The following is a 144,179-nucleotide window of genomic DNA, read 5'->3' as shown; positions in this document are numbered from 1 at the left end:
ATAGATGGTATAGATGGCAAACTAGGACATAGCTTCACGTCGGCCGATGAATTGGAAGAAGTAGATATTGGTTCTAGAGATAGACCTAGGTCGACATACGTAAGTGCTAAGTTGGATCCGAAGTATAAGTGAGAATTAATTGATTTATTAAACGAATTTAAAGACTGCTTTGCTTGGGAATATTATGAGATGCCTGGTTTAGATCGGTCAATTATTGAACATCGGTTGCCAATCAAACCTAGATATCGGCCATTTAAATAGGCTCCAAGGAGGTTCAACCTGAACGTGCTTGATGATACCAAAAAAGAGACTGAAAGGTTACTGGAGGCGAAGTTTATTCAACCATGCCGAGATGTAGAGTGGATATCGAATGTCGTCCCTGTATATAAGAAGAGTGGAAAATTAAGAGTTTGCATTGATTTCAGGGATCTAAACAAGGCCATGCCCATGGATGGTTATTCAATGCCGATAGCTGATATGTTGGTAGATGCAGCAGCTGGGCACAAGGTTATCAGCTTCATGGACGGCAATGTAGGGTATAACCAAATTTTCATGGCTGAGGAAGACATAGCAAAGACTACTTTTAGGTGCCCTGGTGCAATCAGTTTATTCGAGTGGGTTGTGATGACTTTTGGTCTAAAGAATGCTGATGCAACTTATCAAAGGGTGATGAATTACATTTTCCACAAGTTGATCGGTAGGATTGTTGAAATCTATATTGATGATGTGATGATAAAATCCAAAGGGTACAAAGAGCACCTAGCTAATTTGCAAGAGACTCTGGAATGCATAAGAAAATATGGTCTAAATATAAATCCTAATAAGTGTGCCTTCGGGGTGTCAACTAGGAAATTCTTGGGATTTATAGTCCATGAGAGAGGAATCAAAGTTGGTCAAAAAAGCGTAAAAGCAATTGATGAAGTATTTTCCCCGACTACTAAGGCAGAGTTGCAATCTTTTCTTGGTAAGATTAATTTCATTAGAAGATTAATTTCCAATTTGTCGGAAAGGATCCTACCGTTTTCTCCTTTATTGAAGTTGAAAAGTGATCAAGAATTCAAGTGGGGTAATATACAACAAAGGGCGTTTGAAGAGATAAAAGAATACATGAAGTGTCCACCTATGCTGGTCCCTCCTTAGCAAGGTAAGCCTTTTAAGTTATACATATCGGCTGATGACAAGACAATTGGATCGGCCTTGATGCAAGAATTTGAAGGAAAAAAGAGAGTTGTTTTCTATCTGAGTAGAAGACTATTGGATCCAAAGAGAAGATATTCTCCCACCGAAAAGTTATGCTTATACTTATATTTCTCTTGCACTAAGTTGTGACACTACTTATTATTGGCTGAGTGTACAGTTGTTTCCAAGGTTGATGTGGTTAAGCACATGTTATCAATGCCAATACTGAATGGAAGAGTGGGAAAGTGGATTCTTGCGTTGTCAAAATTTGACCTGAAGTACGAATCGGCTAAAGCAGTCAAAGGACAAGTAATGGCCGATTTTATCACCCAGCATCATAAGACAAGCATTGGTTATGTAGAACCAATGCCTTGGACGTTTTTCTTTGATGGATCAGCATGCAAGCAAGGTGGTGGCATTGGTATTGTTATTATTTCGCCTCGGGGGGCAAGTTTTGAGTTTGCTCTTTCAACTGAACCAGTGATTACTAGCAATCAAGTGGAATATGAAGCAATTTTTAAGGGACTTCAACTTCTTCATGAAGTAAAGGCCAAAGCAATTGAAGTATTTGGAGATTCATAGTTAATTATTAATCAGTTGATCGACCTATATGAGTGCAAAGAAGAGACTTTGAAAGGATACTATGATGAATGCCAAAAGTTGCTCAAGGAGTTTCTTCATATCTCTTTCCAACATATTTTGAGAGAACAAAACCAAGAGGCTAATCATCTTGCTCAAAGTGCATCAGGATATCGAGTGTTTCAAGAAGTCTTGAGTAGTGAAACCTCAAGTGATGATTGGAGAGTAGAAATAGCTGATTACCTTAGAGATCCATCTCAGAAAGTTACCAGAAAGCTAAGATATAAATCGACTAAATATGTTTTGCTAGATGATCAGTTATATTATAAAACAGTCGATGAGGTATTGCTCAAATGCTTAAACCAAGAAGAAGCTAAAGTGTTGATGGGTGAGGTGCATGAAGGGATATGTGGAGCTCATCAATTGACTTATAAGATGAAATGGATTATTCGCAGAACTAGATATTTCTGGCCAATGATACTGAAAGATCATTTTGAATATTACAAGGGGTGCAAGGACTGTCAATGTTTTGGAAATGTCCAGAGATCGCCTGTGTCGGCCATGAATCCAATAATCAAGCCATGGCCGTTTCGAGTTTGGGGATCAATTTAATTGGCTAGATTTTTCTACCTTCAAGCAAAGGACAGAAGTTCATATTGGTGGCAACCGATTACTTCACTAAATGGGTTGAGGCTATTTCTTTTAAGACGATAACCTCAAAGAACATGATTGATTTTGTTAGGGAACACATTGTGTATCATTTTGGGATTCCTCAAACTATAACTACTAATCAAGGGACAATGTTCACATCAGAAGAGTCCGAGGATTTTGCTGCTAGTATGGGAGTCAAGCTACTAAATTCCTCTCCTTACTATGCTCAGGCTAATGGCTAGGCAGAGGCGTCCAACTAGATTATGATTAAGTTGATCAAGAAAAAGATCGAGGAACATCCAAGGAAGTGGCATTTGACGCTAAATGAGGCACTATGAGCATATAGGATGGCCTGTCATGGATCAATTAAAACATCGCCTTATGAACTTGTGTATGGCCATAATGTAGTTCTTCCTTGGGAAGTTCGGACTAGATCGAGGTGTGTTACACTACAGAATGATTTGTCAGCCGAAGTTTATAAGAATCTTATGATAGACGATTTGGAGGACTTGAGTTGCCTTTGGCTATGTGCTCTTGAAAATATCGAAGCCAATAAACTGAGCATTGCAAAATATTACAATAAAAAGGTCAAGAGCATGCAATTCTCTAAAGGAGACTTGGTCTAGAAAGTGAAATTACCAATCGGGTCAAAGGACAGTAAATTCAGCAAATAGTCACCTAACTGGGAAGGACCTTATCGAATCAAACGTTGTGCGCCCGATAACGCTTACATTTTGGAAACACTAAGAGAAGAGGAAGAATTTGACCGAGCAATCAATGGGAAATATCTAAAGAAATATTACCCTAGCATTTGGATTAATACTTAATAACTGATTTGTTCGGTCGTCAGCTCTAACAGCCGATATCAGAAAGGTATCGCCTCTTGTGCAAAAATAAGCCCAAAGGGGTAAAAGCTGGTACGATGTGTATCGCCTATAGAAGCAAAACAAACACAAACGAAGTGATGTGTATGAAGTACAAAACAGAGGAAAATTGCACAAGACGAAGAAGTTGTTTGCTAAATATCACTTATTATAAGCTATGGGCCAGAAAACACTTTGCTTACTAATCATCGGCCAGGGTGTTGAAGGCTACAGAGTTGGCGGCGCTAGAAAAAATCCTCAACCAAGCACTCATGCTCCCTAGAGTGCGCCGCGTCTAGAAAACCATGGGGAAGAAGACGAAGATTATGGCTAGAATGGGCTTGTGCAGTAGCCAATGCCATAGCAGCACCATGACGAACGCCATGAAGAGCGACCTCCCTAACACGGTTCAAAATGTCATGCAAGCGAACCACCAGAACGGCACCCCTGGCATTGACAAATCCCACCACGTGATCCACAGCTGATCAAAGACTTTCCAACTGAGCAGTTAGATCTAAAAGATTTAAGGAAAGAATGATCAGAAATTTTGAAGGCAAAATTAAGAAGACAGAAATATTATGGTAGATGTCTCACCCATGATTCTGGCTTTAGCTCTGGCCAACCTTTCCCCCACTGGGCTAGCCTCAAGGGATGATCAGCCTTGGATCATGGCCAAAGCTGATTATGCAAGGGAGAGGCAACTGGTCAGATTCTGGTCAGTCCGATTGATGGAGGCCAGCAGATCATCATTATTGATCTACCTCCTCAGGTAGCAGGGGAGCTGGTGGCGAATTGGTGCTAAAGGTGACCCCAAAGGCTAAACAGAGTTAGCCCTCTGCTCCAAAATGATGGGAGCAGCCCATGTTGCACCCTCTTGGCGATGAAGGCACTGGCGCGATGATGTAGATCTATTGAGGACCTCCTCAGCAGACCTCTTGCTATTCTCCATGATCTCAAACCTATGGAAAAAGTAGGAACTATACTAAGGATGCAGAAGGTTTGAGATGAAGCGGGTTGTTTGATCCACAGTCGTGGCCCATATATATAGCCCAGGAAGGCGAGAAGATAGATTTCGCCGGGGGTGTGAAATTGAAATTAGAAACAGAAGTGGGCTGACACTCCAGAAATTCAGGGGGACAGATAATGAAGAGATAGCAGATTCAAACTTATTGCTTCCCCAAGTTACAAAAATATCATGGGATGGATATAAAGAATTTACATTGACCAGAGATCAACCCACCGAGGCTTCTTTAGATTGAAGGGAGTCTGGGTCCCCACAAGGTCGAAGGTCATCGTAAACTAAATCACATCAGCCCATTGATAAAATTGTGCTAGAGAAGGGGAAAGGCCACCCGCCTAACAGATGCCCAGCCAATTTCTTGGTAAATTGAGAAACCATGGCAAAGAAGCCTGTGGCTTTCCCGGTGGGCATTTGGAGGAGTAAACAAGGGGAAGGTGTCCACACATTTTAGCCCTTGCAAACACTAGAACAGCTTTACGAGCATGGAGAGAAGACTCAGGTGATATCACAAGAATTCTTCTAACTGCAATAGCTGGTCCTCTTGCTCAACAAGGCGCTAGAATGAGCGACATAATCATCCTATGCACAAGAATTCTTCTAACTGCTCAGGATCTTCATAGCAAGAGAATAGACTATGGAGGGTCCGGCGGAGTCAAAAGCACTCGAGGGGGAAAATAGAAGAGGAACATGGCTGAATTGTTGAGTTGCTCTCGCTAGGGTTGGATAGGCATTTTATAGCCAGCCTAGAAAGATGAATCCAAGTGCCCATGAAGCAATGATGCTCTCGTAAAAGTTTTGAAGCATGGGCTAATGAGCTGGCATAGGTAGTGACAAAAAGTAGACCCTAGATCATGATTATCTACCCGTGACTACATACTTATTGGGGGTACAGACGTGATAATTTTGGAATAAAATTACTTTTATCCCAAAATTGGGGGCATATGTTTACACCAAAATTTGGAAGAAGAGTCACAAGGACTCAAAAGATCCCAAGATCATGTCATCAAGGAATCAATTGCATGTAGATCGGAACCAGCTGATTCAAATGCAGCACTAGAATCGGCTTTTTTTAGGTAGCGCCAGCAGATAACGACAAAGACTACGATTGACACCGGAACAAAGCATGTTGGACTCTACAAAAAGGGAAAGATTAGAGTCCAAGTTATCTTAAATTAGGAATGTTTTCTTTAGGGCCAAAGATTGTGATAAGTCATGCTTCGATAGGAGTCATGCATAGGTCTCGAGTATAAATATCAAACCCTGACTATAGTAAAAGACACACAATCAATCAAATACAAGTTACTTACTTTTTTGGCTCTGGCCACCCCTTAGGAGTAGGACTAGAGTAGATCTCAGTGAGTTCTTCAGCAAGTATGGTTGTATCGATCTGGTCAACCTCCACTGCTTGTCTGTAAGTACCATCATGGCTTATACCTCTGTTTATACGGCTGCATCGATCCGGTCGACCTCCACTGTGACTCTGGTATAAGTTAGTTATCGACTCTTGTCTAGTTTAAGTATGGCTGCATCAATCCAGTTGACCTCCACTGCTCAAACTAGATTAAGGTCAAGTTATCAGCTCTATCTAAGGGTGGCATTCCTTCGGATAGATTCATTAAGTTACCGATATTGCTTATTGCTTCCATTATTTATTTAATTATAGCAATATCACTTTGCCCGATTGGGATTGATTTAGATCGGCCTTATATCCTTTTTAACCCATCGTTTGTTAATCTAAACTAATCTAATCTGCACTTTAAATGATGAATTATGTTTTATCGGCTATTTTATATCAATCTTGATCGTGCATAGCATGTGGTTAAGGCATATCCGATCTTGAGTAGATCTATTGGCTAGCAAAAACGGTTCCATGGCCTGTTATCATGGCCTATGTGATTCTGCCTCACACCCCACTGTTAGCACTATGGAGTGGGGATCGTTATTTGGTAGATCTATTCCTGAGAGGGCATAACCTTAACTGTGCGCTATGCCTGAATCAGTTGTTTTAGCCGATATCGAGTGCTTTCATGAACAGTTCACATCACGAGGCTGTTGAAGTAGCGATAGGTTAAAAGATGTGTTAGCCCCGTGATCTTATTATTGTATTATGGCCTACATGATTCTACCTCATGCCCCACTAATATTAGTAATAAGTTAGGGTCGTCGAGTCTATTATTATTTCTATGGCCAGTAAGATTCTGCCTCATGCCCCACTGGTCATAGCGATAGATGAGATCTAATATGTTTATTAGATCTATCTCTATTAAATGGTTGAATGATGATGAACTATTTCTTTTATAAAGGGGTTCGGTTACTTGCAGTCATTGACTCAGTATAAATTAATTATTGTTAATATCTTATTGCCATTGACCAATATTTATCTAAAGAATAATATTCATCCTGAACGATAACTGATTCTTCTTACACAACCCCATGAGTTTTAACTGATTTATTCTTATGAATATGCTGGAATCGACTATTTAGTCGATCTCCTTTCATATCAGCTCTTAGAGCCACACATTCAGGACTATCTGACAACACCGGCATGTTCCGCCCTTAATTACTGATAAACTTTCTCTCCTTGTCAATTGTAGGGTCAAATTGACTAGCACGTCTTAGGAGGAGTGTGTAGGATCAACCACCCCTGTGTTGAAGCTAGGCAGATCCCTAGCTCCATCGAGCGGACCCTTTTAGCTTGCTCGTGTGCCCTTGGCACAGGATGAAAATTCCATGTCGACAGGAGTCGGAAGCGAGCGTCATTCCCTCCTTGGCCACGCCTTTCGGTTAGAGAAGCGGGTCAAAGTCAGAAGCTAGTGTCATTCTCTCCTCGACTAGGCCTTCTAGTCAGAGACTGGATCGCTCTTCTGGCCTATCGTTAGGCATCTAGGCCGGCCCAAGAGTTGCGTGTCGTTTGTAATATCGTCTGTTGGGCTGAGCTTTTGCTGAGAAGTAGACCCATTAGGGACCCTGGGTTTATGAACCCAATAGGAGCCCCTGAGCCCTTAGGCAATTCAAGTAGAATCATCTAGGAGAGTTTTTGTTTTACCAGCGGGTGCATGCGAGCGCACCCATGGGTCTAGCCCCTGAGCCTCCGGACGATTCGAGTAGAATCATCTGGGGGATTTTTTGACTTACCAGTGGGTGCGCACGAGCGCACCTAGTGGTTGTAGCCCCTGAGCCTGCATTCGACTGGTGAGTCAGTTGGAGGTTGAATATCTTGGTACTCTTTCCTAGGGTCATAGACTCCTTTGTTTCTGCCATTCGGGGTGTTCGCCCATGTTTGTCCCGCCCGTGACCTGCGTGATCGGTTGTTTTCCTGAGTTGGCATCGGGCGACCTGAGCCCCTGAGCCCCGTTGGGTTCGGTAGGGGTTGGTCTAGTTCCATGTGTTACTCCATCCATGGTTTTCACCACTGGATGGGCTGAGTTAACGTCGCTTGCCTCGATGGCTCGAGTAACGCGCTCGGTGAGCTCACTAACGGGCATGTTCCAGCAGAATCTGGGTTAGTCATTCATAACGGGGTTAGCATAGCCCTCATGTGGCATTCCACTGCTCCTTAACCCGCCTCCCAGTAGATGCTCAGGTCATTCCAGAGACCAACTCAGGTGGCCCGCTGGCCTCCCCTCGATGGAGATTCTATGGGCATGGCTCGAGGTTAGGATCGAACGAGAAGGTCGAGATGACCCTGTCTGCTTTTGAGCATACCGGGAGAGGGCCGCTGGGGCTCATCTGTGTTTTCTCTCCTAGCTCTATTTGATGCAAGGTAGCCTCGAGCCCTTCATGGGATGACTTTGAACCCTGGTCGGTCGTTGCTCATGTTGAATGAGGCAACTACCGCTTCGTGATGCAACACAAAGCATTGTGATGCATTAATTGCATATACGATGCTTTGGATGTATGAGATGAATGAATGAATATATGAATGGATGTGTGAATGCGTGTACAAGAAAGGATGAATGTATGATTGTATGAATGAATGTGTGAATGCGTGTTTTAGAAAATAAAGTAAGAATGTTTGGTAAAGTTACCTCGATGACTTGAGTGATGGGTTTGAGGAGCTCTTATCAGACATGTTCGAATGGGATCCGTGTCCATCATTCATGATGAAGTCGGCGTAGCCCACATGGGGCATCCCACTACCCCTCACCTATCTCTCGGTAGTTGCCTAAGCCATTCAATCGACTTAGGTAGCCCGTTGGTCTCTCATCAATGGAGATCCTATCGGTGGGCCCTTCCAAACCCTGCCTAGGAAGGCAAAGGGTCGTTTGCATGTGATTGTGCCTTGTTTCCTACACTAGGGTTGTGGTAGTGGTGGGCCCAACCCTAGCCACGTCCTGCTTTAATCGGGTGATGTTTCATTGGGCAGGGTGCATCCATCAGTCATGATGCATCCCATCGCATGCCTATTCGCATTTAAATAGGGCAAGGGAGAGGGTTTTTGTCCCATTCCTTTGCCTTTCTCCATCTGCCGCCTCTCCTCCTTCCTTCCTTCTTACCAAGCGCGTTCGTGCGCCGTGGCGGTTTTTGAGAGAGAGAGAAAGGGTAAAGCAAGGGAGAGGAGAACTCACTGATCCATTCGTGAGTCTAGAGCATGATGTCAAACTAGAGGCCATCCAACATAGATGAGGTGGTGTTGGCTGCCTTCACTGAGAAGGGGCTACTTCTGACAAAGGAGGTGGCGCACTAGAGGGCTCCTACGCTAGGGGAAGCCATTCTACGACCTTAGGCCAACGAGGTTGTCTCCTTCCTCACCTTCCATGAGCGTAGGCTAGGATATCCCACGTAGTGGTTCTTGTGTGAGCTCCTCAACGAGTGGGGCCTAGAGCTATAGCACCTCAATCCAACTGGGGTGCTGCATGTCATCGGTTTCATCACTGTCTATGAGGCCTTCCTTGGGATGGAGCCACATGTGGATCTATTCTGGTAGATCTTCATCGGGTGAACCCTATCGAAGGGGAAGCCACCTAGGACCACGCCGGTTGGGGCTTTGCCTTGTAGAAGAAGCTAAGGCCATCAGGCTCCTACCCCACGTACTCTACCTATGACTCTAATCGAGGTGGCATGGGGAGTGGTTCTATATCAGGAACCCAGCGAAGGCGCCGTTCCCTCCGTTCACTAGAAGAAGGCTAGAGAGGTGGGAGAGCTAGTCATGGGGACCCTCCAGTTGGCAGAATAAGCTGGAGGTCATCGAGGTAGAGCTCTAGAAGCTAGTGTAGCATAGCCTCGATGGGCTATGGGTGTTCCACACCTTCTTCCACCATCGAGTCACCCAATTGGTGGAGAGGAGGTGGCTGATATGGAACTACTTGGGCCCAATAGATCCCAACCGTGCATCATCAGAGGAGTTGGTGAAAGACGAGGTCTAGAGCCAACTCGATCGAGTGCTGTAGTTGAGGGATAAGGAGTCCCTCGAAGGAAATCCTAGACCTCTCCATGCCATGAAGCTATCCACTCTGGTACGCTCCCCATTCCTTATTCCATGACCTTTTTTTCTCTTGCTCTCCTTTGTTTTGACTTCAAGTTGTCCATTTCGTAGGGACTCTTCGGTTACAAATCCTAGCCACACCTTCCGAGGGGGCCAGAGAGCACAGCTCGGCAAGCCGTTCTAAAGAGGTAGCAGTTGCCAAAAAGAAGAAGAGAGCTAAGAAGGCCTAGAGGAGGCATGAGAAGGAGAAGGACATCGCCCGACGGGTGTGGGCCGACAAAAATTAGAGCAACATGGAGGTGAAGCTCGAGTCGGAGGAGCCCACAGAGATGGGTGGAGACACGAGCTCCTCTGAAGATGAAGGAGATTAGGGTGTCATTGTGACCTTAGTGGAGCATCATGAGCCTATGGCCATGTCCACCAATGGCGGGCAGGATGTGGAGAGGCACGGTGACGTTCCCGCATCAAGGAAGTGCGCTGTGAGCTCGGACACCGCCATCGAGCGAGAGGCGAAGTGGGCATGCTCATTGGCTTCCCCCTGCTACTCCAAGCATGGCAGGGCACACTGTTCGGTTGGAGGAGCATGCTTATACCCCTGCATCTTCAGGGTCGGTGCGTGCACGTGACCCACAACAGGGAGATGCCCCATCAGTTGCCTCAGTGAGTACGCCACGAGCCAACGGTTGTGGTGACTCATGGGCCAATCGGGGATTGGCTAGGTCAGCTCCACCCTTGGTCGATGTGAGGGGGCATGGGTCATGACCGATGAGTGGTCCTCATTCGGTGGGCTCATTGCCAGTGGGTCGAGGCTTTAGGCCCTGCCCCTTTCATCTAGGTATGTACCTATGTTTCTTTTGATCTCATAGTTGAGTCCTTTTTGACAATAGCCAAGGATTGATAGGACTAGGCATTGCCCCACCTCCTGTGTAGGAGGAGTGGAGGCCTAGCCAGTAGCGAGTCACAACAAGCAGTGAGGAAAGCAGACTGGCGGCAGTGCGACCTTCCCTTCTGGGGGTTGCGCCCTCTCGGTCGGTCGTGAGTACGGTAGTGATGGTGACAGAGGTGATGGCGGTGATCCCTGTTGTGATGGTAGAGGTTAGGTCAGAGGTGACCCTTGCAATCCCTCCCCCAACAGCCACAGTGAAAGAGAAGAGGGAGACTGGGCTCCCTACCTCGCCCAGTGGAGGAACACATGGCTCGCCCTCCTAGTCAGAGATAGAGGGGTTAGGAGGAGACGTGGCCAGGCCAGAGCCAAAACAACCGCCAATGGGCCGTGGAGTCGAGATAGTGGAGATCCCCTACTCTACAGAGGTAGGCGCTAGGGTGGAGCTGCCGGCCATCCCGCTGTCATAGGAGCTGGTGGTGGTCCGGTCATCGCATGATGTTGTGGTAGCTAGATCTTCCAGCGAGTTGGGGGCGACTCGCGAGCTAGTGTGGCCCTACCCTGGTGACCCGAGGAAGGCTCAATTTGTCCTACGTGACAGGGAGGAGGAGGCAATCTAGCACTTCCTAGAGGAGAGAGGACTATCGATGGAGTCCGATCTCACCCAAACCAAGGCGAAGCTCAAGGAGGCCTTGGAGCAGGTTGAGCTCATCCATTAGGCAGTCTCACTTGACCTGCTATGCATTGCTGAGGTAAGCCTTCTGTATTTTTAGTGTTTATCCTCAACTCCTTGGTCTTCCACTGGTTGTCTCAGCGTGCTTGCTTCTTGCTTTACAGGAGTTAGAGGCGATGTTGATTCACAAGTCCTATTTCCTTTGGGTGGAGCATGGTCGGATAGAGCAAGAGGCTATGATGTCACGGCGGGTCAGTGAGCATGAGCGCTACCTAGAATCCACTAACCACGAGTCCCAAGCTCGAGCGACTGAGGTGATGGGAGCACAGGCGACAGAACTGCTCGCGGTGGACCAGGCGACTGGTGTCAAGCGGGGACTCAATGCAATGAAGGTCCACCAGGCAGAGACCAAGGCAGTGCTCCAAGAGTCCTTGGAGGCTCTAGAGATGGAGCGGAAGGCCTGGTCAGAGGCTGATCGAGAAGTGCTCGCGCTCTAGGAGTGGGTGCTTGGGACAGAGGAGTCAAATGCTCGGCTGCTTGAGAAGGTGACCCAGCAGGAGGAAGGACTTTCCATCATCAAGAACACCTGCCTTGGTATATATCTATTCTATCTATGGTTGATGCCTTGGTTTTTCTGTTCCCTTACTTCTGACCTTCTCATCCTTTTTCCAAAACTAGACGGAAAACTTGGTTCTCTAGAGCGAGAGCTAGAGACAGCCAAGGCGGTGATTGGCCGGAGCATGGAGGCGCTAGCCAAGTCCCTCAAAGAGCAACGTGCTCTTGAGGGGGAGCTTCACCAGATCTACAATGTCGCTCAGTTGGTCATCTCTGAGGTGTTCAGGTCAGCGCTGAGCACTAGCACACCCACCGTCCAGATGGCGGAGGTCCCGAACGAGGTTCGGGCACTTATCTCCGATAGGATGTTCTATGGGACGTCAAGGGTGCTGACCTTAGTGGTGATGCACCACCTGGACCTAGACTTTGCCACCATCTGTAGGGGTACACCGATGGCTAGAACGCGAACGCCATCCATGCGCTCGGGGAGAGCTTGGTGCCATACACATAGATGGTGGTCGAGCAAGTCTCCACGTAGTGGGTGATGGAGGCTCACCGTGTGAGCATGGCTAAAGGCATGCGCTAGGAAGACGTCATCCAGCCTATGGATGGGGTGGAGACCGGGTTAGAAATGAGCATTGTCCCGCCTCTGACCGAGCCAAACATCATCCCATCGGCAAGCAAGCAGCCCTTATCCTTGTCGATCGCACCGTCAGTCGATGCCACCGAGCGGCCATAATAGAATTTATAGTAGACATAGTTAGTAAATGTAAAGGATAAGTTCATGGTGGAGCCCTCATGTGAACATTTTTTTGTATTCATGAATACTTCAATTTTGTTTTGTGATGGAATCACTTCGTAAGGGGAAGCTTGTCCCATTCGTTCCTTGTTTTTATCCTAGCATAGCTTTGTTTTTTATCATTTCTTTTTTGTACCTACCCATTTGACCCATAGGCAGCAACCTTAAGAACCCAGGAGTGGCCTATGAGGCTCAGCTGCTCATAACCGTAGGTCGTGGCAGCGTGTGATTGGTCGGGAGTTTAAAACAAAGTTATGTAGGGTAATTAAAGGAATGGACTACCCTTTCGTTTGGGTAAAAAGTATTTACTATATGATAATAAAAAAGAGAGATGGTACCACACCCTCGTGGAGCCCTCGAGCGACCTAGGCTAAGAGTGCTCGGGCTGGGTGCTTGTAGGAGCAAACGTTGAATGAAAGAAAGCAGTAAGACCAAATTTTTAGGGGAAGAAATGACATAACTATTCGATGCTCCAAGTGTTGGTGAGAACGTTGTCATTGTTGTCCTTCAGTCAGTAGGCGCCCGGCTAGATCACCTCGGTCACCATATAGGGTCCTTCCTAAGGTGGAGAGAGTTTGTGTTTCTCCTTGGTTGATTGGGTTCTTCAGAGCATGAGATCTCTAACCTCGAGGATCCTCTCTCTGATTTTTCTTTCAAGGTACCTGTGGAGAGTTTGCTAGTAGTGAGTGGAGTGGATGATGGTCATCTAGCAAGCCTCCTCGAGTAGGTCGACCATGTCCTATTGAGCCTTTATGGCTTGGTCGCGGTGGAAGGCCTTCACTCTTGGGGCATCGTGGTCGAGGTTGGAGGGCAACACTGCTTCAGCTCCATAGGCTAGGAAGAAAGGTGTGAACCCTATGGATCAGTTCAGGGTCGTTCTCAGACTCTAGAGGATCACTGGGACCTCTACAACCCATCACTCGGTGTACTTATTGAGTCGGTCAAAGATGCGTGGCTTGAGTCCTTGAAGGACCATGCCATTGGCCCACTCGACCTGACCGTTAGTACGTGGATGTCCAATCGAGGCCTAGTCGATCCTGATGCTGTATCCATCATAGATGTAACACCCTAGGTGTTTGGCTTCCACTAATTGCATTTCATTTCATAAACATGTGCATCATCTATCTCATCATGCCTTTGTTACTGAAACATGCATATGCAACATTTTCCAATTGTGTATGTTTCATACTTGAGTGTTGTTAATAGTAATGGTGTAACATGTGAATGCAACCTGAGTTTCTTATACCTTGAAACATGGCAACATGGTAGTAATGTGACAAGTATAGAATAACAACAAAGTCATGCAACATGTGAAACATTGCATTGCAACATATGAGTAAACTGCTTGTTTTAGTTGCTTTATCACATGTGATCATTAGAAGTGGTATAACAATTTTGTAAAGTGGTTGACCATGGTCTATTACACCTTAACTACACTTAGGTTACTTGTTGGGACATTGTTCATGTAGATCAAAATGACCAAAATGCCCTCAAGTGGAGGTTTGACTTGAATTGACCCTTGGAGTGTCACTGTTTGACTGATTCAAAAGACCAACTTAGAAACCTTGCATGGCTGTGCACTCTTTACCAAAGTTGTAGCTAATTTATCAATGAACAAAAGTTGTTTTATGACCAACTCATGAAAATGTGTGGAACATGCTCAAACATGGCCCACAAGTCAGAATTACATGCTGCTTTCAACAATGAAAAATATTCTAAGTCATGACTGCAATTTCAGTGTGATTGAGCAATCTTTGGCTTGATGTAACTTCTGATCCATGGCGAATTAGATGATGGTCCTTGAAAAGAAATTATAGATGGATGGTAGGTCTACATTTTTCATGTACACAGTTTTTGCAAAGGATCATTGGTTGAGCCGTGTTGACACGATGAAATGGCGCTGTTAGTCATGGTCATCAAACACGGAATCGCCGTTTTCAGAAAATGGTCAGTGACCGTCATGGCCGACCGACGTAGGAGCTTCTCGCTGCGTGGCGTGCAGGCTCTGCCAAAGGCTCCACGTCGCGCGTCTGCACTCCAGAAGAGGGCCAGCGCCTGCCCAAACACGCTCACCGCTCCATTTCCCTCTCTCGCCTTCTCCGCGCGCAGCGCCGTGTCCACAGCAAGCTCCGCCATTGCCGTCGTCATGTGCATTCGCCACCATGAAAACGAGTTGCCCAGTCCGTCAGTAGCCTCGCCGTGGTCTTCTCTACCCTCTCCACCTCACCAACGGGTCAATCAAGCCTCAGTAAGGGTGAATCGTCGGTTTTCTTCCACTGCCGCCATGGCTACCCTCGCTGGAGTTGGTGCTCCACGCGGCCAGTGGTCCTTGCACCCTTGCCATCCCTCCTCTATCTCACGCTAGGTTCTAGGAGTGCTGCCGAAGCTCGTAGGGTCGCCTTATCAGGCTGCGACGCCGTAGCATCGTCGAAGCCGGCCCTGCCATGGCCGTGCGCCGCCATGCTCATCACCACCCCCTCTAGCTGAATCATGAGCTGCAATAAATGGTTCCCCTAGGTGCACTTGAGTGAGGTGAACATGTTGGCACCGTTGCCTTCGCCAGAGAAGCCACCGGCGACGAACTACGCCACCGGCCGTTCCTCCTCCCCTGTTTCTCTCACTGACGCGTGGGTCCCCTCGGTCAGTCTCCGATGCGGAGGCGGGAGCCGGCATGGGCCGCATCGTGTTTGGGCCGTGCCAGCGTGAATTGTGGGCTGCCGTGATCTTCGGGCTGGCCCAGCAGTATTGTTAGGTTTTCCTTTTTGTTTTGTTTAATTGTTTTTCACAAGATTTATGTATAGATTCAAAAATGTGCAACTCAAGTTTGGTAGATCCAAATGTTATGGTTCCAATTTTGTTGAGTTCCTAGTAATGTCTAGTATTTAATAAAAATATTATATGAGCACATGTTTTAGAAATTTTGGATGAATGAAACAGGACTTTGAAATGTGTTTTTAGATGCATGCAAACTTGTTTGAATTTTATCTTGAGTTTCTGTGGTCCAAAAATTATGAAATTTTGTGGGTAATCTATTATTGCTTAGTAGAAGCTCTGGTTAAAATTTCAGAGCTAGTGCATGTATAGTTTTTGAGTTATAGAATTTCTTTTTATCAATGGATGGATCTTGTGTGAATTTTCATAATTTTTCTATAGATCCAGTATAGGTAAAATTTGGTGAGTAAGGTTCTTATGCTATAATGATGCTAAGAAAAATGTGAAATCTATTGCTTGACACTTTTCATTAGGGTTTCCTAATTATGCTAAAAATAGGCATGCCACCTGTTATTTTGGATACAGCAAGTTCTGCTTGCTCAATGGCTTTGAAATTTTTGTGGTAGTCCATGTGAAGCATAAGATAGCTACTGTAATTTTTGTAGATTTTTCTAGATAGTTTTACTATATATTGCTTTAATCACCTAATTAACTAAATAAATTTGAAAAGGACATTAAATAATTTATTTAGAAGTTAGCATTATACTTTCTAGTGTTCCTCTGGTATGTGCAACAAGTTGGTAAACTTAGTTTGATCAAATTAGGCTTTTGCATCATCATTAAATAATTAAGTTAGTAACCCTGTCATTTCTAGATAGATTCTAGGTTTACTGAAATTCAATTTGATTAATGTAAGAATCATGCTTTGATGTTTACAAATGATTTGTAGAGAATTTCATAAGCTTTCTATAATGTCCTCATGCAAGTCATTTGGATTTGTATAACTCTTGTTGTGATTGAATTGAGGGACTACTTGTGTGCATATGAAACTTTAAATGTTGATTTATATATGCCTTTACTTTTTCTAAGTTTGTGGTAATGTTCCTAGGTGTTAGGCCTTTAACTAAAGATGAGCATCTTTATCTTAGGTTATGCAAGTTAGGTAAGTCGATCTTGTTCTTTAAGTTGAGTTAGATACATGCTTAAAGTGATTTGAATAGAGCTATTTTACTCGGTAAATGGGTGTCCAGTGATGTTTCGTTAAACATTTACTATGATTCATTCATCATGAGCATCATGTCATTTCTTATGCATCCATGATATTTATCTCATGCATTGGCATGCAATAGGTGTACCGAAGGGAGTAACACTGCTAGAATTCGAGGAACCGAGCGAGTAGCAGCAGCCGACACCGGAGGTTCAGGAGGTGCAGCCTTCAGGAGAAGTGCCAGACGAGGTCGCCGTTGAGTGCTCGGATCACCGTCCTTGCAACTTTGTGAAGGCAAGCCCCGGAGCATATTAAGCCTCCTAATTTCCGAAATGCAGTTACAGTATTATTGTTACATATATATATTGTTGCATTAAGTTTAGGTGTTGGATGCAAACACTTGCTGCATTGGTTATCCAATCCTTGTCCAGATATTGTTACCATGAATCCTATGTAGGTCAGGTTTGCATAGTGCTTAGCCCTGCTTAAACACGGTAGAAGTCAGGTGATTTCCTGTCACCTGCGAGATATAGGAATATACATGTGGCACGGTTGGCTATATTTGCTATCGTGGAAAAGAACCAGTCTTAATTTGAAATGAAGACCGGATGAAGGCTTGCTGGTTTGCAGTAACTCCGTCTGTGTCGCTTAAGGACTGATTCTTGGAGCCTTTCCTGTTCATGTTGAACGCATGCCTCTATCTTAGTTGGCCATGTCCGAAGACCGACCGCGAAGCCGAGTAGCTCACCTCAGGCCGGGAGTTGATAAGTATAAAGTGTGCCTCGAAAGGGAGCCGTAGGCGTGAGTCTAAGGGCAGGTGATTTAAAAGTCCTGATCATCCTGGCAGAAGGGTAATCCCTGAGAGTGCTGGCGCTGATCGAACACGCGAATTTGGTTCCTGAGATGTTCCAAAGGTGACCCACGGCTACCCTTGCTAAATATGCCAGGGTGAGAGTTAGGAATACCCCCTCAGCTGAGTTGTAATTCGATTCAAGTCACCATCTCTCCCGGTTAGTGAGAACTTGATGGGCTTATCTCCAAAGTAGATACACTAAATAACATAATGGTTTGGAAATGATGATATGATGATGACAGCCTTATTATACCTGCTATGGTTAATATTGTTTGCTCCTAATAAGTGAGTGCTCTAGTACAGGTGCTAATCTAGTGGACAGGTAAATGATGTTAAGCTTGATGCTAAGGTTAAATTGGTTACTATAATCATAAGCTCTTTTATGCAACTGTGTCAAGCTAGCCCACCTAAAAAGCCTTGCATGATCCTTGGTGTCTTTTATTTCTGGTTTTGATGGGTAAGTCTAGCTGAGTACCTTCTCGTACTCAGGGTTTATCTCCCACCTGTTGCAGATGACCAGTTCTACTTTGGTTGCTACAAGTACTGCCTTCTCCCAGCTGGGGATGAAGACTAGACCGTTGGGCGCGGTCTCTACTAGTTCTCATACCTGATAATGCTTTTGTGGGACATGACTCAGACTTGGCAATGTATTTGAAAACTATGATGTTTTGTACTAAACTATGTTACTTCTGCACACTCAAACTTGGTTTGTAATATTCTATTTAAACTCTGATGGATGTAATCCGACTGCTACTTATGAAATGTTGTAACGGATGATGTGTTGTGTTGAATCACTATGATCTTGGTTTGTATGTCGAGAGTTGGTTGAAATCCTTTGTGATTTCTGGACTACCGGGATTATGGGAGCTTAAGTACAGGAATTTGATCGCTTCGGGGATTGCTTTTGTACTTACGTTCTTATGATTTGGTCAGTTCTATTACAGCTAGCATCAGAGCAAGATTCAACACTGAACATGTCATTTGTGTATTTAAAACAAAAGTATTTGTGAAAATCCTAAATTAAATACTAAGTATTGCCAGTGATCATATCCCTTATGCCCAATTAAGGACTCTTAGGTGGCTTATTAAAGTACTAACTTGGGGGTTCCTATTTGTTTCTGTTTCGTCGTCCATACGACATGCTATTGTATGGATGCCATCCGCTTGGGTGGTAATGTATGGATCAAAATACCTCTACGCTCTGGTAAGTGGGAGTTGTGAGAGCATGACCGTCCAACCGTCGGTCTAGGGGAGAGTAGTTGTGGTTGCTCGCATACTTACATGTTCAATCATGTATCTATGAGAGTACGTAAATGTGGGTATCTCTGATAGGTAGCTGTGATACTAGAGTATATGCATCTGGGGATGTATGTATGAAAGTATTTAGTTTACATGCCATTTTGGGAAATTACTGGGCTGAAATGAAATTTTCTGCAGGTACACTAACAATGTATCATTGTAGATCGACTAGCTACCGTATACGAGAGAACGTATGTATGCCACCATATATTTCACTAGCCTTTAAATTTTTCTAGGTTTGTGAGGACGTACGGATCGTGCATGCATCATGTTCAAGCATACATGGCATTTCTTGCATTATTCCCTCCCTTAAAATTTGATTGTCCCGACTAATTAAATTTCATATCCCTTAAATGATTCTCCCCATTCTCCCCTTACGTTGTAACTTTTTGCTATAGATGGCGCACATGAAACTCACTGCTCGCAAGTCTACTAGAGGTAGGGCGCCTCGTCATAGGTTAGCTCCTCGTGAGCCCCGTCCTGAGCCTACTGAGGCAGAAAGGCTGAGGACAGAGCTGGCCCGGGTGACTACTGAGAGGAATGCGGCTCAGCACCGTTTGGAGCAAGTAACACAGGAACGGGACCAAGAGACCCTTGAGGTTTAGAGGTTGACAGTTGCTCACCGCAACTATGAACGTATGTCGATTCACGTGATGAACCAACGGAATGAAGCCTGGCATGAAGAGAATGTGTTGAGAGCATGATAGGTGGAGTTAGAGCAGCAAGTGGCAGTTGCTGAAGAGTACAATGACCATCTCCATGAGGAGATTCACCTATTACACAATCAACTTCACCCTCTCCTACCACCTAATGATGAGGATGAGATGGGCTCTGGTGTCATCATGGCTGAAGGTGATGATGACATGGAGGTCAATGGACCTGAGGATGTTCCACCTAATGAGGAGGAAGATGAGCAGTTAGAGCCTGCTAGTGATGAAGATGGAGGAGAGATCTTCGACACTGACTCCGAGGATGATGCATAGTTTAGCTTACTACTTAGCTAATATGCTAGAGCTAGTCTTTTGTTGATCCTCATGCATGAATGAGTAGCTTTGTATCAAGTTAATCGTTGGGATGTAATATCGAACCCTATGTTACCCTTGATGTAAGTTTGGAACCTCTATGGCTTCGATGTAACCTATCGAACGTGTGATGCCCCACGTATGTGAGCTTTTGATGAATTTCATCTTTGCGGTCTATGGATCTCGATTGTTGGTTAAATTCATCGCATTTATGTGTCAATTGACGCGCTTGATGAGTTGTGTGATTGTGATGAATGATTGTGCCTCTGTTGATTATATAAATGTATTCTCTCCAACAGACTCAGTTTGGCATAATTATACAATTCATCTACAAAAGTTTCCACATCGTCGGTGCTCATTGGCTATACATTTTGTAGATGGCTTATAACCTTCATCATGGTCGTAGCATGGGAGATGAGGAACAACCACCTCCTCCACTGCCCACACTAGCTGAGCTAATGCAGACAGTCATGGAAAGTTAGCGCATGCTAGCTGAGGCGATGCGCCAGATGGCTAACCGTGAGGATCGACATGTCCACCAGGGACCCGAGCCAAACCAGTACAGTAGCTTTAAGGACTTCATGGACACAAAGCCTCCTATCTTTCGTGAGGCAAAAGAACCATTACAAGCTAATGAATGGTTGAGCACGATAGAGCAAAGGTTTGGATTGCTCCATTTGACTGAAGGAATGAAGGCTTTGTATGCAGGACACCAGCTCCAAGGCCCTGCAGGCATCTAGTGGACCCATCATAGGACCACCTTCTCTGCTAACGTTGAGATAGTTTGGGACCAATTCTAGGCAGCTTTCAGGGGACACTTTATCCCTCCTGGTCTCATGGCCATTAAGCATACCGAGTTTATGAAGCTAACCCAAGGCAACAAGAGTCTTAATGAATACCTCCAGGCATTCAACAACCTGGCGAGGTATGCTCCCGAGTTCGTCAATACTGATGCCAAGAGAATAGCTAGCTTCAAGAGGGGACTTTCCCCTAAACTGATGAAGTCTATAGGCAACTGTAAGTGTGTCACCTTCAATGAGTTTATCAGTGACACCCTGACTTAGGAAAATAATGACAAGATATATGCTGCTTCCAAGACCCGTAAAAGAAACTTTGAGGCTGGTGCTTCTTAGTCTAAGGCTCCAATGGTATCCAAGACCCAGTACCGTCCACCTAATGCTAATGTCTGGTACCACCCACCTCAGAAAAAGAATCAAGCTAAAACTAGTTTCCACAAGGGGTACACAATTTCCTTGCCAAAGAATACCTCTGGGCAGGGCAACTCCAATGCCCCACCAGCTAACAGGCCATGCTGGAACTGTAACCAGCTGGGTCATTAGGCAAATAAGTGTCCCTATCCTCCCAAGAATGCTCAAGGAAACATCCATCAGGGGAGTGTTCACTACACTACAGTGGAGGAAATTCCTACTGGTGAAGTGGTCACCGCTGGTAAGTTCCTTGTTAATGATTACCCTGCAGTTGTGCTCTTTGATTCAGGTGCTTCACATTCCTTTATGAGTTCTGCTTTTGCATCTATGCATAAGATGAATGTGATTACAATTATCAAGGGTGGTTATTGTATTAGTGCTGCTGAAAATAATATCCTAACTAACCAAGTAGTTAAAGATGTAAAGCTTGAGATTGGGGATCGAGAGTTCCTTATGGATCTTGTAGTTCTACCGGGGGTAGGAATCGATGTAATCCTAGGAATGAAGTGGATGAGTGGGAATGGAGTGTTGATCGATACATCAACCCGTGTGGTAATGTTGAGGGATCCTATGGATAAGAAGGGTTTTCTAGTGCAGTTACCTCATGATATCTCTATCCACAATACAGCTAATGCTACCCTAGCCAAAGCCATTGAGGATCTACTGGTTGTCTGTGAGTTTCCAGATGTCTTCCCTGATGACTTGCCTAGATTACCTCCGGACTGAGATGTAGAATTCAAGATAGAACTCATTCCGGGTACAGCTCCTATTTCTCAAAGGCCCTATAGAATACCGCCCAATGAGTTGGCTGAGCTAAAGAGTCAGTTGAATGAGCTATTGAAGAAAGGTTTGATTCGACCTAGTTCTTCTCCTTGGGGTTGTCCGGCCATATTTGTGAAGAAGAAGGACGAGTCTCTACGCATGTGCGTGGATTATCGCCCCCTTAATGCTATGACTATCAAGAACAAATACCCTCTTCCTCACATCGATATTATGTTTGATCAGCTCTCCAAAGCTAAGGTATTCTCTAAGATCGATTTGAGGTCTGGCTACCATCAGATCAAAAATCGTCCTGAAGATATACCAAAGACAGCTTTCTCTACTCGTTATGGCTTGTTCGAATACCTCGTCATATCCTTTGGGTTGACCAATGCTCCGGCACACTTTATGTACCTGATGAATTATGTATTCATGTCGGAATTGGATAAGTTTATCGTCGTGTTCATTGATGATATCCTTGTATATTCTCAGAATGAAGAAGAGCATGCTGAACATCTGAGAATTGTTCTAACTCGGTTACGTGACAACCAGCTTTATGCTAAGTTCAGCAAGTGCGAATTCTGGTTGAACAAGATACCTTTTCTAGGTCATGTGTTATCTAGTGATGGAATTTCGGTTGACCCTACTAAGGTGCAAGAAGTCCTTGAGTGGAAGGCACCTACTATAGTCATAGAAGTCCGAAGTTTCCTGGGTTTGGCTAGCTATTATCGTCACTTTATCCCGGATTTCTCAAAGATCGCCAAGCCCATGACTCAACTACTTCAAAAAGATGAGAAGTTTGTGTGGACTCTGAAGTGTGAAGAGGCTTTCCACACTTTGCAGACCTTACTAACCTCTGCTCCTATATTGGCACAACCTGACATCGAGAAGCCTTTTGATGTCTACTGTGACGCATGTGGCACCGGTTTGGGGTGTGTTCTTATGCAGGAGGGCCAGGTCATTGCTTATGCTTCACACCAGCTTCGAAAACATGAAGTCAACTATCCTACCCATGACTTAGAGCTAGCCACGGTTGTTCATGCCCTGAAGATTTGGAGACATTACTTGCTAGGTAATGTGTGCAACATCTATACTGACCATAAAAACCTCAAGTACATCTTTACTCAACCCGAGTTGAACATGCGTCAATGATGATGGTTAGAATTAATCAAAGACTACAACCTTCAAGTGCACTACCATCCTGGTAAGGCAAATGTGGTTGCTGATGCCTTGAGCAGAAAGGCCCATTGCAATTCCTTAGTTAGTGAAGACTTTCATCTAGCACACCTCCTTCATCCTGTAGTACTCCACAATATCACTGTGGATTGCTCTCTTAGAAGTCGAATTATTGAACTCTAGAAGACTAATGTGGGTGTGTTTCACATCAAGCGGAAGATGAAAGAGAAAGAGACCAAGCACTTTAAGGTCGATGACAAGGGAATTCTCTGGTTTAATGATAGGCTTGTGGTACCCAAAGACAAAGAACTTAGAAATCAAATTATGGCTGAAGCCCATTCTTCTAAATTGTCCATCCATCCTGGTAGCAGTAAAATGTATCAAGATCTCAAGCTGTATTATTGGTGGACCAAGATGAAGAAAGAAATCACAGCTTACGTGGCAAGGTGTGATAACTATTGCAGAGTCAAGGCTATTCACATAAGGCCCGAATTATTGCAGCCACTCTCTATTCCTGGCTGGAAGTGGGAAGAAATTAGCATGGATTTTATTGTTGGATTACCCACTACCAAAAAGGGTTGTGATTCCATCTGGGTTATCATAGATCGGCTAACTAAATCCGCTCACTTTATTCTGGTCAAGTCTACCTATCACCCTCACAATTATGCTAAGATTTACTTCCAACAAGTGGTACATCTCCATGGTGTACCCAAATCCATTATTTCTGATAGAGGACCGCAATTCATGGCTCGCTTTTGGGAGTGCTTACATTAGAATCTTGGCACTTATTTAATCCGCAGTTCTGCCTATCATCCGCAAACATTAGGACAGACTGAGCGTGTTAATCAAATTCTTGAAGACATGCTTAGAGCTTGTCTTATCTCTTGCAAAGGCTCTTGGGAGGACTGGTTACCTCTTGCTAAATTCTCTTATAACAACAGTTATCAAGAGAGTATCAAAATGGCTCCTTTTGAAGCTCTTTATGGCCACAAGTGTAGAACTCCTTTGAATTGGGTGGAACCTGGGGAAAGAAGATTCTATGGTATTGACTTTGTAAAAGAAGCCGAAGAGCAAGTCCGAACTATACAGAAGAATATGACTGCCGCACAGGCTAGACAAAAGAGCTATGCTGACAAGAGAAGAAAACCTATTGAGTTTGAAGTAGGTGATCATGTTTATCTGAAGGTATCCCCTATGAAAGGAGTCAAGCGTTTTAGAATTAAAAGGAAGCTTGAGCCTCGATATGTTGGACCTTACCGCATTATCAAGAAAAGTGGAAGAGTAGCATATAAGCTCGATCTACCACGTGAGATGGGAGCTATATTCCCGGTATTCCATGTGTCCCAGCTGAAGAAGTGTCTTCGTATTCCCGAGGATAGAATTGCAACAAGGAAAGTCAACTTGAAATCTGATCTTTCTTATGAGGAGAAGCCCGTGCAAGTTCTGGATACTCAAGAAAGAGTGACTCGTACACGAGTAGTTAAGTTATACAAGGTAGTTTGGAGTAATCATAGCGAACGGGATGCAACTTGGGAGCGAGAAGATTATTTAAAGGAAAACTATCTGACTTTCTATACAGATTGGAACGCTTTCCAAATCTCGGGATGAGATTTTTCTAAGGGGGAGGGCTGTAACACCCTAGGTGTTTGGCTTCCACTAATTGCATTTCATTTCATAAACATGTGCATCATCTATCTCATCATGCCTTTGTTACTGAAACATGCATATGCAACATTTTCCAATTGTGTATGTTTCATACTTGAGTGTTGTGAATAGTAATGGTTTAACATGTGAATGCAACCTGAGTTTCTTATACCTTGAAACATGGCAACATGGTAGTAATGTGACAAGTATAGAATAACAACAAAGTCATGCAACATGTGAAACATTGCATTGCAACATATGAGTGAATTGCTTGTTTTAGTTGCTTTATCACATGTGATCATTAGAAGTGGTATAACAATTTTGTAAAGTGGTTGATCATGGTCTATTAAACCTTAACTACACTTAGGTTACTTGTTGGGGACATTGTTCATGTAGATCAAAATGACCAAAATGCCCTCAAGTGGAGGTTTGACTTGAATTGACCCTTGGAGTGTCACTGTTTGATTGATTCAAAAGACCAACTTAGAAACCTTGCATGGCTGTGCACTCTTTACCAAAGTTGTAGCTAATTTATCAAGGAACAAAAGTTGTTTTATGACCAACTCATGAAAATGTGTGGAACATGCTCAAACATGGCCCACAAGTCAGAATTACATGCTGCTTTCAACAATGAAAAATATTCTAAGTCATGACTGCAATTTTAGTGTGATTGAGCAATCTTTGGCTTGATGTAACTTCTGATCCATGGCGAATTAGATGATGGTCCTTGAAAAGAAATTATAGATGGATGGTAGGTCTACATTTTTCATGTACATAGTTTTTGCAAAGGATCATTGGTTGAGTCGTGTTGACACGATGAAATGGTGCTGTCAGTCATGGTCATCAAACACGGAATCACCGTTTTTAGAAAACGGTCAGTGACGGTCATGGCCGACCAACACAAGAGCTTCTCGCCGCGTGGTGCGTAGGCTCTGTTGAAGGCTCCACATCGTGTGTCCGTGCTCCAGAAGAGGGCCAGCGCCTGCCCGAACGCGCTCACCGCTCCATTTTCCTCTCTCACCTTCTCCGCGCGCAGCGCCGTGTCTGCAGCAAGCTCCGCCATTGCCGACCATGCATCGCCATCATCATGCGCATTTGCCACCGCAAAAACGAGTTGCCCAGCCCGTCAGTAGCCTCGTCGTGGTCTTCTCTACCCTCTCCACCTCACCGACGGGTCAATTGAGCCTCGGTAAGGGCGAATCGTCGGTTTTCTTCCATCGCCACCATGGCTGCCCTCACCGGAGTTGGCGCTCCACATGGCCAGTGGTCCTTGCGCCCTTGCCATCCCTCCTCTGTCTCGTGCTAGGTTCTAGGAGTGCTGCCGAAGCTCGTAGGGTCGCCTTATCGGGCTGCGACGCCGTAGCATCGTCGGAGCCGGCCCTGCCATGGCCGTGCGCCGCCGTGCTCATCACCACCCCCTCTAGCTGAATCATGAGCTGCAATAAATGGTTCCCCTAGGTGCGCTTGAGTGAGGCGAACACGTTGGCACCATTGCCTTCGCTGGAGAAGCCACCGGCGACGAACTACGCCACCGGTCGTTCCTCCTCCCCTGTTTCTCTCACTGACGCGCGGGTCCCCTCGGTCAGTCTCCGATGCGAAGGCGGGAGCCGGCGTGGGCCACGTCACGTTTGGGCTGTGCCAGCATGAGTTGTGGGCCGCCGTGACCTTCGGGCTAGCCCAGCAGTAGAGTTAGGTTTTCCTTTTTGTTTTGTTTAATTGTTTTTCACAAGATTTATGTATAGATTCAAAAATGTGCAACTCAAGTTTGGTAGATCCAAATGTTATGGTTCCAATTTTGTTGAGTTCCTAGTAATGTCTAGTATTTAATAAAAATATTATATGAGCACATGTTTTAGAAATTTTGGATGAATGAAATAGGACTTTGAAATGTGTTTTTAGATGCATGCAAACTTGTTTGAATTTTATCTTGAGTTTCTGTGGTCCAAAAATTATGAAATTTTGTGGGTAATCTATTATTGCTTAGTAGAAGCTCTGGTTAAAATTTCAGAGCTAGTGCATGTATAGTTTTTGAGTTATAGAATTTCTTTTTATCAATGGATGGATCTTGTGTGAATTTTCATAATTTTTCTATAGATCCAGTATAGGTAAAATTTGGTGAGTAAGGTTCTTATGCTAGAATGATGCTAAGAAAAATGTGAAATCTGTTGCTTGACACTTTTCATTAGGGTTTCCTAATTATGCTAAAAATAGGCATGCCACCTATTATTTTGGATACAGTAAGTTCTACTTGCTCAATGGCTTTGAAATTTTTATGGTAGTCCACGTGAAGCATGAGATAGCTACTGTAATTTTTGTAGATTTTTCTGAATAGTTTTACTATATATTGCTTTAATCACCTAATTAACTAAATAAATTTGAAAAGGACATTAAATAATTTATTTAGAAGTTAGCATTATACTTTCTAGTGTTCCTCTGGTATGTGCAACAAGTTAGTAAACTTAGTTTGATCAAATTAGGCTTTTGCATCATCATTAAACAATTAAGTTAGTAACCCTGTCATTTCTGGATAGATTCTAGGTTTACTGAAATTCGATTTGATTAACGTAAGAATCATGCTTTGATGTTTACAAATGATTTGTAGAGAATTTCATAAGCTTTTTAGAATGTCCTCATGCAAGTCATTTGGATTTGTATAACTCTTGTTGTGATTGAATTGAAGGACTACTTGTGTGCATATAAAACTTTAAATGTTGATTTATGTATGCCTTTACTATTTCTAAGTTTGTGGTAATGTTCCTAGGTGTTAGGCTTTTAACTGAAGATGAGCATCTTTATCTTAGGTTATGCAAGTTAGGTAGGTTGATCTTGTTCTTTAAGTTAAGTTAGATACATGCTTAAAGTCATTTGAATGGAGCTATTTTACTCAGTAAACGGGTGTCCAGTGATGTTTCGTTAAACATTTACTATGATTCATTCATCATGAGCATCATGTCATTTCTTATGCATCCATGATATTTATCTCATGCATCGGCATGCAATAGATGTACCGGAGGGAGTAACACTGCTGGAATTTGAGGAACCAAGCGAGCAGCAGCAGCCGACACCGGAGGTTCAGGAGGTGCAGCCTTTAGGAGAAGTGCCAGACGAGGTCGCCGTTGAGTGCCCGGATCACCATCCTTGCAACTTTGTGAAAGGCAAGCCCCGGAGCATATTAAGCCTCCTAATTTCCGAAATGCAGTTACAGTATTATTGTTACATATATATATTGTTGCATTAAGTTTAGGTGTTGGTTGCAAACACTTGCTGCATTGGTTATCCAATCCTTGTCCAGATATTGTTACCATGAATCCTATGTAGCTCAGGTTGGCATAGTGCTTAGCCCTGCTTAAACGCGGTAGAAGTCGGGTGATTTCCTGTCACCTGCGAGATATAGGAATATACATGTGGCACGGTTGGCTATATTTGCTATCGTGGAAAAGAACCAGTCTTAATTTGAAATGAAGACCGGACGGAGGCTTGCCGGTTTGCAGTCACTCCGTCTGTGTCGCTTAAGGACTGATTCTTGGAGCCTTTCCTGTTCATGTTGAACGCATGCCTCTCCCTTAGTTGGCTGTGTCCGAAGACCAACCGCAAAGCCGAGTAGCTCACCTCAGGCCGGGAGTCAATAAGTATAAAGTGCGCCTCGGAAGGGAGCCATAGGCATGAGTCCAAGGGCAGGTGATTTAAAAGTCCTGATCATCCTAGCAGAAGGGTAATCCCTGAGAGTGCTGGCGCTGATTGATCCCATGAATTGGGTTCCTGAGATGTTCCAAAGGTGACCCACGGCTACCCTTGCTAAGTATGCCAGGGTGAGAGTTAGGAATACCCCCTCAGCTGAGTTGTAATTCGATTCGAGTCGCCGTCTCTCCCGGTTAGTGAGAACTTGATGGGCTTATCTCCAAAGTAGATACACTAAATAACATAATGGTTCAGAAATGATGATATGATGATGACAACCTTATTATACCTGCTATGGTTAATATTGTTTGCTCCTAATAAGTGAGTGCTCTAGTACAGGTGCTAATCTAGTGGACAGGTAAATGATGTTAAGCTTGATGCTAAGGTTAAATTGGTTACTATAATCATAAGCTCTTTTATGCAACTATGTCAAGCTAGCCCACCTAAAAAGCCTTGCATGATCCTTGGTGTCTTTTATTTCTAGTTTTGATGGGTAAGTCTAGCTGAGTACCTTCTTGTACTCAGGGTTTATCTCCCACCTGTTGCAGATGACCAGTTCTACTTTGGTTGCTGCAAGTACTGCCTTCTCCCAGCTGGGGATGAAGACTAGACCGTTGGGCGCGGTCTCTACTAGTTCTCATACCTGATAATGCTTTTGTGGGACATGACTCAAACTTGGCAATGTATTTGAAAACTATGATGTTTTGTACTAAACTATGTTACTTCTGCACACTCAAACTTGGTTTGTAATATTCTATTTAAACTCTGATGGATGTAATCCGACTGCTACTTATGAAATGTTGTAATGGATGATGTGTTGTGTTGAATCACTACGATCTTGGTTTGTATGTCGAGAGTTGGTTGAAATCCTTCGTGATTTCTGGACTACCGGGATTATGGGAGCTTAAGTACAGGAATTTGATCGCTTCGGTGATTGTTTTTGTACTTACGTTCTTATGATTTGGTCGGTTCTGTTACAACAGAAGTCTAGGAACTTCTTCCTAGTGAAGTTAATTCCATGGTCAGTGATGATACAGTTAGGAACATCAAAACAGTAGATGATGTTAAGGAAGAACTTGATCGCCTCTTCTGAATGAATGTTGGTGATGGGCTTTGCCTCTATCCACTTGGTGAATTTGTCCACTATGATGAGTAGGTGGGTGAAACCACTCGGGCCCTTTTTGAGGGGTCCTACCATGTTGAGGCCTCAGACCGCAAATGGCTAGGTGATGGGGATGGTTTGAAGCTCTTGTGCCGGCAAATGAGTTTGTCGAGCATAGAACTGGCATCCCTCACACCTATGGACGACCTCCTCTGTATCTTATAGTGCAGTGGGCCAGTAAAAACCATATCAAAAGGCTTTTCTGACCAGCAACCTCAGGGTTACGTGATGTCTATAGATTTCGGCATGGACCTTGAGGAGGAGCTGTTTCTCTTGGTCGGTAGGGATGCACATCATGAGTATTCCTAACGAACTTCGCTTGTAAAGTTCATTACCGAATGTGACGAACGTCTTGGTGTGTCGAGCAATCCATCACGCTTCAGTCCTTTTAGGTGGGAGAATCTCCTCGAGGAGGTAGGCGAGTAGCGGCTCTTGCCAGTCGACTTGATCAAGTGCTACCACGGCGACGTCGTCATGGAGGCACCGAGGTCGGAGCTAAGCCTGGGCGTTCGGGTTACCCGATTTTTTCGGGTTGGGTAATTCGGGTAATTCAAAATTCGGGTAATGAAAATTGCTACCCGATATTACCCTTGAAAAAACACTACCCGCAAATTCGGGTACCCGATAATTCGGGTTCGGGTTCGGGTATTACCCGATATACCCAAATTTATAGAAAACAACAAACTACACTAAATTTCAGTAGCGATCTATACATAATTTCAGCAGCAATTTGTATAGAATTTCAATAGCAATTTGTAGTGAATAATATATTACAGTCACTCATTCAAATAGAGAGAATTATATTCTAATAAAGTGATAAGTTAAATGGTTCAGCTAACAACACATGATAAATACAAAGATAAAAACAAATCTTTGGGTAGTTCGGGTAGTTTGGGTACCGGGAGATATTACCCGAATTACCCAAACTAATTTTGGGTAATCAAAATCGCTATCCGAATTTGGTATCGGGTACCTCGGGTTCGGGTAATTTGGGTCCGGGTTCAGGTAATTCGGGTACGGGTAATGGGTATCGGGTATTTTGCCCAGGCTTAGTCGGAGCCCCTGAATGCCAAGTTAGCATCGGGATGTGTCTAGATCAGACCTTCCAGGATGCGAGCAGATGGCTCGTGAAGGTCATTGATGAAGACCCCATCTAGAGACGGAACCCGCCTGGCAGCCAATTTTGTAAGAAAATTAGCAGCATCGTTGTCCTTTTGGGGAACATGATGTAGTTCGATCCCCTAGAATTTGTCCTCAAGCTTACGCACCTCCTGGCAGTATGCTGCCATGGGGGCACTTTTGTAGTAGGATTCCTTTATGACTTGGTCGACGACCAACTTCGAGTCACCGTGAATGTATAGTCGCATAGCACCAAGCTCGATGGCGATGTGTAGTCCATTGATGAGGACCTCGTATTCCGCAGCATTGTTTGAGGCCAAAAAGTAGAGATGGATCATGTAGCGGGGCCTGCTCCCATCCGAGGAGATCAGAACCACTCCAGCCCTTGAGCCAGGCACCATCACCAACCCATCAAAGTACATCATCTAGTACTCGTGGGTGAAGTCTAGGGTTGGGAGCTAGACCTTTGTCCATTCACCGATAAAGTCCACGAGAGCCTGAGACTTAATAGCGGTGTGGGAGATATACTTGATGTCATGGCCCATTAGTTCGAGCACCCACTTGGAGATCCGCCTCGTGGCATCGCGGTTGTGGACGATGTCTCCAAGTGGGAATGAAGTGACAACCATGACTTTATGCTCGATGAAGTAGTGTAGGAGCTTCTGGGTCATCGTTAGCACGGTGTATAGAAGTTTCTGCACCTGGGGGTACCAAACCTTGTCATTGGTGAGTACCTCACCGATGAAGTATATGAGTCGCTCGACCTTTAGGTGGTGTCTTGGCTCCTCTCTTTCGACGACTAGGGCGGCGCTCACCACGTGGTTGCTTGCCACAATATAAAGGAGGAGGGGTTCTCCCCGTTTAGGAGCGATGAGGATTAGGGCCAACGTCAGTGATGCTTTGAGGCTCTCCAAAGCTCGTTGTGCTTCGTCAGTCTAGACAAATGCGTCCATATTTTTTAGAAGCTTGTAGAGAGGCATCCCTCGCTCGCCTAGCTAGGAGATGAACTGACTCAGGGTGGCCAAACAACCATTGAGCCTTTGTACACCCTTGACGTTGCATATAGGGCCCATGTTGGAGATGGCCCTGATTTTTTTGGGGTTGGCCTCGAAACCGCATTTGAACATGATGTATCTATTTACACCAAAATTTGGAAGAAGAATCGTAGGAACTCAAAAGCTCCCAAGATCATGTCATCAAGGAGTCAATTGCATGTAGATCGGTATCAGCTGATTCGAATGCAACACTAGAATCGGCTTTCTTCAAATAGCACCAGCAGATAACGATAAAGGCTATGATCGGCGCCGGGACGAAGCATGTTGGACTCTACAAAATGGGAAAGATTAGAGTCCAAGTTATCTTAAATTAGGAATGTTTTCTCTTAGGCCAATAAATTGTAATGAGTCGTGCTTAAGTATGATTCATACATAGGTTCCAGGTATAAATATTGGACTTCAGCTATTGTAAAAGACACACAATCAATCAAATACAAGTTACTTACTTTTTTTGGCTTTGGCCACCCCTTAGGAGTAGGAGTAGAGTAGATCTCGATGAGTTCTTTAGCAAGTATAGCTGCATCGATCTGGTCGACCTCCATTGCTTGGCTGTAAGTACCGTCAAGGCTTATACTTCTATTCATATGGCTGCATCGATCTAGTCGACCTCCACTGCGACTCTGGTATAAGCTAGTTATCAACTCTTATCTAGTTCAAGCACAGATGCATCGATCCGGTCGACCTCTACTGCTCAAAATAAATTAAGGTCAAGTTATTGGCTCTATCTAAGGGTGGCGTTCCTTCGAATAGATTCATTAAGTTACCGATATTGCTTATTGCTTCCATTATTTATTTAATTATAGTAATATCACTTCGTCCGATTGGGATCGATTTAGATAGGCCTTATATCCATTTTAACCCATCATTTGTTAATCCAAATTTGATCTAATCTACACTTTAAATGACGAGTTATGTTTTATCGGTTGTTTTACGTCAATCTTGATTATGCATAGTGTGAAGTTAAGGCATATCTGATCTTGAGTAGATCTATTGACTAGCGAGAACTGTTTCATGGCCCATTATCATGGCCTATGTGATTTTGCCTCACACCCCACTGTTAGCACCATGGAGTTGAGATCGTTATTTGGTAGATTTGTTCCTGATAGGACATGACCTTAACTGTGCGCTATGCCTGAATCGGCTGTTTTAGCCGATATCGAGTGCTTTCACGAACAGTTCATATCACGAGACCATTGAAGTAAAGATAGGTTAAAAGATGTGTTAGCCCCATGATCTTATTATTGTATTATGGCCTGCATGATTCTGCCTCATGCCCCACTGATATTAGTAATAAGTTAGGGTTGTCGAATCTATTGTTGTTTCTATGGCCTGCATGATTCTGCTTCATGCCCTACTAGTCATAGCGATAGATGAGATCTAATATGTTCATTAGATTTATCTTTATTAAATGGTTAAATGATGATGAGCTATTTCTTTTATATAAAAGGGATTTGGTTACTTACAGTCATTGGATTAGTACAAACTAATCATTGTTGACATCTTATTACCATTGACTAATGTTTGTCTAAATAACGAGATCTATCCTGAGCGACAACTGACTTTTCTTACACAACCCCATGAGCTTTAACAGATTTATTCCTATGAGCATGCTGGAATCGACTCTTTAGTCGATTTCCTTTCATATTGACTCTTAGAGCCGCACATTTAGGACTGTCTAGCAACACCGGCATGTTCTGCCTTAAATTACTTATTAGCTTTCTCTCCTTGTCAATTATAGGGTTAAATTGACTGGCATGTCTCGGGAGGAGTGATCAGGATTGACCATTCCTACGCTGAAGCTAGATGGATCTCCAGCTCCATCGAGCGGACCCTTCTGGCTTGCTCGTGTGCCCTCGGCATGGGACAAAATTTCATGCCGACAGTATCCAAGCAGCTTCCCCTTTGGAACCTTGAAAATATATTTTTCAGGATTCAATTTGATGTTGAACCTTCGGAGGTTCGTGAACATTGCGGCCAAGTTCATGATTAGGTCACAAGCTTGAGCCGTTTTGACCACTATGTCATCAACATAGACGGCGATTGTTAGTTTTGGCTGCTTGACTTGGTCAGGTTAGTCGAGCGGGTCAATTTGGTCGGTGAAGCATTGCTGCATCCACCATTGATAGGTGGTGCCTGCATTCTTCAGACCAAAAGGTATGGTTACATAGCAGTACAAACCATATGGGGTGATGAATGAAGTTGTGAGCTGGTCAGACTCTTTCATCGTGATCTGGTGATAGCCTGAGTAGGCATCTAGAAAGGAGAGGATTTTGCATCCTACGGTGGAGTCAACTACCTGGTCTATGCATGGCAAAGGAAAATGGTTCTTTGGGCATGCCTTGTTCAGGCTAGTATAATCAACGCACATTCTCCATTTCTCGGTCTTCTTTTTAACAAGAACAGGATTGGCAAGCCAGTCGGAGTGGTATACCTCCTTGGTGAATTCAATTGCCGGGAGTTTGGTGACCTCCTCACATATGGCCCTACGCCTCTCATAGTCAAAGTGACACAAGCATTGCTTGGTGGGCTTTGAGCCCAGTATATAGCATAATGCATGCTCGGCGACCTCCTGTGGTATGCCTGGCATGTCAGAAGGTTTTCATGTGAAGACATCACCATTGGTGCATAGAAAGTCGGTGAGCTCGCATTCCTATTTGACCAGGAGCTAGGTCTCGATCCGCACCGTCTTGGTTGGGTCGATGGGGTCGATCCCCACCGCCTTAGTTTCCTCGAGTGGGTGGAAGGCAGTCGAGGAGGTTGGCTTGTTGCAGTCCGGGATTGCTAGGGTCGACGATTCTCTGGGCCAAGGGAGCTCTGCTGAGTTGATGACGGCAGCGGTGAGCTCATGATGCTCACAGTCGCATGTGTAGGCATGCGAAAAGGTGCTACCCACAGTGATAATGCCATTTAGTCCTGACATCTTCAACTTGAGGTAGGTGTAGTTGGGGATCGCTATGAACTTACCATAGCATGGCCGCCCTAAGATGGCGTGGTAGGACCCTGGGAAGTCCACCACCTCGAAGGTGAGGACCTCTGAGTGAAAGTTGGCTCGGTCGCCAAACATGATGGGTAAGTCGATCTGCCCAAGCGGGTATGCCTGTGTTCCTAGGATCACGCCATGGAAGGGAGAGCTCACTGGGCGGAGCTCCAACCGAGGGATGCACATGGCGTCGAGGGTGTCGACACAAAGGATGTTGAGGCCACTACCTCCATCCATTAGCACATTGGTAAGGCGCTTCTTGCGGACAATGGGATGGATGATGAGCGGGTAGCAACCTGGTCTAGCGATGTGGGAAGGATGGTCCCTCTGATCAAAAGTGATCAGAGATTCTAACTAGCTAAGGAAAGAGGGGATGGCCATTTCGGTGACGCATGCCTCTCTGTAGTGCACTTTGTGCTGGCACCTAGAGTAGATGGCATTAGATCCCCCAAAGATCATGAGGCATTCCTCGGGATTAGGAAAGCCATCCCCATCCTTGCCCACCACGCCTCCTTTCTTGGTTGTTGCCTCCTTGCCCTTTCCTTCTTTCAGTCCGCCAGCCTATCGCAGAAAGCACTTGAGGAGTTTGTAGTCCTTATAGAGGTGCTTGATGGGGTAGGCATGGTTGGTGCATGGACTCTAGATGAGCTTATCAAAGTGGTCGGGCTGGCCCTGCTGGGCTACTTGCCCGCGCGATCGGCCGAAGCGACTAAAGCGGAGTTGGTCGGTCGGTGCTGATCCTTCTTGTTCTTTTTGCCCCTTTGCGTGGAGGGCCCCTTATCTTGGTCCTCGTGCTTGGCCTTGCCCTTGTCCCAGCCTCCACTAAAGACCGCTCCGACCACCTCCTCGTCGGAGGCATGGTTTGTGGCGACGTCAAGTAGGTCACGGGTGGTATAGGGCTTCAGACAACCGAGCTTGTGGATCAGAGACTCATAGGTTGTCCCAGAGAGGAACATGCTGATGACGTCCGTGTCAACGACATCAGGAAGGGAGTTGCGTCATTTTGTGAACCTACAGATATAATTCCACAAGGACTCATTAGGCTCCTGCTAGCAGCTCTTGAGGTCCTAGGAATTCCTAGGGCAGACATACATCCCCTAAAAATTCCTGATGAAGATTCTCTTGAGATCTACCCAAACGCGGATGCTGTCAAGCGGGAGGAATTCGAGCCATGCTCGAACATGTTCCCCCATGCAGAATAGGGAGGTATTGAATGATGAAGTGGTCATCATCCACCCCTCTGGCTTGGCAGGCGAGCCAGAAGTCTTCGAGCCATATACCGGGATTCATTTCCCTAGTGTATTTGGTGATGTTGGTAGGTGGTCGAAAGCGTCATGGGATCGGTGCTCTCTAGATGCGACGACCATAGGCCCATGGTCCTTGGTCGTCTAGGCTAGGACTCTAGTCATTTGGTCGGCGACCATGCCTGGGGTGCATTTCCCTACTCCCCTGCTCTCACCACACCTTGATGGATGTCATCATCACGATGGGCTTAACGTCGATTGTTGATGACGCTACGAGTGTCTCGGTTTGGCCTGAGGCATTCACGCACATGCGGTCGATGTGGAGCTACGTCCTCCTATTCCACACCCAGCGACTGTAGTGGTGAGCGGATGGAGAGATTCGACTAGTGCACCCCCATTCCCCCGGTGGAGAGAGAGGTCGCGAGTCGATGTCGCGACCCGAAGATCTCCGCCTGTTGAACGGTGGCGGTTTCTGCCAGCGCCCGTAGGTTTCAGTGGATCGCCTGCTCCTGGGGATCGACAGGCTCTGGAAGGCCACGTAGAAGCATTGCCGCAATGGTGATGTTCTGGCCAGCCCGAGCGAACTATGAGAGATCGTTCCCCCCATCTATGATGTTGCGCTAGACCTAGCGAGCGCGACCCAGGCACTGCTCACCGGGTTACGTGCGCATGGCGCAGCATGCTTCATCGAGCGCGCCGGCGTAGGTGGCGGTTGGCTCTGCCACCTTTGTCGTAGCTCTTCGTCGTGCTCCTGTGCACGCACGAGGGCCTCCGCACGAGGGTCCAGAGGGGTGTAGGTCTATAGGGACTCTGCTACCACCGGCAGCTGTCCTAGGATGTCCGCCATAGCGCACATCCTGAGACAGATGGTGGCTATGTGCCACGACGTCACTGATGCTAGAGCCGTCACTTTCAACCTCGTCATCCATGAGGTCGTGGAAAGAGGCGGGAGCGTAGCCCGCCATCCCCATGAATTTGGATGTGAGAGGAGGCGACGTCAGCATCTTTTGGAGCCCTCGTGCAAACACATCCGTGGGGGACGTGAGGCCATAGGGGAATCGGTTGCATGGCAGTCACGCGCGGGGACAATGGGGTCCCTCCGGAGAGTCGGCGGAAGATATTAAATAGTGAGTAAAGAATAATATGTATGTTACTCACAGTGGGGTTTGAGCCCAGCGTGGGCTTAGAGCTAAGCGTAGGTGTCTCGTCATTGAGGTTGCTGGGTGGCCTAGAGCCGACAGAGGGCGCTCCTCCTCCGACGGCGCCGGAGCAAATGCCTCTTCGCGAAGGCGAAGCACGTCGAGCTGATCGGCGACGAAGTCTAGGTTTTCAAAGAGGAAGGTCTGGGACAGCTCAAACACGTGAGGAACCCACATCCCAACAGGTGGGAGCATGGGAAATTCTAGCGAGCCAAAGCGAATCGTATCGCTTGAGCCCGTCATGACAAAGATGGCGGAAAGGTGGGCCATCCGATGATCAAAAGCGTGAACGTACGGTGTCTTCCCCACGGGCGGCGCCAACTGTTGATGCGAAAAGTGACCAACACGTAAATATTTGTAGTTTTATCGTACGTTGTGATCTAATGTGGCCTAGCACTCAATGACACAGGATTTATACTGGTTCAGGCAACGTGCCCTACGTCCAGTTTGAGTCGATCGGTGACTTTATTTCTGAGCCCAGATGCTCAAAGTTTGTTGTGGGGTTATAAACGAATGGGAATAAGATGGGGGTGTTAGAGGTTCGGTCGGACTCTGGACTGAAGGGTCAAGAGTGACGAGAGCTCCTACGTGCGCTAAGTATTGAAACGTATGCTCTGTGTAGCTTTAGAGTTCTAGAGCCGTGAAGCTGTTCGAGTGCTCAGAATGTCTAAAGCTAGCAGAGTGAGAGTTGGAATTAATCCTTGTTGTTGGGAAGAGCGCATCCCCTTTTATAGTAGAAGGGGACGACCTTACAAGTTTGAGAGAGAGTGTGTGTGTGCCCTAGTCTTGTTGCCCACGCCGTCGGATACAAGACAGTTTATCGGAGCCCACAATACTTTTGATGCCCAGATGTATGGGGCAGACTCTATCGTGTTCTTCTGGTATAACAAATGTCGGCGCCTACCATACTGTAGGACAAATGTCAACGCCTACAACACTGTTTATGTTTCTGACATGTCTGGAAGGCTGCAAAGTACCCTTCTGGAATGGACTGATAGTACTGTCCTGCAGGTGTGCAGGGTACGGTCCTCGGTATTGCGGTTGACTTGAGCGCCTTACCTTATCTGCTTCGCCTGATTTCTTAGGTCCTCATCGAGCGGGCGTCCCCGGCCGGTCGTTCCCAGTTGGCTCCGACCGCGTCGGTCGGAGAAGAGCTGTAAGCAGAGGTTTGGTGTATTCCCGGTCAGAGGAGCGGGTCAGAGTCAGAAGCAAGCGTCGTTCCCTCCTTGGCCAGGCCTTCCGGTCGGAGACTGTATCGCTCTTCCGGTCTGTCGTTAGGTATCTGGGCCGGCACAGGAGTTATGCATAGTTTGTAATGTCGTCTGCTGGGCCAAGCTTTTGCTGGGAAGCGGGCCCATTAGAGATCCTTGGTTTATGAACCCGACAATTAGTTTAAAAATCACTCCAAAACTTTTGTTAATCAAATTAATGTTCATTTATATTGGTTTACCCATCTGGAAGATTTTTTGTGAGGTGAAAACATATGTTAGGCGATTTCAATTTTGCTTATATTTGTTTGAAAAGTTTGTTATTTTCTTCAAAAAAGTTTTGGTTATTGTATTTTCTTTATGAAAACATTGACGCCAACTGTCACGTTGCTCGTTGATGTGGGAAACTATAGAATGCCAATAACTAAACAAGCTAAGATCTTATTTGGAAGTTACTTCCTCTGTCCATAAAATGATACGTAAAATCATGGTTCAGAAAAAGGTGGTGAGTGGACTTCCTAAAATTAATAAACTTAGCAATACCATGATTTTTAGGACTACAAAGATGTAGCTATGACCAAACATTTTTTAAAACCGAAAAAACACAAATACCAGACAGGGCCTAAAAAGACTTTGGATACGTGCCAGGTATTTTTAGTTGTTGTAACAGCCACAAGCATCGCAGCCGCGCAACCACCCCCGAGGCCGCACGCGCTCCGAGTACCCGCCTCTCGATGGAGCCACCAGGCACGCCGCCCACGCGACGTGGACCACCTGGGGCACCTGGCCACCTTCCCTTTCACCCATGTCTCTGGCCTCTCGCCACACCAGCACACAGACACAAAAGACAGCACTGAGCCACTGCCCACTCCCCCATTTCCTACAAATCACTCTATCATATCAATGCGGTTCTGTCCGCGACTCCCTCACACCACGGCCGGGCCGCCGCCACCGCCGCCGTCGGAAGCAGCTAGGCTTTCCGTTCCCTGTTGATTCCCTTTTCCATTCCGGCCAGCCCTCTCCCCCTAACTCCCGCTGGGGCTGCGGCTCGCTCCGCTCCCACTCTCCAATCGAATCCGACCCTCCCCCTTCCATCCCGACCCGCACCCACTAATCCTCACGCCACTCGCGCCGCATCGCCACCCCCATTCCTCCTCGCACCAATGGAGGCCAAAACCCTAACCCCTGAAGCGTGCGCGGACGCGGACGCGGACGCAGCCGCCGCCGCGCCCCAAACCCTAGCCGCCGGGGAGCTCGTCTGGGCCAAGCCCTCCAAGCCCCGCCGGCACTGCTGGTGGCCCGCGCGCATGCTCGCCGCGTGCCCCGCCTCCGCCGGCGCCGTCCGCGACGCCCAAGTCTCCTACTTCGTCGACCCCGCCGTCTTCGGCCCGCCGTCGGCCCCTCCCGCGCGGGTCCGGCGCTTCGCCGACGCCGACGCCGACCTGATGGCCCGCGGCAGCATCGCGCGTGGATTCTTCGGGGCCGTCGAGGAGGCCCAGGCGCGCGCCGTCGCGGCCCTGCGCGCCCAGCTCACCTGCGCCTGCGTCCCGCCCCCGCCGCCCGGAGCGGATTGCAGCGTCACCGGAGTCTCCAACCTGGCGCCCGCGGAGTTCCTGGCGGCGCTCCGTGAGGCCGCATTGGACGTCTCCTCTGTCGGCCTGGTAGACCGCGCCAGGCTCAAGAGCTGGGTCGGCGCGGTCGGGGAGGGGTGGGGTCCGCATGGCGCCCAGCACTACCCGCGGCGCTGTCCGGACGACCTTGTGGACAAGATCGATCTTGATGTGCCCGCTGGCGAAGACAGAGATGCTGATGATTGGCTTGCCGAGGACCAGCACAAGGCATTGGAGAGGCCGGAGGAGACACCCAAGCAGAAGAAGCGCAGTGTCAGCAAAATGATGGACAAGTGGGATTCAGCGGAGGATGAGAGCAAGATTGACAGTGCTGAGCATGTAACCTCAGGAAAGCGAGAGCGGAAGAAGAGTAAGTACCTGTCGCCACCATACACCAACTTGGGTATGGTTGACAGGAGTGCCCGTAAACCGGTTGATCTGCCAAAGGCATTGGTTCCCAAAGCTGCTGAAGATGGCAGAAATGTGTCGCCATTGCCAGGCAGCATTGTTGTGGAAGATGTCCTGCTGCTGGTGCGAGGCTTAGGAGAGGTTCCCAACCATACGGGCGATTTTCCAAATGATGCTGAGGAATTTCTACGTTTGTTTAGAAGCACGACATTCATTCACGGTGCTGACTATAAGTCTTGTAAGGCACATGAAAGTCCACTCATGCATGGCTCTAGAAATGTTGGCATGGACATTGCTGTGGGTCTAGTCTCTGGTTCACATGCTGTTCTGAAACAAGGCAGTTGTGTGTCAAAGAGGGGCAGGAAAAAGGATGAAGCTGGGAGTGGTGGCTCTTCCATCAAGAGGAAGAAGCGGGAGAAGACCTCTCCTGCTGCTACAATTGGCGCTGGTATACCAATCACTCCTGCTATTCCTATCAGGCAAGTGAAAGCAGAAGATATAAGAACCCTAATGAAGGCGGGAAGTGGTCCAAGGGGTATAGGAGTAGGCGTTAAGAATGAGCAGGGCAAACCATCCCCTTTGAAAGTTCCTATTTCAGCCGTGGATCCTGGGGCAGCGGAATCAGGACATGAACGGGCCCAAGCAAATGTTCTGGCTGTGGGCAATACATCGCCTGAACAATCCGCAAAAGAAAATGATGCGGCTAACTTGGAAGCAACAAGTTCAGAAATGAATATGCAAAATGTTACTGTAGATGTGCCTATCAGAAGTGTTCAGACAGAAGCAATGGAATTGCAAGCTAAGAATCCCATAGAAGTGAGTGCACAAACCGTTGTTGTAGATGTCCCTGTCGGACGTGTTTCTAAGGAAGCAACAGAGCCAGAAACATGTGTACACAAGGACAAGAATGTGCAAAGCGATGTTTCAGATGTGCCTGACAGAATTGTTTCTAAGGAACCAACAGAGTTGGAAACTGATAATAATCACATAAACGAGAATGTGCAGAGTGTCGCTGCAGATGTGTCTGACAGAAGTGTTTCAAAGGAAGCAACAATGCCCGATGCTGATATTCGCATACATGAAAATCTGCAAAATGCTGGAGATTTGTTTGTCAGCAGTGGGCTGTCTCCTATGCATGAAGACATGTCTCAGCCTGTGGATGGAAATAAAGAGCCTGGGGGTGTAGAAGTTTGCACAGTCCAGCAATCTTATGCTTCTCTGCAAGCTATGGTGCCAGAAATGCTTCAGAAAGTTAACACTAATGGTGCAGATACAATAGGTGTGAATGATACACTCAAAGATGAGTTTCAAAAGGATGGACAATCTGTCAAGAAAGTGGAGCTACCTGCAGAAGTGGCAAATCATTCCTGTGCTGAAGGTACCAACGGCACTTGGCTAGACCCTGCTAACCTTACTCCTAAGAAAAAGAAGAAGAAAGCTGCACAGCACTTCAGCAATCCAGCAGCCGTTATCGTGGAATTTGAACGTGGTGCCACTGTTCCTTCCAGACAGGAGCTACTCTCCACATTTGGCAAGTACGGCTACTTGATCGAGTCTCAGACTGATATTTCAGAAACTACCCGCAGTGCTTGTGTTATGTTTGGGAAAAGCATTGAAGCTGAGGAGGCGTACAGGAATGGTTGTCAGTACCTTCTTGGTCAGTTTGGGCCTCCGTTTGCTAAACTAAGGCTTGATTTTTCTCCAATCAAGTTGACTCTGCCTTCACCGTCTCTTGCTTCAAAGCCTCCACTCCGAGATATTAGGAAGAACCTTGAGGATATGATTTCAGCCCGTTGTTCGGCTTTGAACAAGGCAACCTCATCAGATGGGCAGCTGAATCCAGATAAGCTTCTGGGGGAGATGCAGGGCCTTTTGGCAAAAGTTGACAGGATGCTTACTAGGCCTCCTGCTAATGCTCCTTAGCTCTGCCAATCTAAGGACCTATTGGTAGTTAGACAACTTTGGTGGCAGTTCTGTTAGTTGTAGCTTCCGCATCTAAGTTTATGATGAACTATATCGTTCGAACATTTCAGCAGCTGTGATTTGGAACTCCTGTGAATGGTGGCGCTTATTGTGTCACTGCTTCGTGTACTATATATGCCAATAAGGTCGCAGCTTCTTTTAGTGTCCTGATTTTGTGTTATGTTAATAGTATGTCATTGCCATTTATCAGAGCTGTTGGAGTTTGCATCGGAATCGTAAAGTGCACTTGTGCTATAGTGCTTGAACCATTGCAGTCGTTGGTCTTGGTGAATTGTTCGAATGTGACGCTAGTATCCATTGAAGTACTAGCAGCTGATATGAACGCAAAATCACCCTTTTCGTCAATGCTTGCGTTGATTAATACTCCACGTAGTATTTTCATCGTCTCGCAGAGTAATTTATACTGTGCGGGCTACTCTGGGAGCCCAAATCCCCCCAGGGATCCCCGCGAATTCCCTGGGCCAATTCCCCCGGGCCAAATTTTTGTGCTGGTTGGAAGCCCACCAACCCGAGGAACGCAGCCCGGGCCAAATTTGTGTGCTGGTTGAAAGCCCACCAACCCGAGAAACGCAGCCCGCTTCACTTTGTTTTCCACGCAGAAGGAAATCCGAGCGATGAGGCCGGAAGGGTTTCCCGTTGCATCCGCTTGCTAGTCGCATGAGAATTTTTTTAAAATTTTAACATTTTTTGAAAACTAATTTTAAATTTAGCATGGTCGGGTTTTTTAAAAAAAAACTAACACTTTTGGCCGCGTCTATTGCCCTGGCGCAGCCAAATGCCTGTGCCGCGCCGCGCCAGGTGCGGCAGAGGGCTGACGTGGCGGCAACCGGAATCGCTGACCGCTGACGGGGCAGAGCCTGTCACGCCACCGATCTTGGCGCGGCAGAGCCGAATAAATATCGCGAGCGAGCCCCCCGCCCGCCGCACCCCTGCCCGCCGCCAGCCGCATGCGGCCGTGCCCGCACGCGCCCACGCCGGCCGCGCCCGGCCACTCCCGCCGCGCAGCGCCCGCGTCGGCCGCGCCACGAACGCCGGCGCATCAAGGCCGCCCGCTCCTAAGGTACATTCCTCTCGATTTCATGTTATTTTGATTATTATTGTTTTAAGATGATTAGTGATTTAGGATAATTAGTAATATAGAATAGTTAAGGTTTTATGATTGTTATTGATTTATGATAGTGATTTAGGATAGTTAGTGATTTAGGATAGTTAGGTTAGTGAATTTGTTTGTAATTTACTTAGGTAGTTTTTAGGTTTGAGGTTAGGATTTTGGGTATAGAGATTGATTAGGTATTTATTATTTAGTTTATAGTTAGTTATTTAGTTAGGGATTTTGGGTACAGATACTACTTTACAAATATCAGTACTTACTAGTGCGTGATACGTTGATTTTGATGATTTCATGAAGTTTCATCAAATGCTTATATTCCTAGTGAAGTTGTTTATGTTACTAGTGCGTGATATGTCTGTTAATTTTACTGTGAATATATACATGTGCTTTCATATTGCATAACAATTAGTTCAAATTTTACAATGCTACATAATGATAATTTGAATTTTGTTAATTTGAATACTCTAACGCTTTGTTTATTAATTTATAACAGGATGGCTCCTCCCACACAGCACCCGTTGTACCCCATTCTTGAGGTGGAGTACGACGACCTGCACCGAGCACACATCTTGAGTGACAACGACATAGAGGTGGTCTTGCCTACTTTGAGACCCCGCACGCACACTAGGGCGCACTAGTGGGACGAGCGTTATGCGCCATACATATGGCGTGCCAGCTTCCTCGAGTTTATCCGTATTGTCAACCACGGTCTTTCATCCCTTGACCCAGCACTACTTACTGCAGCTGTAGATAGGTGCGAGTGCATTCTTTGTACGTAAACTTTCTTGTAACAAATTTAAGGCAACTAACAGTCGTTCTATTCTTATAATAGGTGGGGGCCTGAGACCCACACGTTCCACCTATCTTGTGGTGAGATGACCTTGACCATACAGGACGTGAAGGCTATTTTTGGTCTTCGGTTGGGGGGACTTTGAAGGGTCGAGATGGCGACTAGAGGGGGGTGAATAGTCTTTTCTAAAGCTTAATCGCGTCGGCTAACCGATACAAATGTGGAATTAAAACTATTGGTCTAGCCAAGACTATACCCCACTATATATGTTCACTAGCACCTTGCAAAGATAACAATTATGCAACAAAGGTGTCGGACTAGCTAGAGCTCTCCTGAATAATTCTAGGAGCAAGGTTACATAAACCTATGACACTAGTACTTTCAGCAACAAAGGAGCTCCTACACATGCTAGTAAGCAAAAGCACAAAGCTAACTAAGCTTACTAGCAATGCTCAATAACAAGGCAACCAATGCCTAATTAGAGAGCGCAAATACTTAGCTACACAAACTAAGCAATGTGACTAACAAGGTTACTAAAACCAATTTAGCCACGCAATGGAGCTACTTCTATGCTACACAAGCAAGAAGGTAATTAGCAAGCTACACAAGCTATCTAATTATAAGAGCAACTACACAAGCTTAATATGTATAAAAGTAATTGCAAGCTTGTGTAATGGGGATGCAAACCAACGAGAAGAACAAGGTTGACATGATGATTTTTCTCCCAAGGTTCACGTGTTTGCTAACACGCTAGTTCCCGTTGTGTCGACCGCTCACTTGGTGGTTCGGCGGCTAATTAGCATCATCCGCTAATCCCGCACGTCGGGCGCCGCAAGAACCTACCCCTTGAGTGGGGTAGCTCAATGACACGCTTTACTAGAGTTGCTCTTCGCGGCTCCCGTGGGGCGAGCACAATGCCTCTCACAAGCACTTCTCCGGAGCGCCGCACAAGCTTCTTGCGGGCTTCGTTGGAGACCACCACCAAGCCGTCTAGGAGGTGGCAACCTCTAAGAGTAACAAGCACCATCGGCTTACAACTCGATCACCTAGTGCCACTCGATGCAACCTCATGATGCAATCGTACTAGAATCGCTCACTTACACAATTGAATGATCACTATCAAGTATGTGTGAGATGGAGGGCTCCCAAGCACTCTCAAGCATGGACACAAAGTCCCCTTAGGTGTTCAACACCAGCCATGGCCGAAGGCCACTTCTATTTATAGCCCCAAGGGCTAAACTAGCCGTTACCCCTTCACTAGGCAAAAATCGGGCCGACCGGACGGTCGTGTTGACCGGACGCTGGACCTCAGCGTCCGGTTGCCCACAGACAGCCATGTGTCCCGGTTCCAATGGTCACTTGACTTGACCGGACACAGCAGCTTTCAACTGACCGGACGCTGAACCCTCAGCGTCCGGTCGTTTCCAGTAAGGTACCGACCTCGACCGGACGCGTCCGGTCATACTTGATCGGACGCAGCCAGCGTCCGGTTAGACTTCAGCTTCTGCGTCATCGTACGTCAGCCTGATCGAACGCAGCCTGCCAGCGTCCGGTGCATTCAGACCCAGCGTCCGGTCAGTTGACCGACGCCAGTGTCTTCGCGACTAACTCGTTCTCACTTCTAACTTCTTCATCCTTGCTCCAAAGAGCCAACCACAAGAACTTGCATCCGGCGCAATAGAAAATAGGCATTCTATTTTCCCAAAAGCGCCGAATCCCGCCGAGCTTGGCACTAGATGACCAATATGCAAACAAGTTTGCCCCTCTTGATAGTACGGCCATCTATCATAAACCCGATCATAAACTTCTCTACACACCTATAACCGATAAAATGAAATGCCCTAGGTTACACCTTTGCCTTGCGTATTCCATTCCTTCTCTTCCAATATCAATGCAACACATGCACCAACATGATCAACAATGATATGATCCACTTCATATCATTACATGATTATATTGGTTCATCGATCTTGACTCTACTTGCTCTTCACCGTTGCCATCGTCCATCGGCGCCAAGTCTTGCTCAAGCTTTACCGCCACGCGATCCATCACTCCAAAGCCTTCGACTTGCCCTTCACGCTTGTAACCGGTCCATCAAGCCAAGTCTTGTCTTGATCTTCTCCACCTTGATCACATGACTCAATGTCATGTCTTATGTGCATTTAAGCTCCTTCATCATCACATGTGTGAGCTTTGCAATATTTCCAAGCCATTTTCACCTTCATGGCATATGTTGCTCGCACACATATACCTGTGGACTAATCACTTGTGTATCTCACATAAACACAATTAGTCCACCTAGATTATCACTCAATTACCAAAACCAAATAAGGACCTTTCAGACTTCCAGTGATAAGGATAGTTGACAACGATCACTGGAGGGAGCTGGTGGCTCAGTTTACTGGCTTTTTTCCACCGAACGATGAGGCTTCTAAGAAAAAATAAGTAAGAAATTGAAGCCTATTTAATACTTGCATTGCTTTCCTGCAGCCATGGTGTCTCATGTTCTTTGGTAAATTTTAGGAAAACTTTCGGTGTTTCGTTGTCCTGGATCATGAAGCGCTTTGATTACTTGGACCCACAGGCTGAGGAGGCTCAGATCAACAGGTTCGCTCGAGTGTGGCTCTGGCACTTTTTTGGTGCTTTCCTCTTCCTAGACGTCTTGGGCAACACAATCAGCTGGATCTTCTTTGACATACTACGACAGCCGTGGGAAAATATAGCGACGTACAGCTGGTGCAGCACAGTCCTGGCATGGACGTATCGATAGCTATGCGTTGCCTGCCATCGCACCTCAGGTATGCGAACCTTGGAGGTTGTTCGTACCTACTCTAGGTTTGGTGTTAAGAACGATGGCCCGTTGGGAGGCCACTTAGTACTGGTTTACCGGTAAGTACTTGGTTCATTATATTCTTTGATATGGTTATATATGATGAGTTTATTAAGGGCTAATTCATTATCGTGTTCAATGCAGCAATGGAATGCGTAGGATGCACTCCCTACAGCTCTATTTATCTGGACGGAATCAGAGTTAGTTAGAGGGAATGCGAGGCGCAAGTACAAGGAGTACACAGACGGTCTCGACGTCCTGATACAGCACCAGGTTACGCTCTCTTTACTATCATACATATGTCTTGTTCGATCTACACTATATCACAACCTAACTCAATTATGAAATTTTAGGTGCATTGGTATCCTTGGGATGCTCTAGAGCTCCAGTACTATCTCAGTCCTGTCACTAGGGATGAGTCAGACGAGTATTGCTGCGACGTTCCTCTTATTTTCTTCCATGTGGTCGAGATTCACTTATCCATCAAGGTCTGCAGACAGTTTGGAAGAATGACAGGCTGCCCACCACCGCTTTACTCCACCAACCAAGGACTACACGGGTGTGTTATCGATTAATAACAAAGCTACAATTCAGAGGTATATGTGGTACAACTAACATCGTTTTGTTGCAGGTATGACCGCAGGAAGAGGTACAAGACCAAGGATTAGCGCCTGACACACAACGCGCACATCCATTTATGGCAGAACAGGGTACGATAGCCAATCCATGTGGGTCCTCCACACGACCAGCACACCTTCGACGAGTACCTACGGTGGCTTCACATGTCTACGAGAACACATATTAAGCCCTCGTACATTGAAGAGGCGATTGACGAGGACTCAGAGGAAGATGTCATCGAAGATGTGTACAACATTACCACTAGGGAGGACACACAGCTACAGAGAGCCCCGCTTCAAAGATATGTGGTAAGATACTTGATTGGTATAATTTATTATCCTTTTGGTAATAAGTATGTGTACTAAAATTGTCCAACCGCGTTTCTGTACCCAGGCGACACAATTGTCAAGGATGTCCAACGAAGCAGTGTTTTGGCTTCACGAGTCTAGAGGGCAGGGGCCAGGCGTTCTCGCGGCTTTTGTGGAGGTAAACATAAACTTGTCCATTTCGAAAATATTTCTTTAGTGTATATGCGTTTAGGAAATGCACTAACTTTTACGTCTATTTATGCAGAAGGTGAAGAAGAGATACAGGAAGCTAGCTCAGAAGCTGAGCTACATGGATACTCCTTATGAGGAACCGCCACTCTCGGCGCGGTCGGGTGGCACGTCTTCAGCCTCTTTGAGGACACCAGCCGGCTTTTCTCAGCCGATGATAGGTGCCACTTCCGCAGTGTGTACACCACCACATCATAGCGCTGGGAAGGACCCTGCAACCGAGGATGACGATGACGGCGACGACCCCCTAGGCTTCCGCATACAGCACGACTAGTGGGACGATTGGCCGCAAGACGAGATCAGCATGTATCGGCTAGGTGGTGCCCTACTTGGTACCTAAGGAGCCTCACAAGTACTAACAAAGGTAGTTTTTTTAAATACGTATGCTCCATGAACTAACAATCATAAAGAATTATAAGTAACCGTGCGTATCATATACTTGCATGGTATGAGCCGTATGCACCATCGATGCGACCATACTGATGTTGACTACACTCCCAATGTGTTGCCAATAAATCCGAAGAGACAGAGACGTCCGAGGGATCCTTACACTCCTAGGTCTTAGTTTGTTAGGTCAAACGAATATTGGCGTCTGAAACTTGCGGGGTTATTTGGTTATGTTATATCAAACTAATGAAAATGTTATATGGTCAACTTATGCACGGACTTCATTTATTTGCTTCATATTCGTTTCTATGCGTCACGGCAGCACTGTCGGCGAGATTAAGTAGCAACTAGTTCAGGAACCGGCAGTCCCGCCGTATCTCGACACCGGTGGCCGGCGTCTTGCGCGCCGATCCTACAATATGGGGCCAAAAAGCCAAAGAAATAAGTTCGCTTAAAAAATATTCGTTTCAATCCGATCCAATTTTTCGTCAAGCACTACTTAGAATAACTCCCACTATCAGCACGACGCGTTCCGATTAAACCGTCCAGGTACCGCCGGGCGGGTGCCGGGCGCGGCGGTTAAGTGGGCTTGCTGCTCGGGCAGGCGGGACTGGTCGCGGGGTTTTATTCGGCTCTACCGTGCCACGGATCAAGGCGTGGCACTGCCGCGCCAAGCTCGGTGGCGTGGCAGAGCCCTGCCACGTCATCGGTCATCGATTCCGATCGCCACCACGTCAGCCCTCTGCCGCGCCACCATACATGACACGACACATGCATTTAACCACGTCAGGGCAATAGGCGAGGCCAAAAGTATTAATTTAAAAAAATCCGACCATGTTAGATTTAAAATTAGTTTTCAAAAAAGTGTTAAAATTAAAAAAAAAACTCGCGCGACCGCTCGAGCAGCTCTTACTCCGCTCGCGCAGCTGCAAGTCGCGAGGCCGCCGCTGCCCCTGCGCCTTTTCATCGCTTCGGCTGACGCCAACGGTGAGCCCGCCTCAACCTACATCTCTGTGTCTCCTGCTAGGGTTTCGGGTTTCTTGATCCTCTCTTCTCATAGACTGTTTCTCATAGATCCTGGGGCCGCCGCCACCACCTCGACGCCCGGCTGCCTGAGCTTGATCCATCCAGTGCCGCTGCCCGCCCGCTGTCCCAACCGCGCCGGCTCGATCTCCACCACTGCTCCATGACTGCCCCCGCCTGGCCGCATTGCCTCGTTCCAATATCCGGTGAGCCCTTCCTCTCTCCTCCCCACATCGAGCTACTGCGATTTGGATGTGTAACTTTTACTCATTGGATGTGCTTGTATATACTGAGAATATCATGTTTTGTCTGATGGTTAAAGAACCGCCTTTATGCTATGCTGAATTTATTTAACCTGCAGTGCCTTTACGCATGAGGTTAATTTAGCGTCTGTTTCTCCTGCTTTATAATTAGCTCAATAGACTTCGCTGTTTGTTTGAAGTTAGTTCATCGGCTCTCAACTCTGATGGTCACATGTTTGAGTCCGTCAGTTAGCTTGGAATTTTCAGTGTGCCTCGCAATCGCAAGGTCTAGTACACAAGATGCTGCTTATTAGAGTTTCTGAAAATTAAAGAACCGCAGAACATTTGGATTCACTAATTAGCATTCTCCACATAGAACATTTGCATCCATCAGAATATCATATCACGTGAAACACCACAAATAGCTTAGTTGAGACCTTATTTATCATATATTTATTTTCTCCTCTACTTTTTTTAAGGATTTTACGGTACCCTATACTGGCCCCGTTCGCTTGTCTTAAAAATTGCTTGTTCGGCTTCTTTTTTCAGCTGAAACAGTATTTTTCTCTCACAACAATTCAGTCAGAACAGTATTTTTCAGCCAGTTTCAGTCAAGTTTCAGACCAGCGAACGGGGCCACTACTGGTATGAGGATTCGTATGCAAGTATGCGCCTGTACTGTCCATATCTGCATGGCTGTTGGCTGTTGCACACAGCCATTCAAAACTGTGATTAATTCTGAAGTTTTTTTTCAGTTAGGGAATAGGGATTGGCGATAACTACCAATGCTAGCAATTCTGTATTTCTTGGTCTATTAGCTGTAAAACTGTGACTAGTTAGTTGTTCGACAACCCCAAAAATATTTTGTTTTCAAGTACTTGAGTACTACTTGTACTTGAATACTTGGAAATAAAATATTTTGAGTACTACTTGTGAAGGGCGGGTCTGATGCAAGCGGTATAGTCGGGTTCGAGTCGCGGTCTCCTCGCATTGCACTGGTGAGGATAAGGCTTCCACTGACACCCTTCTCTAAACCCCGCACACAGCGAGAGCTCTCTGCACTGAGTACGCCTAAGTACTTGAGTACTGCTTGTCTATTGACACAACAAGAACGGCTATATGCAACACATTTGTTGTCTATTGACACAACAAGAACGTCTATATGCAGTCCCGTTCTGTCGGCGTACCACGGCTGACGGCCGACGCCCTGCAGATCCAGCAAAGGCAACGCTGAGCAGCCCCTACGACCTCGACTGGCCTGCGACCTGTGGATCTGTGCCAGCCCGTTGATTGAGCTACCTGCTCCAGCCCGAGTAGCCTGTGTTGAAGCTATGGTTGGCTGAAACTTATGAAAAAGCTAGCTAAGGAAACAGGGCCAAAGTGAGCTCCAGAAAACAAAAAGAAAGGAGCGCCATGGAGAAAGGTGACGTGCGGGTGGACCTCGACAAGCTCCCCATCAAGCGCCTTGAGGCCATTGACGAGATTGGCAACGAGCACTACCCACCGTAAGTTTGCTGACAACCCGTAATCTGTTCCTCTCAAATCCACCAGGAACTCACGTGCTTTTCCTTTCCTCTGCTTGCTGGGTGGTGTCTGCGGTTGTAGGGACACTAGCAACGAGGAGCAGTGACTCGCGGCCATCCGCCGGATTGACTTCTCCTGGGTCATAGAGGAGGATGCAAAGAAGGCGGCTGAGGCTGACACTACCCAGCAGGCATGGCCCTGGCAGGGCCTTATGGAGAGCCTGCAGCAGGCACATCAGGAGCTCTCCGTCGTCATAGACCTCATCGGCACGGTTGGTAAATGTAGACGTGCACCCAATTTCACTCCCTGCGAATGCAATGCTGGCGATCACTTATGACTATGTTGAAAATTATGCCTCAAGTGGAGGCTAATGACGCTGTGGCAGTCGCCTCGACAACGAAGCCCAAGTGGCAGCCAAATGAAATACTTATTGACATGGCAGTCTCTGCTGTCACCAAGCTCCAGCGCCTTAGGGTATGTTCCGTACCGTAGCTACCATGTGTAATTAGATAGCATTTTCAAATCAATGGAATGAATGCATGGAGCTCTTTAGACTAGTGCAACAAAGAAAACCAGAGCTGAAAGGAACTGTAAATGCTTCTGTAATTAATATTTCAAGCTCTACTGTTTATTATTGTGCTTAGTGCCGTAATATTCATCTGTGCCTTTTGGGATCTCTCAGCATTTGTCACGGTACTTCAAACAATCTGCTAGGACAATGGAGCAACAGTTCCAAAAGGAGACTAGGTTCTACAGCTCCTTAATAAGGTAGTTACTGCTGTTGAAGTTTTGTATGTAAAAGCTGTTAAAAAATTGAAGCTGTTGATACAAAGCGCTGATGCATTTGCAGATTGCAGCAGAACTGGAAAGTGAAGCGGCAGCGGGCTGTTGGGAGTCCAGGAAGTGAAGGCTTCATGTTTGATCTAGTTGATAGTTCTCAGCTAGACACAACAACAATGCCTCGATTATCACCATTATCTTTAATTCCGATTGATCAAGACTCTTAAGGCACTTTCTGTACAAATACCACAGAAGTCTTTCCGTTCCTTGAGCCTTCAATTTTGTGGAGACATAGATAATAATGCAGAAAGCAGTGCTATCAAAAAGAAAGAAGACACGTTAACCAACACAACTACTGAAGCCGAAAAGGATGTTTTGGAGAATGATGATGTCAATAAATCTATCAAATATGCACATTCCATCCTTCGTGACATCCACAAGTCCATATTTGAGGAGCAGGTGCGTTAAATGCATATGATTTTCACAAAGTCCTCTGACTAACTAGAGCACCATGTATAGAAAAGAACCATTGCAGTCTTCACCTTGCTGTTTTCCTTACTTTTACGTGCACCATCGCACTTGATTTATTGCATATTTCTTGTAGGTATTTGATATGGTGATCCGGGAGACATTTATCCAATCTCAAGGCATCAATGTTACTGGGATGTGCGAAGATTTTCTCCAATTAGCGATTGGCCAGGAGTGTTCTTTGTGCCTTTCACTTGAGCTCTCTGGACAGAATAGTAACTCAGGAACAGTAAGGCAGGAAGATCATCAGCCTGTTCGGGAGGCCGTATCGTATCGTGGATTATTTACTGCTGGCTGATTTGATGTGAGAGAAAAACACTGTTCCTGGCTGAAAATTTACGATCGTTTACGAGCAAGCGAACAGGCTGCATATGGATACAGATTATACTGGAAATCTTGCAGTAGCCACTGTAAATGGGAAGGAGTCTTCAAATAAGGATGTGAGAGGGTTTCCTAACCCCAAATGCTTAGAAATTTACCTGCATATGTTCCACGAAAACATTCTTAGGAAACTCAGGGAGAAATCTCGTCATATGATTCGTTACCAGGGTTCTGCTCAGGCTGCACCTGACGATTGTGGCCTGCTAAGTCATTTTTGCATGACAGTGTCTCACAGGATATTTTCTAACAAAGTACATTTGGAGCTGGAAAGTGTGGTAGGACTACTCTACACTTGTCAATTAATATAATTTTATAGTAGACTGGCATTGTGACTTCCTTTCACTAATGCAGGTTAGTAGGGTTCCTTATCTCCATCTGCGTTCCCTTCCTACATGGCATTCTGGGACGTCTTCCTGGTCTCTCTGCTTGAAAGTTCCTCAGCCTATCCTGTCCACTGATCGAGACAGAAAGCCTTCAGACCATCACGAGCTGAAGTACAAATCCAGGTCACAGTTTAGTACAAAGGTGATCTGAAAGATGGCCAAATTAGTTTAATGGGTGAGGGCTCTCCAAGCATTGCTGGATCGTTGACTGGGAAGCCATCTGATGGACGTCTGATAAATAGTTACAATTGTGACTTGGAAGACCTCCCAATGATGCTTCTGCAGCAGGTGATGAAACGCTCCCCCCTCCCCCTTTTTTTTGGGTAGATCTGCACGATGGAAATTGGAAAATTGCTTGTCTACTTATTTCTTATATCCCAAGAAAAGTTTGCCAAAGAATATATTCTATGCATAGCTCTAATGTTGAATCACTGCACTCTAATTGCTGCGTTATGCCCCTTTGTAAAACCTTTGTCCATTACCAGTTCCATGCAAATTATGCAAACCATTTGCAGTGATCAACCTTATTAGTTTGATAACTTATCATTTTGTATATCTGCAGGTTGCCAGTCAAGTAATCCACTGGCTCCATGATGAAGCGATTGTTCTTGGGATGAATGTGACTAGAGATTTCCTGTGCCTGTACTTTGATCTTGACCAAGGCGAAACACTTGGCCTAGTGGCACATGTTGATCCGGATGACACATATGGCTGCATCTCATGGTACCTCACTGTTGATCACCCAATGGAGGAGGGGAAGATGTCAGCGGATAGTCCAGAGTTAGAGAAGCGTAGGTTTTTGGGGTACCTTTCACTGGAAGTGCTTTACTCTACCCTGATGGACCTGATAAAATTGTGCAGCACATGTGTCCAGCACTGAGGCTCGGAGTGATCAAATTTGCGCCTCTTGATCGACATAAGTGGATGAAATGATGTATATTGAGGCATTATGTATTTGGAGCAAAAAGGCCCTAACAAAAAGCTGTATTTGGAGCATGTAAATTGGGGAGTAAATTGCATAGCCGGTCCTTAAAGTATTAGACGGATTTTATCTGAGCCCTCAAACTACGAAATCGCACGTTTAGCTCCCTAATGTATTTAAGTGATCTCATTTAGGTCTAAAATAGACACGAGGAGGGCTAGAAGCTGACGTAGCCGTCCACGTGGACGATTTAAGGTGACATGAGTCTTTCCCCTTGCCCGTCTTCCTCCTCCGTCTCTGACGCTAGCTTCACCAGCGCTAGCTCCCAGCTTCCCACTCCGCTTTCCCAGGCTCGCCATCTCCACCAGCGCTAGCTCTAATCTCCCACTCCGTCTTCCCGGGCTCTACCACCGGCTTCTACCACATCGAGGTCACCGTTGGCTCTGAGGCGGCGGCGTAGGCGTCCGATTCCAATGGGAACATGACCCAGGTGTCGTTCATGGCTGACGGTGCGAAGAAGAACGCGAGCGGCAGCTTGTTGCCCCGCTTGTCCGCGGTGGTAGCCGGTTCTCTCAGGTCCAAGGTCCACCATGTCGCTCAGGTCGAACTCCTTCGCAGCTACCACTAGTCTGGTGGCATCGGCGCCGCTGGATGAGAGTCGTAGCCCTACCGCGTGCACGCTGCCGCAGATGAGAGTCGTGGCTCTGCCTAGCGCCCAAGCCGCCGTGGGCGAGCGCCGCTACGCTTCGCGCGCACGCCGCCGTGGGCATGCACTCGGACATCGCTGCCCCGTCGCGCACGGCCATTGCTACCGTACCACCGCCTCCACTTGGCCGTGCGGATGCTCTACGCCGCCGTCGCTCACACGCGCAGGCACGGGTAGGCCTCAGCCGTCCATCAATTGCGCCGCCACCACGTTGCCGTCGTCCGCTGCCTCTGCTGCCAACATACGCCATGTCCACGCTTAAATCATGTCCACATGGACGACCACGTCAGCTTCTAACCCTCCTCGTGTCTATTTTGGACCTAGATAAGATCACTTAAATAAATTAGGGAACCAAACATGCGATTTCGTAATTTGGAGACCTAGACAAAACCCATCCAATACTTTAAGGACCAGTTGTGCATTTTACTCTAAATTGAGGCATTATGTGCACCTAATGTGTTTGCTATGTGAACGATAATGCATCGCTAGCCTTTTTGTTAGGGTCTGTTTTGATTCTTTGATCTAAAGTTTATTTGGCTAAAGTTGATGGCTAACACTTTAGATCACTTTAACTCACGGGTGTGATCTAAATATTTTTAGGTTGTCTAAACACAAGGGCGGGCTTGGTGCAAGTGGTAGAGTTTTACCGCTTGTGACCGGAAGGTCCTGGGTTCGAGTCACGGTCTCCTCGCATTGCACAGGCCAGGGTAAGGCTTGTCACTAACACTCGTCCTTGGACCCCCGGGTTCGAGTCACGGTCTCCTCGCATTGCACAGACCAGGGTAAGGCTTATCACTAACACTCGTCCTTGGACACCGCACAGAGCAGGAACTCTCTGCACTGGGTATATCTATTTTAAACTTTAAACAAGGCCTCAAGAGAAGGTGGTATAAACTTTAAACACTAATCTTTTTCTGTTTTTATTATTCTCTTCGGTTCCTATTTTCGGACAAATTAAGCCAGGTCGTGATCTCTCTCTCCGTCGCTCCTTTTTTTTACGCCTCACTTTCCTTCCCTGCTCCGCGGCTTGAGCAGTCAGCCTCAATCAAAGAGGATGATGGACCCATCTCGGTTTTAGGGACGTTCGCATCGCTCAAGCTCAACCGAAGAGGATGAACCGGACACCATCCGGTCCGAACGGCCAGACCGGAGGCGTTCGCCGAACAGAGCGCGGGAACGGTGGGCGGGAAGCCACGCGTAGGAACAGTATGCAAAGAGGCCACGTGCGGCAGGCAGTACAGGTACGTTAGGTTTCTTTTTCTTATTCTTTTCTTATTTATTTTTTCTTTCCTTTTCTTTTTATTGTTTTATTTCCTTACTTCTGTTTATTCTTTCTTTTTATTTTCTTTTTAGTTTTCTATGTTTTCATTCTTATTATATTTCTTTTTCTTTTCTTATTCCTTTCTTATTTATCTTTACCTTATATTTTTATTTTTTATTATGATTTATTTTTATTGTTTTTCCTTGCTTCTATTTAGTGTCTCTTCTTCTTCTTCTTTTATTTTAAGTTTTCTATGTTTTCATTCTTATTTTGTTTTTTCTTTTTCTCTTGTTTATTTCTCTTTTCCTTATTCTTCACTCATTTCTTTTCTTTTTCTTTTAATTCGTTTTTCTTTCTATATTTTTTCATAGTTTGGGGACCTAGACAAAACCCACCCAATACTTTAAAGACCGGTCGTACAATTTACTCTAAATTGAGGCATTATGTGCACCTGATGTGTTTGCTATGTGAACGATAATGCATCGCTAGCCTTTTTGTTAGGGCCTGTTTTGATTCTTTGTCTAAAGTTTATTTGGCTAAAGTTGATGGCTAACACTTTAGATCACTTTAACTCATAGGTGTGATCTAAATTTTTTAGGTTGTCTAAACACAAGGGCGGCTTGGTGTAAGTGGTAGAGTTTTACCGCCTGTGACCGGAAGGTCCCGGGTTCGAGTCACGGTCTCCTCGCATTGCACAAGCCAGGGTAAGGCTTGTCACTAACACTCGTCCTTGGACCCCGCACAAAGCAGGAACTCTCTACACTGGGTATATCCTTTTAAACTATAAACAAGACCTCAAGAGAAAGGTGGTATAAACTTTAAACAAATCTTTTTCTGTTTTTATTATTCTCTCCGGTTCCTATTTTCGGACAAATTAAGCCAGGTCGTGATCTCTCTCTCCGTCGCTCCTTTTTTTTACGCCTCACTTTCCTTCCCTGCTCCGCAGCATGAGCAGTCAGCCTCAATCGAAGAGGATGATGGACCCATCCCAGATTTAGGGACGTTCGCATCGCTCAAGCTCAACCGAAGAGGATGAATCGGACACCATCCGGTCCGAACGGCCAGACCGGAGGCGTTCGCCGAACAGAGCGCGGGAACGATGGGCGGGAAGCCACGCGTAGGAACAGTATGCAAAGAGGCCACGTGCGGCAGGCAGTACAGGTACGTTAGGTTTCTTTTTCTTATTCTTTTCTTATTTATTTTTTTTCTTTCCTTTTCTTTTTTTCTTTCCTTTCCTTTTTATTGTTTTATTTCCTTACTTCTGTTTATTCTTTCTTTTTATTTTTTTTAGTTTTCTATGTTTTCATTCTTATTATATTTCTTTTTCTTTTCTTATTCCTTTCTTATTTATCTTTACCTTATATTTTTATTTTTTATTATGATTTATTTTTATTGTTTTTCCTTGCTTCTATTTAGTGTCTCATCCTCTTCTTCTTTTATTTTAAGTTTTCTATGTTTTCATTCTTATTTTGTTTTTGTTTTTCTCTTGTTTATTTCTCTTTTCTTTATTCTTCACTCATTTCTTTTCTTTTTCTTATAATTCATTTTTCTTTCTATTTTTTTCTTTTCGTGCTTCATTTTCTATTTTTATTTTTTGTTTTATGTGATTTTTATTATTCTTTTAATTTTTGATATTTTATGTTTTTTTCTTTTTCCCTTTTCTTATTGTTTTTTTTGTTGTAAATGTGATGTTCTATTTTTATCTTTTGATTTCTTTTATTTGTTTCTTTTCTAATTGCTTTCTTTTGATTCATGTTTTTCATATTTTAATCTTTCTTTTTTATTTTGTTTTCTTTTTTCTTTTTTCTTTTCTTGCATCATTCATTTTTTATGTTTTATGTGTTTGTTATTATTTATTATTATTTATATCTTTTTATTTATTTATTTTTTCTTTCTTTTCTTTTATTTTTTTTATTTTTATGATGTTCTATGTTGTTTTTTATGTTTATGTGTATACATATGATGTTTTATGTTTTTTATATTCACGTGTTATACATGTGATGTTCTGTGATGTTTTTTTTATGTTCACGTGGTATGCATGTAATGTTCTATGTTGTATTTTACGATGTTGATGTAATATACTTGTGATGTTCTTGTATTATAAATGTGATGTTCTACGATGTTTTTATGATGTTCACGTGGTATATATAATTTCATGTTTTATTATGTTTTTGTAATGTTCATAAAATATACATGTGATGTTATATGATATTTTCTGTGATGTTCACGTGTTATAAATGTGATGTTCTATGATGTTTTTTTAAATGTTCATGTGGTATTGATGTAATGTTCTATGATGTATCTTGTGATGTTCGCGTAGTATACATACGATGTTCACGTAGTATATAATGATGTTCTATGATTTTTCTGTGATATTCATGTACTATACATGTGTTGTTCTATTATGTTTTTTGTGATGTTCATTTAGTATATATGTGGTGTTCACTTAGTATACATATGATGTTCTATAATATATTTTTAGGATATTTAAAAAGTATCCATATGATATTCTTTTAAAATTTTCTCTATTACGTGTTTTTTTCCTTATGTTTTGCTCTAGTTTCATTATTTTTTATTTATGTTATGTATTTATTTATTTTTATGTATATTATAATGCCAATTTCATGAACCTAAACAGAGAATATTCTTCTTATAAAGGCGAAACATTATTCTTTGAACCTATAACATTGTCTCTGCTCAATAATAGAAAATGTTCTATCTTCGTAAGTCAAATGTTCGTTAATTTTTTTTATTTAAATATATACATGTGGGATCTTATTTGAAAGATTTATTGCAAGAAATCTGATAGTGTAATTGGAATTTAATTTGAAGGTTTGGTTTAAGCGTTATGATTTTTTTTAATTCGTTAAAAACTAATTGCATAGGATATGGGTGAGTGGGCCCTACGCGATGGGACAACCTGCACGAGGCATCCCATGCTCCTTGTGGTCCGAGCGGAAAGTTACGGTTATGGTGGGCAAAACTAGGCTGGAATCATCATCGGCAGGTGGTTATTGTCCACGCTAGCACCCTCGAGGATGAACCCCATCCCTGTGTTTAGGGATGTGCAAAACAACATTGACATGTTGAAAGTTGAAACGTCTAAGACTCTTCAATAGATAATTTATATGGACATCCAAACACAAAAATTGTAGCAGGAGATCTAAAATTAGCGTCCAGCAAAGTATCTATACGGGAGACTTGTTTTGGGTTGCCTTAGAGGCATAACTCAAATATGAGTATTCTCTTTTCTAGAAACCTATTTACAGAAATAATTCTTTTTTAGTTTTTGTTGTTAGAGAAGACATCAAAATCAAACCTTTTAACTATAACACTAGCTAAACGTTAAATATGTCTTGTATTTACGAAAGCAATCCCACTTCCCCGTCCTTATAAAAAAAATAAAAAAATAAATCCCACTTCCCCGTGTCTGTCCTTGACTTCCCCTTTTCTCGGCAGTTTCTCCACAGGTCCCCCAAAAACCCCGACCACAACCTCTCGCCCCTCCTCTCTCTCTCCGCCTCCGCCTCTGTTTCCATCCATCTCTCGCCGCGCGGGTTCCCCGATGCCCTCGTCCCCCGCCGCGGTCTCCCCACCCCACCGAAACCCTAGCTCCGATTCCCATATTGATGGCGGGCGTGGCGACCGCACGCGACGTGGAGGAGGTCATCCAGAAGCTCCACTCTGATCGGGCCAGAGTCCGCGATGTGAGAACCCCTCTTCTCACTCAGAAACGAACAAGGATTGCTGCCTGCTTCCTTCCTGACCGATTCCTTCGTGTACCGCAGGAGGGGGTGAAGCTGCTGGGGACATGGCTGCAGGGTGACCGCGCTGCGTCCTTCTGCCGCCTCCTCGGCCGCAACACCGCCAGGTTCAAGCCCGGCCACGGGAACCTTACCGGCGGTCAGTTCGTGCTTTTGCCTTACCCCTCTCGCATGCATTTCCCTTACCCCTCTCACATCATCGGCTGATGGTTTCCCGATTTTGTTATTGATGGCTCTGATGCTATTTGTTTGCAGCCTCCACGTGGCCGCTCCTCGTCCTGGCCCTCATCAACTGCGTCAAGGAGGACATCTCGGGTAAGAAGCGCGGCGCCACCAAGAGCGCTGCCGCCCGGATGTTCCGCGTTGCTGTCCAGTGCGCGGAGGACGTCAAGCTATCAGGTTGGCTCTGATTCGAAGGGCTTCTCGTATTTGATCAGTCTGCTGTTGTCTTCTGTGCTATGCTATGCTGTGCTGTACTGTGATTGATTGAACTTCAACCGGCACAACTTGTGATGAGAATTTGAGATGTATGTATCTGAGTACTGTAGAGACGAGGTGACGGTTTTATATATGGTTTGTGATTTTCATTTCCCTGCAACAAAACATGGAAAGTAAGGTGGCATGCTGCTATCGTTCAAGAAGTTCAGATAAAAATTGTTTCTGGACCATGCTAGAGTGTCAGATACTCAGATGTTTTTGTTTTTACCATGTTATACATAAATTTAAGAATTGGGCAGGTTGCCAATAACATTTCATGCAATTTTCACGCAGAGAGTGCAGTATTCTTTAGACAGTGTGTCCTGTAACATTACTCATTGTGTTCTTAGTGTTCTTATTAATAGCAGATTTTGTAGTAGGTTGCTAGTTGTTAATACATTCTGATATTTATTTTGTTCACATCTGCTTGCTCATGTGAATTTTCAAATAGCATGTAACTTTAAATTGTTTTATCATCTAACAGTAGAGTTGATTTTTGCGCAAATGACAAGTGATTTTGACAGTATTGAATTCTGTATAGTATTTGATGGAGTTGCCTTGAGATGATCCAATGCATATTTTTGCTAACACTGATCATTGCCTGGTCTTATAATGGTGGTAATTTTCATAGTCTTTGGCATCTGTTGGGTTTGTGTGATAGAGCATTCTGGTATATATTCCCACTTTCTAGCAATATGTTTCTTTTTTACCCAGATGCCTGATGTGTGCACAATCAGTTTTTCAGTTGCTTTGAAGTGAAATATACTCTGCTTGGCATTACAGAAGTGGTACCTGTCTTTGCAGGGCATTCGCTACTTTTGTTCTCAGTTGCTAAGCAACTTTTCATTCATATATGGGAGGTCATAAAAGATGGCCCCAGCTTTCAGTTAGAGTACAGCATAATTCTTAGACAGCTTCTAAATGTGAAGGAGTACCGCTATCAGATGAAACCTCGAATATATAGCAGTGAGTTTTGTTATCAGAGGTGCTGTATTATCATATTGTAGCACCCATTTATTTATATTTTCATGCATTATCCTCAGATTTTGTATCACTCTACATGAAGAAGGTTGCTACTGGTTTTGATGCAAAATTCAGCAATCAGGCGAGCTCCAAGGATGAATCCTTCCGCTGTACATTGACACTTCACGTTCTACTTGAAAACCCACCGGGTGATTACCCCGATATTATGCGGGAGGAGGTTCTTAACGGATTTAGTGCAATCTTCTTACATATTAGGCAAGTAGTGTGGCCCATGTTCTTTTGTCTCTTTTAGATCCCTTGACTTTATTGTCTCCTTTTAACTTCACTCAGTTGTGAATTCCCATCTCTGTCGAAAGTAGGTTTTTGTTTTAGAACGGGTGCAGTCTAACTTTTAGAACTTTGGCCACCATTTTATTTAAAATCATTTAGATTTGCCAATGAGATTTAGATTAACAACTTCATCATAAAAAGTTATTTAAATTATAATATTTTATTTAAGTTCCTTATATATCTAGAAAGGTTATAGTCAAAGATGTGTATTGGAGACTGGTCATCTAATGGCAAATAATCCGACATGGATTGATAAATTGATTCTGTGAAATCAGGGAGGAGGGAAAGCTGACTCGCAAACTTATGGAATGCATTAACACCTTTTTACTAAAGGATGGGCCAAACCTGGGATACAAATCTGTGAAGATCCATAATGCAGTTCAAGAGTTTATATTCCGTTGTTGGCTGGCAACTCATGATCAGGCCTTGAAGGTTCTGGTGACCTGACTGGCAGTTTTGTAACTTTATTTCTTTGTTTTTACAAAAACCGCATTGCATTTTCTGCTTCATCTTTGAAAGCCATTTTTGCTTTCAGAGTTTGTTCATAACCTATGCGAAAGTTCAGCTGAAGATTGCCAGGAATTTTCCAGAGATTTTGGAAAAACTTGTTGACGTCATCATTAAGGAACTAGACAAAAATGTTAACACCGGACCTGGTGTTCTATGGTAATGCAACTGTTGTTATTTAAAGTATTTTATGTTTTTGAGTTCTTAATTGATGAAATTCAATTACTGCAGGTGTGAGGCACCACGAGATGAGAAAGCTGTGTCCTTAAGGTGCTTCCAAGAGGAATGGATGGATCTCTCTGCTACTGTTTTTTATCTGGTATTTGGATCCACCACCCAACTCACCCGCATATTACACAGCACCCCCCCCCCCTCCCCCGCAACCCCCCAAAAAAAGTCGGCACAGCCAGTCAGCCATGCAAGTGCTCACTAATTAGATTTGCAGATCTTTTACTCAATACAATATATCCTTGCTCGGTTACAAATAACTTTACAAACATTTAGGCCTGCAGATGCACAACGAAGAGAGCAAACAGGGAGAAAAGGCTGAAGACAGAACATATTATGAACCTTATCGTTGATGGCCTTTTTAGAGGATCTTTGTTTTGGTAAGTTAATTATACATCATGCACACCCTTTCAACTGGAAACTGGTCATCTATGACAACTCTACACTTGTCCCAGGTTTGAAACCCCCTTCTGAGTTATGACTGATAAGTACATTGACCCAAGAGTCACCTGTTATTAATCTGTATCCTGTTTCCTGTACTTCTCCATGCCTTTAAATGTTGCTTCCTAGTTTGTGTGGTGACTGGTGACTATAACTTCTTCTGACTAGAGTGTGCAGTTTTCTCACATGTATCTGTATAAGCCAAATGCAATGTTACTCCCTCTGGAAGCTCATGCCAGTCTATTAAAAAAAAATCTTCCGTCTTTTGTAAAGTCTTAATATTTCCATGTGTTACTGCCCGAACCCCCCTGACCTAAATCTTGGGCGCTATTATGCTCTAATACATGTTAGGAGCCTGATATTCGGTATTTGGGGTATCTTTCATCGTCCCATTTACACCCTTGCATCTAATCTGCTGTCTCTTAGTCGGTCCATTTCTTCTATTATTACTTTGATTCGGTGACCCCACAATTGATAACCTTGCTGTTACATTGAAATTTTATCTAGTAGAACTTATTATCAATAACATTCTTGGTGCAGAAGTAGTGAGAGTTCACGACTCTTCCATTTTATGCACATGTTATTAGCTTCTCTTTACATATATCTTTTCTCCCACAGGAGCGGTTCCGTTTGTTTTCTGATTCACAAGTATGGATATCGTATGGACAAATCTTTGCTAATTAGTTGGTTTGAAGCAAGTTGCAAAGCTTTGAGAAGGTAGTTCTACTTTCATAGTTTTTTTTATGTGATGATATCCCAAAGCTGGTAAGTTGAATGCCTACTTTGTTCCCGCTGTCTGATGTCTCCTTGTCAAGTACTTCTGTTATTACATTTTGTGGTTTTGAGAAATATAGTGTACACAATACGCATTTAGCTTGTGTCCCTTATTTATGTTCAATAACCATTTGTACCTCAACTTTTGGAATACATAGTTAATTGCTGGTCATATGGCAATAAGGTAAAGCAAATCACATGGTGGATATCAGTACTACAATGGTAGAGAGAAAAATATATCAACATATAGTTATATAAATGAGGTTTATATACATTGAAGCATGTGCATGCTATTTTTCTTCTCTATTATAAAGTGGGAGGAATGATTATGCTTGCGACCTTGCATTACTTCTCCTGCTCAACACAGATGAAACATGCTAACTGAACCAACATTTCTAAATTTGAAACTAAAGAATGAATAACATTAGATGTCTCTAAAATTCGAACTTTTACATGTTTTCATTTATTACCTCTGCCTCTGTCCGCTAATATAAGGACTTGGGTTCAAATTTTGTCCGCAAGCGCAAATATAAGGATTTTCCGAGTGTCTATTCAAGAGCTAGCCAATCACAATCAGACCTGACCATAAATTGACCCGGGTGCTTTAATGAGGGGCATGAAGACTTTCCCTACCTGCCTCCCCCCCCCCTTCCCTCAAAAATCGCAGAAGTTCGAGGTCCTTATATTTGTTATTCAGGGGATGGGGTGGGGGGTGGTAGGTTCCTAGAAGTTGCTCATTTTACTCGTTTTCTTTCTTTATGGTGAAAAGTTCTCTATGATTTGGCTTGTAGTACTTCTGTGATGCAATATATATGATTCATTGACTGCTACTATATTCACACAGTATCTTGAGCCATGCAAATGCCATACGATTTCAGGATTCTCTACTCTGGCTTCTCAGGTTTGTTTGGTTCTACCAGTACTACATTTTGCCCCTTCTATTGTTTTCTTTCTTCTCTCTCTGGGGTGGGTAGGGGTGTGGTGGTGGTGTTTATTTATGGCTTATAGCATCTGATACCATTGTATGTTGTTCAATGGACATGGTTATCACAATTTACTGTTTATTTGAAGTGTAAATGCCCACCAAGTAAAATGATATGGAGCTAACAATTACCCACTGCTGCAATTTTTTTTTTACTTTTTTGTCCTATCAATAATAGTTGCTAACTTGTCATTGTTCTTAACAGGACATTCATGGAGTTCTCCACAGTGCTCATGTTTAACACTAGGGAGAAAGTACAATTTTGTTTAACAAAAGGCGAGGTTAAGTTTTCGAATCCATATTTTTATTTTCAAGAACTTCCGGCTATTTTCTGCTTACCTTATTTTCTTGAAGTAAACCATTAATCAACTGGCTTCAGGATACAGAAGATCTGTATCTGTGTTATGCCCTCCCTTAATGACTTAATAAAATTACTATATGCACGCCGTAGAAAAGTTTGGGCCCATTTTTTTTTACATTTTGTGAATTTCCAGAAAGATTGAGAGCATTTAGAAATTGCGAAAGTGGTAATTTTCTGGGAATACCCTTCAAGTGATAACACAACTGCACACAACTTTATGAGGTTGATGTGGCATTTGCCCATTGTGAAGTTTTATTTTATTTTATATCTAGATGTGTAGTGAAAACTTCCAACTATCCGATCTCGAAAGGACCAATGATTATATTAGAGGTGCTACTTTTGAAGTTTAAGTGATTGTCTGATACATTTTGAGTCACATGCACCAACCAGCTCACACACACTACAGCTATCTATGTATCCCATTGCCTTTGATTCTAGATCTAGCTAAAAGAAAGATTTTGGTTGCTTGGCACCACACCTTCCAGAATATGGAGAATTTTGAAGGAACCTATTATTCTTGGACAGTCAACAGACATAACTTTAGTCTGTATATACATGTCATGAATGGGGCTAGTCCTTTATTATATAACACTGCTTTCCAACAGCTTCATTTTAAATTTTGGACAACCATAGTGGCTCTAGTTTAACATAATTACTCATAGAAACAACTTGTTTCCTGCTCTTCTTTGACTGTTTTCTATATTTTGGGTGCACTCAGTATTCCAGCCACATCAAGCAGTACTGAGCAGGCTGTTTGCTTATAGTTTTCAGCATGTCGAATCATGACATTATGTTTTATGACACCTCAATTCTTTTCCCAACCAAATCTTGCCATTTTTGTAATCCATTGTGAACTTAAAGTTGATGATGTCGTCCAATAAGTTACCTGTTTATTGCAGATGTCAATTGTTGAAGATTGTTGGCAAGCCGTATGGAATTCCCTTGTTCACGCACTTCCATTGTTAAGCAGCATAGATCTAGTTGTGAGCACCAATAAACTACACTATATGACCTTTTTCGTATATTGATGCATTGCTTTTTTTTCTGGTGTATCATTACTTGTTCTAATGAAATGGTATCCAACTATTTGTTGGATAGTGTTTCTTGAATAATAATGAAACACTTATAAATTAAACTGGCCATTAAACAAAAGAGTTATCGTGCTGTATTTACATCTTCCAGTATCCACATTTTTCAGGATTTTAGTCTCTCAAATGAAATGATGTCTTTGCCAGTTATTCTGTACTAATTGCTTATGTTATGCTTATAGTGTCTTATGAACTAGTGAAATATCACAATAATTGCTATAATACAATTAATTTTTTCACTGGATCTGTGTTTTATAGATTGGAATTCAGAATTTTATTCAACTTTATTCTGAAAATTTGGCAACACTTTTCACTGTAAACTTCATCTGGAGCTGCGATCTCAACCTGATTTATCTATGTCCCATCATATTGTTTTTTTGGAAGGACAAGTCAGGACCGCAATTGTTATCTTAGTACCTTAATCATTTTATCTTCTTATAAGTGCTTATTTGACATGACATTTGACAAGTTAGATGATTTGAAAACTGTTTATATACCATCTTGCAAACATAATTCTTAACTCATTACATTATGTGGCACCTATCTAGTACCCTTTGATTGTGTAACAGTGTGCACTTTTGTAGGCTGATTCAGCTCTGATTTTGCTGGGTGGAATGATTGTGCGGGTGAGCTTCCCACCCTCAGTTTAGTCAGTTGCCAACTTATCATCCAGGATGAGCTCTAACTATTCCTGCGAGTAACTTATAGCTACCACTAGGTGTTTCTAATGTTTTCTTTTTTCTCTTCTTCCAGAACCAAGTTCATACACCATTTCTATCAGAAGATACATGGAACCTGCAAATATTTAAACAATTTCCATCGCCGTATGCTTTCTTCCTCTTCTTTTTGTAATTGTTGGTTTAAAAGTGACCCTGTTTCTACAATAGCTCTATTTTAGGTACTATTTTTGTTGGCACTTCCACTTCTTTTCGTACCTTCTCGTTGATTGAATTTGATGGTTCTTTTTCTTATGAAATTGGTAGGGCTGAGCCCTAATATGAGAGATAACAATAATGTTGAAATACAACAGAGTTCAATGGACAAGCCAGAGGTTCTAAACATTAATAATCTGGCAAAAATAAATTGCAGACGCAGAGAATATCTTACCATTATCTTAGGATGATCACTTATACATTTGCCCATTGTTAATGTTTATATGTACTAGGTCTTTAATTGGAGTTGTATATCATTTGTAACCTAGGTACTTGGATAATTGGGGTTTACTGTGGCATCAATATTTTTTGCTATCTTATTTCTGCTAATGACCAATTGGTCCATATAATTATCCTTATGTTTCTTCTGAGTAGAAGTTTCTTTTGTGGTCAGTTGTACATGGTATACAGGCTGCACCTATTTTTTAGTTTTCTAGATGATGACAGACAAAAAATGTAGCAGAAAGTTCCACTTCTTGAATGCTACTGGCTTCTTTACTGAAACCTCTAAATGACTGCTTTATGTAGCTGTGAGGTTATGGAAAAGTTCCACCAATGAATTCACATTGTTTGGACCTGATAAACTGCACTGCAGTTGGGGTGAAAATTGCTGAACATTACAAGATATACATTTTGTGACCATTAGTTAGAGAAACAGTTTTGTGAGATCACTTGTTGTCTGCAATAGTAGTAAGTTCTTTGAAAAAATGTTGTGCTGTAAAGATATTGGCTTATGTAGGTTATTGAATTACTTATGTAGTTATGTTTCATAAAGATTATTTATGTTTTGTAAGGATTATTTGAAATAGCCAAATAGGCAATAATTACTAGGGGTATGTGTATATACCAAGTTGGGTTTATCATTGGATTGAGAACAGAAATTAAACCTTACCAATTTATCAGCTATTTAGGTTCTTCAAGTCAATGGAGGCAATGTTTTTTCTTCTAGGACCTGGTGGAGAAATTTAATCTCATAAACCTGAAACTGAAAGTTAAATTGATCTTGTTAAATTTATAGATTCAATGAAGTTTAGGGCTTTGAACCTACATTGAAATTGCAAACTTATTGCGAAGTGTTTGCTTGCACCAAGAACTGAATGGTTTGGTTGCAATTGGAAATAAATAACTCATTGAGCATTGATTCCTTGCAACAGCTGAAGCCACTTTCGTGGCAGCATAATAGATTCCATCAATTCATTTGTTATATATTCTGTGATATGTCTGACATCTTTGCTTCGCCTTTCCTTCAGTACTTTACTGATCTGGATGTTTTTGCCTAGTCATTTGCAGTGTTCTTGCTAATACCGAGTTAAATTTTTAGAATTTCATTTCGGTTACCACAGAAGTTATGTTACAGTCTTTATTGCTCCTTGTTCTTCCTTCAGGTCTGCTCTGTATTTTGTTGCCTGTTACTTCTCAAGGATAGGCTTTCAGGTATGTTAGCTACCTTGTACTGCTTGTTTTGCTCCTTTGGGCCTCTATGGTAGGGTGGCAAAAATTATAGTACTTCTTGTAATTTTGTTTCAACTGTTCTATTTTGAAAGTATAAGTACTCCTAAATCTTACTCCTGTAATTCGGGTGAAGTCACCAGGACTGGACATAAAAGAGAACATTCTGAGACCATTTTTCCAATCTTGTAGTTTGTGTCGGAAATAGTTTCAGTTGATTTGATTATTTAGTCAAATCTGCTATTACCAAATGGAAGTTTTATTGTTTTATCTTTTTGGTTGTTTATGGCTCAGCAATCACAGATGACATATTGCTACTTATTTTAGAGCTATCATATACACTTAGCTGCTTTCATAGTTATTGAACAATGCATATGCTGCCATTTGTTATTATTTGCCTAATTTGTCCATGATCAAGCTTGAGAAAAAAGTTTAAACTTGTACTCTTGGGTTTTGTGTACTACCATGCTTAGCAGACAAAAATCTTGAACTGATTGTTGTAAATCAGTGCATATAAGATTTAGTGTGGTAATGTGTATCAATAGAAACAACTGAAAGCAAAAAGCCAAATCACCTTAATAGTTTGGTATACTAGTTCTGATTATCTGATCGCATTATCCTGTTCCAACAATCACTCGTGGATTAGTTACTATTTATCTATTTTTTATTTCAAATATGCAAAAAGAATGATTCCATTCTTTAATATCACACCCTGCAGGGTGACTTATCCAATTCTATCTTTGTTCGGAAGACTCTGCTAAGGTCAACTTTGGAGTTAATTCATTCAAAGGTGATCTTTTGATTTTTTCAAGCAACTTCTTTTTTTATTATTTTTTTGGTTCCAAATTTGATCAAGTATTATGTGCTTCTTGAGAGACGAGTTAATTATTTTGCTTCATATATGTTCTAGAGTTTAGGTTCATGTTTCCGATGGTGTTATATAAATGAACTGATGTGCAGTAGTGCAACATTTAGGCAAAAGATAAAACAGTGTATAGGTATAAGCATCAAATTGTTCTTTTGAACATTTATATACAGAGGTAAATTTTCTGAGTCATTTTTTGTAGCTTCTGGATTGAAGGTACCACATTGTTCTTTTTTTCACTTTTGTTTTTGAGATTTTTCTTTTCTTTCGTTCATTGGCATTAGGACCCAACCAATTCAAAAAGGAAGTCCTTTTTTCCTTTCATTTTGAGTATCCCTTCTTCCGGTGCTAGGAGTACGTATTGTTTATGCCATATGTTCATCAAAGACACGTTATAAACGAATGAGTCAGTTTCGTAAAAGTTCTTTCCTTTGGGTCTGAAATTGTGAAGCATTCTGTGCAATTATTCTTTTAAAGAAGGAACTACATATTTTACACAGTTACCCATTTGTGGTAGCTAATTGGTGAAAGGGTAAAGGGTCTTGAGGACAGGAATAAAGTTGACGTTGCTCTCATCGGTGTTGGGTTCGATTCCAAACACCAGGAAATTCGTGAAAGGGTGGTGGGCGGGTGGCGCTGGTGCGGAGGCAACTATAGCTTGCGGGGCGGGCAGTGGTGAAGAGGGGAAGAAGAGATAAGGCTGTCTGCTGGGGTTTACTGATGACATGTGGTGTCCAAGGAACTAGTTAACGGTGACCAAGTTTATGGAAAAATATATTGACATCTACAATACCAGATAAATGCATTATCAAAACATATTTCATGGTGGATTTAATGAAACTATTTTGTTGTTGTAGATTTTGGTGCATTTTTTTATGAACTTGGTCAAAGTCAGAGAAGTCAGACTTACGACAAAACTAAAATCTCCTAAATTTGGGAACGGAGGGTGTATATACTACCATGCTGCTTATAGTTTAGGTATTGGGAGCCAGGAGTAGTTGATTTGTGAGTATGTTTCCAACTACCAAATCCTGGTGGCACCCTTACACACATGCGGGTCAATTTAGTGGTAAAGAATGTTCCCTTGTATGTGTTTAGTTTTCTGATTAGGGGCATGCATGGATTGGTGAGTTTGCTGTGCATGTGTAGTGGCAAATGTGTGCTTGCATCTTTAATTGCCAAGAAAAAGTTGTCTATTTGGGTTAACACTAATAACGAATAAAGGGGGTGAAATGGACTTCAGTCCACCTGACTCCATAGTGTATGTTGTTGCCTTTGTGGTTATGCTATGCACCACTATGTCCATTGGTAAGCTTCATGTGGAATGGGTCATCCATTTTCTTTCTTCCTTGAGATTTGCAAGCTGAATCACTGGTTCATTTTTTTTATGACAGGAATTCTCTCTTTTGAATGAACAAAATGTTGTTATCATTCCTGAAGCTATTTTCTCGCTGTGTGCTGGTTTTTCATCGTCAGCAATTAATTCATCGGATGTATTGCAACTGTTTGGTGATTGTAAAATTTATTCCAAGGTATATTGTTAGTTCGTCATCACAAGATTTTACAGATTACAGTCGAGTATTTCTGAACTTGTATTTGTTCACTTAGTGCCAATTTGATTTGTTTTAGATGTCTCTTGAGGACGATAACCGGGTTCTCAAAGATGAACTACCTTACTCTGTGGAAGCTTTATCAGAAATCACTCTGGATACTCGTACCAAGGTGCTTCACTTATTGTTCTCAGTTGCTCTGCTATTAGCACTTGTGAATGCTAAAAAAACACTTTGCCTGGCAGTATAATCTTCTATATTTTCCTCGTCTCTCCTTTGTTTGGTCTCTTGTGAATGTTAAAAAATACTTGTACCTGAGGTTAAAAAAATACTGCTATTAGCTCTTGTGAATGTTAAAAAATACTTGTACCTGAGATTGAAGCATTTTTTGACAACTAGGTCTTTCATGTTGTAACTAGAATATCCTTCATCACAGAAATGATATAAAGCCCTCTCAAACGTTGATGTAAAAGAAAGCATGCTTTGAGCAGCGTGCCTTTTTTTCTTCCCTTTTTTGCTGTACATGGTAAGAGCTGGACTATGGTACACTTAGGCACCACCTCCTCCACACAAAAGCTCATCAAACCTGGAACTCATCATGACACTAACTAATGTACAATTTCCACTTTAGCATGGAAGTAGTTTTTTTAGAAGAGAGTTTCCTTTGGTTTTATAGAAAGCAACTGGAGGCAGTTTAATAAAAAAAAGACTTAATTGAACTTTTCAGTGTGCCTATTAGTGTCATACTGTCATTTGTTGCAAGTACCAGCATAGTGGTTGATTCCATCTGGAATGCTTGGTATTTTGAATGGTTCAATAAAGTTTACCGGTGGTTAAACCCATAGTTTGTTGTCTTAGTAAGTCAGACTTTGGTGGTCCTAAAGATTATTCTTGAAACGTAATTTTTGTTTGACTTCTTCTACTGATAAACTCACAGAAGATGCTTTATTGGTTACAGGTTATGTCTCATAAAGGCCACCGTATACATCTTCCTGGGACTATCCAGCAACCAATGCTCCTCGAGCTCATGGAATTCATCAAAGGATTTGTGGTCTCAAATGAGCAGTTTGAGAAAGTGGACTTGAAAAATCTTGTTCTTGTTTGTTCTCTTCTCTGCAATCTGATTCATTGTGCATTGTTGTCAAGGTATCTGTTTTATTTTCATCTCCTGGTCTGCTTTATATTTTAATATGTCAGTGGTAATTTAGTTTTGCCTTGAGTTGAAAGCAATATGGTTGTGTTCAAATTCATAAATTTTGCTGCAATCGGGAGATAATGCCCCATAAGTGGGATCCATCCTCCCTCATTTTTCTATTCCTATGCACCTGTTTCCCAAAGTCTTGGCCTAGGCTGGGTACAGTCCACATGGCTCTCAGCCTGGTAGACCGGTTTGTTCAATAGGCTGTTTTCCAGTAGTTCCATATAAAACTGGCATTCAGCCCATCTATTCCAGGTTCACGTGCATGGCCAGTCTTTCTAGCAAATTAGATCAGTGCACAAATCGGTTCTTGTTTGACTGCTGTCAGTCTGGTTTTATGGTTGAAGCTATAACTTGAGTGTCACGTAGTGCCCATGAGTCTTATCGGGGTTGTCGTTCAGTATGCCTAACATCCTTTTGTTGTTCTGTGAGTTTTTTTCAGGTCCATGGAAGAAAAATCTTCACTTTTGCAAGAGGCAGTAGATTATATCACCAATATTTTAAAACATATTGTGTCATTTGTTATGAAGAAGAATGATGGACTTTCTCATGGTCTTACTAACCTAAGTTCAACATTGGATACAATGGGCTCTGCTTTATCCTCGATCAAGAGCTTACTGTCTTCTCCAATATTTAATCTGTCAAGAGTTGATAATAGAGTTTGTTCTGTGGTTATCAAAAGCATTACTGAATTACTTGATGAACTCTTGGTTGCAATTTCTCAGCTGTTTTGTCAGATTTCTAGTTTAGTGAGCAATTTTGATGCAGAGAGTTCTGGTAAAGTGCTACCAACATCCAGTGTCAACCCAGAGGACCTAAATCCTATTTTGGACTGTAAAAGTAGTGTTGCTGATATGGATCTTGATGTGATGGACTCTGGTGAAGTAGATTCTGTCACGGCTAGTGCGAGTGGAAGTATGGGTAGCTTCTTACGACCTTTGGAGTGGAAGCTAGATCTAGTTTGCATTATTTCAACTTTTTTCTCAGTTTCATCACTTCGTACATGGGAAATTTTGTACAGCTTGGTGGAGAAAGAAAGTGATGTGAAGGTAAATTTTTTGATGATAGCTGCTTAATATTGTTGTTATTTTACTTCAAAGCTATCCTTGTAATACCTGGTTTCATTTTGCAGGTTCGTCAGGTCATCTTGCTTAACCTTTGCAGAAACATCTCAGCGTCATCTAAAACTGTATCTTCAGTGGTACTCTATGGCTCTTATCTTTCATTAGATAAAATCAGTACTTATGCTGTTAGCTTATGTGTTTAATCCAATCAGGCATTTATGTGATTTTAACATGTTGACATCAACCATGCAGGTCCATCTTATTATTGATATGAGGAACAGAGGTACAAGTTCATTACTTGGCCCTGTGGAGTGCTTAACTCATATACATGCTTTATTAAAAACATTGATAGCTATCCGTGATGGTGGGCAAAATGCTGATGGAAAGCCACCAGGACGCGAAGTGTTTTTCATTGAGGTTGGTATTTACATATTTTACACATTATAATTTACTGTGTCTTGTGATATTTTATTTATACATTCAAGGTTTCAATGACTGAATAAGAGAGTTGTTTGGTGCAGTTTCTTTTTTTTATTGGTCATTTTGATCTCAGAGTGAGACATTAGAAACCTATCAGTCACAATAAATCATGTGATTAAATTGGCTGTCATTTCTTTAATCTTGAAATATTCACTGATCAAGGGAAGCACAATTATTTTGGTTGGCTTTTAATTTCAGTCAGTGAGGGGCTTACATGTTTTATCCTCCGACTGACTGATAGATATGTTCCCACTATCTGCAGAACCAGGACATCATATTTGACTTGGTAAATAAGGCTACAGAGATAAGTTCCGTAGATTGGTTTTCTCGCATCAAGCTCATTGATTGTGTCTCCTCCTTTGTTTGCCTGTTCCCTGATGTTGCCCAGGTGATTCTTATATCTTGCTTTTATCAAGAGAACTGCCATTGAAATGTACTCCATTACATCAGTAATTTAATATCATTATTATAATTGCAGGATTTGATCGGATGTTTGCTTGACATGCTGCATGATGCTGATTACCGTGTCAGGTTATATTTGGCTAGGCAAATCGTCATGTTATTCCAAACATGGGAAGGGCACAATGAATTATTTAATGATGTTTGGTAGGTATTGACAACTATGATTTGATGGTTTTGTGTTAACTTTTAGAAGTGAATTAGATATTCATATGATGAACACTTATGACTCATTACCAGTCATCTTAAGCATGTAATTTAGAGAGTAGGTTTAGCCTTTTCCAAACCATGATATCACCACAAAGCTAAAAAAATGCCAATCCAGTTAGTGCTAAGGTACCTGTAATAGTTGACTGCCCTACATGAAAGGAGTTTTGCTCAGTTTTCTCGATAATATTCTGCAGCTAATCACTACTAATTTCCTAGAGCTAAGAAAGGTTCCTTCTGAAAAGGCGCAAGGTGGACATTCATTTGACATTTTAATATTGTATTCGTTTTGTACATAGAAGGTAGAAGGTAGAAGTTAGGGCCTACTGAATGTAGGGGATCGCTGGAACTTAGTATCGTCCCTGTCCCCCACATCTGGACAAGGCTAACTTAGAGAAGTGCACACAGATTTATCTTGTCGAATCTAAGTGAGAACTATCATTTAGATAATTATTAATGTTATATATTTACATTTGGAAATTTATTATTTAAAGCACGGACTACTTTGCTTTTGCTATCATTTCTGTGTTGGAGGTAACAGAGCAATAATCAGCCAGGGCTTAGTCACCCAGATGACTGCATTGCAATATATATATATATAGGATAAGAACTGCATTGATTACATACAGCTCACTAGAGCTTTTACTAGACAGGAAAACTGCCTGGGTACCCGCACACCTCTTGAGCTACCCAAGGACTTAATGACATAGATTAGCTAAAAACTTAAAAGCACTAAATGTGCCTGGGAAGCAGGGCTTACAGCTACAGTTCTCCCCCTAAGACCTGCTTCAACCCTTCTTGATCTGCTTGATGCCAATTCTGCTTCTCATATCTTCAAGCTTGGCCTTGCCCAAAGCCTTAGTGAGAATGTCTGCCAATTGATCAGCTGTAGGGATGTACTCAGTCCTGATGCTGCCTTCTTCAATACAATCCCTGATAAAATGTTGCTTAACTCTGATATGTTTGCTCCTGTCATGGAAGACAGGGTTCTTAGCAAGTGCAATTGCAGACTTGTTGTCAACCCTCAGTTCCACAGTCTCCACCTTTCTTCCCAACAGATCAGCCAACAATCTTGACAGCCACAGGGCTTGTGTTGCTGCTGAAGTCATAGCCATATATTCAGCCTCACAACTAGACAAAGCCACCACCCTCTGCTTGATAGATTGCCAGCTGACCAAGCTGTTGCCAAAGAAGAACAGACAACCTGTTGTGCTTTTGCTGGAGTCAATATCACCGGCTAGGTCTGAATCACAGTAGCCCACAAACCTAGCAGAATTTGGGGCTCTTTTGAACTGCAGACCATAGTCCAATGTTCCAGCCAAGTACCTCAGCACCCTCTTGACTGCTTGCTGGTGCTCAGTGGTCGGTTTCTCCAAGAATCTGCTCACATAGCCCACTGAGAAAGCCAAATCAGGCCTGGTATGAACCAGGTATCTCAAGCTTCCAACCAGCCTCCTATACTGAGTTGGATCCACCTCCTTGGCAGTGCTATGCTTGCTGAGCTTCAGGCGCTCTTCCATTGGTGTAGCTGCTGGATTGCAATCAGACATGCCTCCCAGTTCTAGGATTTTCTTGGCATAGTGAGTCTGCCTCATGGTGATCCCATTCTTGCCTTGCTGTACTTCAATGCCAAGGTAGAAACTGAGCAAACCCAAGTCACTCATCTCAAAGGTGGATTTCATCCTTTCCTTGAAAGCCTTTACTTCATCTTTGACTGCTCCAGTGATAATCAGATCATCAACATAGACCCCAACCAGCAACACTGAGCCCTCTGAACCTTTCCTGTAAATTGCTGCTTCATGTTTGCTCTGTTTGAACCCCATTTCCTTCAGAGTAGAGTCCAACTTAGCGTTCCACGCCCTGGGTGCCTGCTTCAGCCCATACAAAGCTTTGTGCAGGCGATATACCTTGCTTTCTTTCCCAGGAATAGCAAACCCAGGTGGCTGCTGGACATATACTTCTTCCTTGAGCTCTCCATTTAGAAAAGCTGACTTGACATCCATATGATGAACAGTCCATCCTTCCTGGGCAGCTAGAGCAAGCAACAGTCTCACTGATTCTATGCGCGCAACAGGAGCGAACACATCCTCATAATCAACACCCTCTTGCTGCACAAACCCACGAGCAACAAGCCGAGCCTTGTGCTTGATCACATCTCCTTTCTCATCTTTCTTCAGTTTGTAGACCCATTTTAGAGAAATTGGCCGATGGCCAGCTCGGGGAGACACAAGCTCCCAGGTGCCATTGCGCTCAACAGCGCGCAGCTCCTCTTTCATTGCTGCCTGCCATGCAGGATCATCTTTTGCCTCTGCATAAGAAATGGGTTCCCCAGAGTGGGTGAGGTGGAGCTCTGCGAACAAGCGCTGCGCCGGCGGCGGAACTTCCTGTTCCCCGCCCAATATGCCATCTATGGTACGATAGCGCAGCTGCTCGTCGTTGTGATAAGTGTCCAGCCGTTCCTCATCATCTTCCAAGGGAGTCACGTGCTCCACTTGTGGGCTGGCTGGAGCTGGTGGTGGTGAAGGCGTTCTGGATGTCTCAGACACCTCTTCTCCTGCATCAAGCACCGATTCTGCTGCTGGAAAAGCTTCAGGTGAGGCAGAATGGGGCTGAGGAGATGAGTGTGACTGCACTGAACCTCCAGCTCCAGGGACTTCTTCCTCCCAAGGAAATTCCACCACAAAATCACTACCAGCTGCCCCAGACGTACCTGCTGTTGGTGATGTCCAATCCCAACCTCTTCCTTCATCAAAAACCACATCTCGGCTGACACGTACACGCTGAGATGCTGGATCAAAAACTCGATAGGCTTTGGCTCCTTCAGCATAGCCAATAAATACTCCAGCTTCACCACGATCATCAAGTTTCCTGAGCTGAGACAAACGGCGAGTATATGCCACACAACCAAACACCTTCAGATGGCCAACAGTGGGTGCTCGGCCATGCCATGCTTCATAGGGAGTGACATCACCTAGAGCCTTGGTTGGTGACCGATTCAGAATATGCACAGCAGTCATCACTGCCTCCCCCCAAAACTTGGCTGGCATCTGGCGCTGCTTGAGTAAGGCACGTGCCATGGCCACCACGGTTTGATTTCTACGCTCCACCACGCCATTCTGCTGTGGTGAATGAGGAGCACTGTAATGCCTTTTGACTCCTTCATTGGCACAATAAGCAGCAAATTCTGCAACAGTAAACTCTCCTCCATTATCTGTGCGCAGAACTTTCAGTTTACGCCCACTCTCCACCTCTGCAGCAGCCTTCACCTTTATGATAGCATCTGCTGCAGCATCCTTAGATGACAGCAGCACTGCCCACATGAATCGTGTGGCATCATCTACAAGCAGCAGAATATAGCGATTACCTGCCGAAGTTGCTGGTGTAACTGGCCCACAGAGATCACCATGCACCAATTCAAGGTGATCCTGAGCACGATATGTTGCTGCAGCAGGAAATGATCGCCTCCTCTGTTTGGTGGTGACACAAGTGTCACACACTTGCTCAACATGATCGATCTTTGGCATCCCTCTTGCCATTTCCTCCTTGCCAAGCCTCCGCAGGGCCTCAAAATTCAAATGCCCAAAACGCTCATGCCATTTCCACGCCTCCTCATCCCTGCGCGCAGCAAGACACACTGGCTGTGCTGTCTTCATATGCAGTACATACAGCCGGTTCGCGCCACGCCTCACCTTGGCCAGTAGGCGGCCGCTGCTGCGTTCCCAAATCCGCAGTACTCCATCATCAATCACCACCTTTGAGCCATTCTCATCAAGTTGACCGAGGCTCATGATCGAGTTCTTCAATGCCGGAATGAAATAAACTCCATGAAGAACACGATGCTCACCAGTCTTTGCTTCAAAAACAATTGAGCCAACGCCCTTGATTTCCACCTTGGACGCGTCCCCGAACCGAACCGTGCCTTGAACGTCCATGTTCAGGTCTGAAAACAGGTCACGCTGCCCAGTCATGTGGTGTGTTGCGCCTGAATCAAGGTACCAGCCGCCAGCCATCTCTTCATCATCTGCTCCCAGATAAGCACGCGCACGTGGCTCAAAGAACTCAACGCGCTGTGCTGTATAGTTGAGCTCCGGCGTGCTCTGTTCCATCTCAATGAAGCCGTGAGACAGAAACAGAGCTGCATCTTCCTCACACTCAGCAAACTGGGCACGCCCTTCATGTCCTCCTTGCTGCCCAGCTTGGTTACCGCCGCCACGGCCTCCTCCACGGTTTCCGCCACCGCGTCCACCACGATTTCCTCCCCCGCCGCCGCGCTCTGTTCCATCACGGCGCGGCTGGGGACATTCACGCGCCCAATGCCCTTCCTGATGGCAGTTGAGGCACGTGTTGGGGCCAACACGGCCGGCGCCATTGCCTTCTCCACGTCCGCCGCCACGGCCAGCACCTCTGCCCCGTCCGCGTCCACCTCCGCGGCTGCGTCCTCCGCCACCGCCGCGCTGGTTCTTGAAACCAGAACTGCCAGCTTCTTCTGCGCCTTTCTTCTCCTTCCTCAAACGCGCACGCCACTGCTCCTCAGTGTACAGCAGCTTGCCGTTGATGGACACCGGCTCTGTCACAGCTTGCGCTTCACGGTCATCCACCGCCTTGAGCCTTCCTGTCACCTCTTCAAGCGTGAGCGCCTCGAAGTCGAGGAACTGCTCAATGGCGACGACGATCTGCGCGTACTTGGTCGGCACCGTGCGCAGAAACTTTTCCACGACACGCGCCTCATCGATGTCCCTGTCTCCATGAAGCACCAGCTGCTGGTGCAGAGTTGACAGCCGCAGGGCAAAATCCTCCACCGGCTCGCCAGGCTTGACGTCAATGTTCTCCCACTCCCGATGCAGTCGCTGCAACGTCGCTCGGCGGACCCTGTCCACACCGATACGAGTCGCAGCGATGGCATCCCATGCCTCTTTTGCCGTCGCCTTGTCGAGGAGCGGGAGCCCCAACTCCTTGGGCACAGCAGCGACGATCACCTCCAGAGCTCGCCTGTCGTCGCGAAACTGCACTGGGCCTCCTTCGACAGCTTCCCAGAGGTCGCGCGCCTGCATCCTGAGCTTCATCGTCTGGCTCCACTCATAATAATTGGTCTTGTCCAGCATTGGCCATGATGTGCCGCTGCCGGAATCGCGGTAGACCACCCTGCCATGCGGCGACTCATAGCGACCACCGCCACGACGCCTTCGGTCACGCAGTGGTGACTGCGAACGGCGCCTGTCCCGCGGCGGAGTCCGTGGCCGCCGGTTCCTCCGGTCCTCCTCTTCTTCTTCCTCCTCCTCCTCATCTCCCTTCTCTGCTGCTATCTCCGCCCGCAGCTCCTGCGCTGTCCTGGCCGCCGCCTCCGCGGCTGCTGCAGCCTGCTGTGCCGCCTCGACAGCCAGCGCCGCCGCCTCCTCTGCTGCCTTCAGGCGCGCAGCCCTGCCAAAGGGGTCGCCCAGCTCGCCCTCAGTGGCTCCCTTGGTCTTCCTAGCCCGGCGCTCAGAGGAGGTTGACGTCATGGAGAAGATGAGAAGGTGAGAAGGTGTCTAACCTATGCTCTGATACCAATTGTTGGAGGTAACAGAGCAATAATCAGCCAGGGCTTAGTCACCCAGATGACTGCATTGCAATATATATATATAGGATAAGAACTGCATTGATTACATACAGCTCACTAGAGCTTTTACTAGACAGGAAAACTGCCTGGGTACCCGCACACCTCTTGAGCTACCCAAGGACTTAATGACATAGATTAGCTAAAAACTTAAAAGCACTAAATGTGCCTGGGAAGCAGGGCTTACAGCTACATTCTGTTAGAGTATTTATTTCCTATCATTTATTGTATACCGGCTGCCTCTTGGGTTTCCACCTAGTGCTGCCTAGGAACTCTCCCGGCATGCTGCCTGGGATTCTCCCCCCTCTTAACTCTCTAGTTTAGTCTCTCTATATATATGTAATACTCCTGTAAACTCTTCATTAAGCAATCTAAGCCTCTTGGCCTTTCTCTATCATGGTATCAGACTAAAACCGATCCCTCTGCTTCCGCTCCTCTCGGCGCCCGCCCCCTCACCTTCCCGCCTGCGTGCCCAGTGCCGCCGTCTTCCGCTGTCCTTCTCGGCCGCCCGCGTGCCTGGTGCTGCCCTCATCGTCGCGCCTAGTGCCCCAGCCGCGCACCCATGGCTACTTCGACCTTCGGCGCCTCCACCGCGGCAACCGCGATCAAGCTTCGTGATGAAGCTCTCGCCGCCTCTCAGAAACTGGAGGAGGAAGCCGCCTCACTGCACACCACCAACACCGACCGCAGCCAACAGCTTCAGACGGAGGCTGATCTCCTCAAGTCTACTGCTGCCGCGCAGGATCGCGTCCGTGCCGCTGCTGACGCCCTCGAGGAGCGCGCGCAGGCCGACGCTCTGGAACAGCAGGCCGCTGCACTCCGGGACCGTCTCCGCCCGGACTCCCTCCACGACGACGACTCAGGACGGCGGCGATCACTCTTTCTCCTCCGACGCCGCAACCATCGTTCATCTGCACAGCCAGGCTGCTGCTGTCCAGAACATCAAGAATTTGATTCCGATTGTTCTGGACCTCCAGTCCTCCAACTACTCCAAGTGGCGCGGCTACGTCCTCCTCATCCTCGGCCGCTTCGCGCTGAAGGATCACGTCCTCAGTGACGACTCCTGAGTCACCGACCCAGCATGGTCCTGCATGGACTGCGTGGTCGTCTCCTGGATCTTCAACACCATCTCCACCTGACCTTCTGGACGTCATCCACGAGCGTGACGGTGTCTCCGTTCGGGCTGCGTGGCTCGGTATCGAACAACAGTTCCTCAACAATCGCGAGTCACGCGCCATGCTCCTTGATGCTGAGTTCCGCACCCTCTCCCAAGGTGCTCTCTCCATTGACGCCTATTGCCGCAAGATGAAGGGCATGGCTGATGCCCTTGCTGATCTGGGTGAGCCAGTCCATGACCGTACTCTGGTGCTCAACATCCTGCGCGGCCTCAATGAACGTTTCCAGTTCATGTCGCAGTTCATCACACGCCAGAAGCCGTTTCCTTCCTTTGCGGACGTCCGCGCCGACCTGCGCCTGGCCGAGCTCAACATGGCACCTCCTTCAGCGTCTCCATCGGCCCTCGTCGCCTCTTCGTTTAGCAAGCCACCTGCCTCCCCGCCGGCCTCTAGGTCTACAAACCTGCGCCCTCAACAACACGCCGGGGGGGGGGGGGGGGGGGGCTCGTCTGACAATGGCAGTGGCCGTGGCCGGCGTCGCCGTGGCCAAGGAGGCTCGACCAGCGACTTCCCAGGCGGTTCCCAGTGGCCCTCCCTCAATCCGTGGACAGGGTCCATCCACATGTGGCCCGGGTCAACTCCCGGCGGCTCTCGCAGTCCACCTCCCCGTCGTGGACCATCTGCATCGCCACCGCAGCAGCAGCATGCTTTGGTGGCCGGCGTGCCTCCAACCTTCTACCCTTCGACTCAGGGGACGTACCACCAGGCGCCCACCCAGGCGCCCCCTCCTGCCTGGACGCCAGCACCACCTCCGACGCCCCCAGTTTGGTCACCATGGGACCAACAGTCCCTCGCCAACGCCTTCAGCACCATCACCCTCACCCCACCTCCGAACTCCTCGGACTAGGTGATCGACTCGGGTGCCTCGTCTCACATTGCCTCCAACTTGTGGCAGAACCTCCTAAATTATAGGACCCACATGCACTTGTCACTGTCCAACGACCTTTGACAACTATGCATATGTTCCTGGTAACTTAAGAAGTCTGTCGGGTGTCCTCGGGGAACCCCGAATCATCCACGATTTCCGAGCAGGATCACATTATAGTCATTGCAGTATTACAACATTTATTCAAATATCAATACCAGAGTAAAAACAACGGAAGTCTTACGATAACATAATTTACAAACCAGTTGTTTCAAACCTTACAAACTAAGTTCGATAAATATTACAAACCATAGTAGTAGTGGAGTGGCATAATTAACATATACATAACACACAAAATAAACATCCTGCCCAAGGATCACACATTTACTTCTCATCGTCAGAACGAACGATAGTCATGCAGCACGATCCAAAACAGATCTGCTCATGAGGCTCACCTGCAACAAGGGTCAACGAACCCTGAGTACAAAAGTACTCAACAAGACTTAACCGAAATATTAACTGATAAACTTAGGAATGCAGGCTCAGGGATTCAGGTATAGCTTTAACAATAATCAAAGTTCTTTTGCGTAAAAGCTCTTTAACAAAAATTCTTTAGATAGAAAACTTCATAAATTCATATACAAAGCTGACATGATCCGTGTTGAGATCATGAACTTCATATCCAACACCTTCAGAAACCTTATTTGAGTTCCAGTTATTAATACTACGATGATGAACAGTGAGTTGAGTCTCCATAACCGAGGAGCAACGACGATTCGAACCGATTAAACCCAGCTGGGAATTCCAGACCACACGACATATGCAGGTCCCCGACCTACATATACCAACCTACCCTCGGATCCTCTAAAACAAGAACGGGTCCGCGCCACCCGAGAATACAGTACTCCACCATTTCAGCCCATGGCCACGTGGGTACACGCTATTTCCGCCATCTCTCCACTCCCAGTGCGCGAGTAGCCATTCTCGTACTAGAATCACCAAGTTAAGGCTTACCGGAGTATGTGGTTAGTACTACAAAGTCTCACCTCATGCAATTCAACAACGGTACGGACCTTAATCGACACAGGCGAAAAGAACTCGCTCACAAGACCTCCATGTCTTGTGGCTCACACACACCGAGTCCGCCCGGTCTAGATTTATTACTCCACATCCCCATATCACATGATAACATAAGTAACCAAGGTTCCATTAAAAACTTGCAGGTGGCAGGTAATCACCCGACTTTCATCGTTCTACGCATAGTTAAGCAAAACTAGGCATATACGAATTTAAAACTGGTAATATGGTAAATATGGAATAACAAGGGTGGTAATGCACCAATTAGGCTCTTAACTCCTAATCACTTAATGCAGTAACGGAAAGCAAAAGCGAAATTAATTTGTAAAACACAAGGTAGGGTTGTATGCATCCGGGGCTTGCCTTCGTTGACGGAAAAGTCTGGTTCCTGCGACGTTTCACAAGTATTCGATCCGACCTCAACAGACGGATTAACCTCCTCAACAACTTGATTAACTACCACGTGTTCACCTTTGTTCACTACACGTAATAACAATGCCATGTTTAATATGATGCGGAATACGAAACATGATGCTCGACGATGGATGCAAAAATTAACAATTTGAATACAACTTTCCTTCGCGGTACAGTTGCAAGTCAAACAAACTAAATCTTTTTCGTAACACATACATCAATTGCCAAGGATCATTATCAACTAATGACCCAAGGTCATCACTCAATCCAAAATTTCAAACAAAACCTAAATCAGTAAATGTTACTATTTGCTTTTATGAATTAATTATTTAATTCAAAATTATGAAATAAATCAACTTATTCTAATTGAGCTCAAAATTTTAGTAATGTTCATTACATGATAAGTAAGTGGCAAAACAAATTTCATAATTTTTGGACAATTAAATAGGTCTAGAAAAATCATGGAAATCCATTTATTAATAAATTGAGCAATTTTTATCACATTCAAAAAGTGCTGAAAAACAATATTTCATATTTTTCTTAAATAATATACTTCACATAGAGGTTACACAAAAATTTTCATAATTTTTGGAGCTCTAAATAAATCTACACTAAAATAACAAATTACATCACTATTCATTCAAATATGAAAATAGAAAAATCCATTTGAACGCTGAGTCACTGACAACCCGACCCCACCTGTCATCCCTAACCTCGCGCGCTGACCACGGCAACAACAGTGCTGACCGGCGATATCTCTCCGACGGCGAGACCAACGGCGACGGCCAAAGCACCAAAACACTCCTCTCGATTAGGCGCATCATTCTAGGGCACAAGCTGGACTAGCTACGGACTGGACCGAGCACTACGCCGGCCATGGCGGACGCGGTGGCACGGCAGCGCTACGCCGGCGACGTGAGACCTGTAAAGCTTAAACAGATGGCTCAGGAAGTATCAGCAGCCCACCCCAAACGCGACTGAGTAGAGCACAAGGCCGGAGGAGCAACGGAGAGGTGAGTCGACGTTCCGAGCAAGCACGCCGGAGCAGATCGTCGTCGGTGGCGATGCTCCGGTGGCTGTGGTGGTCAAAATGAGAAATCAATGGGTCATAGAGTACCACAACATCGTGGCGAAGCTGAAGCAAGACTCAGCAGGGGCAGAGGCGCACCGTGGAGCTCTGGCCACGACGAAGTGCTCGCGACGGGGACGCTGCCGGCCGCGAGGAAGAAGAGCGCGCACAACAGTTTCCCGGCGAAATCAAACTAAATTGGTGGGTTGGCTGGGCGCGTAAGGATATGGCGGAGCTGGAGCAAGCTTTTGCGGCGACTGGAACGCGCTGAGACGACGGCACAAGCTCACCGGAGATGGACGGTGGCGACGGAAGAAAACAGAGGAAGAGAGCGGGATAAACGGCGACGGCTCTGGTTATAAAGGATGGCCAGGAAGCACAAGGAAGCCACGGTGAAGCCATTTCCCTCGCCAGCGCGACGCCCAGACGGCCACGCGCGCGACTGGAAGCGAGCCGAAGGATCGCCGGCAATGTAGCTTCGGCGGTGAGCACTGTTCACAGAAATTACAAAATTGCCATTCGCCAAAATTCACAAATTACTCCCAAATTTTCATAACAACTCAAAAATCTCCAAAAACAAAAGTTGTTCAAAATCAAAAGTTCTACAACTTTGCTTTTATAACCAACCCCTAATTCGGTCTACATTTTGAAATGATCTTTTGAATTCAAATAGGGGACATTTAAGGAATTTCGCCTTTTTAAATAACTTCAAATTTTACTAAACAACTTGAAAAATTCCAAAAACAAACTTTGTATAACTTGTCAAGCTCTACACTTTTGCTTTAAGGCTCAACCCCAAAATATGCTTAGATTTTGAAATGAGTTTTCTGGGTAGGATTTAAATATTGAAAATCAAGGTTTTCGGAATTTCAAATCAATACAAAGGTTTCAAACTTGATTCTAACAATACCAAGCAATACTTACCACATAAATATAAACTTGTTTTAGTGTGTGCATCTCAAAGTTTTCACCAAATGCCAAATGCTTTGCAATGCATATGATGATATGTCAGGTTTTAGTATTTAAACACCTGAGGTGTTACACAACTCTGGTATGGTTACCGTTTCTCCATCCTCCTCTTTTCCTTCCTCCATTGTTGTGGGAAACGGTGCTACTCTCCCGGTTGTTGGCACCGGATATTCCACCCTTCCTGGCCCTTTCCGTCTCAACAATGTCCTTCTAGCTCCTGACAACAACAACAACAACAACAAAGCCTTTAAGTCCCAAACAAGTTGGGGTAGGCTAGAGTTGAAACCCAACAGAAGCAATCAAGGTTCAGGCACGTGAATAGCTGTCTTCCAAGCACTCCTATCTAAGGCTAAGTCTTTGGGTATATTCCATCCTTTCAAGTCTCCTTTTATTGCCTCTACCCAAGTCAACTTCGGTCTTCCTCTGCCTCTCTTCACGTTACTATCCTGACTTAGGATTTCACTACGCACCGGTGCATCTGGAGGTCTCCGTTGCACATGTCCAAACCATCTCAACCGGTGTTGGACAAGCTTTTCTTCAATTGGTGCTACCCCTAATCTATCACGTATATCATCGTTCCGAACTCGATCTCTTCTTGTATGACCGCAAATCCAACGCAACATACGCATTTCCACGACACTTAGCTGTTGAATATGTCGTCTTTTCGTAGGCCAACATTCTGCACCATACAACATAGCAGGTCTAATCGCCGTCCTATAAAACTTGCCTTTTAGCTTCTGTGGTACCCTTTTGTCACATAGGACACCAGACGCTTGCCGCCACTTCATCCACCCTGCTTTGATTCTATGGCTAACATCTTTATCAATATCCCCATCCCTCTGTAGCATTGATCCTAAATATCGAAAGGTATCCTTCCTAGGCACTACTTGACCTTCCAAACTAACATCTTCCTCCTCCCGAGTAATAGTGCCGAAGTCATATCTCATATACTCAGTTTTAGTTCTACTAAGTCTAAAACCTTTGGACTCCAAAGTCTCCCGCCATAACTCCAGTTTCTGATTCACTCATGTCCGGCTTTCATCAACTAGCACTACATCATCCGCGAAAAGCATACACCAAGGGATGTCCTTCTAGCTCCTGACATCATTAAAAATCTGCTTTCCGTTCGTCAATTCACCACTGACAATTTTGTTTCTGTGGAACTTGACCCTCTTGGTGTCTCTGTGAAGGATCTCCGTACCAGGAACATCCTCCTTCGATGTAACAGCTCAGGGTCGCTCTACACCTTGCAGCTCCCGTCGTCACCTACTGATACTTGTGCTCTTGTGGCCACTCCTTCTCCAACTACCTGGCATCGTCGTCTCGGCCACCCCGGCAAGGCTGCCCTTCAGCGTCTCGCTCAGTCATCTTCCATTTTCTGCAGCAAGTCCACAGAAGACTCCATCTGCCATGCTTGTCAGCTTGGGCGCCATGTTCGCTTGCCTTTTGCTAGTTCCTTGTCTAGAGCACCCAAACCTTTTGATCTGATACATTGTGATCTGTGGACCTCCCCTATTATCAGTGTATCCGGCTTTAAATACTATCTCGTTATTCTCGATGATTGCTCTCATTTTTTTTGGACTTTTCCTCTTCGATTAAAGTCCGAGACTTTTACTGTCCTCTCCAATTTCTTCGTCTATGTGCACACTCAATTTGGTTGTACCATCAAATCCGTGCAATGTGACAACGGTCGTGAGTTTGACAACTCCACGTCTCGCGCTTTCTTTCTTGCCAAAGGTGTTTCCCTTCGCATGTCTTGTCCCTACACCTCGCAACAAAATGGCAAAGCCGAACGCATGCTTCGCACCACCAACAATGTCACCCGCACCTTGCTCTTCCAAGCATCCATGCCCCCCTTCTGCTGGGCCGATGCCCTTGCTACTGCCACTCACCTCATAAATCGCCTCCCCACCAAAACGCTGAACATGAGCACTCCCTTCTTCGCCCTTTATGGCACTCACCCTTCTTATCATGATATCCGGGCTTTCGGATGCACCTGCTACCCTAATCTCACCGCTACTACTCCTCACAAACTTGCCCCGCGCTCTTATGTGTTTTCATCGGCTACTCTCCCGACCACAAAGGTTACAGGTGCCTCGACCTTGCCACAAACCGTGTCATCATCTCTCGCCACGTTGTTTTCGACGAAACAACATTTCGCTTCTCACTTCGTCGGCCCTCACCACCCACACACGAACTGGACTTTCTAACTGATGACAATCCTCCGTTAGTCCCTTTTCCACCTGCAGGAACCCCTCGCGTTGCTGCCATCCCGCCAGCACCTGCATCTCTGCGGGCTCCCTCCCAGCCGACATCTTCAGGTACCCCAACGCCAGGATCAGGCACACCAGCGCCGCGGTCTCCTCCTCCTGGCTTCACCGCGCCCCTGGTATCCCCTACACCAGCGCCCGCTGTCCAGGCGCCCACGGTGCCCCCTGTACCGGTGCCCACGGCGCCCCATGTACAGGCGCCTCCGGCTCCTTCCTTCAGCAAGCCGCCCGTCGTCCACGTCTACACACGGCGTGCCCCCGCACCCAGCTCACCACCGAGGTCCCCCGATGGGGCTCCTCCTCGACGCTCTGGCATGATTCCCTCTCCACCACGCTACGTCAAGAGCGGTTCTTCACTGCCAGCAGGGGCGGTCTCCATCCCGCCACTTGCCAATTCTCATGGCATGGCGACTCGCGGGAAGTCCGGATACAAGCAGCCTCGTCTTGCTCTACACACCGAGGCTCTGTCCCCACTTCCGCGTTCCTGCCGTGATGCTCTTGCTAATCCGCACTGGCGTCTGGCCATGGAAGAAGAATTCACTGCCCTCCTGGACAACCACACTTGGGATCTCGTTGCTCGGCCTGCCAAGGCAAATGTGGTCACCGGGAAATGGATCTTCAAACACAAGTTTCATGCTGATGGTTCCTTGGACAGATACAAGGCTCGATGGGTCCTCCGTGGGTTCACACAACGCCCAGGAATCGATTACGATGAGACTTTCAGTCCCGTCGTCAAGCCCGCTACCGTTCGCACCGTCCTCACTCTGGCTCACTCCCGGGACTGGCCGATCCATCAACTTGATGTCAAGAACGCTTTCCTTCACGGTACTCTGTCAGAAACAGTATACTGCTCTCAGCCCACTGGTTTTGCCGATCATGCTCTTCCCGACCACGTCTGCAGGCTCAACAAGTCCCTCTACGGTTTGAAGCAGGCACCGCGAGCATGGTACAACCGGTTTGCTTCTTATTTGCTGTCTCTGGGTTTCACTGAAGCTAAGTCCGACACCTCCCTGTTCATCTATCACCGCGGCACTGAGACAGTCTATTTGCTCCTATATGTGGATGACATTGTTGTTACAGCCTCCTCTCAGCCGCTCTTATACCGGGTGATTGATGCACTGAAGAAGGAATTTGCCATGAAGGATCTGGGTTCCCTACACCATTTTCTTGGTGTAGCAGTTCAGCGACAACAAGACCTTCTATTCCTCTCACAGCGTCAGTACACTCTGGATATTCTTGCTCGCCATGGCATGAGCGACTGCAAGCCCTGTTCCACTCCTGTTGACACTTGTGCCAAAGTTTCTGCTGATGCCGGCCCTTCTGTTGCTGATCCTACAGCATATCGCAGCCTTGCGGGTGCTCTCCAGTACCTCACCTTCACCCGGCCTGACATCGCGTACGCTGTTCAACAAATCTGCCTGCACATGCATGATCCTCGGGAAGTTCATCTTGTTGCTGCCAAGCGGATTCTTCGCTACCTTCAGGGCACTATCAGTTTTGGTCTTGTCATTCCCCGCTCCGCCCCAACTCAGCTCATCGTCTACACCGACGCTGACTGGGCTGGCTGCCCTGACACCCGACGATCCACCTCTGGCTATGCTGTTTCCTCGGTGGCAGCCTCATCTCCTGGTCATCCAAACGCCAACCCACTGTTTCATGGTCAAGCGCCGAGGCCGAATACCGAGCAGTTGCCAACGGCGTCGCCGAAGCCTCCTGGCTGCGGCAGCTTCTGCAGGAACTACATCATCCTCTGGAAACTGTCTGCCTCGTCTACTGCGCCAACGTCAGCGCCGTCTACCTCTCCACCAACCCCGTTCAGCATCAGCGTACCAAGCACATGGAAATCGACCTTCACTTCGTCCGGGAACGGGTCGCTCTTGGGGCTGTCCGTGTACTTCACGTTCCCACCACGTCGTAGTTCGCCGATGTCTTCACCAAGGGCCTTCCTTCTTCTGTGTCTGGATTTTCGCTCCAGTTTGAACGTTCGTTCTAACGATGTTTCGACTGCGGGGGGGTGTTAGAGTATTTATTTCCTATCATTTATTGTATACCGGCTGCCTCTTGGGTTTCCACCCAGTGCTGCCTAGGAACTCTCCCGGCATGCTGCCTGGGATTCTCCCCCCTCTTAACTCTCTAGCTTAGTCTCTCTATATATATGTAATACTCCTGTAAACTCTTCATTAAGCAATCTAAGCCTCTTGGCCTTTATCAATTTCCTTGAATGAAATGGCAGCTTGTATTCAGGATATTTTCTTGGATCGACGATATAGAATTTTGGGTAAATCTATTGGTTTATGTCTTGGGCAGTCTGTTAGGCCTTATGGGCTGGGTCAGTAGTATGAGAGGCCCATTTGGGTTAGGGTGAAAGATAAAATTAGCCATCTTGCTTAGGAGTCGAGTAAACCTCTCTGTATAAAGAGAGGAGATGAATCAATCAAGGGAGCCAAGTAAGAGATCAATCTATTTTCATCTTCCTGTCGCTAGTTCGTAGAGCGTCATCGCTGGCCCATAACCTGCGGCCTACTGTTTAGGACCACGTCGAAGTTATCTATCCATCCAACCCCCACATCCATTACATTTATCTCCTAATTTTCTGTACAAGACTGAAGTGATAACTGATAATGGATCATACTTGTGACATTTAACTATTAGTACTCTTTAGTGCGATTGTTAGCTTAACAATGTTTGCCAATATCAGCTCAAGCATTGGTGCCAAGATGGTGAAGTTCTCAGATATTTCTCCAGTTACAGCTAGAGAAGTCTTGGCTGCTGGTCCACAATCTGTTCCCGTAATTGAAACTGCTCTCATTACGCTAGCTCATTTGGCTGTGCATAGCGAGGATGTTGAAGTTGAGGTATGTCCTTATGGTCACCCCTTGTATTGTGCAACAGAAGCACAGAACTATTTGCTAGTCTATTGTGTATAATTGATCTTTTTTCTCTGCCAACTGTTTTTGGTATGGAAGGAAGTTTTAATGTTAGTTTCAATTTTGATATATAATGTTATATTACAACAGCTAGCACCGTGTGTTGAGTTGGCTATGTGGCCTTTTTGTGTTTTGTTTTATAGGAATTCATATGCAGCATACATAAGTAATTTTATGGGAACCATGACACTAGGAGAGGTGCTGGCCAAACATTTGTATGATCTTTTCACTTTTTTGGTTCCCGTAGCAATGCATGGGCTGCCTACCAAAAGAAAAAGAATAGAGAACTTGGTTGTCAACAGTATTCAACTTTGTATAGATACTCTAGTGTCACTTAGCAAGAACCCAGTTGGATGCAAGTAAGAGAGATGCTTGCTGAACATTTGTATGCTCTTTTCAGTTTTTTCTCTCTGTGTTCTGTTTAACTCTCTTCAGTTTTTCTCTCTCTGTGTTCTGTTTAAATGGTGGGCCTGGCGCAGTGGTAATGTATCTCCACTTGTGTCCTGGAGCCTGGAGGTCTCCGGTTCGAATGAGCTTCCTTGCCAAAATAAGCAAGGGTAAGGCTTGCTAGATGTTCCCTTCCCCAGACCCCACCTTATGTGGGAGCTTTCAGCAATATGTATGCCCTTTTATCTGTTCTTCTGTTTCTCAGTGCTCTCTCAGCTGGCACTCCACTACCCCTTAGGACAACTATTGGCACCGACCTAACCCACTTTTTACTATACAACATGTTGTTTCCGGTGATTAAGTTTGAAGTGTATCTTTCCTCTTTTTGAAGACAATCTCTTGTGTGTTTCTGGTAGAATACGTGTTGTCTCTAGGTCTCACTTACATTGAATTGTTTCAGAAGTATTGGTTCAATCAGTGATTTATACTATATGCTTTGTGCAGTTTATATTTTAGTTGTTCAATCAACTGAGTTTTGTGTCCTCTGACTTCTGATGTTGCAGTGTGTGTTCATGATTTCTGCTGCTGCTGCTATAGAGCCTTCTCAGCGGTATTTTTTCACAAGCAATGAGCTATGTTTATGTTGGTGCACATAAATATTTTTTAAGATTAATAAATGGAAACTGATTTGATGCTTTATTTACTTTTATGGTTACTTCCTTTTCAGAGAATTAGCTTTTGCGTTATTTGATTCCATTTCAAAGAGGCTCGGTTATGCTTCAAGAAGCAAGGTGACTGGACACTTTTGTAGTTTATAGTGTGCACAGTTTCTGTTTGCTGCTTTTCATAGTGTGGCAAATGAGCCAACTGAATCTGAGATAATTTCTTATAATTATTGTAAAAGAGAATGATTTGCTTTGACATATTACAATTTACATATTTTGGTTACCTCTCTGGTATGCAGTATCTGGACCAAGTGATGGGCCTGATTCTTTTTCGATGGGTTGCTTGTGAGATGAATCTAGTTTCACTTGTTGAGGTAACATTTAGTTCTAATGCTTCTGATATCATCATAGATTCTCCGTCAAAGTTTCGTTCAAAAAGGATTCTCCCTCAAAAAACGAAAAATGTCGGCATGGATTCTCAATATGATTTTGAGGTTTTCTCTGTGGAGTGCTATAAATGATCCTCTTTGAGATTTGCCTAACTCAATTCATATGATGCTTTTGATTTTTTTTAAGAAAAGTGTTACCTCTGCTTTTAAGAAAGCGATAAGATTCACCAGGAATGGCTGGGGTTGCCAACTTACAAAAGCACTCAGAAACTTATCCAACAGCTATCCTATTACAATTAGATTTCACCAATATCAGACACGTCCAAGGTCGATGGGCTGAAGCCCTTCATCCAACAGAGGACGATCCGCATGATCTCTTCAACTCGATCCTTGTCCTTTGGCTTGAGCTGGATAGACCACCCTGAATGTTTGATAACTTTTAGCCAAAAAATGCTTGTTATCCATGGCCCATATGTACAGTGTAGGTCAAATCTCTAATGCCTAGCCTTTCATCTGCAAACTAGATTGCTACTTGTATTTTCTGTATTGGCTGCAGTTTGATTTAAATTGTCATACTAGGGAGTGAAAATTATGAAAACAATCAACATTCTGAAGTTTTGGAAAGACAAATCATTTTTTTGAAGTGTCCAATATTTTTTCTGTTCCTCAAAAATACGTTTCTTCACTCACCTTTTTCTGGGTGTACGTTTCCATGACCTCTGCATTGGGTGCTCTTTTTTCCTTTACTCTTAGAATAGCTGAAAAAATTTGGAATCAAAGGAACCAAACTATTTGTGCTTGATCTCATGATGTTATGTTGGAACCAGCCAAAGGATCAAACTCACGTGAGACGTGACAAACGCTAGCACTCTGACTAATATAGATGCTAATTCACTGTTCACACATGTGTACACATACGCACGCGCAGACAAGAGTAGTTGCAGCGGCACAGACCTTTTTTTTGGTTTTCTGCTAGTGACTACACACTGAAACGATGTGAAGCTAGCTAACAACTTGACATACATACTAGATCCACTAACACATGCATGTACTAACTAATCAAACTCCTAACCACCTGGCTAGCATTTTGACTCGTGTGCACATGACTAGATTACGGCCTCAATGTCAACACATCACATTTTCAGCCACATGCTCACGCAACATGTCTAACAAGACGATGTGATTAAACACATCTATCCTACACGCAAAACTCAAAACACATACAAGTCAAAATTAGTGCTGACATGTTGTCCATAAGCGACTATTTTTTTTGTTACTATATTTAAGGATTACCTTTTTTTTGTTTCTCTGTATTTAATCTGTAATGTCCAATATTGCTAATGCAACAGGTGCAAGAAATGTTTGGTTATGGATCTGCTGAGCCAAAGAACTTTGTTGAACATTGTAGTTCATGGCTTCTCCCTTTCCTCATTCTCAGGGGTGATGGTGCTGATATGAATTGGATATCGAAGGTGAATGTTTACTGTTATTCCAAAAAGACTAGTTAGTACATAATATATCATTAGTTTACATGTAGGGGTTATATAAACCTTTTAAAATGCATATCAACAGCTAAATTTCCCATCCCATCAAAGAAAAATATCAACGACTAAGTACAGCATTTCCCCCCTTCTTTATCTTGTTTCCCTGAATGCCCTTTACTACTTTTGTGTTTACAGTGCTGTCTCCATGTTCTTATCTCTCTTTTGTTTTTATATATATTTGTTTCTCAGATTTTATCTCAACCTTTGTCAATCATTATCAAGAAATACTTCGTTCCAATCTTTGGATTGTGCATTGCTGTCAGATGTGGCACAGGGCTAGAGAAGGACTTAGCTGAAACTGTCTTATGTGAATCAGTTTTGCAGCTTGGTGAAATTTCTGAGCTTGAGCGCGATGATCTCATTAAAAAACATATGGTATGCTTCCCGATTAGAGCATCTCTTAATCTGCATGTGCTTCGTGATGTTCCATTGCTATGTGATTCAAAACTATCAGCCCTATCAGTATTGTTCCATGATACGGTAGTGCTGGACTATTTTGGTAGTAAGTAGAGCAGAGATTTTTAGAATTGTTGAGGTGATTCCAGACCTGCGAATTCAGGCTTGCAATATCTTTACAGCTGTAGCTAATAAGATAACATTATTCTATCTGTTGACGTCGGCCAACACCAAAAATTATTTACTTAGAATGCATGATGTTTGTGCTACTACTAATTGTGTTCAACGCCTATGTATTGTCATTTCCCAGTTTCATTCTTGCTTATGATATATGATTATGTAAAGCTGTTTCAACTTTGGCTCCTTATTGTACTCATTCTTCTATTTATAGGTTGCGATCGTTGCTTTTTTGCTCTCTGTTTCATCATCTGCTCATGGGCCACAAATTCCATATTTTTCCAAGGAGAATGTTGCACTTTCAGTCAGAATGGTTGTTGATGGATTTGTGGACACAATGTATATCCTCATTCATTTGCCCTATGCGTTCTAATGCTTACATTATAATGCAATTGTTATTCCAGTATCATGACTGAGTTTTGACGTTTCAGGGATGATAATTTGGCTGATACAGTTGTTATTGATAAAATTAATATATTCCGTGCTGACAGAGTATTTAAGGTATTCTGTTTGTCTCATGATTGTCTTTTTTATGAATTCAAAATCTGCAAAGGATAATGGATTTGTCTAGCCCCCATGTTTTCTTTGAGGTCACTGTCTACTTGTCTAGTCCCTAGCTGCTGCGATGCCTTTATCTTTGTTGGTATGGATCAGGGTTCCAAATACCAGCAGGACTGGAGAATGCAGTTATTGAGTTGTGAAAGTGGTAAAATATGATAATACTATTAATACCGGGTTTCAGATCCCAGTTTGCAAGAAGAAAAAAAACCGTGCTGTGCTTCACCCAAAAAATAGTGGCAGCGTGTGGACCTGTGGCAACCTTGCTGCTGTTCCTGGGTGTAGTGGCAGTGATCGCCACCCAGATTATGGTGCCGACCAATAGGGTGAGCCCAGGGTTCGGGGGTTTCGTTGGCTGGTTTGACTTAGTGCAAAGCTGTGGGGGCAGTCTTTCATTCACTGGTCAAGTTTTTAGTGTGCACTGGAAAACCAGCAGGTTGTTAGTTGTTAGGAATAATAGAGGCTGAATTGGATGATAATATTGAGGCCCAATAGGACTATATAGAGTCGTGAGAGACACAAGAGGGAAACCCTAGACTAGGAGATTACACTAATACTCTTGACTATTATACCTTAACACCCCCTGTATAATGTTTTGCACTATTTTATATCTCTAGTGTTAATTTATTATTAAATTTGCTAAGCTATCAAAATTCCACCACGTGCTAAGCTATCAAAATAATGATGAAACATTTAAGATGTGTTTATTTCTAACATAAAGTATGATGTCCTATATAACCTCACAATATTTGAAAGCAAAACTCAAACTTCTATGCTTAGAAACAAAAATAGCAAATCTTGTTAATCGCTGAATTGAACCAACTCAAATAGTCGGGGGTAGTAAATTGAAAGTTTGAAACAAACATTAGTTTAGGGGGTTATCTGGACATAGGACAAACTTGAGGGGAGTAATTTGTACTTTTTCCTTAAATAACCGTCCAAAAGTTTATGCCATATATACATGTTCCCAGGAGCAAAGCTCAGTGTAGGGCTACATCGGCCATGGCTTCCCTGCCCTTTGTGATTCACCATTACTTTTCTGATTTGTGAGCTTGTTAGACTTGAGAAAATCACACTGCATGTTCCCAGATATCTCCATGCACAAACTGAGGATTCTTTTGCAGTATCCTATGTGTGCTTTAAATTTATTCTTCTAGTAAAGAAAGATGATATGGAATTTGTCATCTAGGATATATCATACTTTGATGATAAACTAGTAACAATTCAGGGAAAAAAGCAAACAATATTTCAACATCAAACTTAGAATACACTACATCAATAGGAAATCCATTTGTATGTTTGTTTAAATAATAAGTTGCGTATTCATCATTATCCAATTTGTGGTGATACTTATGGTTTGATTACATAGAGATCGTTATCCAATTTGTTTTTGCCGGATCGAGACGACAGTCTTGAAAACTGTACTTCTGGTTTGATTACATTGCGATTAGAATAATTACATATTTTGTCCGTTGTTAGAAAATGATTTTCCCTGAATATTTTTTAGCTTTTATTGGTAGTGGGCATAGGGTGTTCGCTTTTCTATCTCATTTCTCTCTCTTCACAACCAGTGTTGCAATAGCACGAAGATGGTCTTCTTTATGTGCAAACAAATAATATGTTTTTGCGTATAAACTAAAATGAGCACGACTTTGATCTATAATGTACACAATCTTGTAGCGTGTGGTGTGGTTGTGACCAAGTTCCATGTGTCCTCTTAATCTCTTGCAGTTCCTGTTGTCAATACATCAGCAAGTTGCAGATGCTAGCCACCCCAGGCACATGGGTCATCGTCTTTGTGCGATTGAGGTTTTAATAGATGTACTTGGACACAGGGTGGTTCTTGAGAGCACTTGCTTGTGAGTGTTTTTCTTTCTATTTCCTGTTTTATTGTTTTGCCACTTGATTGTAAGATATCTGTGGGTTTGGACAATACTAACATTCATGCAATTACCTGGGCAAAAAAACATGTAGATACTATTCTGACAAAAGAGTCAACAACTGCAGCACCCCCTTGCTTTACAGTACTGTAGCAATTACTTGATGTTATTTCTGATAAAAGAAGCAAGGAGGTGCATGCATTGAGCATGAGCTCTGCCTAGCAATAATGTAAATTTTAAAACTACAAATATGTGTCATCCAAACCCCTCCTTGCTTTACAATACCTAAGTATTTTGTATGACCGTGGTATGCTTGAAATGTCCAAAAACACTTTGTTTTCGAACAGGGCCTTAGGGCGCGTTTGGATTTGTTGGCAGCTTGCCTCACCTCACCTTTCTGGGCAAGGCTAACCTTGCCAGTGGAGGCGAGCCGAATTGGCTCGCTTGCTCGAGCAAGGATAAAGCTGGAAATCGAAGGTAACGAGGCAAGCTAGCTGTGCAACCAAATGCTTTTTTGCTTCTTAGTTCACGCTGAGCGAGGCAAGGCTGGTGCTCACCTGAGATCCAAACATGCCCTTAGTGTTTTCTGAGGACAAATAGTAATCCAAACATGCCCTTGGTTTTGCATTCATTTATAACTTCTTTGTGGGAGCCAGTGCCATCCTATGAGCTTTTTCTCAAACACGCATGAGAGCTGCGTATCATTATATTAAGAAGAAAAAAGGGGTAAGAACCCTTACAGTGATGGATAAGTCTCATGTGTGGCTGGTCTTTGTGGGGCTATGATGTTCACATGGTCATGGTCCTTGTGGCTGTTTTTCTGTTTTTAGGACAGCATCTTAGACTAGAGGACAGCATCTTAGAGGACAGCATCTTAGACTAGAGGACAGCATCTTAGCTAGGACAGCATATTAGCATCTTAGACTAGCATCTTGGCATATGCTTGGCTGGCTAGCAGCCTATAAATATGTAACCCCAACCCCTTGGGTTGGTATGGCATTTGTGTGAGCTTGTGTGAGAAATAGACAAGAAAATTGCCCCAACTCCTAGTGTCATCCTCTCTCGATGAGAGTAAGAATTCTCCTACTACCAAGAGTGAGAATTCAGCGACTAACAACTGGTATCAGAGCCGTATTATCCTGTAGCCTGAGCATCTCTTGCTCATCTTCTCTCCCAGCCCCACAACAGCCCCAGCTGTTGGCAGCAGCAGCTCCTCCGGCCGCTCCTGTTCACTCCTCTCCCAGCTCGTCTGAAGCAGCCCTCTCCCCACGCAGCAGCCCCCCGGTAGCGCATCATGTCCGCAGGGCAGTCTCAGCGCTCGGTCGCCTCGAGCACGCGGCGTCGGCAGGAGGCCGAACTTGCCGCGGCAGAGGAATGCGAGCGAGCGGCGGCAGAGACCGCTGCGGCGGCGGCAAGGGCGTCGAGGCTAGCAGCGGCGGAGCTGGCAGCAGCCAGAGCGGAGGCGGAAGCAGCGGCGGCGGCGAATGCAGCGCGTGCGGCGGCGGCGGAGGTCGAGGCTCTGCGCGGCAGCATCGGCAGCTCCATTTCCGCTGACGACACCGCCGACGCGGACCTCGAGCTGCTAGAGAGGGAGGCAGCGCGAGCGCGGGCGGCGCAGTGGACAGCCGCGCACGTCCACGAGCGTGGCGGCAGCCCAGACAGGCGTGGACGCGCTGGCGGCGCTCCTGGAGGAGGCGCGCACGGCGGTGGCGCTCCTGGGGCAGCCGCGCACGCCCACGAGCGCGGCGGCAGCCCAGACAGGCGCGGACGCGCCGGTGGCGCTCCTGGAGGAGGCGCGCACGGCAACGGTGGCGGACGGGTCGATGGAGAGCGCGGCCTTCACAGGCAGCGTGGCTCTCTCTCCCCGGATCGGTACCGTGGTTACCACGGGCTCCAGGCCGTTGTCAGGGACGTCGGTCCCGGCGGTGGGTGGCCTACCCTCACCAAGACCAACTACGTCGAGTGGGCTGCGGTGATGAGGGTAAAGCTCCAGGTGCGGCACATGTGGGAGGCAGTCCGGTATGGCGACGTCGACTACGACCTAGATCGACGGGCGCTGGATGCTCTCATCGCTGCAGTCCCGCCCGAGATGCAGTTCTCGCTTACCAGCAAGCGGACTGCCAAGGAGGCTTGGGACGCCATCGCTGCGGCACGCATCGGCAGCGACCGCGCCCGCAAGTCCACACTGCAGGCACTTCGCAAGGAGTGGGAGAACCTGGCCTTCAAGCCAGGTGAGGACGTTGATGACTTTGCTCTCCGTCTCAACACTCTGTTGCAGAAGATGGTGCAGTTCGGCGACGACACTTACGGCGAGGAGAGAGCTGTCGAAAAGCTCTTCCGCTGCGTCCCCGAGAAGTACAAGCAGATGGCTCGCTCGATCGAGTCTCTGCTGGATCTCTCCACGATGTCGATCGAGGAGGCGATAGGTCGCCTCAAGGTCGTCGACAGCGATGAGCCACAGTCCCTCTCGGGGCCCATCACCACTGGCGGGAAGCTCCTCCTCACTCGGGAGCAGTGGCTTGCCAGCCAAGGTGACCGGAGGAAGGGGGAGCCTTCTTCCGCGACAGGCGGCCGCAAGCGTGGCAAGCCACGCAAGGCGCGCAGAGACGCCCAGGCCGGGGCGCGAGGACGTGCCGAGGGTGATGCCCGCGGAGGCGCCCAGGGCGGCGCCGCCGGTAGGCACAAGCCGGCACGAGACGACGCCTGCCGCAACTGCGGCCAGCTTGGCCATTGGGCCAAGGACTGTCGACAGCCACGACGCGGCCAGGCCCACGTCGCACAGGCGGAGGAGGAGGAGCCGGCTCTGTTCATGGCACATGCCAGCATCGAGCTACCTCCAGCGGCACCGGCCGCGGCGGCTCTCCTCCACCTTGACGAGCCAAAAGCACACGCCCTCCTCGGCGACAGCTCCGGCAACGACAAGACTGACGGGTGGTGCCTCGACACCGGCGCCACCCATCACATGACCGGTCGACGGGAGTTCTTCACCGAGCTTGACTCTAGCGTCCGAGGCTCCGTCAAGTTTGGGGATGCCTCCGGCGTGGAGATCAAGGGCGTCGGCTCCATCATCTTCACCGCCGTGTCTGGTGAGCACAGGCTGCTCACCGGAGTCTACTACATCCCCGCGTTGAGGAACTCCATCATCAGCTTGGGACAGCTGGATGAGAACGGTTCGCGCGTGGTGGTTGAGGACGGAGTCATGAGGATTTGGGATCGTCGTCGTCGCCTTCTTGCCAAGGTATCCAGAAGCGCAAATCGACTCTACGTCCTTAACGTGCAGGTGGCACAACCCCTCTGTCTCGCTGCTCGTCGGGACGACGAGGCGTGGCAGTGGCACGAGCGTTTCGGGCATCTTCACTTTGAGGCCCTGAAGCGGCTCAGTGCCACGGAGATGGTGCGAGGCCTGCCGTGCCTCGACCATGTGGAGCAGCTCTGCGACGTCTGCGTGTTGACGAAGCAGAGGCGACTCCCCTTTCCCCAGCAGGCGAGCTTTCGAGCCAAGGAGAGGCTTGAGCTCGTGCACGGGGACTTGTGTGGCCCGGTGACACCGGCCACACCGGGAGGACGACGCTACTTCCTGCTGCTCGTCGACGACCTCTCCCGCTACATGTGGGTGATGGTCCTCGGCAGCAAGGGAGAGGCTGCGGACGCCATCAGACGCGCGCAGGCTTCTGCGGAGGCGGAGTGCGGCCGCAAGCTGCGCGTGCTGCGCACCGACAACGGCGGCGAATTCACGGCGGCTGAATTCGCGTCGTACTGCGCTGACGAGGGCATTCAGCGCCACTACTCCGCGCCGTACAGCCCGCAGCAGAACGGCGTCGTCGAGCGGCGCAACCAGACGGTTGTGGGGATGGCTCGGGCCCTCCTCAAGCAGAGGGGGATGCCGGCTGTCTTCTGGGGAGAGGCGGTGGTGACGGCCGTCTACATCCTCAACCGCTCGCCTACCAAGGCGCTCGACGGCAGGACGCCGTACGAGGCTTGGCATGGGCGCAAGCCGGCGGTCTCCCACTTGCGGGTCTTCGGCTGCCTCGCGTTCGCCAAGGAGCTTGGCCACATCAGCAAGCTCGACGACAGGAGCACTCCGGGAGTGTTCATCGGCTACGCGGAGGGCTCGAAGGCCTACCGCATCCTCGACCCGAAGACACAGCGTGTGCGCACGGCGCGCGACGTTGTGTTCGACGAAGGGCGAGGATGGGCGTGGGACAAGGCGGTGGACGATGGCTCGGCTCCGACTTACGACGACTTCACTGTCGAGTACGTCCACTTCGAGGGAGCTGGGGGAGTAGGCAGCTCTTCTTCGGCGAGCGCGTCTACCCCAGTCCCCGAGCCTCCACCAACCCCGGCGCCTGCTACTCCGACAGCTCCACGCTCTCCAGCCAGGACCTCGGCTGCGATGAGTTCTTCGCCGGCTTCACCACAGCCGGCAACGCCACGCACTCCAGCACCGACAGGCACCTCTCCGGGCACGTCTACTCCAACACCAGCTCGTGTCGAGCATAGCCCGGTTGAGCTCGCTACTCCGCTCTCTCACGACGAGGAGCGCATCGACGCGTACCACGACGGCGAGCCGTTGCGGTACCGTACGATGGAGAACCTTCTCGGCGACCAGTTGGTGCCGGGACTGGTGCCTCATGACCTGGAGGACCTGGAGGCGCAGTTGCACCTTGCGTGTGACGACGGCGAGCCTCGGTCGTTCGCAGAGGCCGAGAGACACGCGGCATGGCGCGCCGCGATGCAGTTGGAGATGGATGCGGTTGAGAAGAACCGCACCTGGGAGCTTGCTGACCTTCCTCGTGGTCATCGCGCGATCACCCTTAAGTGGGTGTACAAGCTGAAGAGGGATGAAGCCGGTGCCATCGTCAAGCACAAGGCTCGCTTGGTGGCACGAGGTTTCGTGCATCAGGAGGGGGTCGACTTCGACGACGCCTTTGCTCCCGTGGCACGGATGGAGTCCGTGCGACTCCTCCTTGCGCTAGCTGCCCAGGAGGGCTGGCGTGTTCATCACATGGACGTCAAGTCGGCGTTCCTTAACGGCGACTTGAAGGAGGAGGTCTACGTGCACCAGCCGCCGGGATTTGCGATCCCCGGCAAGGAGGGCAAGGTGCTCCGCCTGCGCAAGGCCCTCTATGGCTTGCGACAGGCACCGAGGGCGTGGAATGTCAAGCTGGATTCCACGCTAAAGGGGATGGGCTTCGAGCAAAGCCCGCACGAGGCGGCCATCTACCGACGGGGCAATGGAGGTAATGCCCTGTTGGTGGGTGTCTACGTCGACGACTTGGTGATCACCGGCACCAAGGATGCGGAGGTGGCGGCATTCAAGGAAGAGATGAAGGCCACCTTCCAGATGAGTGACCTGGGGCCTCTCTCCTTCTACCTGGGAATCGAGGTACACCAGGATGACTCTGGGATCACGCTTCGACAGACCGCCTACGCCAAGCGCGTCGTTGAGCTAGCTGGGCTCACCGACTGCAACCCAGCTCTCACTCCGATGGAGGAGAGGCTGAAGCTGAGCCGCGACAGCACGACGGAGGAGGTGGACGCTACGCAGTACCGGCGTCTTGTGGGGAGCCTTCGCTACCTCGCCCACACACGGCCGGACTTGGCATTCTCCGTCGGCTACGTTAGTCGGTTCATGCAGCGACCGACGACGGAGCACCAGCAGGCTGTGAAGAGGATCATCCGCTACGTTGCGGGGACTCTCGACCACGGCCTCTACTACCCGAGGTGCCCTGGGGCGGCACACTTCGTCGGGTACAGCGATAGCGACCACGCCGGCGACATCGACACCAGCAAGAGCACGAGCGGGATCCTCTTCTTCCTCGGCAAGTGCCTCGTTAGCTGGCAGTCGGTCAAGCAGCAGGTGGTGGCCCTGTCCAGCTGCGAGGCCGAGTACATAGCGGCCTCCACCGCTTCGACTCAGGCGCTCTGGCTCGCTCGACTGCTTGGTGATCTCCTCGGCAGAGACACTAGAGCGGTGGAGCTCAGGGTGGACAGCAAGTCCGCTCTGGCCCTGGCAAAGAACCCCGTGTTCCACGAACGCAGCAAGCACATCCGGGTGAGGTACCACTTCATCCGAAGCTGTTTGGAGGAAGGGAGCATCAAGGCGAGCTACATCAACACCAAGGACCAGCTTGCGGACCTGCTCACCAAGCCCCTTGGGAGGATCAAGTTCCTTGAGCTCTGCTCCAGGACCGGGATGGTTCAACTCTCCCACAAGACGACGCACAAGACTTAGGGGGAGAATGATGGATAAGTCTCATGTGTGGCTGGTCTTTGTGGGGCTATGATGTTCACATGGTCATGGTCCTTGTGGCTGTTTTTCTGTTTTTAGGACAGCATCTTAGACTAGAGGACAGCATCCTAGAGGACAGCATCTTAGACTAGAGGACAGCATCTTAGCTAGGACAGCATATTAGCATCTTAGATTAGCATCTTGGCATATGCTTGGCTGGCTAGCAGCCTATAAATATGTAACCCCAACCCCTTGGGTTGGTATGGCATTTGTGTGAGCTTGTGTGAGAAATAGACAAGAAAATTGCCCCAACTCCTAGTGTCATCCTCTCTCGATGAGAGTAAGAATTCTCCTACTACCAAGAGTGAGAATTCAGCGACTAACATACAGCATCCAAACCAACACGCCCAATTTTACTCTAGTACAGGAAAAGATCACCTGTTAAGAACATAGCTTTAGTTTATTCACTGAGTAATATTTATTTATTTTAATAAAAATAAAAAGCGACGGCAAGATTTATGATCTATGGATTTTTGGAATATGTGCAAAAGCACCTCCCTTTATAAGACAATGTACTCATAAGTGCAGTTGTTAATTGTTATGTTATATTGACATCATAACAACATGTTAAGAGCTTTTTGTGTGTTTATCCTCTCTTATATTAATCTGAACATTTGACATATTGTGTGTTTCTACTGCAGCTATATTATTTCTATAGTGGGGAACTATATCCAGCAAAAACCACTGCAAGGCCAGTGCTGTAATATTTTGTCTAAATTGTTGGCTGCTTTTGATGGAAACACCTCTGCTGAAACCCTGGAAGTGCTTGGCAGGCAGCTTCAGGTGGATTTTACAAACAGTAATCCGAAAAAACAATTGTTTAATGAACTTCTGTTTACTCAGCACTTCCAACTGAACTGTCACAGGTAGTAGTTCCAAAATTAGTTATTTCCTGCCTAATCAATGAGAAAGAAGAAAAAAGTGGTACTGAAGATTCATCAAGAGTTCTTTCTTTACTCCGTCAATTGACAGTGGAGGCTGATCCTCTGCTTTATGATTACATAAGAGTATGCTTCATCTTCTCTACATATATAATTGCGTAGTTCTTACTGGTATCTGTGTGTTATTCTTATGGGTAATTCCTGTTTGGTTTATTTTGTTTTGAATGGTCTTACAGGAGTTAGAACCACTTCCTGATCTTGATTGCTTGAAAGATGTACAGGAGTTTCATGCTTCACTTTCTGCCTCGTATTCTTCAAGAGATCAGTTCTTAAAGGTTCTTATTTTTCCAATTCCTTCCTTTCATTTTTTTACTTATGTTCATTATGAGCTGACTCATCACTTTTGACTTCCAGTTTGTTAATAAGGCTCCTTATTTGCCACCGGAACTATTTTTGTTGAGGTAATATTTCCTTGGTATAATTTCATCAATACCATCATTTGATACCACCAGTCTGTGTCTGTGAAATGTAGGGGTCTGGTTCTGCATGTAGCGCGTTGTACATGTGGTGTCTGGTTCTACATGTAGCATGTTGTGTGGTATTTTCATCCATACCACCATTTCAATGCACCTTTTTTTCCTCAAACACGTAAGAGAGCCGCATATCATTATATTAAGAAAGACGCTGGGGTTTAGAAACCCCGTACAAAAAACACACGCCCACTCCTAGGACAACTCAAGAACAGACACGCCTGGTGATACAGAATAGACCAACCCGACCAAAAAAAGTAAAGCTCCTGAGTCCACAGGGGTGAGGAGATAAGAAACACCTCAAGCCCCAGCCGAACTCCTAAGTCTCATCCAGTGTTTTTGAGGCGTCGCCTAGTCGTCGCCTAGGCGTCGCCTAGGCGACAAGGCGTGGTCGAGGTCCTGGGCGTCGGGGTCGCCACGACCTCAGCGTGTATGGCGTCCGCCTCATAGGATTAGGCGTCGCCTAGGCGCGAATGGCGTCGGACGGACGCCAACCACCGCGCCGCGGACGCCGGATGCCGGTCGTAGGGGAAGGGCGCCAAAAAGAGCGCGGCGCCGCGGGGAATCGACCGCACGCCCGCGGGAAACGTCAGACGCGCGGGAAATCGACCGCGCGTGCGCCTCTTCGGGTGGGAATCGAGTGCGGGCGAGGGGAGAGGAAGAAAGAAGGCGGCGGACGAACCTCGACCTCCGCTGGGCGCTCGTGTCCACCGGCCGGCCGCCTCTGCCGCGGAGCCGGCCTGCATCTTCCTCCGTCGGGTCCCCTTCCTCCTGCACCTGGTATGCCCCCCCGCCTCCACTCTGCTTTTCCGCCTGGTATGCCCCCCCCGCCTCCACTCTGCTTTGTCGAGGACGCGTCGTCGGAGGACGGCGAAGAGGAGCAGTTGCTGGTGGGGGTGGACGACGACGTGGCAGCAGCTGTAGCAGCGGAGGCGGGCTTCTTGGCGCCCTTCTTCTTGGACGCACGCGGTTCCGAAGGTGCCGAGCCAGAGGCGGGTCCGGTTCCGCGGGAGGCGGATCTCCGCCACCCACTTGCCCCAGTGCCGCTGCCGCACTCTTCTGTCTGCTCTGCTTTGCTTGTACTGCTGCTCTATACTCTCTGCTTTGCCTCCTCAAGCTCTGCTCTGAATCCCTCTGCTCTGCTCTGTTCTGTCTGCTCTGAATATGGCGTGTGCTCTGCTTTCCCAAACATAAGGCTCTTGCTTTCTTTTATGTAGCATCCAGCAACATGGCAACATGTATGTGCTGCACAAGTATATAAAATTCTAGCTTACAACGCCTTACCAATGTGTGTATGGCGTCGCCTAGGCGTCCGCCATAGACGCCTAGGCGTTGTGAAGGGGGTCGGGCGCCGCGCCTCGCCGCGGCGCCTCAAAAACACTCTCATCTCTTCTACTCTGTCATTGGTTTGAGCCCACCAATCATCAAAGGAAGTGGCATCAGGCTGGCGTTGAAAAATATTACAATCAGTTGTTCCTCTGCCCACAAAGCCTGCGTGATGTGGAATTTTAGAGGCCCAACCTTTCGGTGAGATGAGATGCCTTCCAATTGTGAGGGTGACTCACACGTTCCAGGCTACTGACCAAGAGGTTCCAATAGCCTAGCAACCGCTGAACCAACCCTTGAGATGTTATCAGCCTAGCCAAAACCAAGCTGACCTGACCACTAGGGTCTGTTCCTGCAAGAAATGGAAGAAAACCAGCAAGAACAAGGTGCAAGCAATCTGAAATTGCAAGTATGCAGTGAAAAATTAAGATGGGGCTTTGAGTAGAGGTTGGTCTGTTGGTCTAACCGACACAAGAGACAACACAAGCAGTAGTTTCCAAAGGAACTGAACTGAACTAAAACAAACCCCAACTCTTACATATGGAGGTACCCCTCCTTTTATAGCCAAAATGGCTGCTGCTACAGTGCATGCTACTACAATGTACCGGCAACAGCTAATTCTATTACTACTGTTAATATGAAGGCTGTTCCATGAATCTGGACAGCTAACAAGTAACAAACAAATAGTTTAGCCTACTATACTCTAGCTGGCTGCAAGTGGTGACTGCCTGTGGACAGCCACAAATACAGCACAAAATATCAGCTCAAATATCTTTATCTTCAACACCAAGGTTCCTGATTAGGAGCACATTTCGATCTCTTCTTGTGTAAAATTTGTGAATTGCTGGCCTAGCTTCAGGTGGTGGAATGGATGGTACTATAGCTGTAGGTGGTGTGGTTGTATCTGTAGAAGTGATATCCTCATCACTGCGTATTTCATTACCTGTTGATTTCCTCCTTGTGAGATGTATAGCTGACATAATTTTATCATGAAAGACACACGCACACAAAAGTAAACAGGCACACCCTTAGGTCCTATTTGGATGTTTTGAAATTTTATACACCTGTAAATGCAATACAACTGTAATTTGTTGTGCACAAGAAAACCCTTGGAATACAAATGGCATTTACAATCTTAGAAAATGCTGTTTGGGTAAAGAATGATCGGCGGAGCTAAGGACCACATCAAGGTCGACGAAGTGAGCAAATTTGGACTAGAGCGTGCTTACTTGATTGGCAGACAAGGACTGGAAATGTGAATTCGACGCCAGCGGCGCATCGTCTGGCTTCTTTGATGCGTCTGGCTTCTTCTGCCCTGGTGGACGAGACCGCGTTGGTGGATGTGTCGTCGGACGAGACCGCGCTGGTGGACGTGCTCCTGAACAAGCTCCACGGGGAGATGCTGGAGCAGCAGCACAGCGTTCCTAACCGCGCACGCCACTGTTCCTCAACATTGTGCCGCCGCTGGAGGAGCACTCGCTGGATGTGCTGCTGCTCATCTTGTCCAACCTCGTCGATGTGCTCACTCACGTGTCGTGGAGCTGTCGGGGTTCCCGGCCAGCCGCGTCATAAGGTCCGGCACCAACCTTGACTCGTCCAGGCTTCGGTTCCTCCTCGCTGGGCACCTCGACGTCAACGCCCAGCGGTCCAGAATGCATCTACTACTCCTCGGCGCAACGCCACTACCGCAGATTCGCACGCCATCACTGGAAATTTGCTCGCCGTCTTTGTGGATCCATCCTTTGTTGTAATTGATTCACTCCCCAGTGCCATAGATGGGATCTCCGTGTTGTCGCTGCTCGATGACGACCGATGACTCACGAGCGGAAGACTGCCCGATACCTGTCGTTTTTGTTTCCAGGCGTTGGCAGGCGATTTTTTTTTCCGGTTGTTTTGCCCCAAATCAGGTGTAATATTAGTAGCCTCACCGGTCATCCAAACAGCAAATTCCAGTTTGAGATGAAAAAATATCCAGACTTGTAATTTACCAGGGTTTTGGACTGATTACCAGTCTTCCAAACAGGCCCTTAACATACAAGCAAAATGACCCAACTTTAACTCACATTCAGCTGCAGGGCAAGGAGGTAATTGATACCTTTGCTTTAGCCACTCAAATCTTAGTGGTAGAACAAATTCTAAATAAATGTTTGGACCCACCTTGAAACTGTACTAATCACGTGTCCTCCCAAAACCTGGTCCATAAAGCGCTTCTCACATTCTTAAATGAACCCATAAGATAGCGTTTTTTTGTTTCCAAACAAAGTCCCCAAAATTGTGACCTCCATTTCTTCTTTTCCCATATAACACCAATGCAAAATATGTTAGCCTAGACCCTTATGATATTGTATTATTATTATTTTTATTTTCCAAACATGTTTCCTATTGTTCTAACACTTCTTTCATTTCTTATACTTTCAGTCTTCGTGCATATCACAAAAAGTTATTATTGGGAGAAATCATCCGTAGAAGTGACCTATCTGTGGCTGATGCAGACATGGTTAGCTGCTGGCCTAGCGACCCAGATGTCATTTCTGCTGTATGGGCTCTTGTTGACCTTTGTAGCTCATCATCTATAGCAAATGAAGCCTCTTCGGTGCTTGCTGATTTTATCTCTAGGGTGTGTTTTCAGCCTTAATCCTTTCTGATGCTACAGTATGTTGGTGATGTACATTTTTTTCATCTCAGTCAGTTGATTTCTATAATGCTAGCGCAGGCTGGTATATCTGATGCACATCAAGTAGTATTCCGTCTGCCAACTCCTACCGAAAATTATCCTTTACAACTACATACTGGTTCTGCTTCCAAGGAGGATAAATTATCCACAGACTATGGTATTTCTGATGATGTTTTGGTTGGGCTTCTGAAACTCTTGAAGACTTATTTATCTGATGAATCTGTTGAAATAATAGATGCTGCTTCACAAACACTGAGGGTATGTTATTAAATTGCGCACTCGTTAATTGCTGGGCACAGTTCTGATAGTACATATTCTAATGTTCATATTTAGCTCGTCATCAATGTTGTCACAGCATTTCTGGCCTTTATACCGAAACTCTTTTGAGATACGCCTTTTTCCTGCTTGCGCACACAAAGAAGTATCTAATCATATTTGTGATATTGATGTGCATCAAAACCTAGTCATTCTGTCAGCCAAAATTAGCTTCCTAGAATGTGACATTGTAGGTACATAAATCATCTTGTGCTCAACCTATACTATGCGACTTTTGTGTAATTTTGAGTTTCTTTTTTACACTTTAAACAGTTCATTCGATGTCTCATGTCTGTAATAAATGTTTGATCTACGATTTTCTAAGCATGTGATCTTGCAAGAGTACACCAATGCTGCATTGTTTGTAGGGATATTTAATCAGATTTCAAGGCTGGGTTTTTGTGCTGCCACTGAGGCCAATGATTAATAAGATTAATTTATTCTTTCTTGTTTGAATCAAAAGGGTACATTGGACATTTGGACTACACTTACATAGACTTGATCTGTCTCAAGGACTAGTTCTTCTAACTTGACATCAACTTTAGTGATATAAAATACAACAACAACAACAAAGCCTTTAAGTCCCAAACAAGTTGGGGTAGGCTAGAGTTGAAACCCATCAGAAGCAATCAAGGTTCAGGCACGTGAATAGCTGTCTTCCAAGCACTCCTATCTAAGGCTAAGTCTTTGGGTATATTCCATCCTTTCAAGTCTCCTTTTATTGCCTCTACCCAAGTCAACTTCGGTCTTCCTCTGCCTCTCTTCACGTTACTATCCTGGCTTAGGATTCCACTACGCACCGGTGCCTCTGGAGGTCTCCGTTGCACATGTCCAAACCATCTCAACCGGTGTTGGACAAGCTTTTCTTCAATTGGCGCTACCCCTAATCTATCACGTATATCATCGTTCCGAACTCGATCCCTTCTTGTATGACCGCAAATCCAACGCAACATACGCATTTCCGCGACACTTAGCTGTTGAACATGTCGTCTTTTCGTAGGCCAACATTTTGCACCATACAACATAGCAGGTCTAATCGCCGTCCTATAAAACTTGCCTTTTAGCTTCTGTGGTACCCTTTTGTCACATAGGACTTTAGTGATATAAAATAAATCTAAAAAAAAAACTTTAGTGATATAATTCTTTGATTTCTTCCCTAATCTACTATGCTTGAAACCTATCCTATGAAACCTGTTCATAATGTTGTTCTGTTTAAAATTCTGTGTGCCAAGATGTTGCATGCATTGTTTATCCTGCTGTATGTTGATCTGCTGCTCCCTGTTATTTCTCCTCCTTTGGTAATGCTGATTCTATTTAGGAAACCACTACAGGAGAAATAAAGTGAACCAGCAGCTGAATAATTATCATTCATCAACTTATCCTAACATCCTAGCCTTCAACCCTCAATTCTTGTTTTAATTGCAGAGATGAATTTTTTTGGATACTCACCGCTTGAAAATATAGATGAAGGGTGTCCAATTCCTCTCTGTCCTGTTATATCATTCCATTAGTGAGCCTCATGGGCCATATGGGCCTATATTAGATGGGCCTTCGAATACTTAACACCCCCTTTCAAACTCAAGGTGGAAGTGGAGGATCTGAAGCGTTTAGTTTGATCAAGTGAAGCCGATGATGCTCTTGAGTCTGTGCTTTAGTGAAAAAATCAGCTAACTGCAACTCAAAAGGCACATACTGGTGACAATGAGACTGAGTAAAGAAGGCATCCACACCAATATGTTTGGTAACCTTGGATTAGAGAGTCTGATATCATTCCATTTGTGGAAATGACTATATATAGGAGCCTCATGGGCCATATGGGCCTATATTAGACGGGCCTTCATATACTTAACATGTCCTTTTGTAGACGGAGCAGAATTTTTTGAATACCCACACTTGAAAGAAAAGGGATAAGAACCCTTAACAAAGCCACACACCCATACCACTTACATTTCATATTTATTTTAAAATTTTATAAATTGCTGGAAGAATGGATTTGATTTTAGTTCTTGGAGGCATCAATACTTTGTACTGTGATTCCTATTAATATATTTTTTCCTCAAACAGGGTATTCTATCAACATCAAGGGGGCTCAATGCTCTGCAGTTTCTTGATTCTCTTGATAGGTCTTTACTCATGGTATCCATGAATCGCTGCATCTCATGTGTTTTGTTCTGATAACCACATTCATTTTTGTGATACTGTTCTCTGCTCCGAAATTAATGCACCTGCAGGTTCATTCGAGAGGTGTAAACATTCAGATAGTTGAACAGACTATATCTCAAATGGAACAGTGTGCTGGTGGTGAGCATACATTTGGTTTTCTGTATTAGTTGAACAGACTATATCGCTCCAAAATATTTTTTTTATTCATGGCACTACAGAATGTACCCTCCTTAATGGATGTTTTGAGGACCTATGCCACACGTACCAGAATATAATATTCAACCATATATTGAATTTGGCAGTTGTTCACAATGTCTTGTAAAGAGCAGTTTTGGCTAATTTCTATTTAAGTCAGTGTAAAATACATCCACTAAAGTTGGTTATAGATTGCATGAGAAGTTTACAATCAGAAAAAAACTTGTGATTTTTTACTTTTTTACTAATATACATAGGTGATAGAATACTTGTAATCGAGGTATTCTAAATCTGACTATTGCTACAGAGGCCAAATTTCGCAGGCTATTCATTTGTACCGTAGAATACCGAAGAACAAGAAGTCCCCATTTGCCTAGTCATATGTGGTGCTCTATAATCTGCTGAAATTGATTCTTGATACTTTGTATTGGCATAACTTAATTTATTACATCTATAAACATTATTAGAATCATGAAAACTGAGCACTCTGCTAGGTGGACAAAATATGTGTTATCATGCCATTTACTGCAAATTAGGTTAAATGCAGTTTGTTGAACTTTGGTTCTGTAGTTTCACTTGAAGATGCAGATGTGTGGCAAACTGATGGTCGAACTTACAAGCAATGGCTGTGCACCCTAGTGAGCTCACTTATTTGTCACTGTGATGACGTCATCTTGAGGTATCATTTTCAGCTTAAGAAAACGATTGTAACACTTACCAAGCTTAAATATGATAGTACTATTCAATACAACTGTAACATCTGTCACTGCTTGACATTGGTATTCTTCTTATAGACTCTGTAGGAGTCTTGTTTTTCTCAAAGTTAAGGCTGCTGAGCTTTTGCTTGCAAGTACTCTTGTGAACATTGCTGGCAATGTTGATTCTAATGCTGCCATCTGCAGATTAATTTCAACAAAGGTTTGTAGGATTCCGAAATTATTCAATACTTTACAGTTGCAATCTAGGGTTAGTCTCAGTGATTTGATTATATTCAATGTGCTGTAGGTTGAGAAAATAATTTTTTCTGACTCCAATCATTCACTGAAGTCAATCCATCTGTTTCTGGATGCACTGAATGTCATTAGATCTTTTTATGTTGCTGAAAAAGCCAGTACTTTCCCTTCTAATACTCTCAAGGTATGTTATTACTATTGTTTTCTATTGAAGTGACACGACGTGTTGCATATAGTGTTTCATGTTGAAGTAGTCGTTGAAGTGATCCATTTCTTATACCGTAACCAATTGGAAAACAGGTAGACTCATTGAATACTTAATCACTGCCCGTGTTGACCTGTATCAACTAGACTTGTTGCTTATATTACTTACACCTTTAAGCCAAGGAGGCTTGATGGACCACTGTTACTCTTCACACGAAACTTTATCTGTCCTCAAAATGTCCTGTTCATGATTACCTGAAATGTGATAGCGTGCACTATTCAGTGACCAATTTTGAGTTTTGGTTAATTTTGGACAACCTCTATTGATTCTATTTTCTAGTGATCCTCTCTGCTAGGAAAGGGGCATATGTTTCCTTTTTTGCATTAGCCAGTATCCAGAAAGTATTGGTGATGTTATTGTCAGCTACCACTACCTTAGTCTAAATGTCTATTATATAATTTGGCCTCAACAATATTATCCATTTGAGATACTTATTCATATGTATCTCACCTTTGACCTACCATTTGAACTATCAGGATGGTAGATCTGCTAGATCAAAAAGTCGATCACCGGCGACAACCCCATCATCATCATGGAAGAGGGTACTTGTTCTTTGTCCTTTTTCCCTAGTAATGAGCATGGCACATTTATTTGGGATATCTGAGCATGTTGCTGTCAATTGTGATATGCAATATTATATTCGTGGAAAGAATTATGTTGTCTGGCTGCTGCAAGCTTGTAGACATACTATCATCCTGTCGTGTTATTTCTTTTGGGTATTGTTCGATGTGTCTGCTTTTATTTTCATCGAACATTCAGGAAAGCTGTGTATTATTGCATTAGGAGATTCTATGTGTCTATCACATTAGCGTTCATCACCTAGAGAGAACAGTCTTATTAGACCTAGTTTTATACATTTATAAAGCTAAACCCAGCTCATGGTGGGATGTGCCACATAAATTGATGCATAACTCTGTGAATCAGAGGAAATCATGCGTGTGGGTGTGTTATGTTTGGGGTTCCTTATCCCCATGTACTCCTTTCTTAATGAAATGATACACTACACAGCTCTCATGCATATTTGAGAAATAAAAAAGAAATCATGGGTCAGAAAGAAAGGGAGATAAAATGACACGTCACACGTGTTGGCAATGAAGAGGTAGGATGCAGTACACATGCATGCAGGAATTTTAGAGTTGTTAAGGCTGCTCTTGCATTGCATTCTTGCGCACACCACACACACAGTTGTATACCTGCCTAGGTATGGTGTATGTCACCTCCTACTGTAGCTATATCATCTACCAACTACTCCGCACTCCACTATTCCTTACTGCATACTATTGCTGACCATTGCTTGTAAAACAAAAGAGCAAGGTGCTATCCTTCCTATATGACAGCAGCAGCCACTACTAGTACTCATGAAAAATGATTGAATACAGGGATTACTTGTCTATCAACACAGTGATTAGGGTCTAAGCCTCCAGATGCTTAAGATGAAGCCTCATCAGTTTAATTTATGATCGCTCCTGGGTGTGACAACATAGGAGTAGCTATTTGCTATAAATGTGTTTGATGTTTCTTGTTTTAACAGTACATCACTTTATTGCAGTCCTACTCATATATGCATCAGTGCATGTACTGTATTCCTGTACTGTATTCCTGTGTTAGTGGACAGATGTGAACTTCTCTTTATACCTTAGAAATTCTGGGGTACTGTGTCTTGATATTAGATAAGGAGAATTTCTGCATCCAATGTCTCTTTTTTTAACATGTTTATTCTCTAGGTATACTGGCTTTCTGTTGATTATCTTGTTGCTGCCAGAGCTGCTAGTGTAAGTGTGCCACCTTTTCTGCTGTTATGTATTATTTTTATCTGCGTGCTCATTATGCTGTTTGTTTCTTTTGATTATATGCCGTCCTCTATATAGATTATAGTTCTCCAGATGTCTATTTAGCTTTCATTCAATTTGTTTCTGAAACCAGGGTCCAAGGTAATTTCCTATTCGATTTATAATCTTATGCCTTGATTAATGGAACCAGAATGCTGTTTGTATGAATCCTGGGACTCTCTCTCTTGAGTGTTTATCACAAACACACACTAGCTTTTCTCTGATAGACATTCACACAAGTAGTTTTTGTTCCATGTGGCCACTCTAGCCCTCATCGTTTTCTCATCACATATATATAGCTGATACAGGGCTATACAATTGCCAATGATATCCTCCTAATCGATCCTCATTCTTCTCTTTAACTACAAGCTCTTTTATGTTACTCTTGTTTTCTCCCCTTAATATAATGATGCGCAGCTCTCCTGCGCGTTTGAAAAAAAGATATTGCATGTGAAGCTTCTTGCTTTCGTGACGATTTTTATGTGAAGCTCATCATCTGTGGTCTGCAAGGCTGCGGTCTGCAAGGCTGCAGCCTTCAGCAATAGCAAAATGCTTGCCCTTTAAGCTTTTACACATAAAATATTTTATTGACTCCCATCTAAATAGACATACTGTTTCTTCACAGCGATGCTCATGTGACTTTGCCGTGCTAATGTATGTTGAGCTTTGGTGTGAGGAACAATTCAATAGGCTGGCATTAGGACCTCCAGAGTTTTCCCACGAAGAGTCGGTCTGCACTCTTCTTCAATTTTTTTTTTCTTTAGATTTGTTTATGTGTTTAATTTAGCTCAGTTATATGCTAATATTGTTTATTTCTATTTCTCACGTTTTTCAGTTGCCACCACATGTTGATCTGTTGGTTGCTGCATTTACTCGCATAAATGAACCGGACAGCATTTATGGGCTCACACTTGCCAATGAGGTTATCTTAAATCCTTTTCCTTTATGTGAAGATTCATATTTTATGAGTTCTAGTCATGCTTAAGATGGATATGAACATTTTTTTCCATCTCCCATTTTCTGTTATAATCTTTTATTCATCTCCACAAGATATTTCAACCTGCAAAGCTCAGGCTATGCTAGGTATTTTTAGGTACTTTATTTGTGATTTTCATCAGATATATGTTACGACCTATAAGTTATGTACCTAAGATTTGCTTATTATTGTTCTTTTGAAACAGATAGCATCTCAGCTTATTAGATATGAGCATGAAGGTGATTGGAGTAGAGCACTTGAATACTACGATTTACTCGTAAGGTCAACGCCAAAGGCGCACCTTGGCAATTTAACTGGGTCGGTGTTGACTGGACCGTCTACCGTGTCTTCTAGAGCAGAAGATACAACGTTGAACTGGAAAATGCACAAAGGTCTTATGAGATCCTTGCAGAAAACTGGATGTAGTCATGTGCTTGATGTCTACTGTGAAGGTTTAACTCACCAAAAAGGGTGTCTTCAACAAGACGCAGAGTTTATTGATATCCAAGTTAGTATTGCATCTTTCATATGACAGTTGCACTGTGTTGCTAAACTTCTCCCGTAATTTGTTCCATGTTTTATCGCCTATCTTGCAGTATGAGGCCGCTTGGAGGGCAGGAAATTGGGATTTCTCCTTTTTCATTCCATATTCTTCTTGGTCTTCAACCCGCACTCGAAGTTACTGTCTTTTCAATGAAAATTTACACAGGTTCATAATATCCGTTTACTCATATTGATCAATGTTCTTTACACTTTTGGGCAGAACTTTCTTTGTTTAGTGAATTATCCATCAACTCTTACTCCCTCCATTCCAAATTGTAAGTCGTTTTGGCTTTTTGAGTCTCACAGCTTTTGCTACACACGTAGATATATATTATGCCTAGATACATATAATAAAAGCTATGTATGTAGTAAAGCCAGAATGACTTACAATTTGTAATGGTGTATGTAAGATAGAAAATTCAGTACACTTTCGAGCACAAAGCAAAGCATTTATATACTTAGCATTATATTGAATATAATGTTAGGGTATAGTCAATACTTACCGCACAAGCCCAAGGATCTTATATAGAAAAAAATTTAACTTATTAAACCTTGCCCAACAGTACATATAAAGTTACATAGATTCACAGCACATAGTTGATGTTTCATCATGGAAAAATACTTTCATAGTATATGACTTTCTCTATTAAAACAATATTAAAATGCACGAGTAGTGTGCCAAGTTATGACACCACCAGCCAGGGTTGAACCCTGGGTCTCACAAAACAGGGGACCTCACCAAGTTATATCACTTCAGGATGTTCCTGGACAGTCCGGCCTTCACTCCCTTTTGTTGACCATATGGTTGAGGGCTGTCTTTGATGCAATCCTTGGAGGTCTTTCCCCCAAGGGGTCAATTTTTGTTTAGAACAATACTCTTTTGCAACAATTGCCAAGTCAAAGTGTCATATTGCGTATGGGACTAAGTTGTTGTCCTAAATGACTTACATCGGGAATCAGAGGGAGTAGCATCATTTAATGAAATCCCATTCAAACTCCTCTAGGGTGCTCTATCACACCCAATTTTAAGGATAAAATGGGATGCATAATCTTATGTGCGTCCAGAGATCAATCACACACATAAGCCGACAAATGATAAAAAGTATCATCACAAGTGTTTATTGCATCACGAATATTATCACATAGTCTTCACATAAATATAGCGGAAATATAAAGATAACTCTTTCGCGGAAGCTCCATAGCACAGGGACGTCAACTGGTGGATCACAAGACTAGTAATTCTCAGGGAAGTCGTCATTACCTTAGCAATCTGTTACCCATCCGGAATTTTTATTCAAATAATGAAAATAAATAAGCGTAGGTACATCTCGTACTCAACGAGTGTAACATGGGGTTCATGACGCTCAAAAGGCTTGACACAGGTTTAACAACATTTAGCTTTTAGTTCTCACAATTTTAGCATAAGAGTAGCATCAAGTTATCATAATCCCGTAGAAAACACATGATCAATGTAAACATGATTAATGAATAGCATAAACAAATAATTAATAGTGATCATCTATTCCATAAGGGTTTCAAGGCCGTTCATGACCGTGAGCACGGCTGATATAACAGTTTTACACTCTACAGAGGTTGTACACTTTCATTGTGGGTCGTGTTTCCCATTTGCCCGGGGTTTGCAAGTCCCCAAAACACTACCAAGGTGAGCAGACAGGATACACTATGAAGCCTTTCAAAAGTTCGTCTAACAAGTTAGGGCCGCTGCCCTGCAAATGTAGGGCTTCCCTTCCCGATGGCACATTCCGCGCAGGCTATACACAGACAAAGGCCGCACTTCACCCAACCCGAAACACACCCCATTTGCGCCTTTCGGTAACCTCTAATAAGCTAGAAAAGGTCATTGTACTGAGCTAAAGCCAGAGCCATGTGGCTCTCATAGTTGTAGTGTAAGTCCCGAATGACCACTTACAGATATGTCCTTAGGGAGAGGAATCTAGAGCACCATAAAACCCAATGCTCTAGCCCTCTTAAGCCAAGTTGCTAAAAAGCATATTTTAATGTTTATTGCATATACCATTAGTCAAGTTACAAGATCATGGTTTCGTTAAGCACTAACATTATCTACCCAATGCAATATCCCATAGGAGTCGAGTTACAAGTACAATTCTAGGAAATCCTTATCAAGGTGACACATGCATACATGAATTAAATGTATTAAGGTTAATAGGAAACAAGGATAGTCCCATGCTATACTTGCCTTGATCAAAGGGCTCCTGCTAATCCTGCTCATCAAAGTAGTACTCTTGATCACCCACGAATTGCTCACCGTCTATACTCGATCAACACAGCAACACACAAGCATCCGGAAGCAATCATGCATAGCAAACAAAGGCTATAATTAGAACAGTACACCAACAGTATTGAATCAAGATGAAAAGCTTGTGAAACGAATCTACGTCTCGCAATAAACACAGAGACGCGAAGATCACAAAAATCGGAGCTATAACGAAGAAATTATGAATTAAACAAGATTTCTTTTAATAAAATAATAGATTAAAACTAATCTTGAATTTCAAAAGTTGAAAACATGTTTAACAGTAGCTTGAACATGTAGATTACACAATTACGAATCTAACGCAACTTGAACGGATCAAAACGGAGTTAAAACGAAGTTTTTATAAGGAAAACAAAATCAGTGGCAAATCTGTAAATAAAGAAAACGTATTTTGAATCTAACAGAGGGAAACTACGCTTTCAGAAAGAGAAAACGTATTCTGAGAATACGCCTTAGACCGCGGGTTCATATCTGGAAAAGTGGAGGACTCTTTAGCAAAATTGCTTGACGAAGGGGTATGGTGTGATCTGAGCGGTTGGATTTGATTTGGACGAATCAGATTAGATCGGGGAGGAGAGAGAGAGAGCAACCGGCCGGAGAAGAAAGCCGGTGCGGCGGAGCTCCATTACCGGCGACGAGCAAGCTCACCGGCGCACAAAGATAACGGCCTACAGGCCACGGTTTGGCTCGGGGAAAGCATAGAAAGAAAGAGGGGAAGACGGCGAACTCACCTAGGGCTTTTTCAAGGTCGAAGGTGGGACTGCGGCGGCGTGCGGCTCTGTGAGGCGGACGGCGAAGCTCCTGTGAATATCGGCGGCACCGAGTGAGCAAACCGGAGCGAGAAAAAGAGAAAGAAAGGGCCTGGTGACTTCGTAAACTCGACGCGATGCTCGGCATATAGCTTACGGAGGCAACGAGGCGGCGGAACGACGTAGGTCGAGCTTGGCGCGGCACTTAGGGTTGCGGCGACTCTTGCGGGCTCGATTGGAGGCGGCGGCTGACGCTAGGGTGGGATAGGGAGGCGGCGGTCGCAGGGGCCACTATTTATGAGGGGCCTCGGTGTGGGGCGCATGCCAAATCGCGAGGACGGCGCGGTGATGGACTTCAGATCGGAGCAGAGTCCGGGTCAGGGACGAGTGGAGGTAGGAGATGACGCCGCTGACGCGTGGGCCCGGTGCAGCAGTGAAAGCAAGGGCGGGTCTCGGCGGTCAGCTGCACAAGAGAGGAAAGGGGCGCGCCTGCAGTAAGCTGGGCCGGCCCATAGCGGGTGCGCGGGCCTGCGGGGAAAGGAAGGCGGCCAGCTGGGCCAACAGGCCGAGAAGGAGAATGGGGAGAGAGTTGGGCCTTGCCTCTTGGTGGTTGGGCCACTCGGGCCAAAAGCCGAGAAAGGAGGGATAGTGAGGAAAAATTCCTTTTCTTTTTCTTAAACATATTTTCAAAACCAAATTCAACTCAAATTTAAATCCTTTTGCAGTTTTGATCAAACCCAAGCATCACAAAAATAAATATGCATCAGCATGAATGCACAAACATATAGCTAGACCTTATAGTTGATTTTAATTTAACAAAAGTTATTATTTCTCTAAGTTTTAATGCTCACAAAAATGTATAAATAAATCAAATTAACCTATTTTTAAATGAGGCAAATTTTAGGGTGTTACATGCTCGAAGGTAGTGTAAGTACCTCTCTAAAGGGTTGGTACTCCCCTTTTTAAGACAAGTCTGGGGGGCATCTTCCTATGCCAAATTCTTTTAGAATCATCAATAAAACAAGCTGACTGTTCTAATGTAATTCATGTTTTTTTCTTCGTAGAGTTGAACATTTGTAGGGAATTAAGCATTATCCTCTGGGAGTTACCACCCCCTCTGATCACCAATGCATGTCATTTTACGATTTGCCGGTTGAACCTTTTTAACACTTTGACCATGAATACATAAGAATTATGTGTATTGACAAAGTAAAGTATCGTTTACTAGGTTCATCATGGATAATACTTTATTTGCTCATCTATGTTTGAAATATCATATTCTTATATAAATTACTAGTCAAAGTGTTTGCTTGTACACCATGTCAATGCCCTAAGCATCATGCATCAGTGAACTAAGGCGTGGCAGTTGCATACATATATATACTTACAAAAGTGCAGTTGTATAAATGCCTGTGTGGTGCCTATCAACTTTACTTTAGCTAGATCATCAATCAACTACACACTCCTCTACTGTCTACTGTTGCTGACCATTTTGCTTCTCAAACAAAAAGGCAAGGAGCTAACCTATATGTTAGCAGTAACTACTACTCATGCTAATGAAGCTGGTTGAACACAGGGATTACTTATCTATCAATTACTGAAGCTTTCTGGGTTGTGAATATTGTTCTTCTCGAACAGCACAGGAGGGCTTCATGTCATTTCACTAAGAAGAGATTTAAAAATAAAAAGTAGAGGCCAAAGTGCCTATTCCCGACACACCCCGCACAAACCCAGAAGAAAAAAAAGAATTTCATATGTGCCACGCTCTAGAGATAACAACCACGACCAACCGATCTCCCTAAAATGGACTAAGAGTCCGGGGTGAGTGACTTAAGGAGTAGCTCATGGAGCGTGGAAGCTCTAGACAAGCACCACAAACTACTTTTACTGGCCACCGTTTCCGGAATCACTTGAACACTTGAGCTTTCCCCTTTAAACACATGTATTCCTGTGCTTCCAATGTTCCCAGGTGACAGCACTGCCCCACCAGCTAGGCAGCTAGAGAAACAAGATGCCGATAAACCAGTTGCAAGTCTCAATTTTGTTTAATTTCTGCAATCTTCTGTGAGAACCAAAGCTGACTGGGTCTTGCAAGTGTGTATGTTCTTTGTTTTGCTTACCTTTAGAAACCTGTTTCCTAACTTCTGATATTTTTTTACTTATTGTGCATGCTCCAGTTGCTTAAGAGCTTTGCAGAACGGTGATTCTGAGGAGTTCCATGCAAAACTTAGTCTAACCAAGATGGTATTGTTCACAGCCACTTTTGTAGTCACTTTCACTAGTGAAATTCTGTTAATGTTATTTTGAAATATTTACTTGTCCTCTTCTAGGATCTTGTCATGGCTTTGTCAAACACTAGCAAGGAGAGCACGAAATACATCCACTCTACCATCCTTAAATTACAGGTGATGACTTCTTATCTTATGATGGTCTATATGTTGGTGGATCAGTCAGGTGCCTTATCCCTTGCTTTGGTACCTACAGATTCTAGATCATGCTACTATGGTTTGGGACCTGCGTTGGAACCTTAATCCCAATCAAACGTCAAAATCTCCCATAACCAAGGAATTTTCTCACATATCTTCTGTCCCTACAGGGATACAGGTTCTGCACACATCTCTCTTGCCAGTTCTATCATTCTGTTTCAGATGCATGCAATTCAGGAACTTTGGATATGTGTCAATTTGCATGATATTTTTGTATTGATGTGTTGAGAATCTGGAGAAGGGACATATATTCAGTTAGACATAACAGTTAACGTTCCATGCCATTTTTTTTATATTGGTTCATTCTCATGAGCTGCTTAATTTTTATGCTCGAGATGCTGTTCATTTGGCCAAATACCACTACAACACCTTTTCCTTTGTAGAAAGAAATATATTGTACAACTGCACAGCAATGTGAAGTCTTTTACTCTATACCATTGTTAATTGTTTTTGTTCCTTGTTGGCTAATATCTCCTTACTTTTTTCTGTGCAGTTGGAGTTGCTGGATAAAGAGTGGAACTTAATTATGTTCCAAGCAGAACGGAACCTTGATCTTTTTGAACCTTTTCTGGCATTTAGGCGTGCCCTCCTTAGGATTTTAGGTTGTGAAGAACATCTTGTAAAACATTTATTTCAATCTACTTCTGCGCTCCGGAAGGTGATCGTGTTGTTTTCAGCTGTGTCCCTGTTTCACACTATATTCCTTATTTCACTATGATTATTTTCTTGGATACAGGGATTAAGGTTTTCTTTGGCAGCGGCAGCTTTATATGAACTCAAGGAACTTTGTTTACACAGAGATGAGGGCACTATGCCAAATACCTATTTCCTTTCACGGGTACATACTTTACAATTGAGTTATCCAAGTGTTGATTTTAGGAAGAAGTCTATTTTTGGCCATCAAACTACAGCTATCTCCCAAGCCCTATTTTGGCCATGAAACTCCAAAACTGATATCTTTGCCCATCGAACTATCAAAACCAGACAACTTTGGCCATAAGGTTGGTTTCAAAGGTGGCTTTGCCTATATATGTTTTTTTAAAGATAATGGAAATATGATTAAATCTCTAAAAATGATAACTAATTTGTTCGGTTCTGATAGTTTTTTTAGCAGAAAATACAGCAGGGGAGGCCCCCCACTGTAGGGATTATATTAAACAAAAACAAAGACTGTACAAAGAAGCCTCACAAGAGAGGCAAAACAACACCAAAAAACAAGCTCAAGACAAAAAAAACTATACTAAGGCATCTATACACAACAGATATTCTGGGCGCTTTTGCTCACTAAATCAGTGTGCCTGAAGACTAGCCTCTTCAAAGAAGGAACTTTTCAAGGAATCAAAAGACGGACGGCCTCTGTCAAAGATGAAATTATTTCTTTGCTTCCAAATTTGCCAAGCAGCTATGATGAATATCTCCATAAACAAGGGGCTTTGGTATTGGATCTTAGCAAGATGCATCATTTGGAAGAACTCTTTTGTGAGATCCCAACTAATTCCAAGATATTGCCAACATGCTTGACTGAAAGGGCAGTTGAAGAACAGATGAAGCGCATACTCCTCAATGCTGTTGTTGCAGAGAACACAGTTGTAATTATTTCCTTGGAGCTTTTGTTTCTTCCTTCTTAGGATATTCCTCGATAGTTTGATGGCCAAAGATATCCGGTTTTGGAATTTGATGGCCAGCTAGATGGTACCCCGCGTGTTGCTATGGAAATTTTGTAGTTTTGTATAGGAAAAGCATTCATGGTGTAAGACATTATAGATCTCTTCTTATATTGATGGGCAGCAGAGACAATTCATTGGGATCTGATAATCCACATAGAACCCCCTACTAATTATTATTACATTAATAAGAGTTCTACTTTTTCTCAAGTAAAAGCTATAGTCGTACAGTAGTTTCATTGCTGAGACATCTCATCAAGCATATGGTGTGTACATGAGAAAAAAGTACTGCTGACTATGAATTATATTCCTGGAAATCAACAAATTTTGTGTTAATATGGAACCCTTAGGAGGGAGGGAGAGAATCCAAAATAACACTGCTTGTTTTACACGGACGGTAGTGGTAGCCACTTGACCTGAGCGGCGATTAACTTGGTGGCGGGGTGAGGGTGACGGTGCTGAAGGCGTTGGCGAGGGACTGGGGATCCCATGGTGACCATGCAGAAGGGGACGTCTGGGTGGGCGCCTGGTAGTATGCTGCAGGAGCCAGAGGACAGTATGCTCCAGGAAGAGGCATGCCCGTCATCAGAGCTTGCTGCGGAGACGAAGGCGGGCCGATGCGAGGCGGTGGACCGCGAGGACCACTGGGGGCGGACCCGTGCCACATATGGATGGACCCGGTCCATGGGTTGAGGAGGGAGGGCCACTGCGATCCGCCTGGCGAGCCACTGTGCGAACCTCCTTGGCCACGGCCGCCGCGACGACGCCGGCCACGGTTGCTGCCAGAAGACACCCCTCCCGGCGGCCTGTGGAGGGCGCGGGGATGCAGGCCGAGGTGTCGACGAGGAGGCAGGCGGCTTGCTGGACGAAGAGGCGATGAGAGCCGAGGGAGGCGCCATGTTGAGCTCGGCCAGGCATAGGTCGACGCGGACATCAGCAAACGAAGGGAACGGCCGCTAATGGGTGACGAGCTGCGACATGAACTGGAAGCGCTCGTTGAGGCCACGCAGAACATTCAGCACAAGAGTACGGTCGTTGATGGGCTCGCCAAGATCGGCAAGTGCATCAGCCATACTCTTCATCTTGCGGCAGTAATCGTCGATGGAGAGGGTGCCCTGGGATAGGATGCGAAACTCGGCGTCGAGAAGCATGGCGCGGGACTCACGATTGTTCAGGAACTGTTGTTCGATCCCGAGCCAGGCCACCCGAGCAGTGATGCCATCACGCTCGTGGATAACGTCCAAGAGGTCGGAGGAGATGGTGTTGAAGAGCCAGGAGACAACCACACAGTCCATGCGCGACTATGTCGGGTCGGCGAAGCGGGAATCGTCACTGAGGACGTGGTCCTTCAGAGCGAATCGGCCGAGGATGAGAAGGACGTAGCCGCGCCACTTGGAGTAGTTGGAAGACTGCAGATCAAGAACGATGGGGATCAAGTTCTTGATGTTCTGGACAGCGGTAGCCTGGCTGTGCAGATGAGCAATGGCTGCAGCTTTGGAGCGGTCGTCGTCGCCGTCCAGGGTTGCGTCGTCCCGGAGGGATTCCGTGCGAAGACGCTCACGGAGGGCAGTGGCCTGCTGTTCCAGGACGTCAGCCTGCTCGCGCTCTTGTTCAAGAGCAGCGGCGGCGGCACGGACGCGTTCCTGGGCAGCGGCGGCCGACTTGAGGAGGTCAGCCTCCTCTTGGAGTTGCTGACTGCGCTCGGAGTTGGCGATGTGCAGGGAGACGGCCTCCTCTTCTAGCGTCTTGGCGGCGGCGAGGGCTTCGTCGCGAAGTAGAGTCGCGGTGGAAGCTGCCGAGGCGCCGGAGGTGGAGCCGCCGGAGCCGGAGGTTGAGCCGCCGGAGTGGGGCGCGGCAGCCGAAGGGGCCACGGGGCCATCAGCGCTGCAGCCGTCAAGGCGAGGCGCGGCGGCCGAGGGGACGGGGGGGAGGGGCGGAAGCAGAGGAGTGGGCGGGAGATGAAAGGCCCAAGACGTGATTAGTCTGATACCATGCTAGAGGAATGCCAATAGGCTTAGATTACTTGATGATGAGATTACAAGAGGGTTACATATATATAGAGAGAGGCTAAGCTAGAGAGTTAAGAGGGGGGAAGTCCCAGGCAACAAGCCGGGAGTCCCTAGGCAGCACACTGGGTAGAAACCCAAGAGGCAGCTGATACAAAGTAATTGATAGAGGATACAGGTAGGAAATAAATACTCTAACATTAGGAATAGAGATCAGCTATTCGCAGGCGAAAGGCTAGTGAATCCAGAGGATTAAACTGGGGACTTGTGATGGTCAGTGGTTCCACGGAGAGCATGTCGTGGCCTTCCTCCCTGACCAGCACGATCCCAGGCTTGAGGTCCCGGTACACCACGTCCAGGATGCGCAGGTACTCAAGCGCAAGCAACACTGATGCATAGAACCTGCACCAAGTTTAATTTTGTCACCATTTATTAATTTGTCAAACAGGCATTATTCAGATCATTTTATTTTGATTTGCGGTCATACAAGAAGGGATCGAGTTCGGAACGATGATATACGTGATAGATTAGGGGTAGCACCAATTGAAGAAAAGCTTGTCCAACACCGGTTGAGATGATTTGGACATGTGCAACGGAGACCTCCAGAGGCACCGGTGCGTAGTGGAATCCTAAGCTAGGATAGTAACGTGAAGAGAGGCAGAGGAAGACCGAAGTTGACTTGGGTAGAGGCAATAAAAGGAGACTTGAAAGGATGGAATATACCCAAAGACTTAGCCTTAGATAGGAGTGCTTGGAAAACAGCTATTCACGTGCCTGAACCTTGATTGCTTCTGCTGGGTTTCAACTCTAGCCTACCCCAACTTGTTTGGGACTTAAAGGCTTTGTTGTTGTATTCAAAAGATACATTAAAAATTGATTTTTCTCCTTCCTCGCTCACTGGTGAAGTGATGAGAATGAGATGATGAGTTGTTACCTGGCTGCGTCCTCGGTGAATCGCTTGTTGGGCTGCTGCTGGTGGAGCGAGTAGAGGTTGCTGCCGCAGCAGTACTTCATGAGGAGGCAGCAGAATTTGTCAGTCTATCTTGAACTCTTGGTAAGTGTGAGGATGCAGTGGCGAGTTGGGAGTGCAAGAGGCAGGAGGTGAAGCGCAAGGGACACGCAGTGGCCAATAAGTAGGGACATGCAGTGGTTAATAAGTGAGGGATCAGTGGAAGGCTGGAAGGTAGGCCTGTGACGTGGATGGATGAGAAGCCAGGAAAATCTTGTAGTGGGGGGTCTCTTATTTAGGTATAGAAGATAGAAGATGTCGGACTCAGTCAATAGTTCGATGGCCAAAAATAGATTTCTTCCTTGATTTTATTGCACTATTATTTGATTTGTCCAAGGTCCATATTGATAATATGTTTAAGCAGGCTTATGTAGCTATTTGATTTTGGTAAACTATTCTTATCGCCCTCTAGCATTGTGAGAAATTTTGTTGTAAATGGAGTTGTCATGTGTGCTTCTTATACAGTCTCCTGTGTTATGGTTCTGTCAGTTCAAGTACAATGTTCTAAAATTCCCTCTGGTTTATTTTCTAGGCTTACTAATTTTTCAATATTTTACCAAATGCATGGAGTTGATGTTATTTTCTTCATTTTGTCATCTTTTGTTTCATTCTTTCTCCTAAGTGTTTATACATTTATTAGTTCTTACCTTTCCAATAAAGAGAGAGATGGTACTCGATTACCCAAGAGTTTCTTAACCTTAGTGTATCGTCAAAATTTTGTTATGGTCAATAAATTCATGCAACAATCTCGAGGTAGTTGTCTATGTCGTCCATACTACACACTTTTAGGCTTTTGTTATCCCAGGGTTTTGTCAATGAGATAGCTTTTTCATTCTAAGGTTCCATATGGAACAGCTTTTGTTTATAGGAATTAAAGGGGAACTGCTTTGCTCCTACCCGAATCTTGTGTAGTTCCGGCCTTCTAGATGGAATGTAGTTCCAGATTAATAATCATAGAATTGTATTGCTACAATGCTACCATAATCCATGTATTAGAGTAGGGGTGTATAATGAGCCAACTGCACTTTTTTCAAGCTTTCTTTGAAATTGACATAATCTTATTTATTATGGTCTCCTGAATTATTTGAGACCGAACTTCAAACCGAGCTTAACGAGCCAAGCCGAAGTCAAAAGTCCCTCAAAATCTACTCATTTTTATTTTAAATGAAAAATGAGTTCAATTGGAGATTTTTAAAACGAGCCACCGAGCCAGCTCAACAAGCTCTTTGTCCAGCCGACGGATCATTACAAAGTTTTGAGAATAGGTTGAGCAGCACTTTTGATTATTCTGTAGTAACAATAGTGCAACATGTTTGATTTTGGAAATATTCCAATCTGAGCTTTATTTGAGCTGATATAGTCGCTGGTTTACTAATCTGCCTTTCCCAATTTCAGTTTTTGCTTAAGCAAGAACTTGCCTGAAGACCAAAGTTGATATCCTCACAGTTGTGTTAATATTGCAGCATATTTGTGCTTATAAATCGCCTGTTTGTAACCTATGATCAATTGGTGTTCATGTTCTGATATTTCTACATTTGCTCTCCAGCTTGAAGAGGCTAAATTGCTCAGAGCTCAAGGGCAGCATGATATGGCTATTAGTCTTGGAAAATACATACTACAGAAGCATTCTGACAAGAAAAACCTGTCAGATGTCTATCGATTAGTTGGCAAGTGGCTGGCTGAAACAAGATCAAGCAAGTAATCATTCACACTCGGTACCTCATATTTTGTCTGTCATGAATTACTTCCATTTTGTCACATGTAATAATGCAAATTTTCATGATGGTTACTTTGTAGCTCAAGAACTATCATTGAGGACTATTTAAGACCTTCTGTAGATCTCTCTGAATTTGAGAAGAGTACAGATAAAAGGTACATGTCCAGGCAGTGTCGAACACATTTCCATCTGGCACATTATACATATAGTTTGTTCAGAAGCTACGAGGAAAGACTCTCATCTAACGAATGGCAAGCAGCTCTGCGATTAAGGAAATACAAGGTCACTTATTATTATGGCAATTCCAATCAATGTTTGACTTGAAACTGTAGTTCTTTTACCAGAAGTTCTATTTAATGCAGACTAGGGAGTTGGAGACACTGATTAAAAGACTGAGAAGTTCATCTAAGGCAAGTAGATGACTATAACTTTTGATGTTTCTTCATTTCCAATCCTTCTGTTCTTGGTGCTAATCTTTCAATTGCTCAGGGTGTGAAGACTGATTACTCGGTAAAAATCCAAGAGTTACAGAAACAACTTGCACTTGACAGAGAAGAAGCAGAGAAGATTCAGGTGTGCACATTTGTTTACCCACGCGCAATGTGTATATCAAATTTACACTTCCATGACCTCTGAATAAATATAATAATGTCACTCTCCATGCTGAAGGCCGTACTTCCAACTCAAGTGTAACATGCACATGCACAATGCATGAGTTCATGTATGATTAGTAATCTCGTTCAAAAATCAAATTGTTGAAATTTGTGCTTGTGCATTTCTATTTGTGGAAATTCCTTGATATGAACATCATTTCACTGTTCTAAAAGTTTATATCAAAACCTAGACCTATTACAAGCTTTGTTGTACACACATGCCTAATTTATGTGTCAAACAAAAGAGTAAGGTGCTGTCCATCCTGTATGACAGCAGAAGCAACTACTAATGCTAATGAAGGTGATGATTCAACATAGGGATTACATGTTCATCACCACATGCTTGGAAATGTATTGTAATTTATGAAGCATTGTGTCTTGCAGTTTTAATAAATGAGGTGCAGCCATGTGGCTTCCATAGGGGCACCAAATTCTCACTCATTTATGTATCTTTGACTTAGAGAAGAAACTGCCCAAAAACAAAAACAATTCCCCTAGAGGGGAACCCATTTATGTATTTCGATCATAAATGAAACGTAGCACATAATTTAATATTTGTTGTTTAGTTGTACTTATTAAGAGCTCTTCAGCATATCCCAGTTAATGTGTCCAATCAACTTGTATTTTCATCTTTCCTGAACATGTTTTCTCTTATTAGGATGATCGCGATAATTTCTTAAATCTAGCGCTTCAAGGCTACCAACGTTCCATTGTTGTTGGTGGCAAATATGACCTACAAGTGGTATGTGATTTGTATTTGGGTATCCATATTCCATACATCTCTTCCTAACTGTTGCTACACTTTTTTTTGTCTAACCCTATTATATTTTTGTTGGGACCTAATTTTATTTTATTTACGTTACATTAACATTTGCTCTTCAGGTTTTCCGGTTGGTCTCGCTGTGGTTTAGACTTTTCTCAAGGGATCAAGTTGTGAAAGCAATGTTGAAAACAACAAAAGAGGTTTTCCTTTTTACTTTCATTTCTGGATCGCATTGGTACTTCAGTCAGTTTCATTAAATGTGGTATTTCAATTTTGTTGTGTAGGTCCAAACCTACAAGTTCATACCACTGGTTTATCAAATTGCTTCGAGACTTGGGAGCTCCAAAGATGCTCAGGGGTCAACTAACTTCCAGGTACATGTATCATTTAATCTTGTTTTTTCTGTAGATTGATAATGTTAAGGGTATTGCTTTCACGTTGCATTTAAGAGGGGGTGTTAAGGATATTAGTGTAATCTCCCTAGTCTAGGGTTTTCCTCTTGTGTCTCCTATGTACTCTATATATAGTCCCCATTGGGCCTCAATAGAATCATCCAGTTCAGTCTCCCTTTATTTGTAACAGATAGAACAATGCAGCTCTGGTATCCTGGGGTGCGGGCATCCTCATTAGCCAGAAATACCATGTTGGAATGTTTCAAAAAAAATCAGCCCATAATCATGTATGTAGTGTAGTATACATAAAGTATAGCTGCAACAAGTCAGAAACAAAATACTTAACTTGATTTTATGATGGTTTTAAAAAAAATGGCAGCATTATTGATTTTCTGTAACAATATTGGTTTTCTGTGGCAGATTGCATTAGCTTCTCTTTTGAAGAAAATGGCTGTTGATCACCCATATCATACAATATTCCAGGTAATATAATTGTTGATCTTACATGCATATGGAAAAATCATGATCAAATACAACTTCCATGTTTTTACACTTTGTTTACTAATTGCATTTGTCAATAGTATTAACAACTAATGCTAAGAGCAAATATACAACAACAACAACAACAACAAAGCCTTTAAGTCCCAAACAAGTTGGGGTAGGGTAGAGTTGAAACCCAACAGAAGCAATCAAGGTTCAGGCACGTGAATAGCTGTCTTCCAAGCACTCCTATCTAAGGCTAAGTCTTTGGGTATATTCCATCCTTTCAAGTCTCCTTTTATTGCCTCTACCCAAGTCAACTTCGGTCTTCCTCTGCCTCTCTTCACGTTACTATCCTGACTTAGGAGCACTGTATCCATAGATATTTTATTAGTTTACGAAAAAGCACTGTGTCTCAAACTTATACACATCTCAGCTTGGTTGAACTGTATCCATAGATATTTTATTAGTAGAGGGATAAGGCAGCAGAAAATAGTCATACGTGAGCCAAGGATCTGACTGAAATATTCAGAGTGCACATCTCAGCTTAGATCTAACATAATGTCCCCAGTAAGTCTAGTTTATGCATGTCAAGGCAATTTCAGTCTCTCTTAATCTCAGATATCAGATTTTTCTTCCTGTTTTTTAGAACTAAGAAATAATTATTTTGTTTGTTTTCAGCTTTTGGCTCTAGCAAATGGTGATCGTGTCAAAGACAAGCAAAGAAGTAGAAGTTCTTTTGTTGTAGATATGGAGAAGAAGCTTGCTGCTGAAAATTTGTTAAAGGAGCTATCTTCCTGTCATGGACCTCTAATTCGTCAGGTTCTGCTTCAAATTCTATTCAGATGTTCTTATCTCTGAAGGGGATCAAATGTATTTTCTGTTATAATTTTTATGATCCTTATTTGGACATCTTATAGATGAAACAAATGGTGGAGATCTACATTAAGTTAGCAGAACTGGAGACCAAGAAGGAGGTTGGTTCACTTTTCAAGCAGGAACATGGATTTTTTTTTTTGTATTCTCAATGTTAACATAATCTTTTCATCTAACTTATTGTCAGGACACTAACAAAAAAATTCCACTGCCCAGGGAGGCCCGCAGCATTGGTCAGCTTGAACTAGTGAGATAACATCTTGCGAACTTACTTTCGTGAACTTGTTTGTGCCTCGGTAATCATTGGAGATAAAGCCATCTTTTGCTAGAGTGGTGCCCAGGGTTTGGGACATGGGCTGCACAGGGCTTTCTCTAAATCTTGCTTGCTTAATAACTTCCATGGAGGAGAGCCAGTGGCATGCTAAAAAAACTCGACCTGAAGAGGAAAGAACGATCCCCAATCAACTAGCCATCTCAAGTAGAAACATGATATAGTAATAAAAAATGCTTGATTTGACATGTTCAAACCATCTCAAGTGATATCAAAAGAACTATTCAATTGGTGGAAAACAGTTTGAATAAAATAAATGAAAATATGCTTAAATGAAAAACGTAGGCAGAGTTTATTGCCTATTTATTATGTTCCATTTCTTTTATCTTCTTTAGTTGTTTGTATGCCTATTAATCAATTTTCAAATACTTAGACTCGTCATTTTATCTTCTTTTCCCTTTGACTTCATCAGGTTCCAGTTGTGACTGCTACTGTTCCTGTTGATCCTAGCTGTCGTTATGAAGAAGGCTCCTTTCCACATTTCACTGGGTTGGCTGACTCTGTTATGTAAGTTGGATCTTTAGTTTTACACATTACTTGCTACTTGCTCCTGAAGATTGTGTTTCTCATATTTTTAGTGTTGTGGCCATTCTCTTGGCAGGATCATGAATGGAATTAATGCTCCCAAAGTTATAGAATGTTTTGGTTCAGATGGTAACAAATACCGCCAACTTGCAAAATCTGGAAATGATGACCTGCGACAGGATGCTGTATGTTCTTCTCTTCCATTTTAATAGCTAGATTTATATGATTATTTGGCATAAAGATTTTGAAAGCTTGCTCTACCTACTATAGAGAATGTTCTAGTTGCACCTTTTTATCCTTTTTGCAAACATGGAACTATGTAGTTTCGTTTTCAACCTTCTATAACAAGAGTTTTACAGAAATATTCCATATTTTATTATTATTTCTAATCGTTTGGCAGTACTGCCACAGATATTGTTGTCTTCGTTAGTATTACTTATAGGTACATTGGCATTAATGCAGCTAGTATACACCTAATTTCTAGCTGCAACCACTATTGAGTATAGAGTACAAATGCTTGCGTGCTAAACTAGTATTTAATCTTATTATAGGTAAATAGTTTTATAGTTCCCAATGATAACTTTTATTAAAGGTGTTTTATTACAATCTAAGCCACATGTCCTATTTAGTTGCACCAAGTTTGCTTATTCTTCTCTTCCCTGTAATGTTATCTTCCTCTAAAAGAATGCTATCTGATAATTTTCCCTAGAAGAATCTCAGTTGAGTTATTAGAAGAGAATCTATTGTGTGCAACTTATATTTTGGGATGAATTTTTAACATCAATATGACATTTGCAGGTGATGGAGCAATTTTTTAGTTTGGTAAATACATTCTTGCAAAATCACCGAGATACTTCTGAAAGGAGATTGAGAATCCGTGCATATAAGGTAGCGGTGAATGCCATAAATTTGATAAACTCCTCTATATCTGGCTCTTGAAATATTGTTTGTCATAAATTTCATCATTCTTTAGTGTGCCATTAAATTTATTAGTATTGTTATTCCCAAAATGTATAAGCACATTAGGAAGTGCACTTGTGAAGGACTCACCACTGGTGGCCTTGTTCTTTTGTACCACATAAGTAGGGGAGGTACCTACTGAATTAAATATATCAAGAAAAATATTTAGTAAGGAATTGATCCGCTCAATTGGTTGTGGTGTGGATGTACGCCAGACCATCCAAGTTCGAGTCCTCGTCGAGGCAAATTTGGGTGCCTATTTCTTCACCTAGTTTCTCCTAGGTTGGTCAAGTTTTTTAAAAAGAAAAAATATTGCTATTTTTATTTTAATCCAATGTTTATAAGTGACTCCTCCCTATAACATCTTTTGTCACAGCATGAACCTTATCCTTGCAAAATGGGCTGCCACACCAAGGCCCTTGGTGTGGCCAAATGGGCCTTGGTGTGGCCAAATGGGCAACCACGCCAAGACCCTTGGCATTGTAGCCCAATCTTGCCATGCCAAGGCTCTAAAATGTTAGTCGCTGAATTCTCACTCTTGGTAGTAGGAGAATTCTTACTCTCATCGAGAGAGGATGACACTAGGAGTTGGGGCAATTTTCTTGTCTATTTCTCACACAAGCTCACACAAATGCCATACCAACCTGAGGGGTTGGGGTTACATATTTATAGCTGCTAGGCAGCCAAGCATATGCCAAGATGCTAGTCTAAGATGCTAGTCTAAGATGCTAATATGCTGTCCTAATATGCTGTCCTCTAAGATGCTGTCCTAGATGCTAGTCCTAGATGCTAAGATGCTAGTCAAGGGTGCTGTGCTGTCCTTGGCACTTGGCAGCAACAGCAGTCCCCTCCTTGTGGCAGCAGTACAGCCAACAGCCCCACAAAGCAGCACAGAGACTTATCCATCATTCTCCCCCTAAGTCTTGTGCGTCGTCTTGTGGGGGAGTTGAACCATCCCGGTCCTGGAGCAGAGCTCAAGGAACTTGATCCTCCCAAGGGGCTTGGTGAGCAGGTCCGCAAGCTGATCCTTGGTGTTGATGTAGCTCGCCTTGATGCTCCCTTCCTCCAAACAGCCTTGGATGAAGTGGTACCTCACCCGGATGTGCTTGCTGCGTTCGTGGAACACGGGGTTCTTCGCCAGGGCTAGAGCGGATTTGCTGTCCACCCTGAGCTCCACCGCTCTAGTGTCTCTGCCGAGGAGATCACCAAGCAGTCGAGCGAGCCAGAGCGCCTGAGTCGAAGCGGTGGAGGCCGCTATGTACTCGGCCTCGCAGCTGGACAGGGCCACCACCTGTTGCTTGACCGACTGCCAGCTAACGAGGCACTTGCCGAGGAAGAAGAGGATCCCGCTCGTGCTCTTGCTGGTGTCGATGTCGCCGGCGTGGTCGCTGTCGCTGTACCCGACGAAGTGTGCCGCCCCAGGGCACCTCGGGTAGTAGAGGCCGTGGTCGAGAGTCCCCGCAACGTAGCGGATGATCCTCTTCACAGCCTGCTGGTGCTCCGTCGTCGGTCGCTGCATGAACCGACTAACGTAGCCGACGGAGAATGCCAAGTCTGGCCGTGTGTGGGCGAGGTAGCGAAGGCTCCCCACAAGACGCCGGTACTGCGTAGCGTCCACCTCCTCCGTCGTGCTGTCGCGGCTCAGCTTCAGCCTCTCCTCCATCGGAGTGAGAGCTGGGTTGCAGTCGGTGAGCCCAGCTAACTCAACGACGCGCTTGGCGTAGGCGGTCTGTCGAAGCGTGATCCCAGAGTCATCCTGGTGTACCTCGATTCCCAGGTAGAAGGAGAGAGGCCCCAGGTCACTCATCTGGAAGGTGGCCTTCATCTCTTCCTTGAATGCCGCCACCTCCGCATCCTTGGTGCCGGTGATCACCAAGTCGTCGACGTAGACACCCACCAGCAGGGCATTACCTCCATTGCCTCGTCGGTAGATGGCCGCCTCGTGCGGGCTTTGCTCGAAGCCCATCCCCTTTAGCGTGGAATCCAGCTTGGCATTCCACGCCCTCGGTGCCTGCCGCAAGCCATAGAGGGCCTTGCGCAGGCGGAGCACCTTGCCCTCCTTGCCGGGGATCGCAAATCCCGGCGGCTGGTGCACGTAGACCTCCTCCTTCAAGTCGCTGTTAAGGAACGCCGACTTGACGTCCATGTGGTGAACACGCCAGCCCTCCTGGGCAGCTAGCGCAAGGAGGAGTCGCACGGACTCCATCCGTGCCACGGGAGCAAAGGCGTCGTCGAAGTCGACCCCCTCCTGCTGCACGAAACCTCGTGCCACCAAGCGAGCCTTGTGCTTGACGATGGCACCGGCTTCATCCCTCTTCAGCTTGTACACCCACTTAAGGGTGATCGCGCGATGACCACGAGGAAGGTCAGCAAGCTCCCAGGTGCGGTTCTTCTCAACCGCATCCATCTCCAACTGCATCGCGGCGCGCCATGCCGCGTGTCTCTCGGCCTCTGCGAACGACCGAGGCTCGCCGTCGTCACACGCAAGGTGCAACTGCGCCTCCAGGTCCTCCAGGTCGTGAGGCACCAGTCCCGGCACCGGCTGGTCGCCGAGAAGGTTCTCCACCGTACGGTACCGCAACGGCTCACCGTCGTGGTACGCGTCGACGCGCTCCTCGTCGTGAGAGAGCGGAGTAGCGAGCTCAACCGGGCCGTGCTCTACACGAGCTGGTGGTGGAGTAGACGTGCCCGGAGTGGTGCCTGTCGGTGCTGGAGTGCGTGGCGTTGCCGGCTGTGGTGGAGTCGGCGAAGAGCTCATCGCAGCCGAGGTCCTGGCTGGAGAGCGTGGTGCTGTCGGAGTAGCAGGTGCCGGGGTCGGTGGAGGCTCGGAGACTGGGGTAGACGCGCTCGCCGAAGAAGAACTGCCTACTCCCCCAGCTCCCTCGAAGTGGACGTACTCGACAGTGAAGTCGTCGTACGTCGGAGCTGAGCCGTCGTCCACTGCCTTGTCCCACGCCCATCTTCGCCCTTCGTCGAACACAACGTCGCGCGCCGTGCGCACACGCTGTGTCTTCGGGTCGAGGATGCGGTAGGCCTTCGAGCCCTCCGCGTAGCCGATGAACACTCCCGGAGTGCTCCTGTCGTCGAGCTTGCTGATGTGGCCAAGCTCCTTGGCGAATGTGAGGCAGCCGAAGACCCGCAAGTGGGAGACCGCCGGCTTGCGCCCATGCCAAGCCTCGTACGGCGTCCTGCCGTCGAGCGCCTTGGTAGGCGAGCGGTTGAGGATGTAGACGGCCGTCACCACCGCCTCTCCCCAGAAGATAGCCGGCATCCCCCTCTGCTTGAGGAGGGCCCGAGCCATCCCCACAACCGTCTGGTTGCGCCGCTCGACGACGCCGTTCTGCTGCGGGCTGTACGGCGCGGAGTAGTGGCGCTGAATGCCCTCGTCAGCGCAGTACGACGCGAATTCAGCCGCCGTGAATTCGCCGCTGTTGTCGGTGCGCAGCACGCGCAGCTTGCGGCCGCACTCCGCCTCCGCAGCAGCCTGCGCGCGTCTGATGGCGTCCGCAGCCTCTCCCTTGCTGCCGAGGACCATCACCCACATGTAGCGGGAGAGGTCGTCGACGAGCAGCAGGAAGTAGCGTCGTCCTCCCGGTGTGGCCGGTGTCACCGGGCCACACAAGTCCCCGTGCACGAGCTCGAGCCTCTCCTTGGCTCGAAAGCTCGCCCGCTGGGGAAAGGGGAGTCGCCTCTGCTTCGTCAACACGCAGACGTCGCAGAGCTGCTCCACATGGTCGAGGCACGGCAGGCCTCGCACCATCTCCGTGGCACTGAGCCGCTTCAGGGCCTCAAAGTGAAGGTGCCCGAAACGCTCGTGCCACTGCCACGCCTCGTCGTCCCGACGAGCAGCGAGACAGAGGGGTTGTGCCACCTGCACGTTAAGGACGTAGAGTCGATTTGCGCTTCTGGATACCTTGGCAAGAAGGCGACGGCGACGATCCCAAATCCTCATGACTCCGTCCTCAACCACCACGCGCGAACCGTTCTCATCCAGCTGTCCCAAGCTGATGATGGAGTTCCTCAACGCGGGGATGTAGTAGACTCCGGTGAGCAGCCTGTGCTCACCAGACACGGCGGTGAAGATGATGGAGCCGACGCCCTTGATCTCTACGCCGGAGGCATCCCCAAACTTGACGGAGCCTCGGACGCTAGAGTCAAGCTCGGTGAAGAACTCCCGTCGACCGGTCATGTGATGGGTGGCGCCGGTGTCGAGGCACCACCCGTCAGTCTTGTCGTTGCCGGAGCTGTCGCCGAGGAGGGCGTGTGCTTTTGGCTCGTCAAGGTGGAGGAGAGCCGCTGCGGCCGGTGCCGCTGGAGGTAGCTCGATGCTGGCATGTGCCATGAACAGAGCCGGCTCCTCCTCCTCCTCCTGTGCGACGTGGGCCTGGCCGCGTCGTGGCTGTCGACAGTCCTTGGCCCAATGGCCAAGCTGGCCGCAGTTGCGACAGGTGTCGTCTCGTGCCGGCTTGTGCCTGCCGGCGGCGCCGCCCTGGGCGCCTTCGCGGGCATCACCCTCGGCACGTCCTCGCGCCCCGGCCTGGGCGTCTCTGCGCGGCTTGCCACGCTTGCGGCCGCCTATCGCGGAAGAAGGCTCCCCCTTCCTCCGGTCACCTTGGCTGGCAAGCCACTGCTCCCGAGTGAGAAGGAGCTTCCCGCTAGTGGTGATGGGCCCCGAGAGGGACTGTGGCTCATCGCTGTCGACGACCTTGAGGCGACCTATCGCCTCCTCGATCGACATCGTGGAGAGATCCAGCAGAGACTCGATCGAGCGAGCCATCTGCTTGTACTTCTCGGGGACGCAGCGGAAGAGCTTTTCGACAGCTCTCTCCTCGCCGTAGGTGTCGTCGCCGAACTGCACCATCTTCTGCAACAGAGTATTGAGACGGAGAGCAAAGTCATCAACGTCCTCACCTGGCTTGAAGGCCAGGTTCTCCCACTCCTTGCGAAGTGCCTGCAGTGTGGACTTGCGGGCGCGGTCGCTGCCGATGCGTGCCGCAGCGATGGCGTCCCAAGCCTCCTTGGCAGTCCGCTTGCTGGTAAGCGAGAACTGCATCTCGGGCGGGACTGCAGCGATGAGAGCATCCAGCGCCCGTCGATCTAGGTCGTAGTCGACGTCGCCATACCGGACTGCCTCCCACATGTGCCGCACCTGGAGCTTTACCCTCATCACCGCAGCCCACTCGACATAGTTGGTCTTGGTGAGGGTAGGCCACCCACCGCCGGGACCGACGTCCCTGACAACAGCCTGGAGCCCGTGGTAACCACGGTACCGATCCGGGGAGAGAGAGCCACGCTGCCTGTGAAGGCCGCGCTCTCCATCGACCCGTCGGTACCGATCCGGGGAGAGAGCCACGCTGCCTGTGAAGGCTGCGCTCTCCATCGACCCGTCCGCCACCGTTGCCGTGCGCGCCTCCTCCAGGAGCGCCACCGGCGCGTCCGCGCCTGTCTGGGCTGCCGCCGCGCTCGTGGGCGTGCGCGGCTGCCCCAGGAGCGCCACCGCCGTGCGCGCCTCCTCCAGGAGCGCCGCCAGCGCGTCCACGCCTGTCTGGGCTGCCGCCACGCTCGTGGATGTGCGCGGCTGTCCACTGCGCCGCCCGCGCTCGCGCTGCCTCCCTCTCTAGCAGCTCGAGGTCCGCGTCGGCGGTGTCGTCAGCGGAAATGGAGCTGCCGATGCTGCCCCGCAGAGCCTCGACCTCCGCCGCCGCCGCACGCGCTGCATTCGCCGCCGCCGCTGCTTCCGCCTCCGCTCTGGCTGCTGCCAGCTCCGCCGCTGCTAGCCTCGACGCCCTTGCCGCCGCCGCAGCGGTCTCTGCCGCCGCTCGCTCGCGTTCCTCTGCCGCGGCAAGTTCGGCCTCCTGCCGACGCCACGTGCTCGAGGCGACCGAGCGCTGAGACTGCCCTGCGGACATGACGCGCTACCGGGCTGCTGCTGCGTGGGGAGAGGGCTGCTTCAGACGAGCTGGGAGAGGAGTGAACAGGAGCGGCCGGAGGAGCTGCTGCTGCCAACAGATGGGGCTGTTGTGGGGCTGGGAGAGAAGATGAGCAAGAGATGCTCAGGCTACAGGATAATACGGCTCTGATACCAGTTGTTAGTCGCTGAATTCTCACTCTTGGTAGTAGGAGAATTCTTACTCTCATCGAGAGAGGATGACACTAGGAGTTGGGGCAATTTTCTTGTCTATTTCTCACACAAGCTCACACAAATGCCATACCAACCTGAGGGGTTGGGGTTACATATTTATAGCTGCTAGGCAGCCAAGCATATGCCAAGATGCTAGTCTAAGATGCTAATATGCTGTCCTAATATGCTGTCCTCTAAGATGCTGTCCTAGATGCTAAGATGCTAATTAAGGGTGCTGTGCTGTCCTTGGCACTTGGCAGCAACAGCAGTCCCCTCCTTGTGGCAGCAGTACAGCCAACAGCCCCACAAAGCAGCACAGAGACTTATCCATCATAAAATGTTTTTTTAATAGATGGGGAGGACTTTCTAAACATTAGATTAGAAAGAGTTAAAAAATGAAGATTATTTTATTGCTGCCCACTCTCCCCTCGTCAACAATAGTTTCTGAGCTTTCTTTCTATTACTTCCACAATTTTAACTTCTAACTTCTGATTTGCATTTTTTCCATTTAATTTATTTCCTGTGGCATCTTATCTTCCTGGTAAAGATTTAGCATAATGCTAGGTAGGCAGTCACTACCTATGAATCTGTAGCCTGTTCAGGACAATTAGAATAAATGTGTAAGGGCACCTCTTCTACGTAATGGAACTTGTAATGTTGGGAAAACCTTATGAATCATACATTCATACACAACCATACTGCCATGCTCATTTTGAATGTTGTGATAAATTTCTGACTACATTCTCCTCTAACTCAGGTTGTTCCTTTCACCCCAAGTGCTGGTGTTGTTGAATGGGTAAATGGTACTGTTCCACTTGGCGATTATCTAATTGGGAGGTCTCTGTATACATGATCTCAGTTTTTATATGTAAATTATATTCTGAATATTCTGAATTTTTCATATTTATTTGCCTTTTTCTTGGGGTTATACAGTACTAGAACTGGTGGAGCACATGGACGATATGGAATTGGGGACTGGACATATCTTCAATGCAGAGAGTACTTGATGAGTGTATGTCCACGTGTTGTAGAGGTTTTGTATTCTATTTTTTCTAATAGAGTGATGAATATATTTCCAATTTGAAGGAATTATATTTTGTAGGAAAAGGACAAAAGGAGGGCATTTCTTAAAATCTGCAACAACTTTAGGTCTTTCTTGATCTCTACTTCCATTTGCCAACGATCCAACATGTACATACATGCATGATGCGTCCATGAAAATCATATCTAGTGTTTCTCTAACTATTATTTTTCCCTTTTTTCTACAATAACCAGGCCTGTGATGCACCACTTCTTTCTTGAGAGATTCTTGCTGCCTGCAGATTGGTTCCAAAGTAGACTTGCTTACACAAGGAGTGTAGCAGCAAGCTCGATGGTAATTTCTTTTAGTAGTCTAAGTGCGACTTGAGTCATTGTCTGGAGCTACACAGACTACTGAGACTTACTGTATGTTGCCTATTGTTTTTCATGGATTCAGGTAGGATATATCGTCGGTCTTGGGGATCGCCATTCCATGAATATTCTCATCGACCAAGATACAGCTGAGGTTGTACACATTGATCTTGGTGTTGCATTTGAACAGGGTCTCATGCTTAAAACACCTGAGCGGGTATGTGATGGAACATCACATTCTATGTTCCTGAACTTCTGTGAATATCAATTGCCAGTTCTTCCTTTGTAAAACACTTTTTTTTGGCTCTACTTGTAGGTTCCATTTCGGTTGACAAGGGATATTATAGATGGCATGGGTGTTACTGGTGTTGAAGGTGTGTTCAGAAGATGTTGTGAGAAAACTCTCTCTGTCATGAGGGCAAATAAAGAAGCATTGCTCACTATTATTGAAGTATGTATACTGTCAAATCTTCTCCATAATTTTAAGAGACTTCAATACTTTAGCTCCTCCTGAGACTGGACCGAATGTGTCAGGTTTTCGTTCATGATCCTCTATATAAATGGGCACTCTCACCACTGAAAGCCTTACAGCGTCAAAAGGTAACTACAAACATTTGCTTAAGTTATTTTCTTCTCATAGCACATCTTGGTCCATACAACTGAAATTGCTGGTATGCCTGTTAGGACTTGACAGGTAACGAGTGCGACCAGTAGCAGCCAGTATTATGGATGTGTTGCTTTCTTCTCACCAAATGTACTCACACCATGCTAAGCGAATTTAAGGACCTGATAAACAACAACAATATCCCTTTTTGTCATAATATGCAAGTTTAGGCTAGGCTAAAGGACCCGATCTGACTACAAAAATGGAAATGCAGTGGTCGTTGACCATACTGTTGAACACAGATATACTGTACGTAGAATTCTCCTGCTGGCAACCCTTTAAACCTTTTTTTTTTGCAGGAAACAGATGATACTGATTCATGTTTGGATGACTCCCAAGAGGCTTGTGAGGGCAATAAGGATGCAGCTCGTGCTATACTCCGTGTTAAACAGAAGTTGGATGGATATGAAGATGGCGAGATGAGAAGTGTGCAGGGCCAGGTTTTATCTTCGTTATACTGAAGCATTAAGATCTTTATAAATTTATTATTTATACTTCTGTTACAAAAGTAAAGTTTATGTTTGCCTTTTAGGTCCAACAACTCATACAGGACGCTGTGGATGTTGATCGGTTGTGCCAAATGTTTCCAGGGTGGGGACCTTGGTTGTAAGCTCCATTGAAATGGATGTAAATTTTGATCGAAGGCAAGAGCAACTTTTTTTTTTGTTGCTCGTGAGGTTTTACTCCTTTGGGGTGTTTTTCTCCTCACCACCATTGTCAACATTCCTACAAGGTATGGCTTAATCGCCTTTGGTACCCTGTACATTGATGGGAGGGCAAGGGTGACATTTGGATGCAGGTGGGTTGTACCACTCATGAGTCTGATTAGGGGTGAAAACGGTACGGATATTTTCCGACTGTATTCGAGACCGAATCCGTTTAAAGATGTTCAGATCTGTCCGTATCTGAGTATCCGAGTCCGGATATTCAATATCCGATACCGTATCTGTATCCGAATACTTAAATCGCATGTTTATGATGTCGATATTCAATCGTATCCTATTCGGCATGATTGATGCTATCAGTATTCGAATCTGAATTCAGACAAATATGAAAACAAATGCAATATCATTGATATTCGTTCGTATCTGATCCGTTTTTATAGTCCTGATAGCTGTTTTAGAGCCTAGGGTCAAAGTCGTCGAGACTACAGACAATGGGTGATAGCATAGTGAGGCCACAGTTTTTTTCTTTTTTTGTTAAACTTCGTTAATTGGAAGAACGGCCAGAGGGGCGGCATCGCAGACACCACACATCGTGGAGCGTACAGACAGCTGAATCGATGGTTGGATGCCGTAGTTTTTTTTTGTTCATGAGTACTTTGTAAAGACTTGAGGCTGTCTTGTCATGTATATAAAGGGCTTGTTTTGTAACAGGACCGTCCAATTTATAAGAGTACAAGTATAATAACCACCATCAAGGCTGTCAATTCATCACACGAGCTTATATAAATCTGGTAGTTCATTGAGTATCACGAAAGATCTCGAATCAATCAACATACAAGCCAAGAACGTATATGATTCAACATACAAGTTATATGTTACAACAAGTTCATAAATAGTTTGTTATACATCGGAGTTCTATCACAGTTATTACAATAACAGTAGTTCTGAAGGACATCAACAGTAGTTTAGATACATAGCCATTTTTCATAGTCATCTCCAACCAAAAGCACAAGGGTACGATGATATATAGAATGACCATGCCCATGGTCTTATTCCTCATCCACTGCAGGAGCAAAGCAGTGCTTACAGTAGCCGTGATACATCATGTTATTTACAACAATAGGAAAATAAACCATGAGTATAAAAAGGTACTCAGCTAGACTTACCCGTCATAAACAAAAAAATAAGAGACAAAGGATCATGCAGATACCTTTATTAATTTCTTTATATAATAAGGTGATTTATGAGATAAATATTTCCATTGCTTCATAAATTTTGAGAAAATTACAGTAGCATACATACGACCCGAAAAGTCTACCGTGAAAATTTCATGCTAATTGGATAAATATAGCCCTCTATACAAAAATGACAAGTTCATTAGGTTTATTTTAGCAAAAATAGTTTAGCCTATTGAAAAATGTCAAGCAATAGATTTCATATTTTTTTAGCTTCCCTAAAACCCATTAACACTTTACAAAAATTTGCATGGCAATATGTTACTTATTTTTATCCTTATGAATTTCCTCAAAAAACACCATTTATTAAAAGATAAATAGAAAGACTCTACTCCAATCAAGTTTACTGTAAGTTTAGTATTTTTCCTAGCTAGGGCATGTCAATACAAACTCAACAAAATTATAATCATAATTTTTGCACATACCAAGCTAAGTTATGCATTTTTCAAGATAGAAACCATTTAAAAAATATTTAACTAGCTCCATTTTATTCTCCTAGAAAAATACCAGAAACAATGCATTGCATATTTTTATCAAATACTACACTTCATGATGAATCCAACAAAATTTGGTTCATCCTATTTGGACACTCCTAGCTCTAGATATGAATTTTTGAAACATGCATTCAAATCTGTGAAAACAAATAAGAAATCAATCACTATACAGACTGACAGATGGGGCTCGCTGGTCAGTAGGACCCACGTGTCAGTGATACCAGAGTAGAGGAGGTGCTCTGGCCAGCGTTATCTCACCGGTAGTGAGGTCACCGGCGACGACAGTGACACCAACGTGTTCCCCGTGATCTCCCACACCCAGTGGTATCCTTCGATGGACCGGTGGTGCACTGGAGCACCCTCGCCCGCGGTGATGGCGGCATGGCAGAGCTATGCAGTGGCGCGCCAGCCATCTTTGACCATGACATGCGCCAGTGAGGACGGCTACTCCATCCTAGTGGCCTGGCGCAGCACTACGACGAGGATTAGGCCATGGTGACGCAGTGGAAAAGCTTGGCCATGTGCATGGCCAAGCGGCGGCGCATAATGCACTGTGGCGAGGCTATCTATTCCGGCTAGCCGATGGTGAGAGAGGAGTCTCCCTGTAGCATACTAGATTTAGGTCATAAGGCCATGTAGAGACGACTAAGTACGAGGACTAGAGTGACCCGAGACGGCTGGCCACGGTGAGCTCAAGCTCACGGCCATGGCGGCCACGGCGAGAGCGACAGTGTGTTCCCGCACGACCACGCAATAACTTCAAACCTAGTTCCTGCCAAAGCATATTGACCACAAAAGCGGCTATACATCGGAGAAGAGGAGGATAGGAGCTACGGTGGAATGGCGTGGCTATGGTAAGCCGAGCACGTAGTCATGCTCCAGTGATGGCGTGGTGGCGGTGAAGCGAAATGCGCCCTTACCTAGGCTCGACAAGTGGGGCTAACAGGTCGGGGTGGAATAGGTGATGATGGCAGAGTTGCTGGCAAGCTGGATTAGGCGATGGTGCAATGATGGCGGCGAGTGGGCACAGCGGAGTGATGGCGATGGCATGATGGTGTGATGCTCCG

At 45.3% G+C, this 144,179-nt stretch overlaps 2 protein-coding genes and 1 pseudogene across 6 annotated transcripts; all 3 read left to right on the top strand.

Moving 5' to 3' along the window:
- The first annotated feature begins 39,004 nt into the window (after positions 1 to 39,004).
- Positions 39,005 to 42,322, top strand: LOC136451803 (uncharacterized). The gene has a single exon (XM_066452484.1). It carries the CDS (start codon positions 39,317 to 39,319, stop codon positions 42,092 to 42,094), a length of 2,778 nt encoding a protein of 925 aa, XP_066308581.1. The 5' UTR covers positions 39,005 to 39,316; the 3' UTR covers positions 42,095 to 42,322.
- An 8,803-nt stretch (positions 42,323 to 51,125) lies between these two features.
- LOC136451802 (mediator of RNA polymerase II transcription subunit 17-like) lies at positions 51,126 to 54,188 on the top strand (annotated as a pseudogene).
- Positions 54,189 to 59,671: 5,483 nt separating this feature from the next.
- Positions 59,672 to 141,622, top strand: LOC136449705 (serine/threonine-protein kinase ATM). Of its 5 annotated transcripts, none has more exons than XM_066449863.1 (79): positions 59,672 to 59,904; positions 59,986 to 60,100; positions 60,217 to 60,360; positions 61,243 to 61,404; positions 61,482 to 61,677; positions 62,028 to 62,184; positions 62,288 to 62,418; positions 62,491 to 62,578; positions 62,764 to 62,867; positions 63,547 to 63,645; positions 64,547 to 64,603; positions 64,890 to 64,965; positions 65,945 to 66,028; positions 66,718 to 66,759; positions 66,887 to 66,957; positions 68,451 to 68,499; positions 69,233 to 69,304; positions 70,774 to 70,911; positions 71,009 to 71,101; positions 71,888 to 72,075; positions 72,570 to 73,176; positions 73,260 to 73,328; positions 73,444 to 73,608; positions 73,934 to 74,059; positions 74,150 to 74,277; positions 90,468 to 90,624; positions 91,647 to 91,693; positions 91,811 to 91,874; positions 92,048 to 92,122; positions 93,487 to 93,609; positions 93,871 to 94,056; positions 94,469 to 94,593; positions 94,686 to 94,755; positions 96,544 to 96,671; positions 103,626 to 103,767; positions 103,851 to 103,991; positions 104,102 to 104,200; positions 104,280 to 104,326; positions 108,140 to 108,338; positions 108,435 to 108,653; positions 110,775 to 110,846; positions 110,942 to 111,011; positions 111,639 to 111,747; positions 111,863 to 111,986; positions 112,074 to 112,205; positions 112,763 to 112,828; positions 114,011 to 114,058; positions 114,741 to 114,845; positions 114,951 to 115,037; positions 115,297 to 115,599; positions 115,688 to 115,800; positions 120,857 to 120,923; positions 121,010 to 121,084; positions 121,164 to 121,283; positions 121,659 to 121,823; positions 121,902 to 122,003; positions 127,391 to 127,542; positions 127,642 to 127,843; positions 127,924 to 127,971; positions 128,051 to 128,134; positions 128,873 to 128,956; positions 129,097 to 129,177; positions 129,262 to 129,351; positions 129,790 to 129,852; positions 130,531 to 130,671; positions 130,770 to 130,826; positions 130,913 to 130,972; positions 131,469 to 131,563; positions 131,658 to 131,766; positions 132,380 to 132,469; positions 139,420 to 139,499; positions 139,596 to 139,674; positions 139,765 to 139,811; positions 139,938 to 140,037; positions 140,140 to 140,271; positions 140,371 to 140,505; positions 140,589 to 140,654; positions 141,018 to 141,158; positions 141,251 to 141,622. In XM_066449863.1, exons 1-79 carry the CDS (start codon positions 59,827 to 59,829, stop codon positions 141,326 to 141,328), a joined length of 9,033 nt encoding a protein of 3,010 aa, XP_066305960.1. In that variant the 5' UTR covers positions 59,672 to 59,826; the 3' UTR covers positions 141,329 to 141,622. The 5 variants fall into 5 exon arrangements, with proteins under 5 accessions (XP_066305960.1, XP_066305959.1, XP_066305961.1 ...); XM_066449862.1 differs by having other exon boundaries at positions 69,230 to 69,304; XM_066449864.1 differs by lacking the exons at positions 59,672 to 59,904; positions 59,986 to 60,100; positions 60,217 to 60,360; ... (2 more) ...; positions 62,028 to 62,184; positions 62,288 to 62,418 and having other exon boundaries at positions 62,548 to 62,578; positions 62,772 to 62,867; positions 69,230 to 69,304.
- Positions 141,623 to 144,179: the final 2,557 nt, after the last annotated feature.

The sequence above is a fragment of the Miscanthus floridulus genome, chromosome 5 (genome assembly GCF_019320115.1).
Source record: "Miscanthus floridulus cultivar M001 chromosome 5, ASM1932011v1, whole genome shotgun sequence".
In the NCBI taxonomy this organism is placed as follows: Eukaryota; Viridiplantae; Streptophyta; class Magnoliopsida; order Poales; family Poaceae; genus Miscanthus; species Miscanthus floridulus.
This window is presented reverse-complemented; position numbering and strand designations above follow the sequence as displayed.

Bases quoted from the DNA above. Each gene is read 5' to 3' on its own strand.
- LOC136451803 (XM_066452484.1), top strand. From the start codon at position 39,317: ATGGAGGCCAAAACCCTAACCCCTGAAGCGTGCGCGGACGCGGACGCG.
- LOC136449705 (XM_066449862.1), top strand. From the start codon at position 59,827: ATGGCGGGCGTGGCGACCGCACGCGACGTGGAGGAGGTCATCCAGAAG. The intron at 128,135-128,872 runs GTGTGCACATTT...TTCTCTTATTAG, and splicing joins AAGAAGCAGAGAAGATTCAG to GATGATCGCGATAATTTCTT. The intron at 140,506-140,588 runs GTATGTATACTG...CGAATGTGTCAG, and splicing joins CATTGCTCACTATTATTGAA to GTTTTCGTTCATGATCCTCT.